Raw genomic sequence first — 121,896 nt, 5'->3', positions numbered from 1 at the left:
TATAGAGCCATAAAAACCAATATACATTTCAAAGTTCAACCGTGAGAGCTATTAAATTATAATATATTATTTAGTATATTCTATAGAAAATTAGTGTATAACAGCATTTTCTGTGAAAATATTTTGTGTAACAGTATTTTTCAATAGAAATACTTGTCTAGATATAACATTTCTTTGTATAACAGCATTTTCCATAGTAAATATTATGTATAACATTATTTTCTATAGAAAATATTGTGTATAACTGTTTTTTCTATGGGAAATTGTATGTAATTTAAATTTTAACTATACTCTTTGAATAATATTTGTATACCTAACAAAAATGTATTTTCCATCCCTGTTGCAGCTCTAACAAAATTAACTGCCACTCTTTTAAATAATTTCCTCTTCCTTTAATATTTAAAACAGTGTTGCTAGAAAAAGTATTTAATTACTTCAATTACTTTTTAACAACGCTGTATTTGTTTATTGATAGTGATGGTTCATGAACTCTTTTTTTTGAGAATCAGTTGTTATTAAACGACTCATTTTAAAACATCGCTGATTCGATACATATACAATATAAAGACTTAAATCGTGATTACCAGCACACCTGATATGCTAATACTCATTCTAAAGTTGAAAACCCTATGTTTAGCATTCCCCTGCGCTATATAGAAAATGAGTTATCGACAGTATTTTTCAAATGTATGCCGCAGAAATAAAATGTTGATTTTACAGGTACCAATTTTACCCATTATCCAAATAGGTATAAAATTGACAAAGCCCATCACTAGTGTGTGTATGTTGTCTTTTTCGTCTTTTCATCGTTTTGTTTCTTCTTTGGTGCGCATTCCGTCACTCACTCACGTAGAGAAGAGACGTGACTGTGAGGAAAAAAGTTAAATTGTTTCGTTTGCTGAAGAAAAAACAAGATTTCTTGAAAGAAATAATTAATTTGCCAGTAAAAACTATAAATTTTTAAACAGTATTTAATTTTAGTTATGCTTTGAAAACAACAATTTGGTTGCAAAAAAACATAGTAGTGGAAAATTAGTCAGTAAATCTAATGAATGTGTGTGTGCAAAATTATTAACAAAAAAAAAGAAAGTGTGTTGGTTGAAGAAAAAATCAGTGTAGTGTAAAAATTCGAAAAACGAATAAAATTGTGAGGAAATCGTGATGTCACTACTACTGCTGCTTCAATAAAGTTAAATTTTTGTTCTTGTTTTCTTTTTTAAACTGCACAAGGAAGACAAACCAAATTGGCTCTGTCTAACTACATTTACATTGTATTTGTTAAAGAAAAAAGGTTTTGCTGCTTTTGATGGTTTAATGCAATTTTATTTAATTCATTTTCCAATTAAATGCATACGTTCGAATTAGAAAATTTTACAAATAGAAAGGGGTAAAAAAAAAAAACAAGAAAAATTTCAATTTATTTTTTCCCATCATTCCGATTTGCAGAACAAAAGGAACAAGCGGAAGAGAGCGCTTAATTAAACAAAAACGAGAGAGTGTGGAAAAAAGAAACAAACACCAAAGAGAATTCGTCTCTTTTGTACTCAAAATTGATGTAAAGAGAAAAACAAACGAAAAATACACAACAATACAACAATTAACAAGAATTTAAAGAAAATACGTCCAAAAAAGCAAAAAATATTTAATGAAACATTATTAAAAAAGTGAAATTTTAACAAATTTTATCGTATAAAAACCCTCCAATTATAACAACGAGTAAAAAACAACTACAAAAATACAGCCAAGATATAAAAATAGCAAAAAAAAAATAAACTTCACTATTCCGCCCACAATACAGAAAAAGTTTAAATAAAAAGTGGCCAACACTTCTAAAGAGTTTAAATTTAAAAAAATTAAAATTTTATTAAAAACAAATCTCACAGTCCATCCTTCCCTTTGATTTCTGAACCCGTCCATCAACAACAAAATTTTTGAACAAAAAGAGGAATAGAAATAAATTCCGATATAAAAGAAACCAACCACCCTCTCAACATTCTGTATTATTTAATTTTGTTCTTGTGTTCTTGTCCATCTACGCCAAAACAAACACGAGAAAACAAACTCCAGAATTGTTCCAAAACACACACGCTCAGATACACAAGTCCTGTCAACAGAAAAGCAGAAAAAGAAGAAAAAACAACAAACCGTAGCTGTAACAAGCAGCAGTCTTTGCCAACATGTCTTTGGAATCAGGTGCTGGTGGCGGCGTCAGCGGTTCGGCCGCTACACCAAAATCCTTTGATGAACTAAACATGGAAGTTGAACGTTTGACACGTGAACTCGATCAGGCCACCAGTGAACGTGCTCAATCCGCCCAATACGGTCTCTCATTGTTGGAGGAAAAATCCAGTCTCGAACTGAGACTCGAAGAATTGGAAACATTGTACGACAATGCAAAACATGAATTGGATATAACACATGAAGTGAGTATTACACACATTTTAATTTCGAATTTGTAGTTCCACATCTATTTTAAGATCACACAAGTGTTTCATAGTAAAGTGGTCAATTTTGAATACCTATATGTATTTTTAAAATGTATTTATGTGCTTCAAGTGGATTACTAAATTTTTGTTATTTCCCACTCACCACTGATCAACGAATTCACTTGCTTCCCTCATTGAATTGATGTAAAAGCCTGTAGGTGGCAACAGCGAGCCGTTGAATGTTTTATAAAAAAAATACATTTGCATTTTTTTTTTGTTAAATTAAATTTTATTAATAGAATTATGTGTATTTTCCGGTGCAATTTCATATTAAAAATTGTATCAATTTAAGTATTTCAATTAACTTGTTAAAAAGTGGTTATGTATGCGGTTTGCTCAAAGATTAACATATTTAGATTATTGTATATACATAGGTAGGTATTGGCCGGTTGTAATTCAAGCAAATATGACACATGATTAGAAATAGAAATTTAGCAATAGTTTATGAAGAATGATTATTATGTCAATATTTCAGAGTTTGGCCAACAATTCGAGCTTAATTTGCCGAAATTTCGATGCCGAAAATTTAATTAGTGAAGCAATTTATGTAGATAAACTTGTACCTATATAGAATTGTAATACAAATCTTAAGACTATTAATTAATTGAAATCTACCAAGAAAAGTTAGGTATTCCCTCAAAAAATTGGTCTGTTCAAGATGATGTGGAGATGCAGGATTCCTGAGAAATTATTGAAACAGTTTCTAAAAATATAGATCGTTAAAATTTTCAGATTAAAACTAAGGTTCTTTACAAAATTTCTTCACTTTTTATCGAGTTTTTAATATTTTACATTCTACTGTTCGAAATAATATTAACTCCTCCAAGGTGTTTCGTTTTAAAGACTACTTTAAGCTAAGCTTAAGCCAAAATATCATAAAAATAATAATTCGCTACCTACAAAATCGGTATTTAAATGAAATTTATCTTCCATTTATTCCATAATTTTTTTTTACGAAAACTGCTGTTGTATATCGTCACCTAAAATGCAAAAGGGCATAGGTGTATCATCACTTTTTAAAATTTTACAGGAAAGAGAAAAAACTTAATAAATGTAAAGTGTTGTTTCGTTATTTTTAAATATAGAAAGCTAAAAATTTTGTGAAGCCCTATACCAATATCCATTAAAAACTCAATTTTGAATTGACGATATATAAAAATGCATTGGCTAATCGACTTCCTAAAACTAAGCGAAATCGGTTCACTTTTAAATTCAAATTCAATCAATACAAACAATAATGTTAGATGGAGATGCTTTTCAAAACCTGCTAAAGTTAATGTTTGAAAATTATTTTTGTAATGTTATTAAAAGCCATATTTTTAAAGAAATTTGAGACGATACACTCCGTTGTCTCAGCCGACTTACAGCCGTTCGGCGTAGATCTCTACTACAGAGCTAAGCAGTGATTTGAAATGAATGGACGGACGGTTTTCCAGGATATTCGACGATAATTACATTAGTTTTTCAGCATATTAGGAGTAGTGAACATAAACACATGATTTTTCAAATAAAATCGAAGATATCCACCAATCTACCACGACTAATGTCAAACAGACCATCGTACAACTGCCTGCCCAGTTATTTATTGCTATTAGTTAAAATGAGTGAAATTTTCTATTTTATTTTTCTAGGCTTTTTACAAACTTTTATTAAATAGCAATGTTTGTATGTATTTTTTTAGCACAAAATTTATTACTGAATTTTGAACCAGTTTTCGTAGCACAAATTGGCTAAAATTTGACATTCAAGCATATAGCCGATGACAATGCAATGATGTTCGAAAACTCGAAGTTATATTCGAACAGTTTTTAAATGTGTCAAAATGATCTCTAGATCTTGTATTAACCTGATGACAATGCAATATTATGTTCGAAAATTCGAATATTTTGGAAAACTCTTAAAATAATCTCTAAATCCTCATTCTAAAAAAAATAATTTTCACTTTATTTGAGATTAATTTAATAAAAAAACCAATACTCATAGTAGAATGAAATAAAATACATATGTAATTATTACTCATAAAAAAACTATATGATTTGCATACAAAAAATATTCACCTGTGAAATGCATCAATAATTAATGAGCTCATCAAAGCAACAGTTACAAATCATCAGCAACACTTTATTTATTTAAACAAATTACCCTTAACTAATATAAAATTGCTACATAATTAACAAATAAGTACGTAAATACATAATTTGTATACATTTAACAAAAAAAAAACAAATTCATTTAATAAGTTTCATTTCAATTATATTATAGCAGCTACTCTTCATGCAAATAATGTTTTATCAAATGTAACCTTGATATAGGCAAACAAAAAAAAGACAAAAAAACTCAAAATATTGTTGCTGAAATTAAATGAACTGTTTTTTTTTTAAACTTTAATTGAATTTACCCACTTTTAGCTTTGTTCATAATAAAACGTTTCTTTTTCTCTGCATATTTTTTAACTTGGTTCGATTTTGTTTAATTTTAACTTTTGCCAATTTGCAAAAATTAAAAAAATACAAGAACAACAAAATTTACACGTAATCATTTGCCAATTGTGGTTGATGGTGGTAGCAAATGAATGATTAAACTACGAAAGTAGTATCAACAGCAACAAATAACTAAACCTAAACTCACTAAAATATTTTATTAACTTCGTTTCTTAGCTTTTTAGTTTGCTATGTTTTTTTTTATTTTTATTATTTGTTGAGAAACTACAGCTGTTGCTTTTTCAATTAAGTTATTTTGTTGGTGTTGGCATTGTTGTTGTTTCTGTTTCTATAAAATATCTATTCTTTATGAACCATGACAAATGGTATAGAAAAGTAATGAAGAATAGAGCAGAGCTAATTCTTCTTCGTTTTTTTTTCAACTATCATTAATATTTGCTGTTTTTTCTTCTCCATCAAATCATAACAAATGAAAACGCTAATAATGACTTTTTTAGTTTGTCTTGTTTTATGTTCGTACTTTTGAAGGAAAAAATACAGAATAGAGCGTAGAGTTTTTATCGCTTAGAAAATGATACATAAATACTACAGGTGTCTACGCTCTTTTTTTTAAAAAAAAGATCACGTGGCGATCTTTTTATTTGCAAATTCTTATAGTTTCCAACAAAATATACTTATTTTTGTAAAAATAATTTGACTTATTAATTAATATATGTATATTTATATATTGTTTTTTCATTAAATGCCATACAAAATATTTGTTATAACTTTTTCCGTTTACTCATTCATTCATCTATTGGTATTTCAAGGTTGAATCATTTACATCTAACTGGTTGAACTACTTCAGTTAAGTTTTGCATTTAATTATTTAAAAGTTTGCTCGTAGTTCATAGTCTGGCAAATTGCCTTAATACAGTCGAACAGTATTAAAATGAAATAAGTCAACATCATTCATAAATATATTAATATTTAAATAGGGTTATAGGTATGTAGTATAGATAACAACCTCTTATATAATAATAACTGGCTTCAATTGTTATCTATCCATAATGGTATGCCAAATTCTATTGATGCGATGCTTGAAACATTTTATAAACCACTCGTCGTCTACATGATCTTGTTGGCTTCGAACTTGTCCAAGATAGACTAGTCTGATTGACCACAAACTTCAACAGCAGATGCTCAGGTTCTCAGTACCCACACATTAATGAACTTTATTCAACGTAATTTTACCAGTAAACAGGGCTGCCAAATGAATTTGGGAAAAAATCGTCAAAATCCCGATAAAAAAGAAAAAAATCGTCCTTTCGAATTATAAAAATCATCAAACAAAAATTAAAAAGGTCAAGATTTCTAACAGGAATTTTAAATTTCTATTTAAAAAGTGAACGAAAACATCACATTTATCAAAAACATTTCTTAAAATTGAAGTTTATGAATAAGGGATCACTAAAATAAAAAAGTAAAGCTCAATTTAATTATAATCAGATACCGAAAATAACGGGTTCACTTTCATTTCAATGGTAAATTCTCATTCCCAGCCATTTACAAATAATTTTTTGTGATATATCACTGAGAGAGTGATTTATTCGAGAACATTTTAGGTTTCGGGTTGAGAGAAACCCAAAATAAACAAACACAAATAATCTGAATGACTGATTTATAATTTATTTTTTTTTTTGTAAAGGTTAGCTTGTGACTTTTATTTGCGAACAGGAAAAATAAATCTCAAAAATGCATTTGATGCAAATCAACGCTTAAATATATAAAATTTATCAAAAGATTAATAACAATTTAAAAAAATATTTAAATAAAAATCATTTTATAACTGTTATTTTCAGCGATTTATTTTTATCACAAAAATATAAATCACAATTTGGGTTTTTTTGGTATATGGACAAGTTATTTTCGATCTCTGATTATAATATAAAGTTTCATTCAGAAGTTTTTTTTAATTTTAAATAAAACGCATGAAATATAATTTAATAAACACATAAAATAGAACAATCTCTGACATTACTTTTTAATGATAATTTAATTAAAATATAGCACCACGCTGTAGGTGGTCCATTCGGAAGGTAATAATGCCTGAGATTAAAGCATAAATTCAAGATTGGCGACTTCAATTGAATGGGGTAATGTCATTATATTCTGAATAAATTTTGTCAAAATAGAAAAAGTTGCTTTAAAGTTGCGAGAAAGCAATCGTCAAATTGCTATTTTTGAAACCAATAATCGTCAAAATGATAAATCTTCAAATCTGGCAGCTATATCAGTAATACAGTTTTTTTTGATTTTTTTATCTTAATTTATTTCAAATAGGTTTTAGAATATGTTTCTCCTATATACAAAACCCTCTATCTTTGATTTTCACGAAAATGACTTTTTGATGGTAAAATATTCAGTAAAAAGCCTTCATATACATATGGTGTAACAGACATGTTTTTTTTGGGGTTTTATTTGCATTTTTGTTATTTCTCTATCTTACACAAATAATTTTTATGAATGCAAAACCCTCTTTTCAAAAAAAATTATTTTCAAATATTTTTTTGAAATAATTTCTTGAATCAAACTTCAAAAAAATTTACAAAACAAAATAAAAACATTTTTTCTATAATTTTTTGTTTAATATTGTTGTTGTTGTAGCAGCAGTGATTGCTGAGTTGACAACCCTTGGCCGAGTGAACTCGGGTCATTCCGGTGAGTAGAACCGGCTGTCGTGGGAATGGTTAAATATGGTTTAATATTGTATTATTAGACGCTATCTTAAATAAACCAAGTTGTCTTAAATAAATCACGTTAAAAACTAACAGATGGCACAAATGAAATCTAAATAATTAATTTTTATACACATTGAATATTTTTGAAAAGCAAAACCCTCCATCTATCATAAAGTCCACAATAATGCAAAATTTTAAAAACCAATTATATGTGAAATTCAGTAGTTGCTTTAAAAAATACTGTAGAATACCGAATTTTAATAACTGAAGTAATAGGCGAAAAAAAAATTTTTTTTGCTCTCTTGAAAAGTTATGTTTTTCGAGTTAGAGGATTTTGAATATAGGCCCTCGATATATTATAATTCATAGCTTATTATTAAGTAAAAAAGGAGCATTAGCCCTAAACTCTTTAACTTCTAAGACAAATGTATATAAATTTAATATTATTATTATAAATACTAATAGCCCTGCTTCATTTAAAGTTTTTCATATAAAAAGTTATTTATGCAGTATGGATTCAAGAGAAGTAAATAAAGATATCGTTCAAGGATTGATGGGGATATATGGCATAAAATAAAAAATATTTTGTTATATTTTCATGAAACATCTTAAATATTTTCAAATTCCCTTCAATTATTAAACCGAAAAAGGAATTCATATACTTTATTTCGATATTACAAATATTGTATACAGTCTAAGTTGTAAAGTCACCTTTAATTTGTTTTAAAAACATTGGATTAAGACATAAGTTGTAAGAACGTGCTTAAATATAAGAGTATGAAATGTAATTGAATATCCATAATCATTATTTATGGCTATAGCTACAAGCTCAATTTCCAACTAAACCAAAATCCCTTTTTCTGCAATTGTTGTGAAAAATCAATGTTTCAACTGAAATTAGAGAGCAAAAATTCGAATACATACTTGTTGTTTTAATTGCCATTAAAGATTTCCTTTTTATTTCGTTTTTAATTACACAATTTTCTACCCTTCATGGCTGGCTCAATAGAGTTTCCTGGAAATTTTACTCATACAATTTGAAATGAAAAGAAAAACTTTATTTTAGCAGTTTTGCACCTTCCTTTTTCCTTTTTCCATTTTCCTATCGTTTACAAAATAAAAGTAAAATTAACATTTTAACTTTTTCGCAATCGTAAAATAAATCATGTTCATAGTTCTTGTTGTTTTTCATTTCTGTTTTTTTTTTTAATTTGATGTTTATACTGTATGCATTTGTTGTTGTTGTTCGTGTTGAAGTTGTTTATTATCCTTGTTTCGTCTTGTTTTCCCAAACACATGTAATTTACCCCACAAATCCATTTAAAATAAAACATTAAAATCCTCACACTTTTACAACTCATTTACACATAGGTATATGTACTTATTTTGTAGCATTTATATTTATTGTAAAGTACCTGTATACAGGTAGACTGTTACTGACAAATTCGCTAATTAGTCATTAAAGAAAGCAGAAGGAGAATTTTACAAAAAATAGCAAAATAAAAAAACCTTAAACCTCTAAATTGGTTTTTAACAGGAAAACGATGTGTTGAAAAATGGCAAATACAACTGTTATTTGCTTTTGTATGTATCCTTTTTCAGTTGTTCTTTGTTTACACTTCAGGATTTATTTGCTATTGCTAATTAGGTTTAAATAAGGTATTTTTAGAATTACATACATGGGGAATTTGTTAATGCCTTTATACGTAAAATTCCAGGAATATGTACATATATTTCTTACTAAATATTTGCAAGGTTGAATTTAAAATTATTTATTTAGTTTTCTTCATCTTCATTTTATGTCTTATGTTTTCAAAAAGAATAATGTTATTACGGTCACCCCAAACAAATACGTTGAGTTCATTCCAAATAAAAAAAAGTTATTTTTCCTAATTTCATTTAAAGGAATACTTAGACCTTTTGGTATCATATGAAAAATGTTATGCGGAAATTGTCAAACAAATCTAATCTTATTGGTTTTTTTATAAGTTAATCCTTATTCAATGGGCAATTATAAGCTTTTATCAATTTCATATAATTTAAGGGAAACGATTTCACATTAATCAGCCTATCATTGATGTCTTCTTTCGATCATCTCTCACACCAGATACTCTATCTAATTGGGCCCGATCGAAGCACGATTTTTCATACATTTGTATTGATTTTCATTTAATTGATTTTAATTTAATTGGTTTAGCTTAAAAATAGATTTTTCAATACTATGGACTAATGACGCAACTTCGAAGCTATGCGACAAAAACTGAAACAAAATCGACACAGCTTCGAAATCATATATAAGTTTTAAAAATACTCAACTTCGAAACGACGCAGAACGAAGCGAAGCAAACCGTGGTATTGGTGTACTTTATATTTTCCAATTATTCGACAGTCCTGTTTTTTATGTCGGTTAACCGGAATTTATAATTATTTTTTTTTTTTTAATTTTTGTTCAAAGATTTAAAAATTGTTTTTTAACTTTTTATACTTGATTGGCGATTGTTCTACTTTTGTATCGAAAATCTGACGCTGATTAAAATATCTTGTAAAAACAAATAAATAACCGAATAGAGGTTGTTAAAAAAATAAAAAGTTTTCGGTTCCAAGTAGGGTTTGGGGTCCGCGAATTCCCGCCCGGGAAATCCCGGGATTTCCCGTAAAATTATTGTCCAGAATTCCCGGGAAATTTAAATTTTTTTCCCGGGAAAAACGGGAAATTTAAAATTAATTAAAAATACTTTAATATATTTAAATATGACATCTCTGCTTGATGAATGGCTTGTTCCAAATATTAGTGAAGGTTTTAAACACCATTAAAGATACAGTAGAAGCATTAAGCCGAAATGAAAACATTTATCTGATAGGTGATGCTATAATGAACACACTTTATGAACAGCAGTTATATAAAAATTCTACGATTTCTCAAAAAACGGTTCATTCAATTAAATTAAACCTAAAAACTATATAAAAACACAATGTTAAAAATTTATGGACAGCAAATGTATGAACGTCTATTTGACCACAATATTCCCTCATCTGTTCAAAGCGTTGAGCAATATTTTAAAAACCAATTAGAATATTCAATCAATATTAAAAAGGAAAGCCCTAAACATTTAAAATCAAATGCTGAAAGTTTTAAGCGGGAATTAGATTTATTTGAAACAAGTAGCAATCGGAGAATACATTTTCATTGTCTTTATAATGCTTTAATAACGATAAAGCGAACACATGTTTAAAGCGAAAGAGTTTTCTCGTCGAATGACTTATTGAATGCATTAGTAATTTTGACAAATCAATTTTTTTTAAAAAAAGGTTTTATGACGGACATATAACATTATTTTTATGATATAATAGCGGTATTCACAATGTAGAGTACTTTCTATAGCAAAGTAGCAGTTTAGCAGAAAAAAAATACATTAGAACTACTTTTTTACTGCTTTACTCTTTTTAAACTATATGAGGTAATTTTGAATTTCATATTTTTGTTTTGAAATGAATTTAATTTTATTTTAAAATATGTATATTTTACATGAAAAAAAAATATAACAGAAAAATCAATAGAAAGAATCTAAAAAGTGCATTAAAAATCCCATTAACATATTAATCGACATCGAATTATAAAGATACGTTCACAATTTATAAAATTTTGTGACACTTAATTGCTCTTTTACTCTACTATATCATGAATACCGCTAATATTTAATTTTATAGTAACAAGTGTTCTCCAAATATTTTAACAAACTTTTTTTGGTTTTATGTGGGTACAATTGAATTGTAATGTATTGTTTTTCTTTTTTTTTTTTAATAAAATGACACAATTTTATAAAATAATTTTCTTTTTTACTTATTTTTCTAGTTAAAAACATTCCCGGGAAATGAAATTTTTCATTCCCGTTTCCCGGGAAATTAAATTATCCGGGAAACCCCAAACCCTAGTTCCAAGACCAATTCCAACCGATTTCTACATAAAGTATTTTCTTTTATCAATTATTTTTTTTAAAAATATTTAGATATCATTTGAGGTCTTCATAGTTGAATTAAGGCTACTGAATTTGGGTAGCGTTATTAAAGCTTAAATTATCTCTATAAAAGTTTCGCGTCTAATTCAGTTTTATTCTTGTAGGAGTTCATTATTATGATCTGAATAGGAGAACACAATAAAATGTTACTATTTGAACGTATTTAGAGCTTATTACAACATTTTAAGGCAAAAATAATAGTTTAAACTAGAGTTTCCAAAAAACCGAAAAATTTCCAAACCGCGGTTTCGGTTTTAAATAATTGAAAACCGATCGGTTTCGGTTTTATTTCGCTTTTGAGATAATTTGTTAAATATTATGTGTTATAGAAACAAAATCAGTTGATAAGGAAATGCTATACAAATTTAAAATTCAAGCTTGACGGGTGTTCAAGAGAATAAATTAGTTAGCGTATATACTAGAGTATTAAAATTATTCGATTTTTATCTTGTTCGAATAAAACGAATAATTCGAATAAGATTTATTAATATTGTTTCTTGTTCTCAATTTTGAAAGTTTTCCCTGCCCAAAACTCTTTCGGTGTGGGAAATATAAATTGTATTGCCATGAAATGAATTTTTCTCTAAATCTTATTTTGCCTTAATGAAGCAATATATGAATTTCTTAATATATTTTCTTAAATATACTATCATTTATTTGAATTTCTAATTAGTTTCAGACCTTAAAGTGACAAAATAATGTAAACATGTAGGTATTTAATTATCAGTTCATTAAAAATCTGAAGCACAATTTCTTTCTTAAGATTATTTTCCATTTTTTTTTAATATTTTAGTTATTTTAATTAATATTTATAAGAATACTTAAAAAGTTTGCTATGGCTCTCATATGCATAGACATACATTCACACACACACACACTCATTCAATAAATCTAAGCTGGAAAACAGTTGTGATTTTTATATGAATTTAAAATTGCTCACTCATACATACTCACTGATGTTGTGTCCTTGTGGATTCATCAAATATACATACATACGTATCACATACATGTACTTAAATATTTCCCAGTCAGTATTTGGAAGATTAATTTGTCACAAATCACTAAATTGAGTATTTTTCGAGTGTTCTTAATTACCAAAATATGATTAATCAGTTGTGCTTTTAAAAACGGATTCGAAAACAATAACAAAATGTATCAATGATGAATCAAATCTGATCTAAATGACAGAAATGAAATAGTTATTAAAAAGGGTCGTTGGTTGGGTACCATTTTCTCCCGACAAAACAGTCTGTTTTAATCACTCAGAAATACTTCAATATGATAAAAAATTTCGTAAAATGCTGACTGGGTTTGGATATATAAAATGTGTTGTTGTTTTATTTTCAGTAATGTTGCCATTGTTGCCGTACATTGCAGTGGCTAAATAAATATGTAGTGCTTAAAAATTACTTTGAAAGTATATACAGTGAGCGTTATAACTATATAGATCGGATTTAATCAAATTTGAGTATTTTTTAAAAATCCAACTGTTTCTTCTAATACAGCAATGAGATATGAAACCTTTAGAAGGGCAAATATGTAATTTTTTTTAATAAAATCTCTTTTTTCATTGCCTTGAAAAAAGTTTCTGCTAATTGTTAGTTAACAATTTTGTCCTTTACTTTAAAAGTACATACTCTCGCTTACAGATTATTTGTTCCAAAAATAAACATTGAATATTTGTTGTTATTATTATGTGCATTATTATTTCAACGCCACACATGCATGTGCTTACTTACATACGAGTAATTTACACTAATTTACAAAAATGATATTGTTTGGTTATGTACAAATAACTGAATATTTGTAATGTGTGGTAAACGTGTGTAGTAGGGTTGATTTTTTTAACTTTATCGAATTTCGAGAAGTGTAACTCGGATTAGTGTGACATCCAACATATTCATCAAAGGGTTAACATTTTCCGATTTCTGTAAAATCTTCAGTATATATTTCCAATGGATCCAGTAATAGTATTATGAATTTGTTTTATTAAAATAGAGTGAGTAACAGTATAAAATACTGGCAAATTTACCATATTGACCACGATATATACGACACAAGTCGTGTTGTTCCAAACTCAGTTGTGCCAGAACCAGGGATGGGAAATTTGAGACGATCGTAGCGTAGTACTCCCTTGACTCAATTAATATTTCCAAAAGGATTATATAAAAAGAAAAATTTACACATTCCTATAGAGAATTATTTGCTGTTTTCTTTTTAATTTCGACATATTGAAATGGAGACATTTATCTAAACCAATGATCCGAAATTTCTGACTTTATTCGATTATAATGATGGTATTTCTGACACCGCGGTGCACCGTGTCACCGTGTCACCGTTTCGACTTTGCAATACTCAAAATAATATTAAATTTTTTAGCATTTTAGATTGCTGTGAATACTGAACACCGCTAATAATTCCTATAGACAATTTTGGATCACAGAATTAGGCTAATATAAAAATATTTACAAATTTAATTTTTGGTATTTTCAGGTTTAAAAAATTTTTATTTGAATATTATTTTCATATCGAACATGCGTGCAGTATATTGCGACTGTTAAATAATCCACGAATACCGTTCAAAGCTAACTTCTATGAGCTTCTGCTAGAGTTTTTCTTTTCCCGCACTTTTACAATTCACGGGATTAAGTTTGAAATTTTCCGGGATCCCCGCTTAGAACAAATTATTGAATTTTAAAAGCTAAAAATTGTCTTTGGCTTTTAAAATGTAATTGGATACAAATAAAAAATTCAATAAAAATTTAATATAAAGAGATAAACTGTCTCGATTATTAATTTTGGTTATATACACTGTCACCATTTGTAATTTGTATTGGAATGTCTTCAATTTCCATTATATTTTGTTCTACCTTTGTTAGATTCCAATTAATTCGGTTAATTCGCAAAAAAAAATATTTTAATTTTGAATTGGCGATGTTTTGCTTATTAAATCAAAAATTATGTAAAGATGTTAATTAAAACTTGAAGAAAACCCAATAATATTATACAAAATTCAATTCCAATTTTTTGTTTTACTCTTTGTGAAAAAGCAAAATACTAAGATAATTCCACTTTCGATCGGAATAGAATTCTGTGACAACCCTGAACATTCACGAGTTTTGGGAATAATTTGAATAATGAACTAGTTATAGGTCTATTTGGTTTAAATCTGTTTTGTTGTATGAATCTTCTGCATTTGTTTTGGAGCTTTAAGCATATTTTAGAGAAATTCAAGTTTAAAAAAACATCTCATAAAACTAAGAAAAATAATTCCCGGGAATTTTCGCACAATTTGCGGAATTCCCGGGAAAAACTCTAGCTTCTGCTCATATCTCTTTATGTTCAGCTCGAAGCGATTTGCAGGTAGCCTCTAGGCTGTTTTTAGTCAGCTTTGTTTCTCAACTCAGTATCACTGCACGAAGGTGATTACTGCAAATGGATAGCCCTTTAGAAACATTCTTTCTAAGAAGCTGTCAAAGTTGATCGCCAAAATATTCAGGTGATTCAAAGTTAAAATTTGCATTCGATCGACTGAGTTATACAATTATCTCTTTCTAGATGGTTAAAAGTCTCATTTGCCGGTCTGCAGTCATTGTTTTTGTTGTAATAATTCCATTCTTGTCGAGAATTCTTTCCTGTGCAAGAACCTTTAGATACATCTGTAGTTGACAAGCTTTGGAGTTTTTAGTTAACTTTTGTTTAACTTTGCAGCTTTTTGAGTATTTCTCTAAAAATTTCCAGTTACTGAGGAAATCGGGGTATTTTATAACGAAAACCTGATAAAATAGTTCCTTTGTCCCGAATTGAACTCTATGGGTGTGGATGACATGTGGTATTTGAAGGACATTCGGCATGAACGATTTAAAAGTATGTTTATCTCTCACGGAAGTAATGTGAATTTTTCATTAAGATAGTGCGATTTACCCCGCTAGATATTTTCTTGAGGGGGTTTTCTGAAGCCGCAGTTCTATGCCAATAAATCGCAATCGCAATAAACCGCAATCGATCGATGTCCTCAAAGTTAATAAAACATACTATATCATCATTAAAAAATGGCTCTCTGATCCGTTCCACCGTTCAAACTAAGTTATATTCCTTAGAAAGGGGCATACATGGGTCTTTCGAATCGGATCTGTTACAATGAAAAGAGATGATCATGCTAACCACAATTATCTCTGGAATATGCTGATATAATTATAATTTGTATGCTTAGGTTATTTCGTTCTAAACATATATTATGTCTCGAGAAATTTTTGTGGGCTCAATGAACTACTATTAATGTTACTGTTTATTCTGTATGCTTAGGATTTTCGTAGTTATAGCTTCAAAATAGTAAATTTAAAATGAAACACTCCTTATAAATGCTCATAATGTTGTTGTATGTAAGTGTCAGCATAGTTGTAGTAGGTGGTTGGTTGGTTGGTTGGTTTAATAATATTTATTTAGTTACGACAACACATACTCCAGCAATTCGATTTATATAGACATACACATCTGCTCAAAATAATAGATACACCAAAATTTATTTTTTAAAAACGAAAAAAAATAATGGTATATTGTAAAATTATAAAAAAAATTCAGTCGATTTTTATTTATAGTTAAAAGGAGAGTAAAAAACAAAAACAAAATATTTCATAATTAATAATAAATATTATAAAGTAAATTAAATTTCTTAAATTTCGAAAAATTTGGTGCTCATAATAATAGATACATTTTTAAAAATTCTTATTAAACAAAAGCTAATAAATTTTATCTTAAAAAAATTAGTTTATTATTAAAGTAAAGCTAGTATCCAGTATATCCACCTTTGTTTTGTAAAACTTTCTCCACTCTTCTGGGCATACTGGATATCAAGTTCTGACACTTCTCCAATGGAATCTCGTACCATATTTTTTGCGTTTTCTCCCATAAATCGTCTTTATTTTTGAAAACTTCCTTCGAAAGCCTTATCTTTAATTCACTCCACAAGTTTTCTATTGGGTTTAAATCAGGGGATTGGCTGGGCCAGCTTAAAACAGGTACGTTATTCTCCAAGAACCAGTTTTTAACTAATCTTGAACTATGTTTTGGGTCGTTGTCCTGCTGGAATGTCCATATTAATGGCATATTTTCCGATGCATATGGAAGCATTACGTTTTCCAATATGTCTCTATACCCACTAGCATTCATGGTATCTTCTATTCGGAATATCGGACCAACACCATTCCATGAAAAGCAACCCCAAACCATTATGTTTCCCCCGCCATGTTTTACCGTCTTTTTTGTAAATTTAACGTGGAATTCTTTTCCTTTTGGTCGGCGTACATTTCTTTGGCAGTCGTTTCCAAACAAATTTATTTTTGTTTCGTCGCTCCATAAAATATTTCTCCATTTTTTTTCGCCTTCACACCCGGACCATTGTAAGTGCTCTTTAGCAAATTCTAATCTTGTCTTGATATTTTTTTGGCGCATTAGTGGCACTTTTCTGGCAATTCTTCCCGGCAATTTAGCTTGTAAAAGACGACGACGAACTGTTTGTGGACTGATTTCGTTACATAGCTCCGCAGAAATAGCTTTCGATGATATGAAAGGGTCTTTTTTAACCATAAGGACGATCCGCCTATCTGTTTCTGGGCTGGTTTTCTTTGGTCTACCGCGAGTTTCTCTTTTTTGTTTTTTAGATAAAGCATTTTGGACAAAATGTAAAGATCTTCCTATGCTCTTTGCTATTTCCCGTAATGATTTTCCTTGATTTCTCATCGTTTGAACAATTTTTTTCTCATCTTCGGTACAATGATGATTTCGTCCCATTTTCTTCAAAAGAGTCCTATTTTTTATACAATTGTTGCTAAAATTTAAATTATACTTACTGTTTCACGTAAATAGGAACAAAAAATTGCACAAAAAAAAAATTGTATATAAACAAATTACAAATTACTGATGTGTATCTATTTTTATGAGCAAATAATTTTTTGTAATTCAAATAAATTCGTTTTTAAAAATCAACATGAAAGCAAATAGTTGCCAGATTTTTGACTGACATGACATTGCCAGATAGAAATTTTAATAATATGATGTATTCTTAACGCTTGCGAGGAAATTTTCAATGTTACCGCCATTTAAATTTTTTCCAATTAGGTGTATCTATTATTTTGAGCAGATGTGTAAGTACATATGTATGTATCTATGTATGTAGTTTTGGTGTTGCACAGATTTTATGCAACAATTAATAATGGTCTATTTGGTCAATGAACACACAGAAAAAAAAATAAATAACTGGGCAGATAAAATGAAAATCAAAATGGCGAACAATGTATTATTACAGTGTTGCATTTGATATTATCGTTGTATCTACATGTATTTTATATCTACACAGGATATTGCATTGTTTCATTAAACACAATACAAACAAAAACTCAACGAACATAAAATGTTGAAAATGTCGAAAAGGCTAAAATAACCCCCAAAAAAGTCAATTTATTGCCTTAGAATAGTAAATATTTGTAAAATGTAAAAATGAGTATGCGACGGGTGTTTGAAAAATGTTTAAGGATTTAACTTAAAGAAGAAAGAAAAATAATACAATTGAATACTTAACAAATTTTCTGAGAGATGAAAATTAAATGAAAATTATAAAACATTTATTTTGAAAATTGGCCAAGTTTTTGATAATTTTATTATCGAGTGTTTATGGACAAAAATCAAAGAAATATATTCAAGAACTAATTAATAACTATAAATCATTATTATTGTTCATATATTGGATCCATGATTAAATAAAAGAAAGGAATGGAAGGACTCTTGCTAAATTTATCAAATTCTTTTCTTAGTTCCTTTAGATTCCTAAACGAATCCACTTTGAAAACAAGCCTCGTTGTTATGTAAACATTTGTTATGTATGTACGTATATGAATTGCCTTAAAACACAAAATCAGAGTTTTAATTCAACACATGTGTCCTATAAAAATAAACTTTTTGCCACATCAGAGCAAAAAAAAAAAAAAACGAACAACAAGAGATAAAACAAATTATTTAAAAATAATTGCCTCTGGATTTATGTCTGATTACATTTTGTATGTCAATATTAGCAGTTTGCGAATAACTTTTTTAATTAAATAAAAATCATTGAAACGTTTAAAAATTCTGCTTATTTAGCGGCAAATTTAATATTTTCAAAGCAGAAAAATAAAAGAAACGCAAAATAACAACAACTCTCTACTAACCATTAAGTTAAACTTGACTCCCCTCATTTGTATGCTATCGCTGTTGCTATTACACATTTTGTTCTCTCACTCTCTCGTTGCTTTATCGCTTTAACATCCCTAATAACCATAAATGACAATTTTTCACGTTAATTTGCACTTTTTAACTATTAAACCCAAACTTATTTGAACAAAAAAAGAAAAACTTAATACTTAGAAGTAGACAGTGCAAGGAAAAAAACAACGTTTAAATGAATTTTAAATAATGGCAACTTTTTACCGTCTTTTGCTTTCCCTTTCCCGGTTGCATCTTATGCAGCAGGTCTTTGCTTGCGATTTGTTTGTCCTCTGCTTCTAAATTATAATCAAGCACTTTTCTCGGATAAAAACATATTGCAGCAGAACTCTCAACAATTTGTGAAGGTTTAGTCGCAACAGCAACAGTGTGTCAACATCATCACAAGCAGCAACTACCAGCACCAGCACCAGTAATAATAATAATTGTGGAAGTGTCGCCACCACCATAGTGCCAGAGCTAGCTAGCGGTAGTAGAAGTGGAAATAGACTGATGACTAAACTTTGGCAACAATTTCTTTAATTTCTTTTTCTATTTTGGTTTAGTTGTCATTTAAGTTGATACACTTGCTGAAAGAAAACCTCATTTTCAATGACCTCCACAATTCCCCCCAATTGCCATCACACCTTTCATGTGATTATCTCTTGCTGCTGCTTTAGTATTTATTCCTTCATCTCACACTCTTTCTCTCACCACCTACCTCTCACTGTTTGCTGTGTAGAAATGTTGGCGTTTGTGTTGCTTAACTCAGGTGTGATGGGGTTTGTTTTTTGTGGCTGCAGAATTTCAACAATGCAGAATGATGATGATGAAAATTCAAGTGGCTGGAAATTTATTTGATAGAGATTTTGTTGTTGTACACAAACACAACAACATCAAACTGAATATTAGAAGAGCCAGCGGCCATAAAATCGTATCATCTAAATTTGCAAAAAAAAAATGGATAAATAGGTTTTTTTTTATTCTAAAAAATGGAAAATTGGCTAAATTAAAAACGTATGGCTGGCATAGTTAGTTTTTGGAACGGAAATGTCAACTATGTTTTCGTAAAACAAGCTAGCAAAAAAGGATTTATGGTAAAAACACAGATACTGTAAAATCATCATTAAAAATTTATAAATTACACTGTTTTTTATTTTTTCAAACTAAATAATGATTTGTTTTTGTATTATCTGAAATTTTTAAAATTCCTTGACAACAATATAAACTATTGATTCCGACCAAATAATCGCCCAAAATATAAAGAAAAAAAACTTGGATTACGAAATTTTAATTTTATTTTTTTTCCAAAGTTATTTTCTTTTTTTGGAAAAATAAAATTTTAAAAAAAAAATCCTACAATGGATTTTGATCCATTGTAGGTCCAACTTACTATGATGGTCTTATATACGTCGTTGCAAAGGTCTTTGAAATATCTATCATTAGATATCCGTATTGTCTATATTAATGACTTAGTAATCTAGATATAGGTCAAAAATCGAGGTTGTCCTGTTTTTTTTCCTCATATCTCAGCCATTTGTGCACCGATTTTGCTGATTTTAAATAGGAAAATTCTCGAAAGCATGTCTGACAGAATTATTGAAGACTTGGATACCGAAGATATCTGAGGTCTTCAGAAAATTGATTTCAACAGACAGACGGACATGGCTTAATCGACTTCGCTATCTATAAGGATCCAGAATATATATACTTTATAGGGTCGGAAAATTATATTGTGGAAATTACAAACGTAATGACAAACTTATATAGTATACCCTTCTCATGAAGGTGAGGCGTATATATTAATAGCAATAGAAAACATCCGGAAAAACTGTTCCCTGTTTAAGATGAAGATGAATAGAGTCCAAAATGCAAAGGCAGTGCTGCAGGTCACCTAAACTGATTTGAGAAAGTTGCAATAGGCTTCGTCATTGGGCCGAAAAAAAGTATGTGCCAAATTTGTTTGAAATATCTTCAAAATTGCGACATGTACTTTTTGCACAAGTATTGCATGCACAGCCAGACGGACGGACGGATATTGTTTAATCTGAAAGTGATTCTGAGTACCAAATGTATTTGACTTTTATTAAGATTTTAAAATAACACATTTCTTTAAAATTATAAAGATTGGTTAACTTTGTTAAACTCTTAAAAAATTAAGAAAAAGAGGAAGATCAAGAACCCACAAAAAAGTAAAATACTTCTTCGATAAAATATACGGGATCTTAAACAGACAAAGGGAAAAAATGCTTTAAAAGCTTTGAGAAATATTTAACCTGTATATTTTCGATTGTTTCGGTAACGGTTATTTTGATTATTTCGGTAACGTTATTATACGGGTAAATGTAGTCGGTAGGATCGAAAGCTGTTGCTGTTCTGGACATTTAGTTAGCCAAGCAAATTTTCAGTTAGCCAAGATAGCAACCCTATTTAGGATATGAGGGACATATGAAGACTATTGGATGCAAATAGAAGATTGGTTTATCATCTGTTCCATATTTTGTTCATTAACTGAATATTCCTTGTAATAATTAATTCTGAATAATATACTTAGGTTATTTCTTACATTGTCTTAATTGGATTCTATTGAGTAATTAATTTTGTTCTAAAAAATTAGCCTCACGTTTTCAAACCGATAAAAAAAAATCACTAAGCATTAACAAAGACATGTTTTAATATATTCTATCAGAATTATGATGCCAAATGTTTGATATCGCAAAAGTTCTGAATTAGATTTCCTACTGTAGTAGGAAATTGTTATTAATGCTATAAATATGTATGTTTTTTCTTAAGTATTAGATAAGTATATTTATTTATATTATAATAAAACCAAATACAAATCACTCAAAAATCAATAATAGCAAAATTCAAACAGCAGCATTCATTGGTAACGACATCTAAAGTGCCATAGACAGACAATCACCACCACATTAAACACCCTATACAAATAATATAAAGAAATGCAATTTTTTTTCCACCAAATGTTTCAAATGTATGTGTCTTTACAATCAAACAAATTGATATTTATTTTTAACACACAGTGCAAATAGAAGAAAAAAAATATACCCTGCAATTTTTAAGATAGCAATTGTCAACTTTTCATTGGCTATGTCTCTGCCTTTGATACTAGTTACTGTTTTAAGTTAGGTAAAAACAAAATAGATACTTCCCCAGTAAATACTTTTATTATCCTAAAAATTCACTACAGGATAATGTGCTCGTGGAAATAAGCAGTTACATACATATATGTATATAATAAATAAGTCATTACTTGACTACTTCTAAGTAATGTCAACGGTAAGCTACCCCCCATTTACTAGTAATATCACTAGTAAATGGTGTGAGTTGACTTTATAATTCCTAATTACACGGACTTTTTCCGTTCCCAGGAAAAAATAAATAATCTGTTCATTCCCGGGCATTTTTATACCTTTCACCTTCGTGAGAAGGGTATATATAATTTTGTCATTCCGTTTGTAATTTCTACATTTTTCATTTCCGACCCTATAAAGTATATATATTCTGGATCCTTATAGATAGCGGAGTCGATTAAGCCATGTCTGTCTGTCCGTCTGTTGAAATCAATTTTCTGAAGACCCCAGATATCTTCGGGATCCAAATCTTCAATATTTCTGTCAGACATGCTATTTAAAATTAGCAAAATCGGTGCACAAATGGTATGAGGAAAAAACCAGGACAACCTATTTTTGACCTATATCCGGATTACTAAGTCATTAATATAGACAATATAAGACCATAGTATGTTGGACCTACAATGGGTCAAAATCGGAAAAAATATTTTTAAAAAAAATTTTAAATTTAAAAAAAAAAATTTAAATTTAAAAAAAAAAATTTTAAATTTAAAACTATTCCAAAAAATGAAAAAAACAACTTTGGTGAAGGGTATATAAGATTCGGCCCAGCCGAATATAGCTCTCTTACTTGTTTAATACTAAACTAAGTCAAAATCCAGTAAATTTTTGCAAATAAGTTGGTCTGTACAAAAACCTTTAAGACTAAGTTCAATCTGAAAAATGCTTTTTTTTTTGCTAAATATGAATATCCTGAAATTTTCCGAGAATTTCTAAAAAAATGTTCCCAGGAATTCCTGGGAAACATTTCATGATTAGGAATTCTAATTGACTCCCACCCAATGGCATGCACCTTTCAATTAGTTGGGTAAGTAACCAGTGGTAACTAGTAGCCCATATTATTATCAATGCGGTACTGTATCCAAGGAAAGCCGGGTACTTATACTCGCATGCATGTAAATGTACCGTATATGCGGTATGCAGTTGTTGTGCAACTTAACATTTACCACAATATTCAGGGAAAAAGAAAATCGTTTTTTTTTGTTCTTATTCTCAACAGAATTTCCAACGAATTTTGTATGGAGCCAACATAATCTTCGCCCCTTCTCTCAAGATGATCATGTACTTATTTTTTTTTATTATTATTTTACATTTTACAAATTTCGTTGAATAAACACAGTTTTATACTGATGGTTTTGTAAATACATCTAGTTTTGGCTTGAATTCAAATTGTTGTTACCAAGAATTTCGTTTAGTTTGTATTATAGAATATAGAAAAGAAAATATGTGTGCATCTTGTTATAAAACTTCAAACATTCTGTATAACATGCCTTCAATATAATAATCTCATACTTTAGACTTATACAATGTACATAAATATTTATTTATAGTACATATATAGTCAGTAGTAGTCATACAATATTTATACAAAAAATCAAAAAACCATAAAAACTCATTTTCTATACTTGAAAAATCGTAAAGAAAATTGCATCTCTTCAAATGTAAATAAATACCCAGAACAGAGCATCATACAAATAAAAGTTGGACAGAAAAAATAAAAAAAAAAAAAACAGAAATACTACGGAAAAATGGAAAAAATTTACCTTTTGAAAATTAAATTCAGATAACGAGCTTGACAAACTTTTTTGCTCAAAGAAAATAATTTCCCTTTTGCCATTTATAAAGAAAACAAGTTAATCAAAGTTATTTTTTTATATCTTTGCCGAAAAGAAAATTCTTTTGTGCCCTGACATGAAATAAAAATAATCTCAGATGTAACTATTGATTTTAATTGAATACAAAAAATGCTGTAATAAAACAATATTTAAACTTTTTATATAAAAGTAAAAAAGTTTTTTTCTGTGGAAGTAAAAAGGAAATACTTACAAACGTATGATGATGCACTTGTATTGGCCATGGGGCATACAAAAGTGGTGGTTGATGGTCATAACGTAGATAAATATTAAAGCAAATGTGGCTTTAAAGTAAGATGAATTTGTTTTAAATATGAGTTTCGAAGTAAATATTAGATATTATTTATAGTAATCTTAACAAAATTTATTAAATTATCATGACAAAACCAGCCAACTTATAAAATTTCCTAGTAATATTTAGCTGTAATGAGAGTTTTCCAAATTAAATAAAACTACTAGATTTCTTATACATATGTGTCAACTTAAGGTTAAGTGCTTTAAATGTCACGAAACATCTCACTCATTACCCTAACACTTTTACGCGGAGAAACACTTCTAACAGTCTTTGTTAAACAAAATTTTGCTGTTGGTATCTTACAACTAAAAATTAGCATATTTTTCTATTAAAAACATTTAAAATATAATTTTTAGAATTTAGAAATTCTATTACCCACAAAACTTACTACATTTATCTCTAACAATTAACTTGAATATGTTTTTTTTGTTGTTGTCTCTTTTGTACACAAAAACCAAACAAGTGTAACGTAAAAAGACAAAAACTGAAAATATTTAAAAAGTTTAAAACAGAACTTTTCTTTTCAAACATCAGGTGGAAAAGAACAAATAAAAAGTTTTAATTAACTTAAGTAAATATTAACCCACAAAATGTAACCAAAAGACAAAATATTTTAAACAAACACTTATTTGAACAACAGTGATGGGAATGTTTAAAAGTTTATTACATATTCAAATGAAAATTTGAATAATTTTGTATTGAAAGTTTTTGGGGTTTTAGAGATAACTAAAACGAAAGAAAAGTTATACAGTCCAATTATGAATAAAAATTCCCCGGGAGTTTTTTTCACATTTTTCCTATTCAAATTCAATGGGAAAAAACTCCCGGGGAATTTTTTGTTCATAATTGGGCTGATAGTAAATTCATTTCAACTTTTCATATATAGTAAGAAAACATTTCAATTCGACCTGATTCGATATGTACACTACAATTATATTCGAATAAACTTGCAAAACTTCTAACACAAACCCCACTCACAAACAATGCTTCGTTGATCCGATCTACTCACCATTAGCTCACATTTGCCACTACTCACTTCGTTGAAAAATTAATCTGAAGTGCAATTCACTGTGAAGGACTTTTTGAATTCACTGTGAAGGACTTTTTGAATTAAAATAGAAAAACACAGTCGGGTGCAAATATCAAGAGTCGCGATCGCCGAACCTAAAGATCCAACTCAATCAGTGCAAAAGAAAAATACGTGTAAGTCTTAAACTATAACAAAGAATCTAAAAAACATAGAGCCTACTAAGAGAACAGAAAATGGCCCATTTTGAAAAAAGTCAAAGTTTTTGATTTCGGCAAAATTTTATTTTTTAATTTTTTTTCCAAAAATTAAAGAAATAGCTATCTAAGCTATTTGGGACATATTTTGCTAAAAAAAATAGGTAATAAGTTACATGGATAAGAAATAAACCACTCTAACTCAGAGAGTTCTCCGCCGATCTTGTTGAAAGATTGTGAAAGATCCAATAGAACTATCCTTGGTGCAAATTTCATCCCGATTGGAAGACATCGATTTCAAAAATTGGATCACTTGACATGAAATCCCCCATATATGTAATACATTTTATTAATTTCATTCCATATGGGCAATTCCACGAGAATGACTACCACGACTGAAAATCCAAAAACCCTTGAAACTTTTTTTCAAGATGATTTGAATAGAGCTTATTACAACATTTTATTGGCAAAAATAATAGTTTAAACTGACTATATTTTATTTTTTAATTTAATTGGCATGTTTTAGGCTAAAATTGCGGTTAAAACTAAGCTCCCAATTAGCATATAGTATGAACTGAATTTGACTCTGATTGTTTATTTGCTATTATAAAATTGTTTATTGAAACCAAACCAAAAAGTTTCGCATATTTCTACATGTACCTCAAAACTTTTTGTTATTTTAAAATATAGTACCATTTGAATGGAACATAAAGACGAAATTATTTTTTAGATACTCTTATTTTTGCAAAATCTAAAAAGTCGAAAGTCAAAAATAGTCGAAAAAAGTCGATTAACTAAAAAGTCGAAAGTTCGAAAAGTCGACTTTTCATAAACTACCAAAAGTCGAAAGTTCGAAAAGTCGATTTTTTGTTTCAGCTATAGAACCCTAGTACAAATAAGTGTACATTGAGATATTAATACATATTTCAAATAGAAAAATAAACAAATATGTAATGAGATAATAATCTGGTCAAAAGAGACGCCATAGACAGACATTTAATTTCATTTTATAACATTAAAGATTAATAAATATATAAAAGTTTAACACATACAACTTGCCATCTCTGCTAAAGCACTTACAATTTAGAATAATAAAAACAACAATAGAAAAACCAACGTACCTCATGAATGTTTAGAAATGTCAACTAAACAACTTGAGTACTGCATTCTTCTTCATTCTCATAGTCTTTGCTGATGTTGTTGTTGTTGTAAGTACGTAGTACAAACAAACCATCATGGCATTTCACCTCAAACTCACCCATACAAAGTAAAACGACAAAATACAGACAGACAGAATTAAAACTGCAAACGTTTTATGAAGAGTCAACAAAAAGGCAAAAAAAAAATAGAACAAGAATAAACCAAGTGTTTGGCAAATAAATGTAAAGAAATTCACTAAGCAAAGATAACTAAAACTAAAATGTTTAGCTGAAATAAAACGATTTTTTTTTGTAATTTTCAACTCACCGCCTTCATTTATACATCCACCATTGTTAGGATTTTAAGTAAAGCTCTTAAATTTTGGTATTACTTTGATAAATAACAAAAATAGAGATTTGAGTAGATACATGCTTCAAGTTCAAATTTATGTTAAAGAAAAAAAAAACAACAAAAATATATTTTAATATAGAATTATTATGTCCGTTAACGTCCGTCACTTCTCAAAAGTTTTATAAAAGATCACAATGAAAAAAATACACACCTAAGGAGAGAGATCGAAAAAATCTTAACATACATAAATGTTAATAAAAAAGAAACTACTAAATTATTATTCTTACAACTTACAAAAAATATTTTTATAGTTCTAATCAATAGTGATGAATTTATGAACCTTTCCTAAAACCCTCCAATTAAGGTTTTTATAGAGCTTTATTTCACTTTGATCGAACAGGTAGTCCATTACCGTTTAAAATCGATCGCACTTTTGGACACTTTTTTTGTGCTCTTCAATTCTCTTTTAACAAGAGCCCAATATCTCTCCATTTGCCTTAGCCCCTTGCAGTTTGGAGGATTTGCCTCTCTCGTTACAAATAACACATTAATATTCTTGTACCACTCAAGACCTTGCTTACCATAGTGACTGGAAGCCAAAAATCAGGTCAAAAATAAATGGACACATTAAGAAGTCTTATGAATGGCAGCATCCTCTTTTGTAAACATTCTTTGATGATAATTTCTATATTTATAGATCCCTTTGTAAGAAATGCTTGGCTTCTTTTGTTACTGCTGCATATTGCTTGATACGGAAGCTTCGACAAATTTTCAATATGTACGTTTCGTCATCCATTATGCAGCAGTTCTTGTATAAAATTTGACTTCAATTTCCATGTTCTGTCTTTGGCCTCTAAATTGTTCGCAGAGTTCCTGTCAGGAACTTTTTGAGTCTTATATATTTTCAAACCTGCATTGGCCTTAAATTTTCGTACCAAATAGTCCGAGTACTGAGCTAACCGGACTGCTTTCCTACCGGATGTGTTTGGAGCTCTTTTGAAAATGGTTTCTATTTATTGGCTTTAGAAACATCATGTGGACCATTCCTTCTACCTTTACTAGGTTTTCTATCAACGGACAAGTTCTCCCGATACGGTTTAATAACATTGGAATCAGCTTGACGGCAGACCTTTGATTGTTTGGCCAACTTTTTGGAGGACTAAGTTGGATTTGGTTGAAAATATTTAATAATTTTCGTACGCACTTTTTCTCTTCACTCATTTTAATCAGATTAACAACAAATGAACATAATTGACATTAAAGATAATAACTGACATTAGTCTCAAAGGTAACTTGATCAAAATGCTTTGCGGACGTCATTCTCCTGCAACCTATATTTCACATCATCAGGGAGGGAGGAAGCAGATCTGATCTTAAGGGTTACTGTATTCTTATTAAGAATCTGATCCGGGACTTCCAATTGAATCCCAGTTATCTCAACAGTTTGCTTTCTGTTGTATTTCATAACTTCATGGATGGGTTTAGTGTTGTATAGATTGACCGTAATCTATGATGGATAATTTTTTACACAATTTGATCGTCTTTTCGTTTGCTGTGGTGTCATTGTGGCAGTTATACATATGGGCAATTCCATATCATCGTACGTGACATTTGTACGGCTATAGAGTGGAATAGAGTTTGCAAATATAAGAGTATCTGAAAAATAATTTGGTCTTTATGTTCCACTCAGAGGGTACTATATTTTAAAATAATAAAAAGTTCTTTCGAAATATTGTTGTTCAAAATATTGAGCGAAATAAGGGTATATCGTACGTGACATAAAACGGAACTCATTTTGAGGTACATGTAGAAATATGTGAAAATATTCGAATCGTGGGAGGCGTTATGTATACGAAAAACTAAAAAAGTGAATAGAAAATATACATTCGGTTTCAATAAACAATTTGACAATAGCAAAAAAAAAAACAATCAGAGTCAAATTCATTTCATATTACAAGCTAATTGGGAGCCTAGTTTTCGCAGCAATTTTAGCCTAAAACATTTAAAAATTAAATATAATCAGTTTAAACTATTATTTTGGTCTTTAAAATGTTGTAATATGATCTAAATACTTTCACATAGTACGATTTTATTATTTTCTTCTATTCAAATCATCTTGAAAAAAGTTTCAAGGGTTTTTGTTTTTTCAGTCGTGGTAGCGATTCTCGTGGAATTGCCCATATGATCTCCAATTATTTTGTTTGTTTATGGTGTTTATATCATGTTTAAATATTATGTTTACACTCGAGAACAGTTTCAGATTTTATAATGTAAAAATTTTATTTGAAGTACATATTTTACAATTAACTACTGGTTTATTTCTATCACTGTATCAGACCAAAAGCATGCTACACATTATATACAAATTATAATCCTGAATTATAGTCATATGGTCTAGTTAATGGCACAACAAGTGACACAACAACTAAATACTTATAACTTCTTCTTCTGGAATAGAAAATGATGCAACCAATCAGTCCCCCGCTCAAAAATTATATTATAGACAAAAAGCAACATGCCACATTATACACGAAATATAACAAGATAGACCGACAGACAGACAGACAGTAAAATATATATTCCTCATATTAAGGCAAAAATTACCGAGCAAAATGAGTGACAGGCAGCCACACACACCGGCAGCCAGACTGGCAGGCAAATAGAGGAGAAACAGTTAAGAAAGCAACACAATAATGAGTAAACGAACAAACGACGGACGGAATGAATGAATGAATGATTGAGGGGATGACAATGAAAAAGGGTGACAATATAAGTACGAATATGAACGACAATATCCAAGGACTATCAAGGCAATTTCCAATGGTTAAGGTAAAGTTATTAAGCAGGAAAAAAAGGGTAGGCTAACAAACTGACTGGCTGGTTGACGAATGGTTTTTGGGGAAAATAAAGGAGCGGTGGAAAAGACGAAATGAAGCAAGAGTATAATATAGAGATACTAGTTTAAAAATTGGGTGTGTTATTTAACAATATGCCATGAATAATAAAAATAAATGAATGAATGAGTGTATAACAAGAATGAAAACAACAAGAACAAAATATGAACTGAAAACATACAACAATAAAAGCAATACCTAGAAGCAACAAACAAGAAGAAGAAAAAAAGCCAAAACATTTCAGAACATCACAACAATTCAGTAATAGAAACAGAACAGAACAGATTGTTTGTTTGTTGGCTGGATGGATGGCTGGGCTGGGTTGGCTTTGTACGAGTGATTATTGCCTGCCTACAGGCGTTGCTGACACTGCCATCCATCGTGTCAAGTGTTGCACTAGTTAGTTGCTGTTGTTGCTGCTGCTGCACATCACAAGCAATATTTTTATATTGAGGCAGACAATCAGGCAGGAGCGATATTGTTGTCGTTTGTTCTTGTTGCTGCTGCTGTTTTTACATTCTTGTTCTCATTGTCAGAGTCAACTTGTGCACAATTTTGTATGAAAATAAACTTACACTCACTCAAACAAAAAGTACATATAATAATGCATGGAACAAATTGTTGCCGGAACTCTTTACACTTTTCTTTTTTTTTAGTTAAACATTTACATTTTTATACTTGTTTTTGTATTACTCGTTTCTATTAATGTGTTCCCCCTGTACAAGTGTATACTTGTCTGTCTGTCTGACAGTCTGTCAGTCTGCCTTGGTGCATCATGAGCAATTGGTTGTTGCATTTTACGAGTATGTATCAGCTTTGATGGGTTATGAACTTTAAACAGATTGCCAGGGATAATGATTTGACTTTTACCATTTCATTTTTATTTCAAACCTGGTAACATTGGGTGTAGATTTTCTTGGATAAAAATACACATGACACATGACAAAATTTATAATTTATTGCAATTCACACACAATTGTACTTTTTCGAAGCAATATTTATCCTATGGGGAATTTTCACTAATCCAAAATTATATTAAGTTCTGGAAAATGTTTGAAAAATTTAGGTTTTTTGCTTTTGAATTGACGATATGTTTTTCAGTTATATGTTTTTCATGCTGGACTTTTAAATAATCATACTTTGCAGTTATGGAAATAATGATTGCGGTAGTAGTTTTTGAGAAAAACGTTCTATGTAGAAAGTGGCAGGAAAGACATCATTCCTGTAATGTGTTGTGCAATGCCTTGTCCAAACAAACCACAAAGGGATTTGAATCTTTTTTTGATACTTGAAAAATTTGATTTATTTAAACACCCAGTAAATATTATAAAAATTTAAGAAAATTAAAAAAAAAAAATATAGTTTTAAAATCCAAAATTTAAATAAAACAATTACAATTTTTCATATTTTTTACATTAGTCGTTTAATATGGAATCTTAGCTTTTATTTTATTTTTAAAATTTAGCAATATGTCCTTTACTTTTAAATTTGTAGGTATTTTTCTAACACAACCTCAAAATTAATATTAATCATACGCCAAAGAGTCTCAAAAACTAAATTATGAATTTTTTGTATTTCAAACATTCTAGTACCAAAATAAATACTTGAATACAATATTAAATAATTGCTACAAAACAAGAAAATTTTGTTGAAATTATTGAAAAAAAAAATATATTTTATACGAGGGCGGATCAATATTTCCGTGACTTTTTGAACTTCCCACGTAGTTATATGAAATGCAACACTGTTCCCATCAAGTACCACCTGTTAATAGACTACTGTTAAATTTTGAGCAAGTGTCGTCATTTACTTTGCGTTTAACAGCTGTTCAAAACATGCAACCTCGTGTATTTTTCTAAAAATTAAAAAATGTGAATTTCGAGTGCGCATTAAACATTATTTTCTGCGAAAAAAAACCGTCAATCAAACCAAGGAAAAGCTCGATAAATACATACTAAAAAAGTGGTTTACTGACTTTCGTTGTGGTCGCACAAGTGACGCTGAACGTTCCAATTGAGGTTAGTACACCCGAAAATGTCGAAAAAATCCACGATGTGGTGTTAACCGACCGAAGAGTAAATGTGCGTGAGATTGTTGATGCCATAGGCATTTCATATGGCAGTGTTGTTTCGATTTTAAATGATCAGCTTGGCATTTGTTGTTTCGATTTTAAATGATCAGCTTGGTTTAAGAAAGTTGTCAGCAGGATGGGTGCGTTTGAATGAGTTTTTATTGACGAAAAACTGCCTATTTTAAGGACCTCGAAAAATCATATTTTTTGGAAGCGATACAAAAACTGGATAAACGTTGGACTAAGTGTATTGAGTTAAAAAGAGATTATGTTGAAGAATAAATTTTTGTTTTGCAAAAAAAAACTGTGTTTCATTCAAAAAGTCACGGACTTATTGATCCGGCCTCGTATAAGATTTAAAAATTGAATCAAAAAGTTAATAAGTTTTTCCTTAGTCATTTAGTACGGAATCCTAATTGTAAATGTGCTTTATTTTAAAATTTATTGGGATATGTCTAACTTAACCTCAAAATTAATATTAATCATACGCCAACGAATCTCAAAACCAAATTACTTTTTTTTTAATTTTAGTAGAAAATTTCAAAAACATTTTTACACCGAAATAAATATTTAATAGAATACTAAACCATTGCTAGCAAAACAAACAAGTTGATGTTTTAAGCTTAGTCCTCTGTTCAAAATTTCGTGCGAAATGCTGTCAAACTACATATAAAATATTTAGAATGAAAAATATGCGAAATAATTTCGCAAAAGCAGTACTTTGTTCTTATTGTGGAAAACATGTGAAATATATCTGACAACCGAAATTAATACCAACAGCTGATCATTTCTTGCATATAAAATTTTTCGCATGAAAAAACCATCACTTTTCGCAAATATGAACAGAGTACTAGACTTTAAGGGGGAAATTTAATTATAAACTTATAAAAAATTAAGAAATTTTAAAATAGAAAATGATAATTTTGTATTTTAATTTTAAGAATAAGTTCGTTACTTTAGTAATTACCAGGGAAACCAAAATATGCAAATGCATGTTTTTTCTGGTGAGTCTAATGAACACATGGATAAGATATTTACACGTTTCAGAACTATTTAAGAATTTTGGCATCGATTTGTTAGTGCATATTTTTGCATATTTTACCCTTAAATGCATTTTTTTGCTTATATTTGTTTTAAGAGCATATTTATGTCATATTTTTTGAGTTTTTAGAGCATATTTTACAGTTTTAATATTTTGACTTTATCAAAAACAAATTTTTTCTTACTTATTTTTCGCTGTTGTTTTACAGGTTTTTACTTCCATTGTTTAAAATTCAAAATTGAAAAATAGATGGCTTTTTTAATATAAAATAAGCACTATTTTAATAATAGCGCCATCTAAATATCAAACTTAACCGTTTTAATTGTTAAAGAAATATTGTCTTTTAAATTTGCTCCTATAACATCAGTTGATGTCGAAAGAACATTTTCTATGTATAAAAATGTTTTCAGGACCGATAGACAACGATTTTTATTTGAAATTTAAGTCAATATTTTGTAATTTATTGCAATAATAACCGTAATTGAAGAAGTGACTTTATATTTATATAAAATATCACCAAAAAATATCTTTCGAAGCCTTTTCATAGCTTGTTGTTATTATGTTGTATTTATTTTGTGTTATACTTGTTTTAGTTCATATTATTGGGATATTTATAACTTAACATCAAAGATAATATTAATCATACGCCCAAGAGTCTCAAAAACTAAATTACTAAATATTTGCTACCATAACACATAAGTTTTGGTAATATTTTATAAACATTTTAAAATACAAATAATACTAAATCACAGATTTAATAATATTCTTACGACAAAGTACTATGTACTGCCTCTGCACTTTTCAGTTGTCCAAGAATTGTTGATATATAGAATTCGGTAGAATTTTCTCCATTATTTTATTTTTAGTTGTAAATTTTAAATGAAATAATCAATATAAACATTTTAGTTAAATATTTATTGACATTATATAATAATTATGTATTTATTCTTTACTTTTTCCCAGGAATTATAAAGGACTTTCTTTCTGCCTTCAATTAACAGCCAATTACACTTAATTAGAAAATTAAAGTCGAATTTTTTATTTTATTTTAATTATTTCAAATTTATCATATTTCAACAATATATTTTTTTTTTTAAAAAATATCTAAACTAAACGCTTTATTTGCCCCATTTATGTATAAATATGTGTGTGAATGAATATATCGTCACATTAACGCCTCTTTATTTGTTTTCGAAACAATTTCAGCTGAAAAATACCTCAGTAACAAAAACAACAACAGCAAAATTTATAAAAATATACAAATTTATTTTAATTAAAACTAAAATAATCTCCCTCTTGACACTCATTTCCTAATGACTGAGCGAATGACTGACTGCAGTTGTCAGTTGTTCGTTACGCGTTTGCATTTTGAAATTACAAAAACAAATAAACAAACAGCAGCAGCATTTAATTCTGGAAAACACAAACAACTAAATATGTATGTATTTTAAATTTGTGCCTGTATGTGCAGCGTTTACCATCCTCATATATCTATGTATTATATTAGGGTTGTCATTCGAACAAAAATTATTCGAATATTTGAGGGACAAACAAATATTTTATTCGAATGAATAAAATTTTAAAGTTGTGTTTTCAATTGTGTTTGATAAAATTTGATATATAAATAGAAATATTGATGAAATACAATACTAATAATTTGTAATTTAAAAGAAAGTTATTAATCATTTGAAATTTTCTTTAAATTGTTCTCTACTATTATTATGCATAGATTATTAAACTCGAATAATTCATACCCCTAATATGTATGCATGTAAGTTTGTGTTTGAATGTTTTGCTGCAGTGCAACAACGACAACAAAATTTCCGTTTAGCTTTCGGCAAATGTGGCATTGTCTATCTGTTGTATGCATGCATGAATAGATAAAAGGTAACGCTTGCTGACTGACTGACTGCCTCCATGGTTTCATTTGATCGCCATAGTTTTCATGGCATCATCCTTATCATGTGTGCTGAGCATTTAATTCATCGCCATCATCATCATCGTTTTAAGTGGAATACACATGCAATAATCACCTTTAAAGATTTTTCGCTTAAAAAATTTTAATAGATTTTTGAACTGTAAGTTTAGTTAAATGTGAATAATTTTAAGTTTCCATATACCGTAGAATTTTATTACTTGAGAAATAGTACTGAAATTAGTCAAATTTTGTGTACTTAAACATACTATCTGTAATTTTTGATCTGAAGTGTAATTAATTGTTTTGTTTAACAAAGACTTCTGAGTCCATTTTGAAAAGGATTTAAATTTCATCAAGGTTTTAGGATTCTACAGTTGGACAAGAAAAAACAATCACTGCTATCACACAAAGCAGTGTATTGTAGATTGAATCATAGAAATATTGGACAAATTTGACAGGAAGTTCTTCAAAATTTCAAAAAAAGAACAAGAAATCGTGGTTGTGATCCCGAAATTAAGTGACTAATACAACAAAAGTTCAATCACACCTCAAAACATTGTTTTAAATGGGCCTTGAGTTTGCGTCCATGCCTGGGAATAGGGTACCTAATTTACTGGACTTTCTTCATTCTCAGGAATTTGTATACCCTTCACCATGAGTGGCCAGCGTATATACAGTGGTGGCCAGGAATTTAAGACAAAAATTGTTTGCTAAATTCTACGTGATTGTCAATTATTTTCTCAAATATTTCCACAAATATGTATGCATGAGAACTGTTTGAACATACAATTTTTCTACAACTTGACCAAAAATTTTTTTTTAAATAAACATATTTTCTCACATTTTTATCATTATAATTTTATTATTATAAAATATTCGGACCAAATTTCGTATTTTTAGTTCCATTAGTTTCGGTCATATCATGTTATTAACAGCGGATGTTCGCTGAGGTGGGTCAACGTATATCCACATATCTTTGTCCATATATGTTTTACCGATTTTTCCAAACATTTTTGAGTAACTAGAAACAATAATAAATTTCATACCCTTAGAGGTCCTTTTATTTTGGGTCTATAGCGCTTAAAATTCAGTTGATGAAAAAAATTCAAGTATTTGTCTTAAATTGGTGGCCACCACTGTATAAGTTTATCATTCCGTTTGTAATTTCTACATTTTTCATTTGCGACCCCACAAAGTATATCCATGTCCGTCTGTATGTTCAAATCAACTTTCCATAACTTATAAACATGATTTATACATCAATATACCGGGAATTCTCCCGGCTCGGTTTCTATTTAAAATCGGCTTACAAATGGCTGAGATATAAGGAAAAAACCGGAACAACCTAGATTGTTGGCATATATTTTGATCTATATGTATCTGGATTACTAAGTCATTAATATAAACAATATGGATATCTAATGATAGATCTTTCAAAGTTCATTGCAACGATGTATATAAGGCTATAGTAATTTGGACCTATAATGGGTCAAAATCGGGAAAAATATTTTTTAACCTGAATTTTTTTTGTCATAAATTCTTTTTTTAAAAAAAAATAACAAAAAATTGGAAAAATTCAAAAACTATTTAAAAACAAGTAAGAGTGCTATATTCGGCTGTGCCGAATCATATATACCCTTCACGAAATTATACTTCAAAATTTTAAATATTTTTAAAATTTATTTTTTGGAAAAAAATTTTTTCGATTGTTATTTAATTTTTTTTTTTAAATTTAAAATTTTTTTTTTTTGAAAAAAAAAATCGGGTTAAAATTTTTTTTCCGATTTTGACCCATTGTAGGTCCAACTTACTATGGTCTTATATACGTCGTTGCAAATGTCTTTGAAATATCTATCATTAGATATCCATATTGTCTATATTAATGTCTTAGTAATCCAGATATAGGTCAAAAATCGAGGTTGTCTTGGTTTTTTCCTCATATCTCAGCCATTTGTGGACCGATTTTGCTGATTTTAAATAGCAAAATTCTCGAAAGTATGTCTGACAGAATTGTTGAAGATTTGGATCCCGGAGATATCTGGGTCCTTCAGAAAATTGATTTCAACAGACAGACACACAGGCGGACAGACAGAGAGACGGACATGGCTTAATCGACTCCGCTATCTATAAGGATCCAGAATATATATACTTTATAGGGTCGGAAATGAAAAATGTAGAAATTACAAACGGAATGACAAACTAATTATACCCTTCTCACGAAGGTGAAGGGTATACAAATTTAAATTTTGTTTACCTAAAAATATTTAAAAAAATTTATTTTAAAGTATAATTTGGTGAAGGGTATATACGATTCGGCACAGCCGAATAAAGCTCTTTTACTTGACACAAAATTTTGCCAACTTATTTTGTACCATTTATTAAAGGTTTCTCATACCCTCATAGAACAAAAACCATTACTATTTATGCAATTTTCTTTTTTGTAGCTTATAAATATTCTAAAACTATACTTTTTGCTACCATTTTAACACTTTTAATTAAAAAAATACAAAAACTATTGCAGTAACACAAACGAACATCAAAAACAATAACAAGAAAAGAATTGAGGGTGAAACATATAGCATATTTACGGGGTTTTAGGGCAACATTATTCGAAAAGAACACATTATACGCTTACCAAACTACATTTTTTTGAGAAAAGAACACAAAGAAGGGTACAAGGCAGAATAAATGCATCATTTAAGCTAGAAAAGAAAACGCCATTACTCTCTGCTGCTATTTTAATCCAACTTTGAGTTTATTCTCATAAAGTTTTCTATTAATTTCGACTTTATTTCAATTTAGTTTAATTTAGTTTTTCAAATTGTATGTAAAATAATACCAAGGTGTGTTTATGACTACATATAAAGAAAATATGTAATAATATATATGACAAAAAGGACTATAATAAAGAAATTTTGTAGTACATGTGCGCCAAATAAAAGACCCAACCAGCAAGGTCAACCCCAAGACAGGTGTTTTCAAATTATTTAAATTACACCCTAAAAAAACACAATTTCAATTTCAAGTAAACAGTATTTTATTAAATCTATACATTTTCATATTATTAATTTAATATGGTGGCAAGTGAAGGAGCATTTTAAAGTTTGCCACAGTCCACTGCAACATGTGGAGAGTGTCGTTATTATTGCCTTTTTTAAGTGGCAAAATATTGCACTAACAAACAAACAAACTTTGCTCCTAGACATTTATTTTTATTTTTTGCTGTTGCTTTTGTATGTGTTCATCTTTTGTATGTTTGTATGTGGGTATAGGAGAGAATCAGAGAGTGTAGGAAGAAGAGTAGTAATATGAATGTAAAGAGTAAATTGTTTTTGGAAACCCAGTCATGCAGTATGAAAAATACATTTAACACACAATCATAAATGTGGCAAGTATTTTGTATTTTCTGGACAGATCTGTTAAAGTATCAGTTCTTGAATTATGTATATTACATTTGGTCAAATTGCAATTGCAGGTAAATTTGAAAAGTAGCCTAGATGAAATGTAATTTGTAAGGGATACACAATCAACATTATGCTTTTATGGCTATTTCGGTTTAAGAACTTAGGGCCATTTTTTGAGATCGTATTTAAATATGAATTATTTTTAAGTTCTATTTAAATACGAAAATGAGTTTCTCAGTGCTTTTTTAAATGATACTTGAATGGCAAACGTTGACCATTTAAATTCTATTCAAGTTTCATAAACTACCATTTGTTTTTGACAGCAGACTTTTGTTGTTTGGTTTTTTTTACTCTATTGCGTCTTGCAAAAACTACAATTCCGATGCGGTGCAATTGGAGCTTCTTTTGTGCATTTTCCTAATAATAATTTTATTGTTTAATAAACTTTTATTTCTTATTGGGCAAAATGTATCAATTTTTGTTTTGGTTGAACAGCTGTTTTAATTAAAACTATCGATAAATGTTTGATATTTAGTAGTGCTAAAATACTTTTATCTTATTTAAATAAGAAAAATTATATAGCACTGAAAAATTCAAACTGTATTTAAATACCACTTAAATTTAAGTAAAAATTAACTAAATACGTAGTCAAAAACTGGGCATTAGGCATAATAAGACGATATTTAATGAAGATAATGCCAAACAAAAATGCTGAAATTGAAAAAAATTTCAAAGAAATTCTGATTTTATGGCATTATCAGTTTTGGTTGACTTTAGCGAATTAGTGTTTTTGTATCCTTCACCTTCATGAGAAGGGTATATATAAGTTGTTATTCCGTTTGTAATTTCCACAATTAATTTGTCACAATAAAGTATATATATTCTGGATCCTTATAAATAGCAGAGTCGATTAAGCCATGTCCGTCTGTCTGTTGAAATTAATTTCCAGATATCTTCGGGATCCAAATCTTCAATATTTCTGTCAGACATGCTTTCGAGAAGTTTCCTATTTAAAATCGGTCCACAAATGACTGAGATATGAGGAAAAAACTAGGACAACCTCGATTTTTTACCTATTTTTGACCTATATCTGGATTACTAAGTCATTGATATAGACAATATGGATATCTAATGATAGATATCAAAGACCTTTGCAACGACGTATATACGACTATAGTAAGTTGGACAATGGGTAAAAATCGAAAAAAATATTTTTTAACCCGAATTTTTTTTTCACCAAAATAAAATTTGAAAAAAAAAATGAAAATTAAAAAAATTTAAAATTTGTCACAAAAATATATTAATTACAGTCAGCCAAGTAATTAAATTTTAGTGCAAATTATTGTCTAATTAATTGGCTGACTCCAATTAATATTTTTTGAGTAATTTAACACATACATATGTATGTGATCTTAGTACTGCAAAAAAAATTCAATTGGTTGCAAAATATACCCCAGGTAATCTAGAGGGTATACATACATACAAATGATACATTGACTACTTGTAAAACTGATGGGTTCACATTCTATTCAATGTCAATTTTCACCACTAATATTTATACTTTCAAACACTGTTTTAACGTTAGTATTTTCAACAATTTAGCGGTATATACTCGTTTTGTACGACTACGGGGTATGTAACAAAAGTATTCATCATAAAAATATACAATAAATTAAATAATAACAAAAAGAAAACTTGTTCATTCATTCATCATACCACAGCAAAAAAAAAAAACAAAACCAGCAACAATGAGAAAAACCTAATAAATATTTATGTAGTGTTTTTAACAACTACTAAAAAGAATAAAAATAACTTGTAGTCTAGATACATACATACATATGTAGATACACAACTACACACACACACATATTACATAAAAGAATATTTAATAATATTGAAAGTTTTTTGTATCATGTTTTATTTATTTTCCTCATCAACAGGAACTTGAAAAAAACATAATTTATCCTCCATTGGAATAAGAAACTTTGTATTCTTAAATCCTTTGAAAATACACATACATTTTTTAGTTTGTTTCGTTATTTGCACAGATATACAGTAAAAAGAACTTGGTTATGACAAACTCTGGATTATAATGATGTTATTTAATAGTTCCAACGTAGTGTTGTCCATTTCCATTTAATAACCCTAACCATAAAAGCCTCAAAGTCGATTTAAGGTCCATAAAGTTGGCTATTATTTTAAAATTCGTACCATAAAACAAATTTCAAATATAATTGAAAATGTTGTTTTATTATTTTAAAATAAGCTTTTTGTTTGGAACTTTTATGTATATTTTATTTTTCTTAAAGCTAATTTCACCTTGAGGGGTTTGTTGTTCGTGATGGGGTTTGTAGAACTCATGTGACATTTCATGGTCGTGTACTCTCTCTTTAAGCTCGATATGCTATTCCATACATAATCCTATTCTGTACACTTTATGATTCAATAAACAAACAACAACCTGAAGAAAAAATGTGTGTTTCTATTTAATTAAAATCCTGTGTAATTGTTGAGAAACCCTTTACATAAAGAGTATGTATTTCGAAATGTCTTTAAAGGCCTAAGAATTGAAAGGAAATCTAGAACAGGTAACAAACAAAGTACTTATTGACGAACTTAAAGCCAATAAGGCCATGCAACTTTCAATGGTGTCTAGTGAAAAACATAACTTGAGTCATTGCATGTGTTGTACAGTTCCCGTCTAGTAATTTAATATAGTGGATAAGCTTTGAAACAGTATCAATAAAATCACTATCAAAATTTGACTAAACATTGTTTGTTATTACTTACTATCACATTACACTGTATCAACGCTTTCATGGCCAAATTTGGCATCATGCCATTACAGTAGAAACACAAAGGAATGGAACAATTTAATTTATCACAACCAATTAAATGATATTCGACTATGTGATCTTAAGCGCGCTTAAGAAAACCACAAAGGCGCTCAAAACTTGGAAAAAAAAATTCAATACAAATATACAGCTAGAACTAGAAAAGTCATCGAAAATTTTTAAAAATGTTGGCTATAATTTTACAATATTCATAAATAAAATATAGGTATATAATCAGGATCCTTATATATATCGGAGTCGATTTAGCGATTTCTGTATATATGCGGGCATGTGGTATCAATATATGGGCATTTCCTGGGGTCACGAACGCTTTTAATGTCCAAACAAAACTTTTCCTAACATTTTTTGTCGATTCGCTAGTATTTCGGTACCTCTATGTTTAGTGCAAAATATGGATTTCATCGAGTTTACCCAGCAAAAACTTTGCTTACCTAGTAAGCCAGCAAGTATAATTGGAGCAAAGCGATAACTACTTATTATTTGACTGAAACACTACTTACCGTTGTTCGAGATTTTTAAAAAATTCAGGGGTCAAGCTTACAAATGTACTTACAATCAGTTGAGAAATAAGTAGTAAATTCACAACAAAAATATGTAGTTAAAAAAAAAAAAAAAAAATATTGCCTTGTGTGGGAATCGAACAGTCACATTATTTGCTTGTGTTTGATAGTCAAGCTGCTAACTCACTGCTCCATGTACGAGTTATTTTATTGTAAGTTAACAATAGTTTTAACATCAACATATAAATGAATATGATATGAACAAAAAAATTAATGGCTTTGACAGGTGGCGAACCACTAACCTCCCGTTTTCCAGTCAAACACACTAGATAGCTGTGCTAAATGCAAAAGTTCATTACCAGCCTGCATAAAAATAAGTACTTATTCTAGTAAATAAAATAATGTGCTGGGTAACCACCACTCCTTACAAAAGAATGCATGAAATAACTAGTGGTCATTACAAAAATTCACAAAATTTTTCCTGGGTAAGTTCTCATAATGATAGCTATAAACATGTGGTCACGAACGTACGCGAAATAAAAGTAAACTTGGGCTGACAGTAGTGAAATGTAAAAATCTGCGAAATGGAACGCAATATTTAAAAGCGATTAATTTAATTTTAAAGTGTATTAATGTAGGTCTCTATCCGGTATTTACACAATAAAATATCTCTATTGGTTTTTGTTTAATTGGCTTAAGTACCGGTCGCGAACGTACGATTTTTCCATGTTTTTTGTTATTATTATCACCATGCATTTTCCCATAAATATCTTCAAATTTCCTTAACAAACAAGTAAGAAACATATAATACCCTACACTTAGTAAATTAGCAAAAACATTTTTTAAAATTTCAATAATTTATATTCGTGAGTGAAATTAGGTCGTAGTCTATATGAATGTTATTTATGTTGAATTTTACGTGTATACCAACATTTTTATGAAATTTAAGACCGTTAAAGTGATTTCCGGAAGCGGGTCTTATATGATAGCTATGACTAATTATGGTCCGATCATAATAAAATTTGGTGACATGAATTCGGTATATATAAAACTATTTATATTTTATTAAATCCAGGTTTTCATTGGGTTTTCTTATGTATATAGAAACTATGGTCAATTATGGACCCACCATCCCTTTATATAGAGAAGTGATTTTGATTGATCACGAAAGGGGTCTTATATGGAAGCTATGGCAAATTATGGACCGATCATCAAGAAATGAATATACATATATTTTACAGAGATTTAATTGTATTGTACTTAACATTATAAAACAACAATATACAATATAAGTTATAAATAATTATAATAGTTCTCATTAATGATTTATGCTCATTAAAGAATTTTTCGAGAGTGGTTCTTATATGGAAGCTATGTTAAATTATGGAGCGTTATTAAATTTGGTACTGTGAGTTTATATAAAACTTATATTTATGAGATCACAACTATATTCAGATAGGGCAGTTGTGGGAGGCCTAGGAGAAAAAATTTACCGATTCTAACCAAATTAATAGGATTCGTCTTTGGGACAATAAACAAGTTCGTGGCAAAGTTTGATTAAAACGGAGGTACTCATACATCTCTTAATAGACTCAGAAAGGGAACCTATGCAGATTGATGGACTTTAAGATAGGTGTTGGGATAATGTACCCTCCCCACAATAGTGGTGTTGGGTATAACTTGTTCTTAAATTTAAATATAATATTATGCCAAAAAAAAAAATAAACTTATATTTGCTAAAATTGTGGTTTCTTTTATAGTAATAGTCATGGTTAAAAATTATGGCATACAAAATGCTGGTTGGTGTATTTACTAAAACACTCATAAGTATGTGTATCCTTGGCCTAAAGAAATTAACATTGTAATGTTTCTTATTATTATTGTTACCACAATTAGTGACGACATCGTTTTAAATTGTAATTAAAATAATGCCAACAAACTTGTTGTAAGTTATTTTACTTTTAAACATTTATTTCTTATTTTTTTTTGTATTTCATCTTCATTCAGTATTTTTTTACCCTGTCAAACATAATGGTATTAAAATGAATGATGATGACGCTGATGGAAGGAAAGTTGGAGGCAAGAGGTGGGTGCCTTTATAAATATTAAGCCAGAAACAAATAAAAATATAAGAAAAATCTTGTTAAAAAGAATTCCGCCGAGATGTTGTGCTGCTGTTGTATAAGGAGTGCGGAGAAGGGTGAATGAATGTGGTTAAAGGAAAACGGAAAATGTATTATTTTCATTATAGTTATTCATAGTTATAACATGTCGTTTGCTTTCTTTTTTTTAAATGCATATTTTCCTTTCTTTTTGTTTTTCTACATTTATGAGAATAATGCGAATAATTAGTGGGGGAGTAATGGGACATATTTCTTTTATTGTTTCTTATTGCGCGACTGTGTTGTGAACAGTGATTTGTGGATCGTTTTAATTCATATTTGCGAAATGAGTTTGTACTTTTAGTTAAAATTAAATTTTTGCTCAGGGACAATGTAATGGAATCCAGAGATGTCAAATGTTTGACATTAAAAATGTTTAGCCCATTTTTCATACAGATATTTTAATATAACAAATTTTGTATTAAAGTTTTGTTTTATTAACCTTTCATAAAATAAAAATCTTTGTATGAGCAAATACTATGCTCATGTGCTTGGATGAGTACATTTATATCACAAATGTTCCCAAAAAACTGTTGATTATAAAAACAAACAATATTGGAGTCTGAAAATTTCAATAGCTTCCAGAAAATATATATTTAGAAGTCGAGGGAAATAACGACATATGTTTTAACTTAACTCAATATTTTATAGATTCGACTAATGATTATATATACCTCCTAACCATACAAGTTTAGTTCAAAAGTCCACAAACATTTGGAAAGTGGGCTTCTTTTTTCGTCGGGGGTGTAAATAAATCAAATGATAAGGGTATAACAACTTTGTTATTACCATAAGGGTATAACAACTTTGTTATTACCATCAAACTATTAAATATTTATTAAATCGCTTTGACAGTCAGCGTACTAGAAAAGCTCGTCTAAAGCTCGTACCTAAATGAACTGCGATCTTCGTAACTACTTTCATTCATCAGTAGAAATAACAGTGGATGAAGAGTATATTTATCCATTGCATTCCATTCAAGCCTGCTGTATGGGACCAACCAAGGTCTATGCAACTAATCAGCTGATCGATTTTGATCCTTTGTGTTTACATACAGTGTTTGTCAAAAACGTTGGCTGACGCTGTCAAAGTCTGCCTTTTATTTTTGTTGCTTTGGGGTTTGTTGTAGTATTTGCAACAACAAACTTTAGTGGATTTGACAGCTTAAGCCTCTAAACAAGTGATCAGCTGCGCTATCAACACCACCTTATTGTGAATGCGCTTTGAAATGTACGATTGTAATCTTCTGTTTTTGACAAGCTCAGTATCAAGGCGAATTTATACAAGGTAGAGTCAGTCAAACAGTTGATTACTTTTTTTTTAGCTTTTTGGTTCTAACAGATGTCAAAGTTTGTTTTTATATTTAAATATCTACATATTCTAATCTTATTAACAAAATATTTATTTTTACATAAATAAGTAAAGCACTCACTATTCAATTATCTACACTAAATTAAGTTTTAATACACATTTGTTTAATTATTCAGAGACCTTATTAATAGACCTTGGGAACAATGTTTGGTTCGCATGCGATTCAATATCATTTCATCCTCTTGACATTGACAATAAATGGAGATTGGGCAATCAAAGTTGAATACAAAAATGTCTACCAAGAATTAGCATGCAAGAATTTTTTCTCATTATTGGGTAGGTCCACTTATCTTTAAAATAGAGTGTCCCAAAAACCGGCAATATTAAAAAACTGGTTTCCGATTTAACCGAAAAAGTGTGTTTTTGAAAAAATCGGTTTCAATTATTGTCTTTAAAAGAACCCGGTTAAACGGTTTCCGTTTTTATCTTAAAAAAACCCGATTAACTGGTTTATATTAAATTTTTATTTATCGAAAATCTTCGAAAATTTAGCATTTTTGAATTCTTAAGGCTCTATCTTTATGCAATTATTTTATATCTTTTACGAAATCAATATCTTTAAAAATGGTATCAAAGTTTTTCATAAATATGTTTGAATGAGCTTTAGAATATATATTTCATTAAAACCGGTTAACCGTCTTACAAAAACTGGTTTTTCAAAAAACCGAAAAGTTAAAAAAACCGAAACCGGTGGATTTTACAAAGATGAAAAAACCCGTTGACCGGTTTTCGGTTTCGGTTTTTTGGATACTCTACTTTAAAACTAAACATTCCTGCCAATCACAGATCGCAGGCGCATTGTTTATCTTTGGTTTTCTGGAATCAAAGTTTATATTGGTTTAATGCGTGCCCAAAAAGAGTATTTCCGTATGGCGTTCTGTAATTCTGTAGATATTAGGTTATGCTAAAACACAATGGGCTACAGAAATGTTAGTCGTGATTTTTCTATGTCTGCTAACAGCCAATTTACCCTGTTCGTTGTCAATATTGTAAAATAGGAAAGCGTAAAACTAAAGGCGGTTCCAAAGGGTGCGGTTCGATGTTGAAATGTACTGTATGTGAGGTATTTTTTTCTGACGGGAAAAATAAAACTACCCAAATCACTTATTTTATGACGTAAAAAATAAAACTCCTCAAATGAGTTTTTTTATATAGAGCACGTCAATACGTATTGACGTGCTCTTTCAGAATCTATGGTGATATTAACTCTTAAACTCTTAAAAACGGCTATATAAATCCGTCATAAAAAACAGTATAGGTTGACTCTAACATATAGAGTTTTTAAGTTTAAATTTTTTGGATAACCGTAATTTACGGTCCCTGGAAAATTAATATTGTTCAGAGGATTTTTTTCAACTTGTTGGAATAAATGTAATAAAAGTCAATAACTTTCTTATGTTGAAACAGTTTTCGACACAACTGACCGCTCATGAAAACTAAAAAAAAATATTTTTTAAGGCTGTAGCTGTTTTAAAGCAACAGTTTGATTAATATAAGAAACTACAAGTTGAACGACAGTTTAGAAATAATGTTTAAGTATATATTTTAAAATATATATAAATATATGAGTAAAAACATATAAGTATGTGATAGAATTTATTCTAATGAATAAACAATATGTACAAATAAAACTCTTTAGTGTTAAAATATTGTTTGATAAAAATCCGAAGATTTGTATTCTCGGTAACAATTTAAAAGTTGACTTTTCTAAATAATAAATACTACAGCAATAATGACTCAAATTCAACTCCAATTTCTACTGCCAATGATTTTTATATCCAATGTCATCTCGAGTGTTGTTTTTTCTTTCTTTTTTTTACTCTCCCGCATATTTTCTATTTGATTTATTTTTATTCGCAAAGCTTCCTAATCTCCCTGGTTACAAGCTTGGAATTTATTTCGTTTTCGTGTAACACAATCTGCAAATTCATTTTAATAAAATTAACATGAACAATTAATATTCCGTTCAACTTTGTAGAACATTTTGACAATAAAAAAAAATTAAAATAAAACTTCTCTCTATTTCTCCTCTACTTCCGTTTTTGCCATTAAATCGTTAACCATAAAATCCAATAAATTATAATACGAATGAGATGGCAACGAGCAAAAAATAATGGAAGAAAAAAGCCAACATAAAACACATTTAACTAGAATAGAAATGAACTTGCAAAATCCGTACAATCTGCAGAAAATAAAAAAAATAAAAACGTATAAAAACTGCTCTATACTAGAAACAGAAATACGAAAAATAAAATGAAAAAATAGTGTTGTTTTTGTTAACATACCAACCAACAATAACAACAGTAACTACAAAAAAAGTTAGTATGCAATGAAGCAACATACCGCCAACCCAAACATCCAACCATCTCATCTCATAACGCTCTTCATATATTTCAAAACTATGGCAACTCATCCTCATCTCGATTTTCTTCACCATAAAACGCATAAACTCCTGAGATGCGGGTGGATGAGTGAGTTGGGTTAAAGGGTAAACGGAAAGCAAAGAATCCAAAATTCCCCAAGCGACTATAAACGACGCACACAATACGGGCATTTGTATGATGTTAATGTTGTTTTTGTTGCTGTCGTCGTTGTAAATTGTTGTACTAGTTTGTTTGTCTGTTTGTTGCTTGGCTGACTGGCTGCTGACTTAATTTTTTATGCATGCAAATTGCATGAACCTGTGCTGTATCTGAAATGAATCTCTTCTCGGTACATGGAGCATTGTATGGAATAGAGTAGAACAAACAAACACTTTAATGCGGGAATCAACGCGTGCCCTTGTTTTCACTGAAAATTAAAATAATGGGAGGTAATTTGGGGGAGTCCAATAGTGGTGCAAATAGTTCAACCATACTTACATAGTTGTTATTAATATATTTACCACATAAATAAAAGCCGAAGGTTTATATGATGATAACATATTTAGAATTAAAGTGAATTTTATAATTTAGAAGTTTGATTTTTCAAAAATAAATTTATGGCTTTATAATTAGTATATCGATTTGTCTAATAATCCATTTTTATTGCAGAATAATCCATTTGATATCGGTTAAGTGGATGCCGCCTCGCTTTACGGAAGTAGTAATGCTCTTGAAATGTTGGCTACCGCTAAACTACCGTTAATGATATAATCGTAAATACCCTTAGCGATATTCTATAAATATTGTCCCCTTATTATACCCTTCACCTTCGAGAGAAGGGTATATATAAGTTCGTCATTCTGTTTGTAATTTCCACAATATAATTTTCCAACCCTATAAAGTATATATATATTCTGGATCCTTACTACCGGAGTCGATTAAGCCATGTCCGTCTGTTGAAATCAATTTTCTGAAGACCCAAGACATCTTCGGGATCCAAATCTTCAATAATTCTGTCCGGCATGCTTTCGAGAAGTTTCCTATTTAAAATCAGCAAAATCGGTCCACAAATGCCTGAGATATGAGGAAAAAACCAGGACAACTCGATTTTTGACCTATGTATATCTGGATTACTAAGACATTAATATAGACAATATGGATATCTAATGATAGATATTTCAAAGACCTTTGCAACGACGTATATACATAAGACTATAGTAAGTTGGACCTACAATGGTTCAAAATCGGGAAAAATATTTTTTAACCCGAATTTTATTTTTCACCAAAAAAAAATTTAAAAAGCAAAAAAAATTATTTTTACAATTTTAAATTTAAAAAAAAAAAATTTTAAATAACAATTCGAAAAAACTTTTTTCCAAAAAATGAAAAAAAAAACAACTTTGGGAAAAAATTTTTGTTTGTCTAAAAATATATAAAATTTTTATTTCGAAGTGTAATTTGGTGACCGTTTCCGAAATAATTCATCCATAATACCGTTTCGAATCGGTAGACAACATTGAACAATATAAATTTTTTCAATAAAATTAGCAGAGTCCGGCCGAATATTCGGTTTCGGATTAAGCCGAAAATCTGCCTAATACCAGTATTCGGTATTCGATCAAAATTTGTCCGAATGCTGGAAACGAAACTTTTATAAAGGAAAAACAAAGATTATGGAATTTGAAAAGAGAAATTTTGAACACTGTAAATAAACAGCAAATGAAAAAATTTCGCAGTTTTCAAATATTTTTTCACTTTATATAGTAGATATTTAGGGGATTCAAACGGTCTACTATTAGGTATATAGGTCATATTGTAACAAAAAAAGTGTTATTTTATGACAAAAAGTTCAAAAAGTCTTATTAGATTAGAACTTTTTTTTTTGAAGCACAACAAGAATTTGTTTAAACAATCATAATATATTAGGAAATTATGACAATATGACTTAATATCAGATCGTTTGAATCCCCTAATTGGTTCGTTCCTTGGTATTTTTGAATTACCTGTTCTGTTGAAAGATCTTTCAACAGCGACCAATTTTTAAAATTCAAGTGATAAGAAAATGCAATAACTAAGAGTGGGGTATTCCGCATTATTGAGGAATGTATTCTGTATCTGTTTACTTCACTTTTTTATTTACCTATTGCAGGTTTCCATGGACTAAGAAACTTCATTTCTCAAATATATTTTGATCAAAATGAATGACTTTGAAATCCTGTATATATGAAAATATATGAACCACTTAGAATAATTGAAGAAAGGTCGAATAACAATTACACTGATAGCTAGTTTTTGGGATAAAGATAATATACATTCATTGTTTGAATCTAGCTTAGAACTGTCAAAACACAAAACAAGTGAAAAACACAATCATTGATTAAAGTCCTCCTAAATTTGTTTCAGGTTTAACTTAACAGTGTGTTAAGCTAAGTTTAACTAACAAGTTTAGAGACGACAATACAGAGTATTACCACATTTTAAACTTAAAATGTTATTGAAATCATTCGTTATATCAAGAAATCGTTTCGTAGAATACATTTTTTGATTACACCATAATATTTACCATTTTTATTTAGGCATTCCTTCTTAGCATTCGATTAAGTTACCACCGAATTATATATTTCCATTGTATTACAAATTCGGTCGTATGCTACTGGGTTAAGTTGATGCTGCTGCATAATTTTAAGAATTTTTTATTCTGTTTATGAATTTTTCCTTATTCGTTATTCATGCCAACATATTTATTTTTTTATATGTTTTTTACATTTAATATTTAGTTTGTTGTGGGCACTTTGTAGTATATTGTATATTTATTGTTGTTGTGCTGATGTCGTTGTGTTGTTGGAAATAGCTTATATTCATTCTTAACTGTTGTCTTGGGTTTGGGTGAAATTTCATAATTATTTTTATTTTCTGTTTTTATTGTACATATACATATATATTTAGTTGTGTTTTCCTTGTAAAAGAGTGAATTACGAAACAAAAGTGCAATTCAAAAGGAAATTAAAAACGGAAATGCCTTTAATGTTCATGTACAACTGTTTGTATTAGGGTTCCTAATCGGGAAAAATTTCCCGGGAATTCCTGGGAATTCTGTATAAATTTTCTTCTGAATGTTACAGTATTATTTCTGCACAGATAAAGCAGATTCCTAGTACTAGCAACATAAAATCATCTGACAGCGAATAATTACGATTAAAATAACTGAATTTCTGTCACAGCAACATTTAGACTCTGTGTGACCAAAACAGAAACATTTTTATAAATTTCAATTTTAAGTTCTTAAATAAATTATTAAGATGAATAACATTAAAACTTGCAAAGATATTCATATTTAGAGAAAATAACGTTCTAAATTTATTTATATACATTCTGATTGTTAAAAGTTCTCTATCGAAACGAATTACGATTTCTTCCAAATTTAGCTTAGTCGGATCTGTAGGTTTTAATTATTGAATTTAACCGATTTATTTGAAAACAATTTCTTATTACTATTTCCCGTGAATACAAAAAGTTCGGGAAATTAGGAACCCTGGTGTGTATACAACGACAACTACATATACACACACAAACATACACACAGTCATTATGATTTGTTTTCGGAATGACTTCTTCCTTTTTATTGAAATTGTACACCACTTTTCCACTTTGCTTTTTACATTCACTTCCTTTTGTATGAATAATTAATTAATTTCTTTTGTTTTCCTTTTTTTTATTCTTCTTTTCGCAGGCTCTTACCAAATATCAAACCTCACAAAAAGTTACAACAAAAACTGGCATAGAACAGGAGGAGACTCTGCTAAATGAATCGGCAGCTAGAGAAACTTCACTCAATCTGCAAATACTGGATTTGGAAAATGAAGTTAAACAGTTGCGCCATGAATTGGAACGTGTGCGCAATGAACGCGATCGTATGCTGCAGGAAAACTCCGATATCGGCCGCGATAAGTCCGATAATGAGGCTGAGAAACTACGTCTTAAAGCTGAGCTTAAAGAACTCAAGTTTCGTGAAACTCGTATGCTTACGGAATACTCAGAGTTGGAAGAAGAAAACATATCGTTACAAAAGCAAGTCTCAAGTTTAAGAAGTTCACAGGTCTGTTATAAATGAAATTCAGTTGAAATTTTGAGGAAAGTCCTCTAATGGTGTGTTTTTTTATTTTTTAGGTTGAATTTGAAGGTGCCAAACATGAGATAAGACGTCTAACCGAAGAATTGGAATTGTTAAATCAACAAGTCGATGAATTAACAAATCTAAAAAAGATTGCTGAAAAGCAAATGGAAGAAGCTCTGGAAGCTTTGCAGGTATGTAAACAATATTATTTAACTCATTGCTCGAATTTTGTTAAATTTTTTATTCACAATGTTTTTCTAACAGGGAGAACGCGAAACAAAATATGCTCTCAAAAAAGAACTGGACAGTCACTTAAATCGCGAGTCTATGTATCACATCACCAACATGGCATACAACATACGCGGCACAATATGCGATGACAACACGAGCACCAACAGCGATGGCGAAGAAGACAACCTGGCCCTGAAACGTTTCGAGGCCAACTTGTCAACTGAACTCAAATCTCCCGATGGCACCAAATGTGATCTCTTCTCAGAAATTCATTTGAACGAACTGAAAAAGCTGGAAAAACAATTGGAGTCTATGGAAAATGAAAAGACCCATTTAACGGCCAATTTGCGTGAAGCTCAAACGAATTTGGATAAATCACAAAATGAATTGCAAAACTTTATGGCCCGCCTAGCAGTGTTAGCAGCCCATGTGGAAGCTTTGATGCAATTGAAGAAACAATACGATCACAAAGAATTCTCACAAGAGGCTATAAAACAAAAACAGAACGAGGATAATCTTAAGCAGCAGCTGCGTGATACTTTAACTCAATTTGGCAATTGGTTCTCTTTGTCGTCGAAGGAGATTGATGGTCTCAAGACTGATTTGAATGAGTTGCAAAAGGGTTTGAACTATACCGATGCTATGACTTCGTTGCGCAACGAAATTACCAGTTTGAAAAACAAATTAATGAACACCGAACAGAAGTCTTTGGATCTGCAAAGTGATGTTCAAACTCTCACAAATATTTCACAAAATGCTGGACAAAGTTTGGGCTCGGCTCGTTCCACATTGGTAGCTTTAAGCGACGACTTGGCACAGCTTTATCATTTGGTGTGTACGGTTAATGGTGAGATGCCAACCCGAGTGTTGTTGGATCATAAGACCGATGATATGAGGTAATAAGTCATTAATTGGTAGCTGAATTGCACTATTACACATTCGAAGAGCTTTTTTTACTGCAAAATTAAAGTTAGACTAAAAATTTAAAACAAAAACTATTGAAAAATTAAAAAGTTTTTTTTACAAATGTAAGCTGTATTCACAATGTGGAGCTCTTGGCCTAGTAAAAATGCGGAACAGCTATTTATTGATAAACTTTTCTATTTCGAATGTATTTTGTTTTTAGTTTGTGCTAATGTTCTCTTTGACTACATTACCAGGCCAAGTACTCTACACCTGAATACCGCTATAGTTATTTAGTTTTATTTGTTGATGCTATTCTTACAAAGCACTTGTAAAATTAAACAACGTCAAACAAATTTGTTCTAAAAAATGTGTTTACACTTTTTTGAGTAAATATTTGATATGTGTGACTCTACATTAAGACCTCTTGATCTCTTGGCATTTCTGTTTGTGTGAAATATAGACAATTTAATAATTTTAATTTTTATTCTTAAATTATTTTACAGCTTTGAAAATGATTCTCTCACTGCTATACAATCACAATTCAAATCGGATGTCTTTATATCAAGACCTCAAATTGTAGAAGATTTGCAAGGTCTTGCGGATTCGGTGGAAATTAAAAAATACGTTGACACCGTATCGGATCAAATTAAATATCTTAAAACTGCCGTTGAACACACCATTGAGCTTAATAAGAATAAAGTTCGCGGAGATGTTACAGAATGTAAGATAAAACAACAAAAACTTCCAACAATCAAAATCTAATTTGAAATTTCTCATTTCAGCCGACAAATATAATCGTGAAGAAGTTGAAGAACTTCAAGAACAAATTATTAAACTCAAGAGTCTGTTGTCCACAAAACGTGAGCAAATTGCCACCTTGCGCACAGTGCTCAAATCCAATAAACAAACAGCCGAAGTTGCACTTACCAATCTCAAGTCGAAATATGAAAATGAGAAGATGGTCGTAAGTGAAACCATGTCTAAATTGAGAAATGAATTAAAGATTCTCAAAGAAGATGCTGCTACATTCTCAAGTATGTCATGCATTATAAGATAAAAAAATAAACATTTTAATTCTAACAATTTGTAAATTTTCATAGGTTTACGTGCAATGTTCGCTGCTCGTTGCGAAGAATACGTTACACAAGTTGACGATCTTAATCGTCAATTGGAGGCTGCCGAAGAAGAGAAGAAGACTCTTAATCAGTTGCTACGCTTGGCCGTACAACAGAAGTTAAATTTAACCCAAAAACTGGAAGAAATTGAAATGGATCGGTGGGTTCATTTGGGTCGTTAGAAAAAACAGCCAAACCTAAAGTCTATTACTCTCTACTCCTTTTACCATACAAAAAAAAAAAATCAAAACAAATCCTTTAAATTCCTTTTGGATATCAGTTCCTTGTTTTTTTAGCCTCAACTATAATATCTAGTCTATATTGTTTTTTTACGTTTCGTTTCATTTCATCATAAATATCTGTTCGTTTAAATTTGAGTTACGGTTTGAGTTTGAGTGGTTTCTTTTCCATATCACGTCCACCATATAAATTATCTTCCCTTCAACATTTGGTGTGTGTGATCATTTTATATTTTATAGTTTTAACTTTTTGTTTTACTTTTAACGTGTGTGTGTATATTGCTGTGATTATTTATATCATCGGTAAGCGTATACCATTTATAAGAGCTTTTTTTTTGTTATATTTATTTACATACATCCTTACATACATACATATTTATTATGCATTCAATATTATTTGTTACATTCATATACGCCTGTAAAAATGCCAAAACCAACAACAATTCATTACATACATATTGTATCTATATCCTTTTATTTACTCACCGCAAAACAAACAAACAAGCAAAAAAGCGATTCCATTAAGACTGATGTTTCTTAAACATTTATCAATTTGTAAAGATTTCCATTGTCATTTCACATACATACAATCAATCAATCAATGTATCAATCAAATCATGAACTTTAATCAATACTGACAGACTTGTTTACAAATTGTAAGAGTTTACCAAAGCTTTACCAAAATTAAATCTATTACATTTACAAAATGTTTCAATTTTGTTTGCGTATAATATTTCAAATCAATTTTGTGATAAAGTTGGCTTCGTATATCATTCATTCCATAAAGGATAAAAGTTCTTAAAGACTTTGTAAACATTTGCAAACATATACCCAATGTAGCCTTTTTGAAATTTTTATTTTTTATTTGAAAAAACCTGCGATTCAATTAACAAAATTTGAAAAGTGACAAAATTCGACAAATTATGTAAATTTATGTAATCATATCCTGTAAAGCTGTGATCCGATTCGTTTGATTGTTAAACCATGTAAAAGATTATGTCCTCTTTAAATTATATAAATACAATGCAAATGCAATATTCTGATGTAGTTTTAATTTTTACTATTTTTTTAATATATTTAAAATATTTTTTTAAAATCGTTAGTCTTTTTCACAGAATTAATTTTAATGCGTTCTTTACTAAACATTTCACAATTTAATATATTAAAATAATAGTCAAAATTAATATGGTAGAAATTTCCCAAAAATGTATCAGAAAATTGAATTGGCATTATGAATGACCTTTAAAATAAAAATTTTACTTTTTTACCATTCACATGGTTTCATAGTCAAACGAATCGGACCAAAGCTTCACGTTGTCTCCTGATGAAGGTGATCCACATTTAGTTATGAAATGATGTCCATACTGAGAGAGCAATTCTCAATCTGTTCAATGCCGACCACAATTAAAAGGAGTTTGAGCAAAATTGTCATCATATTGTGTTCATCTGGAGAAAACAATTTCGGTTGATACAACTCTCACCGAGTTGTGAATATTTGGCCAAATGATAATCATTTGCTAGCAGATGGTAACTACATTTCATCTTTTAACGATATTCATGGATACAGTGTTAATTCCACGGTTGCCGATCGATAATATCTTATTTCGACGCTAACTAGTCGCCTATTCCAGACACCTAAACGTAGCTGTCGCTGAAAATATAATTTTTGGCATAACTCAGATTAGGATGAAGCAACAGGATTATGCTTTATGATCTTGCATAAACCATACCGAATTTCTTAAAATGTGCCAAGGGTTCTCATGATTTAGTTTAGTTTAGAGAAAAAATAGTGTGAAAAAGAAGAATTCAAATCTGAATAGAGAGAAAATTGGTTACGGATTTGAAATCACTGTATAACATCCTTTAAATAGCCAACCTATTCCCCTGAAATATAGCACAGTGTCTTGACCTTAACCTACATAAAGAACCCAAAGAATTTAAAATAATATTAAGGGAACTTTCAAATTCTCAACATAATTCTATGGTAAAAAAACATCTAATATAAGACACATTGAACCGCATTCTGAAATGAACATTTTTCGAATTTGTTGTTTTGTCAAATAAAGATAAAACAAATCATATACATTTCTGATACAACAAAATACATTGACTAACATGTATTTCGTTGTTTTAATGACTGGTTTTTGACAATTGCTTCTTGTCTACCTACTGAAGTCATCATACATATGAAAGAATATTAAGTGTTTCAGATTAGACTGGTTCTAAAACAAGTCAAATTTTATTTAGATCGTAGAAAGAAATATAAACAAATTTTAAATGGTTATAATTACGATAGTGACAAAATATCCACCTGCTAATTGCAATAACTTACTTTGGAAACACAAGCACCTTTGCCTGAATACATCTTTATATTAGACATGAGTTAGCAGTTTTTTACAATTACTAAAATTACTTTGTACAGAACAACCTACGGGATTTGTCATGCTGTCATTTTATTAAGTAAAAAAACAAGTTAGATGGTCTCAAGCGAAAAAATAAGATTTAAATAACAGTTGAGGAAAGTTCAAAATAGATGTAAATAAATCAAAACAATTCCAACATAGCTTTCATTATAAAGCAATTAATATATACCTGCTTTATTATAAATATAAACGTAATTACATCCTATTACTAATAAGCATGTTATCCTATATCCTTTCCTTATAAATAGACTAATTTTATTCAGGTATGTGATGGAAATCGTTTTCGGAAACGAAATGATTTAAAAAGAATGTGATGTATTTATTATGTATTGCTTTAAGTTTCATGTTAATACTTTTGCATTAATTTGTATTACATTTGAGATAATTGTTGAAATTGTTCGAAATTCATCACACTATTTCAAATCGTACGATCTTTATCACATACCTGATTTTGTTTTAAATTTCATTTTAGTGGACATTTTGTAATAATATATTTTTTTGTGTTTTCATTTACTATTATTTTTAGTGAGATGCGTACCGCACGTCGCTCAATGCCACCACCACGAGGCACAGGCGGAAAATCATCGTTCTCATCACGACCATCGACAAGAAATCAACCGAACAATAATCAAAATCCCTTCTAACATAAAATAAGCGTGCAGCGTAAACTTTTAGCTTTAGTTTACACCCTACTTAAGTTATAAATTGTTTAAAACAGAAAACAAAAAAACAAAACACATATACACACACACACACTTACAGATTTCAAAGAAAACCAGCAACCTACGTAGAAAAATGATTGAAATCTTTAGTTATTTTATACTTTCTTATTAGAATTAATATTCCTTAACTTAATTTTGGGTATTTTATTTTACTTTTTTCTTCATTTAAAATTTTCTTCTGTTTGAACACGGTAATGGGTATTAAAAACAAATGTTATTATTTTTAATTAAATATTTAAAAAAAAAAAACACAAAAAACTCGAAACAAAATCATTGTTAATTGAGTAAAAAAAATTAAATATTCATGTATTACTAACATGTTAAACTATACAGTACTATTTTTTCGGTTTTTTCGTCTACTATACTTACTAGTTTTTATTATTATTTTTTTCTTATTTTCTTTTTAAACTTAATACATAAATAATTTCCTCTTCCTTTCATTTTCTCGAAAGAAATGAAAATCTAAAGTAAATCTTTAAAGAAAACTATTTTATAACTTTAATTATATAAACAAATATTTATGTGTATTTATATTTATATGTATTAATTATTATACAAGTTTGATATTGTTAAAATAACAAGATAAACATCAACAACAACAACCACAAAACAAAAAAAACAATTATTTTGAAAAATAATACGGTTTGTTACTTACACACTACACACGTCCATTTAATACAATTGAAAACTAAAAACAAAAATCAATCTATCATCATTCACATCCAAAAACAAACAAAAAAAAGAAATAATGCAAACTTTCTTAAAGAACTATTTGTATTCATTATTTCCTTTATACAAAAACGTAAGAAATTAAAAGAAAAAAGTCATTATTATTTGAACTGTTCTAGTTGTGCCAGCAATACACCTGTACAAATTAGAACAGATTTGACTATAATTATTAAATTTAATATTGTTAAATTATTTTCTGTTAAATTTTATTCAAAAGAAATTGATTAAATTGTATTTAGTTAAATGTTTAAATAAATTGTAATAAATTCATTTAATTTGTTTGTTTCCTTTTCTTTCTTTTTTTTTTGTAACGTACAATAATTATGAGTTTTCTTTTGGTAAAATATATAAAATTTGTGTTAATTTTCAGTTTCCTTTGAAATTAAATCATAACACTTGAAAAAACGCTGTACGCAAAAGTTAAACAAAATGAAATTAAAACAAAAAATAAAATATTTTTTAAATGATCTAACAAAAATAAAAACAAATTAAAGAAAAATTACATTTTTTGGTGTTTTTTGATATATAAATTTTAGAGAAAAAAAATAAAACAAAAACATATTTTTATTAAATAGAAAAAATAAAAAATAAACAAAAATAACATGGTATAAGATTTACATTAAAATTACATATTGGTCACTTTTTACAAAACTAAAGTAAAGTGTAGTTACAACAGAAACATTAAATTTTTAATAAAATAAAAAGCTAATCTGTGTTAAAAAACAAAATTCAATGGTTAATAATTTAAATTTCTTTATTTATCGACGATTACTAAACATCACCAATTAAGATTGAGTAAATTGATATGAAAATGCTTTGGGTTAAAGGTCAATCAATAACATTTGAAGTGATAAAAACAGAAAACAGTTCCCGTTATTTTAAAATACATTGAACATAAAATTTTGCAGTAGTTAGGGACAGATTTCACCTAAATTAACTTATGATCATTATTTTGAATAAAGCAATTCAGTTAGATCATCTGCACAATCACAACAACCATACGTATTATCTATGTTGTTGTTGTGATTGTGCAAAAGTTCGTGATTTGAATTATTTGCAAAGGGTTAAAAATTCAAAATACCCTATTATTGTACCTTTATGTTTAAAAACCTGTAGAATATCAAACGTGAGTGCATAGTTTTCTTCAAACGGGAACAAATTTTAAGAAGTAAAAGAACCAATTTAACAAATCGACAAATCGTATATAATCCTAATATCATTAAAGATTGCGTACAACTATATAAAGTTGCGTCAAAACCAAAAATCGAACAGAAATGCAAAGCATTAGATTTGTATTTTACAATAAACATACAGCCCAATTATGAATAATAATTCCCCGGGAGTTTTCTCCCTTTTATCATTTTTCCTATTCAAATTCAATGGGAAAAAAACTCCCTGGGAACAAAATTCCGCGAAATTTTTTATTCATAATTGTGCTGATAATCACCTCTATCGGCAATAACATGTGAAATTTATGGTCCCATGAAATATCCATTTCCCTCGAAGGGAAAATTGCTATCGTGATATTCCCCTGAACTTTTCATTCACAATAGTTGATTTTGTTCGCAACAGCTGTTTATTGTTTACAAAATTCCATCTAAAAATTTCACAACATGGGGAATTTTTTCACGTGAACAAAATTTATGAATGAAAAATGGGAAAAGGGAACAATAGAGTGAAAATGAATGAAAATTCATCAATAGAATGATGATTTCTATTGAATGATAGAATGAATGAAAATAGGATGAATGGAAATGAATAGAATGAAAATGAATCAATGAATGAAAATAAAAAGAAAATCTACCTTTTAACACAGATTAGTTTTATATAGTTATACACGTTAAATAAATAGTTGAACTTATAAATTATACCAATTTTATTTACATATAAATTTAAAATTCAAAACAAAAATAAAATCTTAGCAAAAATTATAAATTAACCACAAAAATAAAACATTTTAGAGCAACAACAGAAGTATCAGTAGCAAAAGAATTTAAGTTGAAATTCACTAAATGGAAAAAGCATCAACTTATTTCCAACAATGGCAATATTTAAAATATTATATAACAAATGAATACAAAAATTATATTTTTCAATGAAAATAAAATGTTATAACGTTTTATGAAAACTATTAAATTTACTTATTGGAAATTTATTATAGTACTTTTATTTTTATTAAACATGGCTTTAATTAAAACAAATTATGGTTATAACAGGTATAACAAATATACGTATATGGGTTTTACACAAAACTTTGAATTGTTTAAGAAAACATCACTAATTCAAAGTCTTATTTTTGAATTTTCAACATTTCAGGTTTACAAGTTTATATAATTTTTATTTTCTTTTTAAATATTAGTATTTTTCTTCTTTAATTTCCACAAAATTTATAATTTAATGCAGCTTTTTAATCCTGGTCATTTATTCCTGCAGTGACGTTAACAAATGTGCTTTAATTCCTTAACTTTATATTTTTAACTTTATTTTATTAATTTATACTTTAGCTTTTAAGTTAATTATTTATAAAGTAGCAAATAATAAATTTATAACAAATATGTAGTTTAAATGAAATTAATAAAAAAAAAGAAATATTTATAAAAATAATTAATTTTTGTTTAATTTTTCTTAATTTTATTTGAGCTCAATTCACAAAAAACCTTATTTGGAAAAAAGAAAAATTTTTATCTTCATTCTAAAGGTCTTATTCATAATCCATTTTTGATTTTATCAAAGTTTTCTAAAACAAATTTTATATATAAATTTTGAGATTAATTCACGAAAATCTTAATTCAGATTTAAAAAAAATCTATACATCAAAAACAAATTCTTTAGCTTCTGTTGAATTAATTCACAACAGAATCCGTTCAACCTTTGAATGATTAAATTTTTGTTAATTCAAATCTAATTGAATTAAAATATTTATTCTTCATTCAATAAAATGAATTGAAGAAAAAAAATTTTATTAACGGATTTGAATTAAAGAAAACTTGAATGAATTCAATAATATTTATTCTATAAGGAATAAATTCTCAGAGTTTAAACTATTAAAGAATTAAGACAACAAATTCGTTCTGAATGCTTTAATGAAATGGTTAAGAGAACATATTTAATTTGATTTTGAATCTTTGCTCTCACGTTAGATAATTCTACAGGTTTACCACAGAATAAATATGGTTATTATTGCAAATACATCTTAAAATAATTGTCTTTCCAAAAATTATAAATTAGATAGCATTTTAAATGTTGCCATTGTCTTTATTAATTTAAAATAAACAATAAGAATATAATTAAAACATATGAAAATAGAGTAAAAAAACTTAGCTCGACTCACACTATTTTTCTAAACAGCCTAAAAGTATGCAAACATTATATTAAAACAGTAGAAACAAAATTGACCAGCAAATTAAAACTAAAATAACCAAAAGTAGTAGATGTTGATGAATTCATTAATTAATTAACAATTTAAAATATGACCACTTTAACTACAATTTAAATAAATACAATCTACAGCTTATAATTAATTGTTTTTTGTTTTAATTTATAGCCACTACAAATTTAAGTTCAACTAAAATATTTATTTATTAAAAAAAGAAAATGAAACAAAAATATCATTCACCTCAACTACCGAGCCATCAAAAAACTGAATTTATTTCTTTTACATAAAAAAAGAACAAATTCCATTCCACTCCAAAATCATCGAATTGTCTTAAATGTTTTTTTTCCTTTTGTAATCACCAACATTTTATTAAAAGTGATTTTAAAACAAAATAAACTAAATAACTAGTATGTAAATATAAAAATAACTAAATTTAAACTTTAATATTTTATAATGAATTGTTTAACCGTCCCTTTTTTCAAAAACAAATATATAAAACTATTATTTTATTTATAAAAGAACAAAATATAAAAAAACCAACCAACAAATTGTGATAAAACACAAAAAATGATGAATGCAATTAAAAAGAAAAATTCATAATTTTTGTTCAACAAAATCCTTTTAAACGTATTATTACACTATGGTTTTCCCCCCTTAATGTAAAGTATTTTCAATATCTTTAATTTGTTTGAACAAATATGAAATAATAATTTATAACATATTGATAAACTGATACCTTATTAGAATTCTAAATGAAAAAAAAACTAAAATTAATAATTATAATAATAAAAAATGAATTAAACCAACTAACAACTAAACATAATTTTACACAACACAAAAGATAAACAAAATAAATATTTATAATTATAATTAAATAACATTAAATATAAAAAATAACCAATTAAATAAAACTAATTTTATAATAATAATAACAAAAACAAATCCAGAAACCAAACATTTTTTGGAGAAAAAACCAGAAATTTTTTTGCCAATAAAAAAAAAATTAAATAAATTAAACATAAATTTGTAAATTATTAGTGTATTAATTAATTAACCTAACATGTTATGAGTAAAAGACAAAAAATAAATAAAATAAACACAAATTAAACATTTTATTAAAAAAAAGATACAAATAATATTATATGAGAAAATAATTGAGATTATTGTCTAATGGATTAAAAAAAAATGAGCAAAAAACATGAATAAATAAAACTAAAAGTATGAATTTAATTATTAAACATTGTTTTTATGCAAAAGGCATTAAGGAGTGATTATTTGTAGTGTTTTCCAAAAAAATGGTTTTAACTAAAGATAAATTTCGTTTTTTTTTGGTTTTTGGGCTTGTCATCAAAATATTTGTTGCAAACCCACATTAGTATATATATGGGTCCTCATAATATTTTGAGACAGTCTAGCTATGTCCGTCCGTGCCCATACAAATGTCCCCCTGGAATATTGTTAGGGCACTCATAAATATGTTGATTATGCGGCGATTCGGCACAAATTAGTTCTAAGCGCTCTGAAATTATAGTGTGAAATATGGCGATAATTAGGCTACATTTGTCCCTAATCCGTAAAAGACGTTAGCCAAGTAACGTATTAATGTCCAATCATTTTATTGTCAATTGTCTCTAAATTGTTCGAACAGTTACTACTTGAAAACCTGATACTACATCTTAACTCTAATAGTGTTATTTTGGTTTTAGAAGGAAAGACAGTATCATCGAACAGTATCATTAAGTTATGACCCTACCAGAAAAGATTCCTATACTGGATTTTTTTTAATTTCTGACCCTGAATTTTTTAAGTTCTGACCCTACCAGGGTCAGGTAATTAAACATGCTACCGGAATCTTTAAAACTTATTTTGAAAATGTAAATTCTTCGATTTTTAATGATTTTTCGAAAAGTCACATGTTGACATTTTTACTGAATTTTTTAATTTCTGATCCTGAAATTTTAAAGTTCTGACCCTACCAGAAAAGATTCCGATACGGTAAGTACATCAAATTAAAGACAATTAAACGTGGTATCGGAATCTTTAAAACTTATTTTGAAAATGTGAATTCTTCGATTTTTAATGATTTTTCGAAAAGTCAGTTGACATTTTTACAAAATTTTTACCTTATACGGAAGTATTTATAGGTATTTAATATAGTCTGCCACGATGGACTAATATACAAAATTATTTGTTTATTACCTGCGAAAGTACATAAGTTACATATTTTGAAGTTGTATAACAGACAGATCTTTCCAAATAAAGGTGCCTATTATGAACTAAATTTGATTTTAGACTGTAGTCGAAAAAGCTGATCGAATGAATTGTCATTTGGTATTAAGGCGCACATTCGTTGCTTACAACCTTAGACCTGCATAAAATTAACCCTCTAATGCCCAAGCACTCATCGCAAAAATCCCAATAAATGCAAATATAACTTATTTTACATTTCAAAAACTCATGTAACAGTTGATAAAAAACGCACTTAACTTATTTTAAAAAGCTTTCAAAGTTTTTGAAATGAAATAACAGTTATATTTGCATTTATTGGAATTTTGTGATGAGTGCCATGAGGCATGCTTAGGCATTAGAGGGTTAACGAAAATATTTCAGATAGTGGTATTTGGTCCACCAAAAACAAATAAAATTACAAATATTAACATTTTTAACAATATTTTTAATTTTATTTGCAGTGTCGAAAGCAAAATTGTGTTCGTTGAAAATTCGATGCACAACGAAATTTTCGACAGCGATGCCAACATATAATACGAATTTTACATTCGATAGTCGATATTCGATAGACAACGAATATCGTTTGTCGAATGCAACTCATAAAAGGGCCAAAGTCAAAAGTCTGAAAATTTCCGTTTGCCCAAGGAAGTATGTACCCTTTAGATATGCCCAAGAGCGTACTTACTTACATGTTCTTACCTTAGCGGATGATACCACATTTTTAAGCATTAATAAATCACCATCGGCATCCGAATATCTTTAATCTCATAGAGAATAGAATTAAATGCTACGAAATCTGTCCACGTTCGTTCACCTTAAGAAGTTGTCCTCAATACAGATAAATAATATCAGAATTCCCGAATAACAGAATCCATCTCCCAAAATTTTTTACGGGAGGACATTTGTATGGGGGCTATATTAAATAATGGACCGATTACAGCCAGTTTCAATAGGCTTCGTTCTAAGGCCGAATGTGCCAAATTTGATCGAAATTTCTTACACATTGCGACATGTATTTTGCGCACAAACCAATGACTTTACGTAGCCCTACAGGAAATAAGCTAGAGGCGTCAAATTTACGATTTATCGAAATCAAGTTATCGCCAAATTTTGATTTAGCGATGATGACACCAGCATGTAAACCGCAACAGACTGTACATTTTTCTGGATGTAATGGAGTCTGTAGTGGATTGTTCTCACTCCATATGAGCCAATTTTGTTTATTAACAAAACCGTTAAGCCAAAAAATTAAACTCATCGCTGAACACAATTTTGCGATAAAATAGTCGACTACAAGTTGCGCGTAACCATGACTGATTTTCGAAGTAAATTTTAATAATTTGGTAGCGTTGTTCATGCGTCAATCTATTCATGATGATTTGCCAGAGTATACTGATCATAAATGTGAGCGCAGTATGACAGTTCGTTTGACAGTTAACCCTTTTGTAAATTCAATCGGGCTTAAAAACCATCTTCCAAAATAAATTATTTATGTACTAAAATTAAATAAAACCAGAAAGTAAATCGTTTACTAAATCTTTTTTATTCAACAAGTGCTTATTTTATTAAATTTGTTTAGAATGTTCAATTACAACATAATTTAAAATCTCTTCAATACAGTGATTGTTATCGTTTGAGATTTAATTTAATACACACTTAAATTAATATTAACATTTAGACAATAAAGCAGATACCGATAGAGTATTTAAGTGGTTTAAGCATTCGACCATATACTCTAACAGTCGTAAATAATTTGCAAAAGGCAATTTCAAAATAATAATACTTTAGGGAGATTTACGGATAAATCTTTACCGTGATACATAAATGCATAAAAATACTACTCGTACTTTTCCAAACAAAAATTAATAAATTTCATTTAGGCAACTGTAAACATTCTACTTATTTTATTCCAAAAAATTGTCATCCTTCTACTATATAATCATACTAAGTACTCGTATGTTTACATACACGTGCATTAATTTAAGCATTACTTTAACTCGTATAATACTTATTTCAAATCAAAGACAATTTTTCAACACGATCTAGTAATGGAGAATCCGAATGATATTCAATATTCTTAACGGTAAAATCGCCAACAATATTTGTCAAACATTTCAATGTTGAGATGGAGAAAGAACGGAAGGGATAATTGTAGTAAGTAAAATATTGGCCATTAACGGCAATAATAAATGCTCTGTCACCAACGCCAAAAGCGATTTTAAATAATTTGCCACGTTGAAAGGGGAATTCACCATCCGTTTCTTCATCATCCGAACAGAAACTGCAAGAACAAAAAGGCGAATAGATAGATGTTCATGAAAATTACATTATATCAGATTACTCGTATAAAACTCACCTATTATCCTCCCTTTGATAGCTTCGTACAACTGCAGTCTTTTCAAAATTTACTAGGAATTTCAAAACAATACGACCGCTATCATTGCACTGGAAACATATGGAAAACTCAGTATTCGGTGGTCCTTTGACAATGCATTCCATAGCAACAACAGTTCCTTTATCAGAAAAATAATTGTAAAATTATTTGCACGTAATAGTGTTACTCCTATATTACGAGTACGTTTTACCTGCTTCATATTTCCTTGGGACGTCACTTTGAAATGCAATTCTTTCGGGACATATAAGTCCCTTTGGAAAGACTAGGGGATACAACATACGATGATGGAATTGTGTTATTTTTTCAAAATCACCATAAATCATTGCGTATTGAATTTGCTTTGGAAATTTAATAAATTCAAATGTTCCATAAATGTTATCATTTACATAGATTTCAAAGCATTTTTGTAATATTGCAATACGAAATGTAAAGGTTTGACCTGGAATAAAAATAATTATGTATGTATTTTAAGACAAATTACAAAATGTACACATGCATAGAGAATTATACATAGAGACGAGACACTACGATTTGTCAAACAAAAATACAACAAAAAATATGTTTCATACAACAACAAAATACATTGACTAGAATGTATTTTGTTGTTGCGAGAGATAGGTTTTTGACAACAGACTTAGGTTTTTGACAATTACGTCTCGTCTCTATGTTACCCTATGTACACATGTTTAATAAATTTATGGAAAATAATACATATGGGAGAATCCATATCAAAACGTACAGAAAACAGCTATTTTCGGATTTGACATCTTCGATTTTAATGAAATTTAGCACTCATATAACGGTTCCATTTCAAAAATATCGCGATTGTAAAATTTAAAAATTTGTTAAAATTGTCTAAAATTATATACATACATATAATTGCCCATAACATTGAAACTACTCAAAGTCCAACATAATTTTTGATTCTATTTTAAAGGCAAATTTATTGTCCTAAAATGGTGTGAATAAAATTGTTTACTTCCAAAAGATTAAAAGTCAATTTTCGGAGTATGTATATATTTCAATGTAAAAATTATCAAAAATCGCGGTGTTAAAATTTAATAAAGAACGCGGTATGCGGCTTTAAAATGGAGTCATAATTTAAGCTGGTCTTCGAGTAGTTTTAAAGTTATGGACAATTATGTGTATATAATTTTTTTAACAAATTGAATGAGTTTCCGTTGAAAAATTCACTGATATGAGGAACATATTGGATGTATTATGTATGTGGTAAATTTCATTAAAATCGGAGATGGTAAATCCGACTGCTGTCCGCTTTCACATGGATCTTCCCATATATTAAGTTTTTTTTTAATTATTAGTTTAAATTACAATAATACATTATAAACTTCATAAAAATTTCCCGAAACGGGCTTTTCCGCCTTTCGAAATTCAATCTACATAGTTCTAATTTTATTTGAATTTTTTGAAAGCAAATTTCTCTCCGATCTGATGTTAGACAATCAATCACAATATGGATATCAAAGTAAAGGAAAGCGTTCATATTGTTACGAAATTGCACTATCAATTTGAATTTAACGGTTTTAACGTCGGGTTTCCACATCCACCATATTTTGTGTATACTGTCACAAGTGAATACTTCTACTCAGCACAGTGCTACCAACATTAACTGCCTGTTCCACGATTCGTTATAATCGAAAATGAGCAATACATAAATCATCTGATTTTGAATTATAAAAAACTCCAGTTTCAAACATTAAAAAAACATCTGATTTTGAATTATAAGAACTCCAGTTTCAAACTTTTAAATATAATTTTTAAAGTAGTTATAAAAATTTATTAAGGATATGCCATGAATTTCACCAAAGAACACAGAAAAAATATTTTTTTTCTAAAAACTCGCAATTTTTTTCATTGGTTTAACTTTTTTATTGATTTAAGATGCATGTGTTATCTACACAGGGCAACAAAATCGAAAAAATTTTATTTAAATAATAGCAATAAAATGAGATATCGATCATAAAAATTGATTGATTCATTTCGAATTTATTAACAAGTAGCGGATACCCAGCGTGTGCTACTACGCTAAAACATGGAATTTTCATTATAACTCAGTTTTTACTAAAGTACTGTTAGCAAGTTGATTTTGTAATATTCGAAATTTTATCGCAAATATAGATGATATTTAATAAAAAAATTTGAACCTCCGTAGCCCCTACATATCTAAAAAACTAAAAAATTAATAAATATATAAATAACTCCTGACATAAAAGTGATAACCTACATGTGTATGAACGTTTTCTGTAGGACTATTTATATTTTAAATATCAGCTCATTTGGATTATAAATAGATTTTTGGTGAGACCCAAGCTTAATCTTCATCTTTGATGACCCCCAATAAAATTTTCCGGCAACAATATTCGTCGAATATTTGAATCCTTAAATGTCCTTTTTGAAAGGACTTTTTTGGGTTTTCTCGAAAAAAGGGTCAAATTTGATCCTAAGGAGAGGAGCTAGAGGGTTAAGATCTTCCACAAAAATGATCCTCATAAAATTCCACAATATAACTCTGACAATAAGAATTCTCTTAGACATTAACTTACAAAATTTTTTTCAATTAGTATACTGCTCCCTTCGATCAAAAAATGAAAACTTTGACCCACTGTAAAAAAAATGCAGACCAGGTGGACTATAAGTTTATTCTACAAAAATTATCTACTCAACATGCCCTTTCAGAATTATAGAGTCGCTATTCTGTTGCAATCCAAAAAGTCTCAATTAGTTGGACAGTGTTATTATGTTCATGTTCAAGTATTTTTCTGAGGGAGACCTTGTATGTTGACTAAGACAAATGTCTTCCGATTTTCGCAAAACTTTATAGTATAATTCAGAGTACTTTGAACTAATTTGTGCAAAATTTAATCAGGATTGCCGAATAATCAACTATTTATGGCTGCTCAAACAGTATTCCGGCGGGATGTTTGTATAGGGGTTAGGTGTAATCATTGACCGATATTGCCCATTTTCAATACCAAACAAAACTTATCAACAGAGAGTATTTGTGGAAAATTTCAGCCAGATCATCTGAAAATCGTATATGAATATGATAAAAATCGGAAGACGCTAGGTCAATTGGTTTGTGATATCTATGGAATTCATGATAAGTATTATGCAATGCCTCTCATAATTTTCTCGTCACTAGGATTTGAACTTTAAGGATTTCGGAAAAAATTAATTTTTTTTACAATAAATTATTTATTATTATTATTATTATTATTATTATTTCACACGTTCGCTAAGTTTTAGTAAAAAAATCCGAAATACATACATATATAGCATTAATACAAAAGTTATTTGTAAAAAAGTTAATAAAAAAGGACATATTAAAAAAAACGTAGAACTTAGTTCAGAAAATATAAATTTATTACTGATTTTATATCAGGAGCTTTCCGATTATTTAATTAAGCTTATTCTTGTTCTCACTTCCACCATGTACCCAAATTTTTAGATATGTAAAAACCAGAAGTTCCGAAAAACTATTATTTCGAGGTGTAAAGTGACAACGGAAAAGATAAATAGCATAATTATAATATTCAATAGTACATATTTTATCTGAATCATTAAATTTTTTAACCAACCTGGCATTAGAGGATTTTTTGGTCCTTCACTTTTCCAGTTTTTCGAAATTTCTTCCTGTTGCCAACCTTCGCCCGGCTGAAACATGGAACGTATAATTTGATTTTCACGAAAATTTGCCTCCAGTTTTAAGTAAACTGTTTCACTTTCATTTTTCACGCTGATATTATCTGTCAAATCCAATGAGATTCTAAGAGATACATAAACACAGAATGAAAACACTTTTTGTACAACTTATTTTTTTGGTCATCTTCTTACTTAATTGGATTTGGTTTAACTTTTCCACTAAATATCAAGACATGACCGAAGGGTACATCTGTTAAAACTTTTCCTTTCCAAACGTTCATTTCGTTCTGACTCCTCGAATGCAACTGATTCATTTCAAATGTTCAAATTATGTCTTAACAGGACTTCATTTTATTTTAATTGTATCATGTTTGTTTGTACCTAGCAGTTCTTGTTCTTGCTGCTGCCTGTCTGTTTCTCCACTCGTGGATGTTACAACCTGTAGTGGTAAATGGTTGAATATTGTAACAAGTTAATGTTTCCATTGATGATTATGTAAAAAAATACTTTCAAATGAATAATACAACAAACTATTTATGAATGTTTTAGTTTGTTTGTAAGTTTTACAGTGGCACCAAAGTGTGAACAATTTTATAATAACTTAAGACATTTTATGTAACTTTAAAGGGATTTATCCCCAAATTGGGGATTTTTTGGCAAATGTGGATACAATTTATTTGAATCATACAAATTGCTGTCAAGTCTAAATTTTACAATATTCAATCAGAGGGTTCTGCATGTTGTTCAAGTCCAATAAATTGTGCTACTTCAACTGGGACGTAGTGAAGTAGTCTTGGTTGAACAGTTGAATATGTGGAGGGTATCATGAGCACCCTGACCACATGCTGCGCATAAGTTGAGGACGGCATGGTATATGCGCTACCAAAAGTCATTAAGCCTGTTGCTCCATCCTGATCTAAGTTGTGCCAGAACGACTCTTTTTTTCTCGGGAGAATCTTCTCGGCGCCTGCTATCGGTGCTGGGCGACCTCCAAGTACGACATTCATATGGTATCCTGCTACCGCAGAATTGATGACGTTTCTGTGAATGTCGTTCGTTCAAAGCTGTAATACCTCTGTATGAAATATTTCCGTAGGTCTTGTTTGACATGATTGTGACGGTCCTTATGGCTGCGTTTTGACAGCTTAGAATATTTCTCCACTAAGTATCACCCAACGAAGGTGACCACACTGGAGCAGCATAGTTGATTACTGACCGAACAATCGTCTTGTAGGTAACTAGCAAGGTTTCTTTGTACATACCCCAAGGCTAGTGCCTTGAGGACCTTGTTCCTATTTCGCAGTTTGAAAGGCTATAAAAAGTGACAACACATTCACTTTTGAAATAAGAATATTGTTTTGCAGAAGAATCTGTGAAAAAAATTAATATTTATTTTAACAAAGATGTCGTGGGTTTGATTTTAAATGTTCACAATTTTTGTTTTTTATGACAAGGGCAAAGTTGTAGCCTCGCAGAGAAAATCAAAATTCCGAACCGTTTGCAAGATTTGAGTCTGAGAAAATTATCACTTTTTTCCAAAAATGACACCAAAAATGGCGTATTTTATATGGTTATATTTCCATGACTTAAAAAATTGCACACAGTGTAATTAAGCAGAACAAACGATACAAAGTTTTTTTTAATTACTAGTTAAAAGCTTGAATCAATGCAAAATCACTGGTGAAAGAACTAGTTCTCGAACGATTTCTAAAAAGGTCAACGCCAAACTAGAACAAGTACTGGCTATAAGAATGCTTTACATAATTAGTTGTAAAACTAATATATTTTTACTAATAAATATCAACAATTCCTAAAGTTTCAGGTGTTCTAAAAATCAATTTTTTTATATTAATTAAATAAACTACCTCTTATTTTACAAAAAAATAAACAAGTTTTTCGAAACTGTGCCATCTAGTTTCGGTCCATTCAATTTTCAATGGTGCCATGTTACATTTCGACTGATACAGTATTCGAACCAAATCTACAGCTCGCTCGTTACCAGACAATGATATCGACAGATAAACTTTTACTTACATTAACATGAAGAGAAAGTTGGTTTAGGAACGATATTCTTGATATACAGCAAAAAGGCCTATGTGATTTTAAACCACTTTTCAGGAGACTCGAAAACGCTTTATTTTTTATGAAAGCCATATAAATTTGCAGATGATGCTTCGGAATCAATTAGCAAGCAAAACGACAAAATAGTAAATGGCGTCGAACGGTGACTCAGATCTCAATTTCATCGGCCAAAAGTGCAACTTTTTGTTAACTCCGATTTACAAAAATTTTAATGCAACTAGGGTAGCCAAAAAATTAGATAAAAATATTGTCAATTGTGTGCGTGGCATGCTGTTAAAGTCAAATATTTTACGTCATTTTATAAAAAATGTGATTTAATTTTAATAATATTATTACTCGCAAACTATTATCGATAATTGGATTTTTATACCCTACACCACCATAGTGGGGAGGGTATTATGCGTTTGTGCAGATGTTTGTAACGCCCAAAAATATTAATCTAACAGCCACCTTAAAGTATACCGACTTAGAATCACTTTCTGAGTCGATTAAACGATGTCCGTCCGTCCGTATGGTTGGCTGGCTGGCTGTCCATGTAAACCTTGTGCGCAGAGTACAGGTTGCAATTTTGAAGATATTTCGATCAAATTTGGTACATATTACTTTTTCGGCCCAAGGACCAAGCCTATTGAAACAGGCTGAAATCGGTCCATTATTTCATCTAGCCCCCATACAAATGTCCTCCCGAAATTGGACTTTATCGGTCATAAAGGTTTAATTTATATATGTATCTCCACAAATTCCGCTCAAAATAAGTTTTATATACACAAAATTCATGTCACCAAATTTTTTTACGATCGGTCCATAATTAGTCATAGCTCCCATATTGTGACTGAAGTGACTGAAATCGGTCCATAATTTCACCTAGCATCCATACAAATGTTCTCCGAAAATTATACTTTATCGGTCGTAAATTGTTAATTTATATAGGTATCTACACAAATTTAGCTACAAATAAGTTTTATATAAACTGAATTAATTTCACCTAATTTTATGATGATCGGTCCATAATTAGTCATAGCTCCCATATAAGGCCCGCTTCCGAAAATCACTTTAACGAGCATAAATCTCATAAAAATTTTGGTATAAACACAAAATTCAACAAAAATAACTTCCATATAGACATAAATCACACGATCTTATTTCATAGGTCCATAATTAGTCATAGCTCTCATATAATGCCCTCTTCCGAAAATCATTCGCGAAAATAAATTATAGTGTAGGTTATTATATGGTCGAGCTTGACCTAACATACTTCCTTACTTGTTTTTATCTGCTTACAAATTTTTGATGCAAAAAATAAAAAAATCCGCATTTTCATACTAAATGATATAAAAAATTAAAAGTTCAACTTTAGCTTCAAATTTCTCAACAACTGCCGAACCGATTTTAATGAAATTAATACTGGAGAAAAATTAAAGAAAATATCTGTTCATCAAAAAAATGTCTAAAATATCTCTATCGGTTTAAAAGTTACAGAGTTTTGGCCGATGAAAAACGACAATGAGCCACTGTGCATCGCCATTATGTTCAAATCTATTAGTACTTATGTAGATCATTATGCTATTTAGAGCCTCTGAATAGTTAATACGCAATGGACCTATAATCATATTAGCGAATTCCGTATAGTTAATTTACAATGATAAACTGCAATAGAAGATACCAAATTTATTTTGATTAGAGCATGAATTTTATAGTAGATCTTGATTTTTAGGACAAATTAAGTAGTTTTCATTGTAAATGGAGAGCTAATTAAAAAAAATTCATTCAGCTTCACTGTTCAAATAATAATTTTATGAGAATTCAATCCTTTTGGTTCCGTAACTTCATTGGCTTTGAAATCCATAACTGTCATAGTTGTTTGTTGTTTCATGGGCATGAAAACTTGTTGTTATTTTTTTTATTTTTTGTTGTACCTCTTTATTTTGAGACTGTTGCGTGTTTTCTTCCATACTACCCAGAAAAAAGGCCAATTACACCAAGAGCAAGAAGTTGAAAATAGTCTTTATCATGGAAATATACACAATGTATGTACTACATACAAACATATGTTCAATGTACAAATTGATTCCAGTATTAATTCCATGACATCGTTTCGCAAGTTTACTTGTTTTTACCATCCATTCCACCCACTAAACAATCTTCAAGAAACCAACTAAGGCAAAGAAAAAAGACACTCGACTTCTACAAACACGTGCAAATCAGTAGCAGAAAATGAAGAGTTGTGATTGCATGTTTTGTTTTATTTTGTTGTTTAGCTGTCGCAGATTTCCTCCCAAAAAAAAGTTTTTTTTAAGTTCTTAACTTCTAACTCCTAGTATTTGTTTTTGGATTTATATTTCGTGCTACTTTTCACTAGTTGAGGGACATGTTTTAGTCGACGAATTGTTCACGTCCATGCACATGTTTTGCGGATTTCTTAAAACAATCCAAGACGAAATGTCTGACACCACATGACAAACCGTAGAGTTTATTTGTTTTACTTGCGACGTCAATGTCTTAATGCATTCAAAACTAAATTTTAGTATAACATTCATATGAGTTCCTAAAATATATTCATATGATTATATGTAAAGGGTCTTTCATTAGGCGCTTCATACATTTAAATTTAAATAAAACAAAGTGTGTGTGTGAGATATCATCGAAATTTTTATTCGTTTGAAAGGCCTATCGATACCATTAAATTTTAATCATCGTGCAAATATCCATCGCGGCTTCTCTGGGTGATGTGCATCCGAAATGTTAAATTTTTCATGATGATCGCATGGATTATGTTGGCTTTGAGGTCCACTGTGGTTTGTGGCTTATTCGCATAGACCTGCGACTTCAAAAAACACCACAGTCAAATCGCACTATCTGGGTTGTCAGTTCAGATCACCTCCACGTGAGATCAAGTCCTTCGTGCAGAATGTTCAATGTGGTATGAGTTGTGTGGTACGTAGAGCGTTCAGTTGAAACCACATGTCATTGATTCAAGCCAAAAGAATTTGGTAACCATCGACCTATTGCACTTGCCATTGACGGTGATTGCCTTACCAACGTTCTCAAAGAAATACAGACCGATGATGCCGCCAGCCCAAAATCCACACCAAAATGTGACTTTTTCGGTAAGCATTGGACGCTCTTCAATTGGTAACATGTAGATTGGTTAACGTACCCATTCATCCATAATTGGGCGGAGCGAGCGTAACCTATCCCGAACATGCATCCATAGTGATTTGACAAAACAAACTGAGTAAATGACAACCAATTCGACAGATGTAGCTTCAACAATATGATCGCTATCAACTGTCAAAGTTCAGAAGTCCCTATTGGAAGACCCTTTACTTATGAGTGTAACTTCATAAAGGATTTTGATAAGTTTGCATAGGCAATAATAAATTCAGACTTGTTTGCAACTGACACCGCATTAGAGATATTCAACGAAGATCTATAGATGACACAGCCTTCCCAAGAATATTTCTGTCATATACTAACATGCATGCTTTCATGATAGCGAATAATTCAGCTTAAAATACATTAGATTCTTTAAGAAGAAGGTTTGTGATATTTCATCAGATAGTGCATCAGATTTAACACCTCAGCTCATTTTGGAGCCTTGTGTATATCCACGTCCAAGAGGTCACAACTTACTCCTGGAGGGGCCTAAAATTCCCTCATGACCATATGTTCTTGATTTCTAACATTACGATGCATTAAGCCTAGGTGCACAGCAAGCAGAAGTGGCCATTATGTAAATATCAATAAGAATAATGCAGTTCAGTGTCTTTGAAGGACTAGTTCATTGTTCTTGACTCCTTTATATAGGATTTGTGATAGGATGCTGACGAGTTAAAAGATTCATGATGACTTATGCTGGTCACTTTTTATCTGGGAACCTTCGATACGCCTTCTGTGCTTTGTGTAAATTTAACTGACACAAATGCTTATCTCATATGCGGGTGACTGCACAACATGGATGGCAAAATACATAATTTCTTTACTGCGCGTAAGATGCAGCTATTACCAACGAACTATGTAATTTGCTAGAGGTAAAGCCCAATCTTTGTGTCGTAGATGATGGATTCCAAATTTCGACTATGAATCACCCGAAAACAAAGTTCTTAGGACACGGTTAAATAAACCTTGGTCAGAAGGTTATTCTGGTCATGGAAGATAATGTCATATTGACTATGCAGTTCGCCCTGAGATGTCATTGCAGGAACCATACTAACTACGACACCATTAGAGATGCTAAACGGGGAATCCCGTTCTCAAAAATTCCGGGGTTTTCGGGATTTTCCAAATCCCGTTTTTCATAAATAAATAGGGGAAATTGTCATTTTTGTGTGCCTTTTTCATGCATTTTGACATTCCACATGCTCGAATATTGCAAAGTGATGTTCAGCAAAGTTGTTAAGCTCAACTTCTTCTACAATATAGTTAATGGTATTTTTGGTTTTCCTTGAGTGGGGCTCTAGAAAATCAATTCTTCACCTTTTCTTGTAAGTTATCTAATAAAACTCAATTTAAATCCTCTTCAAATGAAACTGATTTTATCTCATATGTGGAGCTCGAACAAAATGAAAATATTTCGATTGCTAAAAGGCTAAAAGATAAAATATAAGGTACTGTTTTTTACCAGTATGTATGTACATTAGAATTCGTTTGTCACCAGGTCACTTCATTTGTTTTTCGGGTATCATAATTTTTCTGGAGGTTTTTGCGTAAATAAAAATAATAGCGTCCATTTTTTTGGAAAATTTTCACTTCTTGTGGTGGCAACGCACGTAAAAACGCAGATTTTGAGCCATTTCAAATTTTATAATATGTGTGGGTTAGTGGAACTATTTTTAAGGATTCGAAAAACAACAACAATTGTATTAATTTTTGATGCAGAATCGACTGGTGAAATCATATTTGCAATATATGTTTTTGCTCTACAGAAAAATTTGCTCAAAATGCGCGTCGTTGAACCAACACATGGAGTGAAAATTTTCCAAAAAAAAAGAACGCCAATATTTTTATTTATGCAAAAACCTTCAGACAAATTTTTTAAATTAACTCTAATGTACATACTTTATTGTTATTTCTTCTTATACAATGTACTTATGCAAGTATTTTATGCTTTTTAGTGCCTAATAAAAATTAATTGCTAAATAAAAAATTTACTTTCAATTGTAAAGACATAATTATGTACGTTTCTTTCTTATAATTTTCGGGATTCTTTACCAAATCCCGAACCCCGGGATTTTCAAAAACCAGTCCCGATTAGCGTCTCTAGACACCATATAGTTGGAGGCTCCCCCGAGGAATATCGGAAATGAACTTACAATGGATCGTAACTACTACACAGAAGCTTTGGAAGACTTTCAGAGAGACGTCACGGAAAACAAGAGTAGTTCTGGCGCAAACCGTTAATCGGTTAACCGATTAATTTTTGACGGTTAACTGTTCGAATAATTTAAAATTGCCAATTTTCAAATAACAAATAAACCGATTAATTTGTGTCGATTAACCGATTAACCGAAATTCCTTTTTTTTGCATTTTAACATATTTTTTGTATTTATTTTTCCATTTCAATTCAAATTCAAATACAAATTTCAAATTAAAATTATATGTATATTTTTTCGAACATCCAAGAAAAATGTTTAGTGAGATAAAACTGAGACATTGGATATTCTTTATCATGCTTTCGATTTCTCCAACATCTACAATCAGCGAGAGAGTTTTTTCCAAGTCAAGTTTAATTAAATCTAAAGAAAAAAATCGTCTAAAAGGAAAAAAATTAAATTATATTCCTTTTTTAAAAGATTATTTCAGAAGATCCCACTAAAATCCTAAGTTTTGTTTGTTTTTTACGTTTTTGTACACAAAATTCGTGGTTGTATTTTCAATTTAAAATTAAAATAGACATTATTCGGTTAATCGAATAATTTTAAATTAACCGAATAAATCTAAACATCGATTAATTATTTGCTCGGTTAACCGATTAAACCAGAAACCCGATTAATTGAATACCCTAGTGTGTAGTAAATATAGGACTTTACCAATCATTTTTGTATTCACTTTTATTTACAAAGTTATTTTCTAAAAGTCCTTGAAAGTCATCAAAATCTACGTCAATGGTAGATTATTTATTTACTTTTGTTATATTTTGAATAATAGGAGATGATTCATGACGAATTGTATACAATGTTTATACATACATACATATGTATTTTAGTTGTATATTTAATTGAAATTATGATTAATTTTTGGCATAATTTATTTATAAACAGAATAAATTAATGGCAATTTAATAAATCAACAAATCCTTAATATTATTAACGGTATTCATTACAAATATTTCAACAATCATCATTAAAATTATGAAAATTTTTTTTCTTTTATTATGGGAATTTTAAATTTTATTTACAAATAAATTTAATTTTTAGTTTTTACTTCAATTGAATTGAATATGTACCCCCATATTCATACAAAAATTTTAAATTTAAACAATGTTTTAAAGCTAAATTTGAATTTAAAACGTTGTTTAAATTTAAAAATGGTTTATGAATATGGCCTCTAATGTTTCATGGGACTAGTAAAGGCACACTGAACAAATAGTAGCATGATTAGAAAGTGTTCAAATTATTCGTAATAATTTCAAATTTAAATAAGTAATAATAGATCTGTTCAATAACTAAAAGTTGTTACTAGTTAGTAACAATTGTTACTGGAAAAGCGTTCATTAACTCAAAAAACTTGCAAGTAGAGAAAAAATCAAGAGTGTATAAATTTTAGAGAGTGTTCTCTCGTTGCAAACTATTACAAGTTCTATTTGGAACTCGTAATAGTTAGCAGCAAGGCGAATTTATACAAGGTGGTGGTAGTTCTACAAAAACAACAAATGGTCTTAACAAATGTCAAAAAACAGAAATTAAAAATTAAACAAATATGTATTAAAACTAAATATAGTGTATATAATTGAATAGTGAGGGCTTTACTTATTTATGCAAAATATAAATATTTTGTTAATTAGCTTAGAATATGTAGATATTGAAGTATAAAAACAAGCTTTGACAGGTGTTAGAACCAAACAAGCGAAAAAAAGAGTAATCAGCTGATTGACTGACTCCACCTTGTATAAATTCGCCTTGGTTAGCAGCTTATATTTCAAATGTTTTGTATTATTGTTTATTTATTTACAATTTTATTTTTGTGGTGAAAAAATTTCAAAAAAAGAATTATCAATAAAATTTAAGAAAATGTGTGTATTTATACATTTTAAAAGGAATAAAATAAGAAAATTGTGTGTATAAAACAATTGTTACTGGAAAAGCGTTCATTTACTTTTCACTATTTTTGAGAATTTAAGAGAACAATTTTGTAAATTTATGATTTTATTCTCTCGTTGCAAGTATTTACTGGGAAAGTAAATGAACAGACCTAATGACTCACAAAAATTTTATTGTTTCTGAAATTCGACAAATAACTAAAGACAAAGGGACTTTCGATCACTGTAAATGAGTGTTACCGCATGAAGTTACAATTACAAAAATTCAAATTACAATTCTAAAAACGAATCTTTCAAAATTTTTAACTTAGGACTTGAACCAATGATAATAAAAGGTACGGAATAAAATATTTGTTATTTAGCTGGCGAAATATTAGAAGAATCGCAATTAATAATAAAAATATTAACTTAGATTAAAGTGGAGTTGAATGTGATGGAGAATGTGATTTTGAAACGGTCGTCGAAAGTGATATTGAGGATGACATTTATAATGATTACATTGAAATAGATGAAGGCCATGATCTTAAAATATATGTATATAAGTGATGTTATTAACCGCGTACGTAAGTGTTGCAAAATATTTAATAAATCGAATGATAAACATAAATATTGCAAACTAACGTTTTGTTGCAAGAAAAGCATGGAGTTCGTCTTATACATGATTTTGAACATCTTTGTCTAACATGGTAATAATCTTTTTGCGTATTTATAAATGCGGCAATCATGCACTGCCTGACTTCAGATTAGCCACGTTCACTGACAATGATATCAAACTTTGGGCAGATTCCCTTTATTGTGTAATTCCCCAAGACCACTTTATTAAGAAAAAATTCGGCAAATTTGTTATAAATAATTTAGAAATAGTGAATAATTAATTTACTAAAGAATTAGTTACTCAATTTAAAACCCGAAATAATGAACGACATAAAAAAGTTCTTAATACGTTTATATTATATTTGAATTCAGGATCATGCCAATTAGTTCCAATTTTTTTAAAGCATAGCTCCAAAACGGAAACTAAAGGGTTTGCTAGTCAATTGTTTTGTAGATTGTTCTGGAGTTAATCTGATCAGAATATTTCTGTTGAAAATTTAATGATGGACTTTGTTTTCGAGTGTTTTTTAACATTATCAATACTTGAATTGTTAACTTTAACATTATTTTTTGTTTTTCTTTAACAATAAAATATTTAAAAGCCGACATGAAAACTTCATTCTTTACTTTTTAAAAAAAAATTTGAATTATTCGAATAATTGGATTAATTTTAAACGTGTGATCGAATTATTCGAACAAGTTAAAATCTCTTATTCGTTTTATTCGAACAAGAGAAAAATCGAATAATTCGAATACCCTAGTGATTGCCCTAAACTCTTAAATTATCCTTGTACGTATTTAATGAGTATGGCTGTAAATATTTGTTTGAAATTAATAAATATTTCCACTGCATTATAATTTCCGCTTGTCATTCAAATGTTTTACACCCCTTTCTTTGTTGCTGTTCAACTACAACTATTTTAACTTATTAATACAACTGTCTTTAATTATTTCGAAGTTGATGTCGTCACCCACTAATGTCTTTGAACGACAATTATCAGTTACGAACACAAATCGTAAAACGATAAAAAGGAATTCTTAAAATGTTTGCAAAAAGAAACTTACACCTCATGTCTGCCACGTTTTTAAAGATTTTACGTGTGTTCAAATACAGTTCGCATTTCTATTGATACAAGTATCAACGCGTTGAGATTGCAAAATAAATTGAAAAACTTATCTATTTCAAATACTAAAACAATTATGAAGTGGTACTGTATGCTAGTTTATCTACATATGTACATTAGGGAGGACCCGTTTATACAGAGAAAAAATGTGTTCTCATTACAACTTTAAGTGTAAATTCTTTGAGGAGTCCATTACAGAGAATTAACTTTCGAAAACGAAAAAAAAAATAGTTGGAAAATTTTCGATTTAATAAAAATTAAACCGACCATTATATGTCCCAGGCCCAGGCACGGATCCAGGTCAACCATTTGGGAAGGAAAGTATATTTTGTTTTACATTTTTGGGGGAGAAATTTCCCAAGCCCCGTAGTATCAATTGCCATCTGTTGTCAAAAAAAAAGTAAATTTTTTACAGCATTTTTAAACATTTTAAAATTTTGTTAAACGATTATAAAAATTAAAGAAACTCTCTTTACGATTTCATTAAGGATATACAATACGCAATAATTCCACTTTTTAAGTTTTTCGTTTTTTTTTGTCTGAATCGAATTCTAATAAATTTATACTTTTTCGTATCGTTCCTGTCCTGTGGTCATCAGAGATCAAAAATCCATCGGGAATCGTTTGATTTGCCTTACAAATTCTTTAAAATGCTTCGTGAGGGAATTTTAAGCTATTGAGATTTTTTTTTAAATATGTTTTAAGTGGTCTGACATTAAAAATGTTCTATCTTTTGTAGTTCTTACTAATTGGTAGGGTGACTTGGAGAGGAATTTCGGCTCTAAAAATGATTCTACCATTAAAAAATATACACACTATATTTGAATGAAGATAATTTACAGGCAACACTTTGTTACGAAACGAGTAGGGTTTCTTTGCCTTTTCAAGCAAATGAGGTTTAATTATACCCTACACCACCATAGTGGGGAGGGTATTATGCGTTTGTACAGATGTTTTTGAACGCCCAAAAATATTAGTATAACACCCACCTTAAAGTATACCGATCGACTTAGAATCACTTTCTGAGTCGATAAAACGATGTCCGTCCGTCTGGTTGTCTGGAGGTCCATGTAAACCTTGTGCGCAGAGTACAGGTCGCAATTTTGAAGATATTTCGATCAAATTTGGTACATATTATTTTTTCGGCCCAAGGACCAAGCCAAATTTTGTTACGATCGGTCCATAATTAGTCATAGCTCCCATATAGACCCGCTTCCGAAAATCACTTTAACGTACATAAATCGCTTAAAAATGTTGGTATACTCACAAAATTCAACATAGTAAACTTTCATAGAGACATAAATCACACGACTTAATTTCATGGTGATCGGTCCATAATTGGTCATAGCTTCCATATAAGGCCCACTTCCGAAAATCACTCACGAATAAATTTTAAAGAAATTTTAAAAGAAAAATGTTTTTGCTCTTTTACTTAGTCGGGCTTGACCGACCATACTTTCTTACTTGTTTATTTTCTTCCAGAAGCATTAGCGCAAAGTAAAATTGTTACTCTACATTCGATAACTTTCATCATGGAGCACTAGTTTCTCTATCGTTAACAAACGTTTATATGGTAGCATTTTCCAATAGAGACTAGTTTCATCCGCATTGAAATTAACATTAGGAGTTAGATTGTGTTCAACTATAATTTTTTGGCTCCACCCAGCTCGGGATGATGAAGTCGCTGCTTAAAGTAGTCTTACATCTAACCTTTTTTTGAATAGAGAATGCCAACCATAACTTGAATGGAATCCACCTCTGGTCCAAAAACCAACAGTGAATGTTAATTATTCAAACATTTTTTGATTAACTCTTTATATATGTTGGCAACGTCATACAGAGTATAAAAATGGAATCCATATTTATTTTTTTACCTTCGATACATACACCAAAATCTGTCAACTTGGTTTCGAAAAATGTTATTCAACATATAAACAAAATTTCAGAGAACAAATTGTGTTAGTATCTACCATAGACTAACATAGACCCGAATCAGCTGTTATTAGCAATATGGCGGAGGCAAACAAAAAAAATTTACGAAAAATTAACAAAAGAAAATGTATAATAAACCACGGTAGATTTAAAAGAGGGACAAACATATAAATTTATCTTTCTATATCTCGTCTCACACACTCATCGATTTTTTACTACATTTTATTTTTTTCTCTCGCTCTAAGATCTGCCTTAATGGCGGAATTGAAAAAATGTTAAAAAAATGTAAACAAAACCATTCTTTTTTCGACAGATTACATTTTAAAAGAAAGAAGAAAACATGACAGTACTCAGTAAATTGAATTTTAATCCCATTGAGTGTCTTACATAAAAAATATGTGTGTTGATTCAAATATATCTTATATAAAAAAGAAGTGTACATTTTGATTTCACCACTAACTGCGAAAACGGGTCGACCGATTTCAACCAAAATTTCAGGGTACGTTGGGGATGGTCTTGTAGATGGTTGCTCGAAATAGAAACTGTGGTTCCGGAGATATGGCATTTAGACTTTCCTATCTATATATGGGCGATTTCATGTCAAGTTAACCAACTTTTAAAATCGATGTCTTCCGATCGGGATGAAATTTGCACCAAGGTTAGACATATTGGATAGTAATTCAGACACAACAAGATCGGTCAAGAACTCTCTGAGTTAGAGGGGGTCAAAATTTGACATTTTGGCCAAACATGTGCTTTTTCTTATCCATGTTACTTATTACATATTGTTCCTAGCAAAATGTGTCCGAATAAGTTTAGATACAGTGCACATGTGCTAATATGAACTTATTAAAACCAGGCCAGTTCACTTTTGCAAGATTGATTTGCGAATGGCATCTAATTCCCATCTACAGCTAGGGAAGTCAACAAAAAAAAATTAAAATAAACATTTTTTAATATTTTTTTCGAAATCAAAAACTTTTTTGGCTATTTTTTCAAAATAAAGGTTGTTGGCTTGACTAATACACCATCTCACCACCAGAGGCGCTGCAACTTGCACTAATAACAAACATAACGCGCAATTGCAGAGTTGTCAATTAAAAGCGTTTCTCCTCCTTTCACCACCTTTTCTTCTACACTCTATCCCCTTTCCAAAGAAAGAAACACAATTATACATTAGAGTGACAGCCGATTTTTTTTTTAGATTTCAAAGAGTGCCGGGTGGAATATTGTGACACTAGGCCTAAATGTTAAGTGCTGAAAATTTGAGCCAAATCGGGCAACGATTTCTGGACGCGCATCGAGGTCAAAGTTCAGATATATGCAAAATTTTACTGTTTATATGGAATAAATAGGTGAAACTCGTTAACTTTCTGCATTGTTTTCTAGAAATATGTAGATTTATTTATATTAATGAATATTACACTAAAAAAATTTTTTTGGAAATTAACCCTGTATCTCCTTTGGTTCAAAATGACCCAAAAACTGTATTATAGCCAAAATTAGAGAAAAATGCAAATTTTTCAGTTTTTGAAAAAATTTTGCTACTAAATAAATACTTTTGCAATTTAATGCAAAGGAATCGAAATATGTACGTAATTATCGTTGTAATGAGATATAAATAACAAAATTTGATTAAAAAATTTTAAACTTATTACAAATTCGCCAGACTATTAAAGTGTTTCAGGCCACTTGAACAAACAATTTAGGAAAAAAATTAAGATATTTCGAGAAAAATTAAAATAAAAGCTCATTTTTACTTAAAATATGTTCATATTTACTTGTATATTAGTTTTTGTCTTCGTAGGATACCGTTAACCTATTCGCAGGTATGGCCAAAAAAAATAATTTTTTTTTAAGAGCTGTTTCAAAACTCCATTTTCAAATTTTTAAAAATTTTGTTAAACAAATTTCAGATTTTTTCGATCATCACATTGGGGTTTATTGAGATCAAAATAGGGAATAAAAATATGAAAAAATTATGTCAATATTTAGGCGAATGAGCCCAATTTCCTTACTGTTATAAATTTTAAGTAAAACTTATTAATAGTATTATAATCCTGGTAATTTTAAATACGGTCTGATAGTTCCACTAAAATCGGAAAACGTTAACCTTTAAATCGTGAAGGTCAAAGGTCAAATTTTTCAATATTTGGAATTTCTAATGAAAAGATAGCGAAATGTTATATATTTTTGGGCCGATTTTAATGCAACTTAAGGAAAATATAATATAAAGTCCAGAATTTCAAATAACAGCACAAAAATGAAAATTAACCCTTAGCTGCACTTCGGGTCCAAATTACCCTCAACTTTTTAAATCACGAAAAACACAACCATTTTGACCCCAAGTCCTCTTAAAGGTTAAAATCTCATGAAAATCGCCCCAAAAATATATAACATTTCGCTATCTTTTTATTAGAAATTCCAAATATTGAAAAATTTGACCTTTGACCTTCACGATTCAAAGGTTATCGTTTTCCGATTTTAGTAAAACTTTCAGAACATATTTAAAATTACAAGGACTATAATATTATGAATAGGTTTTACTTAAAATTTATAACAATAAGGAAATTGGACTCATTCGCCTAAATATGGACAAAAAATTAGTTTTTCTTGAAAAACTCAAAATTTAAATCGCAGGTACGGAAAAACTGTAAGAGGTATTGACATAATTTTTTCATATTTTTATTCCCTATTTTGATCTCAATAAAGCCCAACGTGATGATCGAAAAAATCTGAAATTTGTTTAACAAAATTTTTAAAAATTTGAAAATGGAGTTTTGAAACAGCCGTTAAAAAATTTTTTTTTTTTGGCCATGCCTGCGAATAGGTTAACGGTATCCTACGAAGACAAAGACTCATATACTAGTAAATATGGACATATTTTAAGTAGAAATGAGCTTTTATTTTAATTTTTCTCGAAATATCTAAATTTTTTTCCTAAATTTTTTGTTCAAGTGGCCTGAAACACGTTAATGGTCTGGCGAATTTGTAATAACTTTAACATTTTTTAACCAAATTTTGTCATTTATATCTCATTACAACGATAATTACGTACACATTTCGATTCTTTTGCATTCAATTGCAAAAGTATTTATTTAGTAGCAAAATTTTTTCAAAATCTGAAAAATTTACATTTTTCTCTTATTTTGGCGATAATACAGTTTTTGGGTCATTTTTGGGTCATTTTAGTGTAATATTCATTAATATAAATAAATCTACATATTTCTAGAAAACAATGCAGAAAGTTAACGAGTTTCACCTATTTATTCCATATTAACAGTAAAATTTTGCATATATCTGAACTTTGACCTCGATGCGCGTCCAGAAATCGTTGCCCGATTTGGCTCAAATTTTCAGCACTTAACATTTAGGCCTAGTGTCACAATATTCCACCAGGCACTCTTTAAAATTTTAACAAAAATTTTTTTCCATACAACTGATTGTCACTCTATTATACATATATAGGCATATTAATTCCCGGAGTGTTACTTCTCTTAAAAAAAAAATGGACCCTTTTTTTTAAAAGAAAGCTTAGATATTTTCCTTAAAGACCTATATGGTCGCTTAGTGGGATGAGTTACAAAATAAATATTTTGTAACTCAAGATAGACAATTTTTGAAATTTTTTGCAAAATCAAAAACTTTTTTGACTTTTATTCCAAAATGGGCCTCTTTTTAAATTTTTTTTGCTTAGGTCCAAAAGTATATTTTTCAATTGGAGAAATAAATACTTTTTTTCATTCCCAAAATAATCGCTCCCGAATGGCTTGATCAAGAGAAAGAATCGACATAAAGTTTCCGGCATTTTATTACAATAAGTACGGTGACTACAGGAATCACAAGAACGTACTGATTGGCGCAATGAACCAACATCCCCGGGAATGTGCTGTTCGAACGGTACAGTTATTCTGCCACCAATTATTGAGCCGCCTGAACAGCTTCTAAATTACTTTTCCGGCGCCAATCCTATTTCCAAGGATTTCCTTCAAAATAAATAAATGCTAATTTGTTATCTAAATAACTACAAAATTAACTGTCATAAAAAAATTGATTTATGATTTGTATTGATCATAAAAAACTATTTTACCACAGCAACAGTTTTATGTATAATATACATATGTATATTTCTTTAAAAACTGTACATTGTATATCCTGACTTTAATTAATTTTATTAATTAAAATAAAAATAATTAGATCAATACCACTCTTAATTTTTGCGTATCTACAAATTGGACTTTAAGAATTTCGGGGAAAAGTTTTGCCAATAATTTGGTCAATATGCCATTACTTTATATGCGTTGCATACTTTTAATAAAACAAATACAAACTATTAATACTTAATCCATATGTACTAGCAACGACAAGGACTGGATTTTTCAATTCCGGGATTTTGAATATTGCAAATATAGTAAATCCCGGAATTTTTCGGGATGAAAGGAAAAGGAAAATTACACTCTGATTTTTTACAATTTTGCACAACAAAAACATGAACAAAATTCCACATAAAAAATACAATTTTTTTTTGAATTTTTTGTAAAAGTTTGTTGTGTAAAAGTGTAAAAAAATCGGAGTGTAATTTTCCATTTTTTCAAATGAATACCCTCAAAGTGAAATAAAAATATCAAACAACAAAAACGAATTGATTGAAGTAAAACAAGTAAGAAAGTATGGTCTGTCAAGCCCGACCATATAATACCCTACAGTAAGTAAATGAGCCAAAACATTTTTCTTTTACAATATCAATAATTTATGTTCGTGAGTGATTTTCGGAAGTGGGCCTTATATGGGAGCTATAACCAATTATGGGCCGATCACCATGAAATTAGATCTAGGGTATCATAAATTGGAAACAAATTATAATTTATATTTCCCCCTTATTCATAATCAATTTTTAATTTTTTAAAAGGTTTATATTTCCATACAAAATTTGTTTTTTAAACCTTTAATAAATTTAAAAATTAATTATGAATAATGCCTTTGATATATCGTTACCATAATATAGAAAGGCCCTAACTCGTGTTTTTTTCAAGTCGAGATTTTTTGGCTAAATATGATATATTATTTGTCGAAATAAACGAAAATCTGGGCTTACAAAACAAAAAAGAGCCTTTCTATATTAAGGTAACGATATATTGTAATTATTACTTTTTCTCAATTTTTTTACGAAGTTCTTTACCATAAGCTTGATTTTTGACAGGCCTGATGAAAGTGCTGCATTTGTTTTAGTGTGTAAAGTATTTGGAATATTTAATTTTTGACAGACGATTAAAATATTCATATATTCATAAATTAATATAAATATTTAAAAGGTTAAAATAAATAAAATATACACTTAAATATTTTATTATTGTTGTGGATTTTTATAATTTTATTTTGAATTAATTTTTACATCCTCATTAGAGGCTGGAAATAACATGCATATTTCGTTTTTGGCTATTTCAAATTGTCAAAATCTCTAAAAAAAAGTCACCCTAATATACAATGCATATATGTATTAAGGAGTGAGATCGAAAAATTCTTAACATACATATATGTTTATAAAAAAGAAACCACTAAACTTACAGCTTTAATTTTTTTTTTATTTGATTGAAATTATTATTACAATTTACAAAAAAAATTATTTTTATAGTTTTAATCACTAGTGATGAAATTTTGAACCTTTTTCGGAAACCCTTCCATTAACGTTTTTATAGTGCTTTCTGTCACTTTGCTCGAACATGTAGTCCATCTCCGTTTAAAATCTACCACACTTTTGGACACCTTTTTTGTACTCTTCAATTCTCTTTTAACAAGAGCCCAATATCTTTCCACTGGCCTTAGCTCCGGGCAGTTTGGAGGATTTGCCTCTCTTGGTACAAATACCACATTATTGTTCTTGTACCACTCAAGGGCTTGTTTGCCATAGTGACAGGATGCCAAGTCAGGCCAAAAATAAGTGGACACATTATGAAGTCTTATGAATGGAAGCAGCCTTTTTTGTAAACATTCCTTGATGTAAATTTCGGTATTTATAGAGCCCGTTGTAACAAATGAGTGGCTTCTTTTGCCGCAACTGCATATTGCTTGCCATACCAAGAACTTTCTGGGAAATTTTGTCTGCTTTTGGGTCCTAAACTTTTCTTCAACATTCCCTCGAGCATCAGCAACATAAAATTTTTGACCTGGAAGTTGCGAAAAATCTGCCAGAACATACGTTTCGTCATCCATTATGCAGCAAGAATATTTTTTTATAAAACTTGACTTCAATTTCCGTGCTCTGTTTTTGGCCTCTAAATTTTTAGTAGCGTTCCTGTCAGGAACTTTTTGAGCCTTGTATGTTTTTAAACCTGCATTAGCTTTAACTTTTCGTACCAAATAGTCCGAGCACTGAGCTAACCGGGCTGCTTTCCTACCGGATGTGTTGGGAGCTCTTTTGAAAATGCGTTCTATTTTTTTGGCTTTAGAAACATCATGTGGACCATTCCTTCTACCTGAACCAGGTTTTCTATCAACTGACAAGTTCTCCCGGTACTGTTTAATAACATTGGAAACAGTTTGACGGCAGACCTTTGTATGCTTGGCCAACTTTTTGTAAGACCAAGTTGGGTTTTGTTGAAAATATTTAATAATTTCAGTACGCACTTTTTTCTGGTCACTCATTTTAATCAGATTAACAAAAAAATTAATATAATTGACATTAGACATAATAACTGACATGTTTTTCAAAGGTAACTTGATCAAAAAAAAATTCAAATAATACTTGGGTTAAAAAATGTAATGAAAAACGTGTGTTAAGAATTTTTCGATCTCACTCCTTATGTTGGTATTTCCTTTCACTCCATAAACTAAAAGTATAAATAATAATGTGGTATGAAATGTATTCACACTTAATCATATTAAACTCATAAATTGTATTCGTTCTGAAGCGATACATGCGAGAACACTACGCGCGACGACACGTCTACAAAAAATCAAAGTCAACGGTAGTGGAAAGTAATAAATACTAAATAATATACATACATATGTAGAAGGAATATAAAAAATGATAATATAATAACTATAAATAAGTATGTAGAGTAACTTTTCCTAAAAAAATAGTTTAACGCTTTAGAACTAAAAAACAGATGTTCCCAAACCTCATGTGTTTTTCAATACATATAATAATTATTTGGAAACAATAATGGTTTTCAATAAGATATATATATATAAGTTTGTCATTCCGTTTGTAATTTCCATAATATAATTTTCCTACCCTATAAAGTATATATATTGTGGATCCTTATAGATAGCGGAGTCGATTAAGTCATGTCTGTCTGTCCGTCTGTTTGTTTGTAGTCAGTAACCCAAAATCATTTTTGACAATATATCTTTCCGAATCGAAGAATTTGCAACAAAATGGCATCGATTTGTTTTATTTTTATATATGTACCTCAAAAACAAATTCCCCGTACACCCCCTAATATCATTTATTTCTGCAAGACAGTTAAGAACAATTTTTTTATTTTTTTGTACAACGTAGGTGTCGCCTTTTTACATTTTTCGTTATATCTTTTACAGTCGAATCGTAAAGTATGATATATCAATAATTTTGTTTCGAGAAAACCAATGTTTTGCTCTAAGGGTCATATATCTCAAGTATCCTGTTCTAGTATTTATCCACCAGATCTTTGTTCCTACCACCCTAATGTCATAAAATTAATGCTTGCAAGAAATCATTAAACTTTTGCTAACGAAATAATTCGATAATACCTGCAGAACAGTCTGCATTTACCGTTGGATACATATGATGGAACGAAATCGTGTCTTTTTGTCTAAGATAATTCGACAAAATTTGGTACAATCTTTTCAGTCCATTATTTATCCTAGCAACCATATAATTGCCCTATCTGGAAATAGTGAAATTTATATTTTTCTTTTATTAATAAATATATTTCAAATAAAAAACTTGTTTTTATTGCATTTTTTTTGTCATTTTTACTGCATATTTTCTCTGTATATAGTGCATATTTTAAATTTGTTAGTGCATGAAAATCCTTGCCTTGTTAATAATAGATATTTCAAAGACCTTTGCAACGACGTATATAAGACCATAGTAAGTTGGACCTACAATGGGTGCAAATCGGAAAAAATATTTTTTAACCCGATTGATTTAACCAAAAAATTTTAAAAAAAAGTTTTTTTTAAAATTTAAATAACAATTCGAAAATTTTTTTCCCAAAAAATGGAAAAACAACTTTGGAAAAATAATAAATTTTGTTTACCTAAAAATATTTAAAATTTTTATTTTGAAGTACAATTTGGTGAAGGGTATATAAGATTCGGCACAGCCGAATATAGCTCTCTTACTTGTTCAGTATCAAATTGTTTAAAAATTGCTAATATTAAATTGTAAAACTTTTTTAATTCAAAAGTTGATTATGAGTAAGGGGGATACTTTATAAACTAATTAATATTCCACATGAATAAATTCTTTCTTTTTTTGAGTAGAGGTACGTTCATGATTGGGAACCACTGGACATAAATGAAACATAGAAGACTTCATTGAATAATCAGTTTGTTTTGTGATAACAGAACAATACAATACCTATTTTTATGGGTACGTGTATAAATTTAGTACAACACTAAATAATTAATTGAAAAATACCAAGTGAAAATTTTAAAGTACTATATTGATAAATTTGTTGTTGAAAAAGAAAAACTTTTTAATCAACAAATTGTCTGTGGAGAATTGAGTTTAAAACAAGATTTGTTTCGGTTGCTAGTACTTAACTACTGATATCATTTAACACATATTCAAATTACATGACTTATTCAGTACTATGTGAGAAATTAATGTTGTAACTCCAAATTAAATTAGTAGTTCAGTGGGGTTCTGTATTGAAATAAAATCCAATTATGTGTGCTACTTCTACCATAAATCATCGTAGTGAAGAAAGCATTGTGGGAAAGTTCAATATATAGGGTGAGTCATGGGCCCTCAACACAAACTCGACCTCAATTGAGTAAATTTTTTGTAGCAGGTTCTCAATGTGTCCCTGTAACAAGCACGTATTTTAGTACTTCAATATTTCTTCTCCGATACTTGTCAGGAAAGTATTTCCTACTTCAAATATTTTTAGAGGTCTCCAACTGCAAGATATTATAGTAGTATCGACATGACATTGTATGGAATAGTTGTTTCAATACCACATTGTAATCAGTGGCCGGGAAAATCCTTGAGGAGATTGTCCCGACCACTGACCGTTTTGTAGGCAGCCAACCAGGCCTCAATATTCAAGCCCCAAATGATGCCGGCTAGCGCTTCGAAAACCTTTTTTATTCGCGATTTCAGTGAGGAAGTAAAAATGTTCGACTGGTTTACAGTAGGTATTTGCAATCAATCGACTGACTACGCCACCAAGATTGAGGTTCTGAAGTACATATTTTTTATATTTTCCCATTACATCTGTATGACAACCATTTGGTCACAAAATGCAACGTAAATTCTCTTAAAACTTTAATATGTGTATGTAAATATTTACAAAAATATTATTTCATCACCGGAAATTAAAAATTGGATATTTTGCTGAGCTGTAAATAGTAAGCAGATATGATGATGATAAATATATGTATTGTATGTTTAACACGTGATATGAGAGTACAAGTCGTTAGTGAATCATTCAATAAATTAATAAATAATTGTTTGTTATATTTAAACTGAATTGGCACTTTCCAAAATAATAAAGTACCAAATCTATATAAATTTCTTATCATGGCGCCGCATTATTAGTTTTAACCAGTTTCAAAATTCACAAATTAACCCTTTGACGACTGAACTTAGTTAAAAGTGTCGAATCTTATATAAATATCACTAGTTCCCAGTTTACTGGGGAATAACATTTGAGAATTCGTTTGTAATTTCTAAAATTTTCATTTGCTACCCCCTAAAGTATATATATTCTGGATCCTTATAGATAGCGGTGTGTGGTAATAATATACATATCAGAGTCATGAGAATTTGTGTATTGTAAATCGGCCATACATGGCTTAGATGCTGCTAGATATATCTGTCAGAAATATGACCGAGATATAAGCGAAAGCCGGTTTTTTTAAAAATTGTTTTTCGCTCTTAATAAAATGTTTCACACCGCTTTCAAATAATATAAACAAATAAAAATTATTTATAGGCGACACATTTCGACGGTTTGCCAAAAAATGTATCTTCTCTGCAGCAATTTTCTGTAATTTAAATTCGAAGAATTTAGGGAAAATCAAATTTTTATTTAAAAAAAAAAACTAGTAAGAGAGCTATATTCGGCTGTGCCGAATCTTATATACCCTTCACCAAATTATACTTCAAAATACAAATTTTAAATATTTTTAGGTAAACAAAATTTATTTTTTTTCAAAGTTGTTTTTTAAATTCTTTGGAAAAAAAATTTTTCGAATTGTTATTTAAATTTTTTTTTTAAATTTAAAAAAAAAAATTTATTTTGGGTTAAAAAATATTTTTTCCGATTTTGATTCATTGTATGTCCAACTTAATATGGTCTTATATACGTCGTTTGTAAAGGTCTTTGAAATATCTATCATTATATATCCATATTGTCTATATTAATGACTTAGTAATCCAGATTTAGGTCAAAAATCGAGGTTGTCCTGGTTTTTTCCTCATATCTCAGCCATTTGTGGACCGATTTTGCTGATTTGAAATAGTAAACTTCTCGAAAGCATGTCTGACAGAATTATTGAAGATTTGGATCCCGAATTATCTGCGGTCTTCAGAAAATTGATTTCAACAGACAGAAAGATGGACATGGCTTAATCGCCTCCGCTATCTATAAGCATCCAGAATACATATATTCTTTATAGGGTCGGAAAATATAGTGGAAATTACAAACGGAATGAGAATGAGACATTCTCACGAAGGTGAAGGATATAATTATGCTTACGTTTTTATGATTTTTAATAATATTATAAAGTGAAATATGAAATTATACAGATATGAATCAGCTGGTTTCAAATATGGCAATAGAAAAATAAAAAAAGAAAATGTCAAAATGGTTGTGATTTGAAAAGAGGGACAAATATATTCATATTCGCTGCCTATTGAGAATTGTATTTTTTTCCCGCTCTGCAAACCACAACCATTGAAAACTTTTTTGACAACTGTCATTTGTTGCATTTCTGTAATAATCTGTGATTTTGATACTTTCAAGTTTGTATTCAGCTGTCATAATTCATTGAGAAGCAACTGTATTATAAATAATATTATTGCCATAGTGGGTATCAAAATACAGAAGTCATTTCACACATTGATTTTTTTTTTTTTTTGTTAAAATTTTATAAAATTATTATATTTTTATACGATTGTTTATAAACGACCATTTTACGATAAGCAATTCTTGCACTTTGAAAATAATGTAAAATCAGTTTATGGCAAGATTATGTCAGTTGATATGGGAAGTTAAATTGTGTATGTAGAAGATTTCTTCTATTGGTCAAAACACAAACAATAACTATACGAGGATTTATGAAGCAATTTTGATTTATTAACAATCTTATCATTGTACTAAAAATAATATATACAAACATATAATCTATGATATAATATCATATTCTACGAAATGATATGTTTCATGGGGATTTTATTTTTCCTAATAAAGTATGTATACGTTTGTTATATTTTTTGTAAAATTAAAAAATAAATTGTTTTCACATTCTTCAGAACCAGTGTTATAGTCGCAATTAACTATATTAAGGTTAGTACCCCAGCATAAAACGTTCAAATGACTTCCAATTACATTTAAATGACTACTTCGTTTTTAATATTTGATAGTAATAAATTTTTTAAGTCCATATTTGTAAGAGTTTGTATTAAGTACTTGCCTCCAAGTCACCTATGTTAAAATATTGAGTTAAAATGTCAATATATAAGTAGCGAATTTATTTCATTAGTAAAAAATGCAGGCAATCCCCCGCTGTAATTTTTCTATAGATTCTAGAAACGCATTCCGAATGACTATGAGAATAATATGAGACGTTAAATGGTGCCACTACGCCTCTGAAGTTTGGAAATGCACAATGGAAAAAATATTTTTTTCAGTTTTTCCAAAAAGTGAACGAACGAAGTTTGAAATCGGTACGGAAATACTTACAGTTTTTCTGGATCACTTAGATTTTAGGAAATAACGGTACTCTGAAAGTTACAATTTCAAAACATCATAAATATGTTCTTCAGAAACTAATTTTAAAATAGTTTATTTTGTTTGACATTAGTTTTCTCGTATAAAATCGTTAGGAAAATGGCTGAGTTACGGTATATTGAAGTCAGGATGCTCCCCAACTAAATTAAAATACTGATTTTGATTTATTTTGTATTATGTATTTTGCGTTTTTTGAATCTTAAACGACTGTAACAAAGCATTTTCCAACCGATTTTCAAAAAGTCTCTTCTGTTTGAAATTTAAAGCATATATGTATATCCATTAGAGTGTCCCTTATAAGCCAAACATTTTTTTGGAACAGGTACCCCTTATTTTTTATATATATAAAACTATAGTTAAATATGAAATTTTATCTTTCTATCAGGATTGCAAAAAAAATTAATTTTTTTTCACATTTTTATTCCCTATTATGTTGTCAAATAAATCCCCATGTGATGATCAAAAAATTATGAAATTTGTTTAACAAAAATTTTAAAAATTTTAAAATGGTGTTTTGAAACTGCCGTTAAAAAAATTATTTTTTTTTTGGTCATACCTGCGAATAGGTTAACGGTTTCCTACTAAGACAAAAACTCATATACATACATATGGATATATTTTAAGTAAAAATGAGATTTTATTTTAATATTTCTCAAAATATGTTCTAGTGGCCTGAGACACATTAATGGCCTGGCGAAAATTTTGGTAGTATTTTAGGTCATTGCGAAAGTATTCAGCGGGTACCGTTTCAACATTTCAAACATTTAATTGAAAGATCAATTAATTCTTAATAATTTAGAGACAACACTTTTTGAATTTGCATTTATCATTCCTGAGTTATATAAAGCAAACGAAAACTTTTGTGTACACAAAATGATTTTTATACCCTACAACACCATAGTGTAATCAAACAACAAGTCGCAATTTCAAAGATACAATTTGATATAAGCTTTTCTATTGCCAATTGGACGAAGCATATTGAAATTGGTTGGAATCGGTCCATTATTTCTACTAGTCCCCATACGATTGACCTATCTAAAAATAGATAAAATCTCATAAATATCTTAGTTATAAAGATATCTAAACTAAATTGAGCACAAATAAGTTTTATATAAGCTAAACTCGCGTCTACCAAATTTTGTGGCGATCAGTCCATAATTAGTCATAGCTCCCATAAAAAGCCCACTTCCAAAAATCATTTTAACGAGCACAAATCTCTAAAAAATGTTGGTACATTTTAAAAGAAAACTGTTAAAATAAAATTGTTGTTCCTAAATTATAAAGAATTAATTGATCTTTCAAACTGCATTGTTAGTTTTTTTCATTTTCATAAAAATGTTAAAAGTTATAAAATAAAGTCTTATTTACAAAATTTATGGAAAAATTACGAAAAAGTAAGCCAATTCATTGCAAAAACTAAAAATGTTTGCACAGAGAAATAAAGCATGGACATTTTTCTTTTAAACTGTGTCCTCAAAAGTAATGAAAATCGTGGGTCTTGAAAAGTTATGAAGAAAACTCAAAAAAAGGCCGAAAAACCCGATTTTTGGCAAAAAATCTAAAAAAAATCTCAAAAATACTTTACCCTGTAAGCTTTCAAATTATGCTTGAGCCTCAACAAAATTTTTTTTTGGGACACGCTAATTTATATGGTAAATTTGTTCGGCTGAGAAATCGAAAAAAAATCCAAATCTACACAAAACTGTAAGAAAATGAACAAAAGAAAGTATAGACGACTTTACTTAAGAGTGGACTTTAGATCCATCATAGACAAGTTAAAGTATACTTTTGAAGTTAAAGTCGACTTTAAATATGAAACTAGCTGAAGCTGTTTTTAACATTTAACATCAGATTTTTTTCGCTTTGTACAAAATTAAAAAATGTTTAAGTTACAAGATATTGGCAGAGATTTTGCAATTATTTGAAGTTAGTAGAATTTCCCAGTACCATTAACGTGTCTCAGACTACCTGAATAATATGTTTGGAGAAAAATTTGCATATTCCGAGAAATATTCTAAAAAAAGCATATTTTTACAAATGTTACAAATGTTTTTGTCTTTACTGGGCTGGACTTGAATGCTATCGCATGGCAAAAAAATAGACCTTTTATTTACAAAAAAAAACCGTAAGCTCGTATTCAATTTGCCAAAGAATATTTCGAGACAGAAAAGGAATACTATTCTCTTTTCCGACAAATTCAAATACAGTGAGGCAGTGAACATTGGTAACACGGCCGAAGGGAATGAGAATTAACCCCAAGTACACAAATAAAACTCAAGTTTGGCGGTGGAAATATATATTTCGGGCTAGGTTTAGGTCCAATTCATATCATAAAATATACTATAACTGGAATCCGATACAGATCCATTTTAAATGGTATTATGTATCTGTTTAATTGGGAAAATATGCCCCTAGTTTGGATTAATTTTGACGATTAGTTCATAATGACGTTTTACTCATATAATGTTTTGTGCAACACGAAATCAAAATCCTGTCAATCAGCCAATGTGGGAGGATCATCTTTCTTTACACAGAGAAAACAGATTCGTGATAGCAACCGAATTTGTTGCCAATCGAATGATTCTATCTTAGTGACCAAATTTTACAGTTGTGACTACAATATTTTGTAAGGGGTAACTAAAGTTTGGTTGCCTCAACTGAAATTCTTCTTTGTCAACTGACTTTCTGTTGTTAGAACTGAAAAATTCTATGTGTGCAATCGAATCATTCGATTGGCAACAAATTCGGTTGCTATCACGAATCTGTTTTCTATGTGTATGAACACAATAGGATGCAAGCAGAATGCTCACAACCCACAAATTATATACAGTGTCATCGCAGCATTTTACAGAGCGTATTAATTGTTTCTAAGACCATAATGTAAATAATCCCGTAAGTATTTTAATATCACCTCAGGAACGTTTTAAATATATGTACATTAGGGCTATAACCAAATTTTGGACCTAACACCACGCATGGCAAATGTTGTGTTATTTAGGATAACATTTTTTTCGGGTCATTTTGGAATAAAAACCTCACCCACAAAAAACGATTTTTAAAGTCACTTTTTTATTTTTTTTATTACGGATTACAGCAAATTTTAAATATAGATTCGAGCCAGGTTGATATACATATTTATAAAAAAAACAATTTGCGTTTTGTGTGTGAACTTTTTAGACAACCGCGAAAAAGTAATGACATTTTTTAAATAACTTTCAATGGTCTACTCGACTATGCTAGGGACATTTTGATATTTGTACATAAATATTTTATTATTTCAAATTTTTGGTTTCTATATTATGTTATAAATATAATTTAGTATTAATATTAAACCATAAATTTGTCGAAATCGGGGAAAATGCATGTATGCAAGAAATTGCTTGTACCGCCTGCTTGCCTTAGGTGCATCCGATCAGAACTAGACTAGGTGAAATTACAGTCAAAATCCCAAAATTATTATTTTTAAATGCCCTAATGCTCTCACATTTATTACAAACGTACATATTCCACGTGTCACTTAAATATAATTTTTGCAATACTGCCACGTATGTATTTGTTTTTAAGCGTATTGAAAGGTCAAATATTTATTTAATTTTTGTTGGGAAATTTGAAAATTTTGATAAGTTTTGAAAAATTACTAATATTACCTTTTTTGAGAAATTATCAGCTATAAATCATGCAATTGATTGACGTGAAACGAAAAACGTATACAAGTTGAAATTTAAGCTCGTAAATAACTTAAGCCAAACGAACAAACTTATTGAATAATTGATTTGTTTTATGTTTGTATTCACTTGGCTCAAGTAATCTGCTGCTTAATCCTTAAAAACGAACATTAGTGTAAATTAAACACACATACACACACACAAGAACACCTTTAAAATCGAAACACTAATGTTTTAAACAATTATTAGCAGCATAGTACATGCATATTGCCTGACAGTCATTTAATGATCACTTCAAAACTGAAACAATAAAATTTTCCGATCAGTACTTCTATCAGTCAGTCATCAACCAACCGACTGAACTTGATTCGTGGCAGTTTCACTTTTAACACTATTTTTTTACATATTTTTAAACAGAGTTGGAAGAATTGATTGTACTGGTACTGATAGCGGTGCCACGATCCATCCATTGACGACGAAAATGGTGCGATCGGCTGCGACACAATTATCAGTTGTCAATATTCACCTGTCGCGTATCAAATCGTAACTGAATGGTAGAATATTTTGATGAAGTTTAAAACGCTTCAAACCGAATATCAGTTAACATAATAACAATAACACATACGCAAACATTGATACACACACACACACACATGTATACATAAGTATATGTTTTTCGTATTTTATAGGTATTTTTAATTATATATAGTTCAATTATTGTCGTTGCTCTACTATTTGCACTTAAAACAACAGCAACAGTACGAAGAAAGGTAGACAAAAAACAACAATAAATAAATAGCAAACATTAACAATAAGAATATCAACAACAACAATAGAAAATAAATAGAAAAAGAAAAACATGACGAGTAACAAATGCACACAAACACAATTATTATACAATAAGTGATCACCAGTATCACTTGCACACTGACGCGCTCATTCTTCTTATTGATCGGCAAATGAAAAATTAATAGATCCGTGAATGTGTTTGTTCTCCATTATCTATATGTACGTGTATTATACTGAAGCACCCACTAACAGTTGAGGGTAGCATTATTTCGTTAGTTTCTCTTCGATTTTTACTCCAAAAACGAATCATGTCATTTGAAAAGAAAACGTCATCTTTAAAACTCATAAAGGGCAATGCACAGTTCCACATACAGTACATACATGTAGAATCTACATTGTAGAGACTATGTACGTTCAACTGATATTATCAAGTGTCAATACGCATACAAATACGTTTTTGTTGAGTTGAAAATTTTAGAATATACCACCAACTGTTTAAATATTAACTTGAAAAAAATCGATCATCAAATAAGAGTAAATAATTTTGTCACTTATGAGGTTCTTTTTCGAATGATATCACATTGAAATTTGGAACAAATCAATATTTGGCTTAAAGAAATTATACTTTTATTAACCATGCTGGATTTTTAATCTAATAACTAATTCAAATGCAATTGCATATAAAGCAAAGCTTCAGGCAATGCGAAAATTACTAAATGTGTTGCATATGTGCATGGGCATACTTTAAACTTTAAAGACTGTCAACTTTAAAGCATATCTTCTAGGGTTATCGGCCCGGTTTTTAATAACCGGTTATAACCGGTGTGTTTTTATGAGTATGCACTTGTATTCAAAATTTTAAAAATATTCAAAATAAAAAAAAAATTAAAACAAATACTTCAACTATTTTAGAAGACTTTATATATTTAGAAAATGTCACAAGTGATCTGGAAAGCCTGAAAACTTACTCAATGCTTTGTTTTCTATATGTCCCTACAAATACACCAAGTAAAAGGTAATTTTCAATGTCTAGTTTTATAAAAACAAAAAAAAAAAGTCGATATACTCCAAAGCATTTAAACTGTGTTTTACTTATTCCTAAGACATTATTTTACCTTCATAATGTCTTCAAATTTACTGACGTTAACGATCTTCTGGTCAAATTTGACCCAAATAGAAAATAGATTTTTTTTAAAAAAAAAACCTAACGAAGTTGTTGACATTTGAAATTAAATTAAAGTCATAAAATATCAAAAATATCAACCACTAATTTTTAGAAAAAATGCAATTTTAATTACAAAATGGGTAACATTTTACCCGAAGACCTTATGAAGGATAAGTAAAACAGTAGTTCAGCAAGTATGATGAAAAGAGACATATATATATTAGAGCTACCAAAGCTCTGAAAAAATTTAACTTAATTGTACGTAACAAAAGACCTTAAGTCCAAACAAGTTTATAGATATTTTTTGCCAATTTGTTTTTCTAAAAACCTAACATAGTTATTGATATTTGAAATGAAATAAAATATTTAAAATATCAAGCACTCACTTTTAGAAAAAAATAAATAATAATTTCAAAATGGGTCAAATTTGAACCAAAGACCTTGTGAAGGATAAAAGAAGTAATCAAAATTCTTTTAATCACTATTATTTTAATAAATAAAACTTTTTTTCTTCTTATTTCTAGTCGTTTTAATATTTTTCCAAAAAACCCGGTTAACCTGTTATTATAAAAAAAACGAAACCGGTTTATATTAAATTACAAATTTTCGAACAAACCGAAAACCGGTTTCTAAAAATGTCGAAGAATTGATCACCCTAATATCTTCCTTAAGGTACGTTAACATTGATAAAATATTTGACGAAAAAAAACGTAATTACAATATTCAAGAATATTTATATGAATTCTGTAAGAGCAACCAACGTCAAAAAATATAATAATGAGCTAATATTGAGATATTTTCAAAACTGGTTTATTTAAATAAACATTTGTTCAATGGAATGAGAAATATCGCTTTTTAAGTGGTCACGCTTTCTTCGTCAAATATTTCCTTGACATTCAGGAACTGGTTAAAATTTTAGTTCATACCCAGCAAAAACTTTACTTACTTAGTAAGCCAGCAAGTAATATTGCAGCCAAGGCATTGCTTGTGTTTGATAGTCAAGCTGCTAACTCACTGCTCCATGTACGAGCTATTTTATTGTAAGTTAACAATAGTTTTAACATCAACATATAAATAAATATGATATGAACAAACAAATTAATGACTAACCTCCCGTTTTCCAGTCAAACACACTAGATAGCTGTGCAGTGTTGCCAATTCATGGTGAACAAAATGGGCTAAATACTTAGAAAAAAAAGGGTTAAAAAGGGGCTAAAAAAGGGCTAACATTTTTAATTAAAAAAATACATACATTTGACACAAAAAAACAACTTAAAATGTTACATTTGGCTATGCCGAATAGACAAACAAAAATGTATGAAAATAACACACGTTCAAATGCAAGAAAATAAGAATATTTATTCCTGTATGTTGATCCTTAACTTTAAAATAACGTAATATGTGGCCACACGTACAGTATTGGCCATAGCTAAAGCACCCCCTCAATGGATTTTTTCAAATCATAATTTTTTTGATAAAAATGGCTTTTTTGGGATGTATTTTGTATATATTTTATTAACTAATATTGTTAATGTTCATTTAGTAAAAGATAATTTTATTAAAAATTAATTTAAAATAACAAATCATATAAAAACTCAAAACGCAACGGACAAAACAAAAGCACCCCCTTATAAGATATTTAAAAATTTGACTCGGTACTGCATATTTGCAATGTGAGTTATCGGGAATCACAATGAATGGACTTAAAAATTCCAATAGATAAAAATATAGGAAGACGTAGTGTGCAAAATTTAAGTTTTATACAGTTTATTGTGAAAAAAACAATGACAAGGAACAAGTACTCCAGTAAATTTAAAATTAAAGTTATTGAAGACTGGAAGACGGGCTTATCACTACATGAATTTAGTAAAAAATATTCAATTAACAGATCAGTTATTTCCAGGCTCGTTTCAAAATTTTTTAAGACTGGTCGATAATCTCCGGTGCATTCTGGAGGTCGTTCGCGAAAAAAACACGATATTATGAGTTCTTGATCAAAAGAGCAAGTACGAACAAGTTTAAGATTATGCGTTAGCGAAAGAACAATCCGTAGAATAGTAGTAGAAGCCCGATTATTCAGCTGACGACCAGCAAAAAACATTTCTATCAGCTAAGAACAAGAAAGCTAGACTGAAATTTGCCAAAGCCCACATCGACTGGAGTGTCCAAAAATTAAAGACAGTACTGTTCTCTGCCGAATTCAAATACAACATAATAAGTTCCGCTGGAATAAGGCGTGTACACAGACCAAAAGGAGGTCTGGGGTTGCTTTTATGGTCAAGGATTTGGGCCAAATCATAAAATTTATGGGATTATGGATCGGTTCATGTACCGTGATGTATTGAAAGCTGTAATGTTGCCTTATGCCAGTGAAGAGATGCCAATTATAGGGAGCTTCCAACAGGATAACGATCCTAAGCACCCCTCCAAAGTTTGTAAGACTTGGCTACACAGCAATAAGATTCAAGTTCTTCATTGGCCTGGCCAATCTCCCGATCTCAATCCTATTGAGAATATGTGGTACATTGTTAATATGAAAATGAATCGTGAAAATTGTTGAAATAAGGATCGGGAGTTTTCACGATTTATTTCATGCCGTTAAAATAGCCTGGGAAGGAAGATCGAAAAACGCCATAAAAACATATTATCTTCTATGCCAAGAGATATTCTTGTGCCATCCAAAACAAAGGATTTGCAACAAAAAATTAACTAAAATTTTTTTATAGTATATCCTTGAAGGGGTGCTTTAGTTTTGTCCGTTTCATTTACTACCTTAAAATATTTTTTGATTTTAAGTTACCTCTTATAGAAAGGTTAACTTTGAAAGTATTTGTTTATCAATACTAAACATATTAACAAATGAAAATAATACATAATAGATATTTAAAATTTAAAACTTTGATTTTATACAAAAAAATACCATATGAAAAAAATTCATTCAAAATTCATTCAATAACTAAAGCTATGGCCAATACTGTATATCATATGCCCATGTTTTTAAAACCTCGTATTTATCACCTGGTCTGCAAAATGCTCCTATGCAAATTGTTTATATGAAGACAAATTATGTATAAAGTAATCCTTTGTGATAACTTCGAAATCGATGGAGAATATTTTGATAAGTGAATATATGGCAAATATGCCTCTCATGTAATGCAAGAAAAAAATATTCTAAAAATTATACACGTTGCCGGACAGAATTGATTTTCATTGGCAAAAACATAAATTTTGCCATTAGTAACATATCAAAACTAAGATAGCCAAAATATGTAAACATAAATATTTAATTTAAATTTGGAAAAAAGTTAATTTTCTATATTTGATCAGATAAAAATTATCATAGCTAAATTATTATCGATAATGAACTGAATTTTCCTTTCTAAATTGGTTGGATTGTAGTCTTTGAAAACGGTACACTACATGACATGTGTTATAAAATATTTGTTAAAGTACTATATTTACGTCAATACATCGTCCAGATAAAGTTAAAAGTATTCTCTCTATATATGATTTTATAAATGCCCGGACCCGCGCGTAAAACATTAACATATTTATTAACAATTTTTATGCAAATAACGTCCATTTTCTATATTAGTTATGGCATTTTTTTAATATATGGATGGTCCAACAATTTGTATGTGCTTAAATTGTTTACTGGTTCAACATTTTTAGTTAATTTTTGTCATAATATCCCTGCCAATTTTTTTGAACTGATTTTACTAATTTTCAACAGCAAAAATTTCAGATCATTAAAGTAAATATATAATTTTCAGTAGAGTAAATATATATTAGGGTGGATCAATTTGTTCAGTCCCAAAAAACGTGGTAAAGCGTATAGCAAATTCGTAATCTACGGAAAATTCTATGAACTTTTTCAGAAGAAACCATGGTTCTGAAATCAAAATCGAGCTTCCGGTTTTTTACGAGAAGATTTGGAGCTCAAGACCTCTTTTGCTAGGAGACCTCGGGTATGTTCAATTTTAAAAATAATAATATTTCTTCGTTTGTGTTCCGATTTCAAAAAAATTACATATATATAGAATCTTCTCGTCGAGTACTACATATAACATCTCGTAGCTATATATTCTTTATAGATCTTCTTAGAAATTTTTTTAGATAACTTAAAAAGAATAAAAGCACCTTTTTCCCAAAAAATAACGAAAAATCGCCTTTTTTTAATTTTTTAAATTTAAGCATAACTTTGGACTCAGTCATTATTTTTAATCAATTTTTTCTTTATGTTATATGTACATTTCTTGTTAGTCCTATAAATATCCAATAGCCAATATCTCTTACGCTATAAGAGATAATTGATAGCTACGAGGTGTTGTATGTAGTACTCCACGAGAATTTTTTGAATTCGGAACACAAACGAAGAAATATTATTATTTTTAAAATTGAACATACCCGAGGTCTCCTAGCAAAACAGGTCTTGAGCTCCAAATCTTCTCGTAAAAAACCGGAAGCTCGATTTTGATTTTAGAACCATGGTTTCTTCTGGAAGAGTTCTTAGAATTTTCCGTAGATTAGGAATTTGCTATACGCTTAGTAGTCAAAAAAATTTACCCATCCTAATATATATGGCTAAATGAAAATAAAAAAGGCTAAAAAAATGGCTAAGGCTAAATTAATTTTTTTGTGGCTAAACAAGATTTAGCCCAAAAAGGGCTAAATTGGCAACACTGTAGCTGTGCTAAATGCAAAAGTTCATTACCAACCTGTATAAAAATAAGTACTTATTCTAGCAAATAAAATAATGTGCTGGGTAACCACAACTCATTACAAAATAATGCATGAAATAACTAGTTGTCATTACAAAAATTCACAAAATTTTTGCTGGGTAGTTTCTTCAATAAGCTAAACCGTTTTTGAGTTAAGCGAAACATTTTTAAATTCTCTTTCAAAACTTTGCTTTTCAGTTATTGACATTTCTGTGCAGAACGAATAAAATCGAATGTGGATGACCCGTTTTCATTACTCTTTCCCCTTTCATCAACAAACTCAAACGTTTTGTAGCAAATGTTTCACAGTATGGAACTCCTCCATTTTCGAAAACTACTAAAAACTACAAATTTTAAAGCTATGTATACTTTATTGAATATTTTATGTTTTCTACATATAAAAATGTACTGTTTAAACTTCTAAAATTATTCCTTTCAATGTCGCTTATCCTGTTTACCCGGTTTTTTCGAAGTCAGTTAACCGAAAACCCGATAAAAAAGGCAAATTTTCGGTTAACCGACAAACCGGTTTTAAAAAGAGGGTGTTTCATAAACATTAATTACACTGTCCAACAGTATTTTTAGAACAAAATAGAGTCCCTATAATTCTGAAAGGGCATGTTGAGTATATAATTTTTGTAGAATAAACTTATAGTAAGGTTGGTCTGAATTTTTTTTTACAGTGGGTCAAAGTTTTAATTTTTTGATCGAAGGTAGCATTATACCAAAGACTATAAATATATTTATAGTCTTTGATTATACTAACTGAAAAAAATGTTGTAAGTTAATATCTGAGAGAATTCTTATTGCCAGAGTTATATTGTGGAATTTTATGGGGATAATTTTTGTGGAAGATCTTAACCCCTCTTTTGGGGTCAATTTGCCCCTTTTTTCAAGAAAATCAAAAAAAGTCCTTTCAAAAAGGTCATTTAAGGATTATAATATTATTCGAAAATGTTTTCAGTGGGGTCACCAAAGATACAAAAGTTGTAAATAAAGCCCTTTACGCTTAATTAGCAAAATTACACGCCATCTCTAGTCTCACATATTTTAAAAATATCTCCAAAAATCCAAGTATGATCCGCATGAGCTGAAATTTAAAATATATGTGTGTGGTTAGCTTGCACAATTGTGCTATGAAATGGGCTTCTCTGATATAGGGCTATACAAGCATGAAGTTTTTTCGAGGATCGGTGCTTTGCCTTTTTAGAATTTTTTACTCAAACCAATTTTTTTTTTTAAATTGGCAAAGTTTGGAAAGGTCTGGAGGCGACTAGGTCCACTAAAGTGAGCCAAGTTTTACTTTACACACTTTTGCATTAGGTTCTCTTTTCGGATCATATACAAATTTTATATAGTACAGAAGATAATTTGTTTCTACAAAAGAAAAAATGTAGGTACTTTTTTGGGAAAAAACGTAAAAAATACGGCCATTTTCAAATTTCAAATTTTGATGCATGTAACTTTTTATAGGTAGGAGATAACTGTTAGAAAGTTATTTTATTCGAAATTTTATCGCAAATACAGATGATAAATAAATAAACTTAAATATCTCTTGAACTAAAAGAGATAACTTACATATGTATGTACGTTTTTTTTAGATCTCCTTAAGGACTATTTATATTTTAAATTTCAGCTCATTCGGATCATATTTGGATTTTTGGAGATATTTTTAAAAAATGTGAGACCCGATATGTCGTACAATTTTGCTATTTAAGTGTAAAGCGCTTTATTTACAACTTTTGTATATTTGGTGACCCCCACTAAAATTATACGACAAAAAATTTCGTAGAATATTTTAATCCTTAAATGTCCTTTTTGCAAGGACTTTTTTGATTTTCTCGAAAAAAGGGTCAAATTGACACCTAAAGAGAAGAGATAGGGGGTTAAGATCTTCCACAAAAATTATCCCCATAAAATTCCACAATATAACTCTGACAATAAGAATACTCTCATACATTAACTTACAACATTTTTTTCTGTTAGTATAATGCTACCTTCGATCAAAAAATTAAAACTCTGACCCACTGTACAAGAAAATTCAGACCAGCTGGACTATAAGTTTATTCTACAAAAATTATCTACTCAACATGCCCTTTCAGAATTATACGGTCGCTATTCAAAAGTCTCAATTTGTTGGACAGTGTTATTGTAACACAAATCTAATTATAAATATATTTTAAGTGTTTGTTTAATATTATTTTACATTTATTCATTTAAACAATTACAATATTGTTTTACTGGACAAAAATTGTTCAGTAACAATTGGTCTCTATCAACGAACTGTCACTTTTAACATTCTCTTGCTCAAGTTTTTAAAAGTAAACAAACGCATTCCCGTAACTTCCAGTTATAATTTGTACAAATTATTAAAAATTATCAGGTATGCGAACACAACTATTATGAATTAATTCCATTAGGAATATGAAATAAATGGATGCAATTTTTTAATTCCGAATTAATAGTGAGTTATACACAAATTGATTTAATTAATTCGAAGCTCTGGTAACGACAAACATGGTCCTGTTCATCTGTCCTTCAGTTTCTATGATGACGTCCTAAGAAAGATCTTGGCATTTAAAATCGCTTATACTTCGGTATGAAATGCACTAGAATCATTATCATTTACGAATTTAAGAAAATATTGAACGAATTTTAAAATTGGAATTTTATAGAATGCACAATATACGTATGTATAAGCAATGGTCTTGCGATGACTTGCTTTCATAAAAGATTCGTATTGAAGGCCTTGAATGTTTCCCTGGGTATCTTAGAGAACTAGTTTAAATTTTACAACAACTTACCTCGCATTGACATTAGCCATATAATTTAATTCCTTTCATTTTCTTTAGATTATGAAAAAAATAAACGACACAACAGTTAAATCGTAAATCGTATTTTCTTCAGAATCTATTGTATATTATATTATACAGTGAATGTCATTTAAAGTCGTACACCATCGTAGTAAAATTTTATTCATTAGATTTAGAAAGTTGATGTTTTGGAAATATTTTAAAAAGCTATCAGAAAATATGGTATAATTTTAATTGCCCTTATCTACAAATAAAAAAATTGGGTAACACTGTCAGTGCCCAGAATATCAACGCTTAAAATCGTACAGGCACAAAAAAATAGCAAAGGATACCCTACAAAGAATTAGGATTATTTAATATTAACATTTTTTTTTAATTTTTTAAGTTTTAATTATAATTTAATAAAATTTTAAAAAAGTCTACGAATTTAAGTGAAATATGAATTTTGTGATGTTCTTTAATTTTCATAAATATTTTTTTAAGGAATTGAGGATTTGTTAACTTTTTTGTTGAAATACATATTTTTTTTTTTAATTAATAAAATGACTTTTAATTTTTTATATAATCACCCATTATTGCCTGTATAATTTCATAATATTGTTACGTTTTAACCTTTTCAAAACGCTGGTTTATTTCCTTTAAATAAACCGTATACTTTTGATTGCAAATAAAAGCCGTTCAGTAGTTTGAAAATTGTAACAACTCTTTATTTATTCAAAATGTACAACAATCACAGAATTAAGTAGCCACTCAATGTTTTTTATACACGTTTATAAATTCTCAGAATTACAAACACAATTTATAATGTACACGAATTTACTTGAAAAACACAACACACTTTAAGACACTTAGTTGATGTTTATCCGAAAAGCGTCTCTGATAAACTCACTAACGACTGCAACCTCTGCCACTATTTATAACACTGCCATCTGCACTCTAAATTGCTCTTTAACTGTCAAAGTTCGAATATTCTAGATCATACGCCATCTGTGGTGTACTTTCTACAATGTTCTTTAACTGAATATTCGAATTCAAACAGCGTTGCCAACTTACGATCAATGGTCAACTGAAAGCTTTTATTTACTAATACCCACAGATATGTTACAGTTTGCTATTACAGCAATGTTATTTGAAAGCATTATACTACTTTTAAATCAGCCCTTAAAATCGTTATATTTGAATTCAAGTACAATTTCGTAACAATATTTAAAAAAAAATATGTTGTACGATTTTGAGTGGTACTCACTGTATATTCTATTTTATTACTTTTTCATACTCAACAGTCTCTGTCTCGATACTAAATTTAACGTTTATCGTTCTGTATCCAGTATCAAGGAAAGAATATGTATTTCCACAATATATTGGCTTCAGCCTGGAAAATGCTAGATTTATCTTGAACTGTGAATATAAAAGTTGTCTGACAGTTTCAGTTTTTTAAAAAATACTCGATGGTGAATATCCCCATTGTTGACTTCTTATCGCTTGTTTTGTAACGTTTATTTTTTATTATTTACTGTTCTAGCAATTTCAGTACTAGAGATCGTAATTTCCACATTGTCTCAGTAGGTGTTGAAAAGAAAATTTAATTTAATGGAGACAACTCGTTGAAAATTTAAAATAAATACATATTCACGTAACTATCACAAAATAACAAAATATGTACGAGTACCGGTGTTGCCATTCGTGCAGATTTGACATAATTTTTGACTTGAGTTTGTTGATAAAATGCAGTGCTGTTAGGCTTTTTTTGAAAAAATCGTCAAAATTAAAAAAAAAAAAAATTTATCGTCAAACTCGTCACAACAATTTTACAAAATCGTCATCAAATCGTCACAACTTTAAATCATGTTGTATTCATTCAATTAAATTTTTTATTTATAAAAATATTAGTTATTTTACCCTGCAGCCACACGATCAAGTTTTTCGTAATAGTCTTTTACATATACTCTTTGTCAAATTCTACGAAAATTGAAAGCTGTGACGTAGGCTATACGCAACTTGAAAACAATCAGCTGGTTTGGTAACTTCACCTTATTGGATACAGCTTGGAATCGGATATGCATTTATAAAACTGAAATTCCGCAATAAAACTACATTTAAGTAAGGCTGAAAGTTGTGGACATATTTTAATCATTTAATGTTTGTTTTGTTTGTAAATTTGTAAATTTGTTTTCTATGCAATTTTTATGCCGTTTTAAAAAAATAACTAAATTTAAAAATTTTGCTACAAAATAATATTTTTTTGCCAAAAAAAATTTATATTTTTAAAAAAGTTTCAGTCTTACATACAGACAATTTTATTGCGGAATTTCGTTTTTTTTTTTTTTTTGGTTTCTTCAATAAGCTAAGTAAAATATATTTTACATATTCCAAACTACTGACTTATAATATATTTTACATATTCCAAACTACTGACTTATTTAAAAAAAAATTATAAAACGGATGAAATACCTCAGTTATTAAATATTAAGGAGTAATTTTTATACTATTCTCTAAATACTCAATATTATTTCATATATATATTTATTTTAATTTCTATAATAAAATTTATGTGGAAAAGTCGTCGTTAGTAATTTTACAAAAAAAATTGTCAAACGTCAAATCACTAAATTTACTCTAAAAAATCGTCAAAATTACATAAAATCGTCACACCTAACACCATTGATAATATGTGTGAATCTTTAAACTTGCTTTGGTACTTAAAACGGAGATAGATATGCTTTGAGAAAAGTCTTCCAATTAATTTTAAAAAATTTACATATATTTTCCACAAATAAACGAAATGTTCAACTTTTATCTACGAAGAATCTCGTTGTGCAGAGTTCAACGATTTATTTCTGCACTAGGCTTTAAGCTGCGTAATTGAAAACATTTTGAGAAACTGTATCTTAAAAAGATGTACCATTTTTTTAGTTGGGAACATCGACTATCAAAATTAAAAGTTCTTGAAAACAAAACAAATTGAAAACTTAACAAAGTATTTGTATAGGGAAACAATTAAATTTAAAAATAAATAACATTTAGTATGTGGTAACACTTACCAGCTCATGCATAATTTTACTAACAACAATAAGCAATTTGTTTAAATATTTTTTATCACGAATTTCTTTGTTTTTGTACGAGTATATTTGATAGTTTGTTCGCACGTCTAAAAAATCTATTATAATGACATTAATATAACGTTGACACCGATCGAGTTTAAATAGAATGGAACTCGTTTGTACGAGAAGATAAATTGCGCCTACACATCAAGGTAATGAAAAATGGAAAAACAAACAAACCAATAACAATATCAAACCACTTGTGTTTTTTTATACTACATTTGTACTACAAGCCCCAATTTATCAAAATGCGTTTGTTTTCTGTTTTCCTTTTTAACTAAATGTCAAACTGACATACATATAATTGGTGTAAATTCAAAGATTTGTACCCTTAAAAAAACAAATAAAGGTGTAATTAATCTTGTATTTCTTACGAACTTAAATTAAATCAATAGACAGTATAAAGCAAAGTATACCAAGTAGTCCAACTCTCAAAAAATTACTCTCTCACATATACGTGTAGCGTGTGAATTAAACACATCCGGCTAAATAAAGGCCGAACCACGTTATTATACTTTTACACAATATTTTGCTAATTTTTTGCAGCACACATTTATTTTCAAAAAGCGTTTATTTTGAACAAATGAAAGAATTTAATTTTTGACACTTAATTTTATTTGAGGTAGAATTTTAATTATAGAACAGAGTTTAAATTTTTGGTATTGAATATCAAACAAATTGAAACTTAACACAATTTTATAGAAATCTGTAAGTCTGGTGAAAATTGAAAAGGCACCAACACATGTACATTTTTGTTACTAATACATGTTTAGAGTTAGGTACTTTTTCACTAACACATGTTTAGAGTTAGGTACTGCTGTCAAAGAGTTGGACTACTTGTTATACTTTGTATGCACATATCAAGTAATATAGTTATGACAACCAAATTTTTTTTTTAAATATTTTTTTTTATAAAATTACCATCTGTCCCGGAAATTGTTCTGCCATTCAAATTATTTCTAGTGAATATTATGTTTCTAGCTGTATGAAATATACTTCACGACTTGTTCTCATAGTTACCAAATATATATAATTTCATAAAAATCGGTAGAGCCGTTTTGTTCTGTAACTTTTGAACCAAATGAGATAATTAATAAATTTAAAAGGCATATGATAGATCATATAATAAAATGAGTGTTTGCAAAGGGTTCTACGCCTCTTAGGTGCATACTTATTGATTAGCAACGTTGGAATTTGAGGAAAAATCAATTTTATGGGAGGTAAAATAAAATATTTTTTGTGTTTCTTTTTAAACACTCTCACAGTGCGGCCAAAGGTACCTTTGTCCGGCCAAAAGTCGAAAATGGTACAAAATTATCCACAAATTTGTATATGGGGGTTTTGGGGTCGCTGATTACGAATCCGTTATCAGAATTTGCAAATTCAAAATGGCCGACCTAATATGGCGTCAATTCATACGAAAAAAAAATTAAATGAATTTTCTAATTGATTAAAAGTTTTTGTTTTGTATTATTAGGGTATATAATGGAAAATTTATTAAAAATTAACAAATTTACAATGGTGAACTGCAATATAGCGATGTTAGAGTGCATTCAACAAATACATGTATACGTATTTGTGTAGATCTACCTTAGTTCACGTTTTCGAGAGATTACTGTATATTTCTATATATAAATGAGGTGATTATTTTATGTTATTTCATGTAAATTAAAGCGTACCACCTTACAAGCAAAAAAATGCCCCGTAAACCTTCTAGTAAGTATTTTTACAAGGTAATTTTTTTGCCGAACGTAGGGCAAATTGCAAATACTTGCAGCTAAATTTTATTTGTTAAATAATACTTTGACTTATTACCTCCAATAGCTTAGAGAGCAGGAAAAAGCAGGAAAAAAATTTCACTCAATCACATCAATTTTGTTTAACAAATTAAAAATAAAAATAGTCCTTTCTAAAAATTTACTATTTAGAAATTTACATTCAGATTTTGCTTTTACGTATTATACTTACCTTCAGCTGTATAATCCATTTTGTTTCGTTTGATTTGCTTGATTACAAAAACTTTGACACCTGTTTAACGGAAACTCCTTCTAGTCGATCTTTCCTACGGAAGTGTGCCATTCGTGTGAAGACCTCATTCAAACTGAAATTATGAATGGCATTTGAGGCAAGGGACCTTACTATGATAATTTTTTATCTCCTAGAGCATTTCTTTAACCAACCCAATGACAAAAAACCCCCAACTAAAAACTTGTTTTTTTCGACTTTTGGCCGCACTGTGACTCAACGTCTGTATGCAATGCAGTCATATCTTTATCAAGACAAAGCAAGCAAACCGTAGTGAAAATTTAAAAAAAACGTAGCATACTGCATGTTTTTACTTTTTCATACATTTTGCGATATGAAACATTATCAAAGTGTACACGGTTCCGTTAAGAATCGCTCGACTTTTTAAGGTTCCATTGCATACAGACGTTTTGGAATTCACCCTCTCTTTGTGGCCACCTCTGATTTAAAATTATTGCAGAAAAGATTTAAATTTTTTTTTAAATTTATTTTGTAATATTTCACAAAAAATTTAAATTAAAAGATTTTTTTGGAAAATATTGCTCATAATATGTCATAAATTGCCCAAAAATGCATGCAACACATTTTTCGAACTATGTATGTATTTGTTAAAAATTTTACCTCTAGAAAAGAATGGGACAAGGACAGGCAGCTGGACATTTTTGCATTAGGTAAAGAAATAACCAAAGAATTTATTTTGAAAATATGGCAAATATAGAAATTGATAGATTATTTTATTTTATTTTCTATCAAAGTAGTTGATAAATATTGATTTACGTGGAAAATTACAAAGCAGACCAAGGCGAATTTACTGTACTTGGGGGCAAACTTGTCAAAAATTGTTTACAAAATGAATTTATTTTATGTCAGAACTTGTCTGTTAAAAGTACAAAAAAACGTCTAGCTCCGGAGTGCATTCGATCAATTACAACCATTTGCCACGTGAATACATTTGGAGCATTAGCGCTACCATTTCCACCGCAAACTGTGCCACCATTAAAGGAGCTTGCAGGAGGCACCCGTATTTTATCAGTTTTTTCATTTGCTTTACTACCCAATGTCCTCGCAAATAAATTTAGCGTTGATGTAAAATTAACGTTGTTTTTATTGACTATAAAAAAGTAATAATACTTTTTTATTTTATTTTTTATTAAATTGATTACACAGTGCAACAGTGAAAAAAACACAAGATCATGACAGTATAGGTTCGACTCTACTACCAAAGGCTAGTAAAACCCTATACTCAGTTTGTCAATAATATAGTTAATAGTCTGCCAAATAAATTTTGTTAAATTTTTTTTCCAAAAAATAGCTTTTTCGTGCACTTTTGTTGAAAAAATATAGGAAGAAATTTTTTTTTTTACTTTTTTTAGAATAACTTCCAGGGTCTATTAATTAATAAGATTGTATAAAGTGATGCGCCCGGATCATACCGACAATGATTTGCCCATTCTTCGTTATTTCAGCACAATTTTTAACAAAAAAGGTTTGTTTCAGAGTCAAAAAATAGCAAAAAAACTAAAATTTTAAGCTACAAAGTGATTTTTGACAGCTATTTAGAGTGCCTAGATATGTTCAGATTGCATTGATATGTTCACAAGAGTTGTTCAGATTTGCCGTAGCTACAACTTTGCAAAATATTGTTATTGAAAAATTAGGAGTCCCTGGAAGTTATTCTAAAAAAAGTAAAAAAAAAGATTTTCTTCCTATATTTTTTCAACAAAAGTGCACGAAAAAACTATTTTTTGGGAAAAAAATTTAACAAAATTTATTTGGCGGATTCTTAGCTATATTATTGCCATATAAAGTTAAGCCGTATCACAAAGTCCGAATTAGCTGTTAACCAAAAACTGATGACACCTTTTTTAGAGGCCCCACTGATTTTCAGAAACTTTGGGGGCCCATAAAAACAAATCGGTCACCAAAATGAACAAACTGAGTATAGGGTTTTACTACCCTTTGGTAGTAGAGTCGAACCTATACTGTCATAATCTTGTGTTTTTCCAAAAGTCTTCTTTTGTTGCATAGTGTAATTAGTTTAATTCCTCTAAATTATGGAAATGTGAACTTGCTACCAATTATATCAACTTTACAAGTTAGAGAATTTGAGAAAGGAGTTGATTTAAAGGGGTGGACAATAGGATGGGAATTGGATAACCATTTTTTGTGTAGACAAGATTAAAATGTACCTTAAATTTCAAGTGTTGAGTCAAAAAGTTTATGATCTAATGAATTTGCAATGACAAATCCAATTAGTGTCCGTTTTAATGTGGATTCTCCCCATTCATATGAATGTAGCAGATCTGGCCTTGTATATAAAATATGAAAAAACATTGTGATGCACTGTTCCACAAAATACTCCTAAATACATATTAGTTATAGTTTTTTACTAGAGTGTAACATCTTTGGGCGCATTGTTGATTTTTTTTTTACTCAAAACATATAAAAAGCATTAAATTTATTTGATATCAATTTATCATTGATCCACATTTTAACATGACATGTGTTATTGAAAAAAAACTGAAAAAAGAACAAACTTTTTCTAAAAACACTAAACAATCACAAATGATCTACAGAAAAAGTTATCATTTGAAAATGTTTTTGGTGTTCATTTCAATGTAAAATAAATAGTTTCGAAAATTGTTATCAACCAAGTGCATACGAATACAACTATTTTTATCGTACCTTTGTTTGATATATCTTTCAGAGCACTTTTAAGCGTACATACATTTTCTAAGTTCAGAAGAAAACCTGACACAGAAAACGAGTAAACTGAATAATGTTCTAATAGCCAACATCTCCCATAGGTAACACAGACAAAATTACAAAAGTTCTTATGTGATTAAACAACATTTTTAATTTTTGATTCAACTACGCAACAATTTGTTTGAATATTGAATTGAAAGACAAAACAAAAAATTTGTGTCGAAATAGAAAAACATCAATAAATAATATAAAATATTAGAATATTGGCGGACCAATGAACAACTTATGCACAAATTATACGGATATAAATAAGCTGGTTTCATTAATATAGCAATACAAAATAAACAAAAGAAAATTTCAAAATGGTAGGTAGTAGTTTGGAAAGAGGTAAATGGAAAATCATAAGAAAAAAAATATTTATTGTTGTCTATATATGTATATTTAAGTAGAAATTTGTGACCGATTATGGCCAATAATAGGCTATGTTATGATGAAATAAATGACGCGCTAATGTATATGTGTGTACATTAGAGTGTCCCTTAGAATTAAATTTTTTGAAATGTTGAAACGGTACCCGCTGAAAACTTTCGTAATGACCTAAAATACCACCAAAAAAATGTTTAGCTTGTTTTAAGAAGGGCAACCTGTGCCGACTTTCGATTTAGCTTTGAGGTGCATTTACAAGGGGAACAAATTTAATTTTTGCCATTAAATAATTACTTTTGCAAATTAATTTAAAAGAATCGAAATTTGTACGTAATTGTCGTTCTAATAAGATATAAAAGACAAAATTGGTTAAAAAATGTTAAAGTTATTAAAAAATCGCCAGGCCATTAACATATTTTGAGAAATATTAAAAAAGTTTATTCTTACTTAAAATATATCCATATTTACTTGTATATGAGTTTGTATCTTCATAGGATACAGTTAACCTATTCGCAGGTATAACCAAAAAATATTTTTTAACGGCAGTTTCAAAACTGCAATTTAAAATTTTTAAAAATTTTGTTAACAAAATTTCAGAATTTTTTGACCATCACATGGTGATTTTTTTTTGCGATTTTCGAACTAAAAACTAAATTTTTGGCCATATTTTGGCGAATGAGCCAAATTTCCTTACTGTTATTAATGTTATAAATTTATTATAGTCGAGGTAATTTTAAATATAGTCTGAAAGTTTTCCTAAAATCGGAAAACGTTAACCCTTAAATCGTGAAGGTCAAAGGTGAAATTTGTCAATATTTGGAATTTCTAATGGAAAGATAGCGAAATATTATAGATTTTTAGGCCGATTTTGATGAAACTTAAGAAAAATATAACATGAAATCTAGTATTTACAATAGCAGTACAAAAATGGAAATTAACCATTAAGAGTACTTGGGGTCAAAATGACTGTGTTTTTCGTGATTTTAAAAGTTCAGGGTCATTTGGAAAAAACTAAAAAAAAAAATGCAATTTTCCCCTTGCAAATGCACCTCAAAACTAAATCGAAAGTCGGCAAGGGTTTCCCATCTTAGAACAAGCTAAAATTAGTTTGGTGGTATTTTAGGTCATTACGAAAGTTTTCAGCGGGTACCGTTTCAAAATTTCAAACAATTTAATTCTAAGGGACACTCTAGTGTACATAAATATATAGGGGAAATTGTAATTTTTGTCATGCATTTTGACATTCTACATGCCCAAATATCACAAAGTGATGTTCAGAAAAGTTGTTAAGCTCAACTACTGCTACAATATAGTTTATAAAGGAAAACTGTATTTTTGGTTTTCCTTGAGTGGGGCTCTATTTTTGTAAGTTGTCTAACAAAACTCAATTTAAATCCTCTTCAAATGAAATAGATTTTATCTCAGATGAGGAGCTCGAAAAAAAAGAAAATATTTCGATTGCTAAAAGATAAGGTACTGTTTTTACCAGTATGTACATTAGGCTGGGTCGATTTGTATGGACGATCGAAAACTCAAAAACACGTATAGCAGAAAAGCAATCTACGGAAAATTCTAAGAAAGTTTTCTCAAGAAACCATAGGTCTTAAATCAAATCCTATCTTGCACATTTCGTATTTTATCCAATAAAAAAAAAATACTGAAATATCATTGGATAAAAGACGAAATTCGCAAGATAGGATTGATTTTAGACCTATGGTTTCTTGAGGAAACTTTCTTAGAATTTTCTGCTATACGATTTTTCGTGAAAAAAATCGACCCACCCTAATATATTTATTGTTATTTCTTCTTATATAATGTACTCATGCAAGTATTTTATGCTTTTTAGTGTCTAATATAAATTAATTGCTAAATAAAATTTGTTTTCAATTGTAAAGACATAATTATGCACTTTTCTTTCTTATAATTTTCGGGAAATCTAAAATCCCGAAAATTATAAGAAAGAAAAGTGCATAATTATGTCTTTACAATTGAAAAAAAATTTTATTTAGCAATTAATTTATATTAGACACTAAAAAGCATAAAATACTTGCATGAGTCGGGATTTCGGGATTTTTTACCAAATCCCGAACACCGGGATTTTCAAAAATCAGTCCCGATTAGCATCTCTAATTTTGAACCTGTAAAAAAATGTATTCTTTCGCTAGCTCAACATACCACAAACATTGGAAAGTGGTTGTAGGACTTCAATGCTCATATTACATCCAAAATGTTTGACCATTTTAAATCGACTCATATAACCTATTGGTGATCTGAGTACTAAAGTTTTATTTTCCAAATCATAGGTACACTAAACTTCAAATGACTACGTTTACCGCTTTCACGCTATCTAAAATGTTAACTACACACTTTACACATTTCATTCATTTCAACACATTTAGCTAAGTCTTCGATTTGAGATAAGCCCCAACTTATCCGGCCACCAAATCTTCAAAAACTCCAGACGGACTAGCGTATAGAGAACTGGTGAAGTATATGTGTGTAAGAAGACAAACTCGTTTGTTACAGATGAAACCTTAATAAAAAACTAATTGAAACAAATAATATAAAAAAAATATCTACATACATTTTGAATTTTTGAACCTACTAATTTTCATACCATGTATTGTTGTTAAATATAACTAACTAACTAACTAATTATTAAAATTGTGAGCTCAAAAGTTGTAATACAAGTATCGAATATTATTTTAAAGTCAGAAAAATTTTCATTTCCAAAAAAACAATTTCAAAACATACTACAAAAATATGTTACAAGTATTATTTAAAAATTGAGCAAGTGGAAACACAATAAGTATATTTTAAACATTAATAAACCTCTGACTGACACAAGGGTCTGGTCAGACCTTTTTGAATTTAATTGTATATTAATCATATTTAATTATGAAACTTCAGGTATCTAAAATGTTATTACGTTTCGGCGTATGAAAAACAGGCCGAAAAAAAAACAATACAAGGATAATTATAAGGATAACTTGATGTATACATCACATTCGGGATACATGTGATCTTGCTAGACCCACAACATACATCTATTTAGCATGGAGTATGACGTAATTTTACTATATTTCATTTCCCTCGATAGTTTTTCATTCAAATCGGTTCAAATACTGTAAATTTACGCATCAAATTTTTAGTTATTATTTCTTTGATCGAAATTATTAAGGATTCGGAATTTATTTATATAGGACATGGAATAGATATTATACCAATTTTATGCCAAAAATTTGTCTGTCCCTGCTTCCAAAATCGTATTTTTGATACTATTTTCAGCGTTTAAAAGTGAGGTAATTTTTAGAAATATTTCATTTATCACCAGCATTTAAATCGGTTGGAAAATATTGGAAATAAATTTTTGAGTAGCTGGGGATAACTATAAAAAATCAAAACCCCAATTTACAATTTGTATACATAGATATAAAAGAAAATTATACAACTTTTTAATTCGTTGTGAATTGAACAATTTAAAGTATTAGTTTTTTATTTAATTATTCCGTTATACATATGCATGTTTATGTACGTTTATTGGTAACACAAGAATAGTACTAGGATAAATGCATATAATTCTTTGCCCTACAAATATACGTTACTAAATATGACAAACTATTAATTAAATTTAAGGCACTGTGTCATAAATATTTTCAGTTGCAGTGTGATGATGGCGTCTGCCGTTTCCCTCACTTTGTGACAATTCCAAATCCATTTTATAGTTTTTCAATGCATTTTCCAAAATTTGCTCAACAGGTGAAAATGTGGAGCGCGAACGTAAACGTGCTTTAGTCATTTCCAAGGACTGTTAAGAAATTTCATAAAAATTATTCAATAAATTTCTTTTATAAAATTTGTTTAAACAAACCTTTAATAAATTTGCATTCCTTGTCATGGCCTCTTCGAAAGTTAGCATTTTGTCTGTTTGATTTTTTTGTGATTTTTCCATTGCTACTGCATTGCATTTTTCAAATTTTATTTCATCACGTTTGCTGTCATTGGAAAAATGATTAATTGAATTTTGAATATAAATTACATACTTACGTACATCTTTTCTAATTTATTGTCAACTTCAGCTTCCAGAGCTAAATATTTTTCATTTATTTCTTTTATTAAGTCCATGGTTTATTTATTTATTTATCAACTTCATACAAATGTTATTATTCTTTGATACAAATTGTTTACTCCATTTTTTTCTAGAAATAAACAAAAGTAGTTGCTCAGCAACCAAACTAACAACCCTAACAAAATATTCTGGGAAAGAAAAAGTTTGTGGCCCTAATTTTGTATAACGTAACGATAAACGTTTCTAGAAATCTTCATGTATTCAGCATATACATATGTAAATTTTTTTTATTCCACAAACATATTGTAGATTTTTTCACCCTAAATTTGTTCGCTAAATTTTCTGATTTTTCTTTTAAATTTAAAAGTTAAAAACATATGTTTTATGTATGCATTTTAAGAAATTTTCGTGTTAAATTTATATTTAAACAAGTAAGAGAGCTATATTCGGCTGTGCCGAATCTTATATACCCTTCACCAAATTATACTTCAAAATACAAATTTTAAATAGTATTAGGTAAACAAAATTAATTTTTTTTCCAAAGTTGTTTGTTTTATTTTTTGTAAAAAAAAATGTTCGAATTGTTATATAATTTTTTTTTTTAAATTTTAAAATTTTTTCAATTTTTTTTTGGTAAAAAAAAAATTCGGGTTAAAAATTTTTTCCGATTTTGACCCATTGTAGGTCCAACTTACTATGGTCTTATATACGTCGTTGCAAAGGTTTTTGAAATATCTATCATTAGATATCCATATTATCTATATTAATGACTTACTAATCCTGATATAGGTCAAAGATCGAGGTTGTCCTGATTTTTTCTTCATATATCAGCCATTGGTGGACCTATTTTGCTGATTTTAAATAGAAAACTTCTCGAAAGTATGTCTGACAGAATTATTGAAGATTTGGATCCCGAAGATATCTGGGATCTTCAGAAAATTGATTTCAACAGACAGACGGACAGACCGACAGACAGACATGGCTTAATCGACTCCGATATCTATAAGGATCCAGAATATATATACTTTATAGGGTCGGAAAATTATATTGTGGAAATTACAAACGGAATGACAAACTTATATACATATACCCTTCTCACGAAGGTGAAGGGTATAAAAAATAAATATGGAATTCCAGCAGAATGTGCACTAACTAAAATGTGTATGCCAGAAATTTTGATTGACAGCTGAAGACAATTTAAAAGCAAACAGCTGGGGAAATCCCCAAATTATTATGCAGTTGAATTAGAATATAGAATAAAATCAGTTAAAACAAGTAAGAGTGCTATATTCGGCTGTGCCGAATCTTATATACCCTTCACCAAATTATACTTCAAAATTTTAAATATTTTTAGGTAAACAAAATTTAATTTTTTTTCCAGTTGTTTTTTGATTTTTTTGGAAAAAAAAATTTTTCCATTGTTATTTTAAATTTTTTTTTTTAAATTTAAAATTTTTTTTTTTAAATTTTAAAAATTTTTTTTTTTTTAAATTATAAAATTTTTTTTTGGTTTTTTAAATTTTTTTTTTTTTTTAAAATTCGGGTTCAAAATTTTTTTTCCCGATTTTGACCCATTGTAGGTCCAACTTACTATGGTCTTATATACGTCGTTGCAAATGTCT

At 29.2% G+C, this 121,896-nt stretch overlaps 3 protein-coding genes across 6 annotated transcripts; 1 reads left to right on the top strand and 2 right to left on the bottom strand.

The window, feature by feature from the left end:
- The first annotated feature begins 835 nt into the window (after positions 1-835).
- BicD (protein bicaudal D) lies at positions 836-60,577 on the top strand. 4 transcript variants are annotated; one of them, XM_065502450.1, is made up of 9 exons: positions 836-943; positions 1,447-2,423; positions 51,225-51,590; positions 51,662-51,799; positions 51,873-52,735; positions 53,249-53,466; positions 53,528-53,779; positions 53,846-54,020; positions 57,049-60,577. In XM_065502450.1, exons 2-9 carry the CDS (start codon positions 2,178-2,180, stop codon positions 57,164-57,166), a joined length of 2,376 nt encoding a protein of 791 aa, XP_065358522.1. In that variant the 5' UTR covers positions 836-943; positions 1,447-2,177; the 3' UTR covers positions 57,167-60,577. The 4 variants fall into 4 exon arrangements, 3 of the variants coding, with proteins under 3 accessions (XP_065358522.1, XP_065358521.1, XP_065358520.1); XM_065502449.1 differs by having other exon boundaries at positions 838-1,147; XM_065502448.1 differs by having other exon boundaries at positions 838-1,189.
- A 4,987-nt stretch (positions 60,578-65,564) lies between these two features.
- LOC135951549 (32 kDa beta-galactoside-binding lectin lec-3) lies at positions 65,565-70,007 on the bottom strand. Its single transcript, XM_065501218.1, has 5 exons — positions 69,829-70,007; positions 69,573-69,760; positions 66,164-66,412; positions 65,935-66,091; positions 65,565-65,859 (listed from the first exon to the last, which is right to left on the bottom strand). The coding sequence occupies exons 1-5, from the start codon at positions 69,948-69,950 to the stop codon at positions 65,592-65,594; spliced, it is 984 nt and encodes a 327-aa protein (XP_065357290.1). The 5' UTR covers positions 69,951-70,007; the 3' UTR covers positions 65,565-65,591.
- A 49,829-nt stretch (positions 70,008-119,836) lies between these two features.
- On the bottom strand, positions 119,837-120,330 carry LOC135950515 (uncharacterized). The gene is made up of 3 exons (XM_065500051.1): positions 120,257-120,330; positions 120,077-120,200; positions 119,837-120,013 (listed from the first exon to the last, which is right to left on the bottom strand). Exons 1-3 carry the CDS (start codon positions 120,328-120,330, stop codon positions 119,837-119,839), a joined length of 375 nt encoding a protein of 124 aa, XP_065356123.1.
- Between the last annotated feature and the right edge of the window lie 1,566 nt (positions 120,331-121,896).

This window comes from Calliphora vicina, chromosome 2 (genome assembly GCF_958450345.1).
Source record: "Calliphora vicina chromosome 2, idCalVici1.1, whole genome shotgun sequence".
In the NCBI taxonomy this organism is placed as follows: domain Eukaryota; kingdom Metazoa; phylum Arthropoda; class Insecta; order Diptera; family Calliphoridae; genus Calliphora; species Calliphora vicina.
The sequence above is the reverse complement of the archived record's forward strand: the minus strand, read 5'-3'. Positions and strand labels throughout refer to the sequence as shown.

What these genes read in the sequence shown, in the direction of transcription:
- BicD (XM_065502450.1), top strand. Translation starts at nt 2,178, where the DNA reads ATGTCTTTGGAATCAGGTGCTGGTGGCGGCGTCAGCGGTTCGGCCGCT. An exon ending in AAGCTCTGGAAGCTTTGCAG is followed by an intron (nt 51,800 to 51,872) that starts GTATGTAAACAA and finishes TTTTTCTAACAG; the next exon opens with GGAGAACGCGAAACAAAATA. An exon ending in TCGCGGAGATGTTACAGAAT is followed by an intron (nt 53,467 to 53,527) that starts GTAAGATAAAAC and finishes TTCTCATTTCAG; the next exon opens with CCGACAAATATAATCGTGAA.
- LOC135951549 (XM_065501218.1), bottom strand. Translation starts at nt 69,950, where the DNA reads ATGAATCAGTTGCATTCGAGGAGTCAGAACGAAATGAACGTTTGGAAA. An exon ending in GTTAAACCAAATCCAATTAA is followed by an intron (nt 69,761 to 69,828) that starts GTAAGAAGATGA and finishes TGTATCTCTTAG; the next exon opens with AATCTCATTGGATTTGACAG. An exon ending in AAAAAATCCTCTAATGCCAG is followed by an intron (nt 66,413 to 69,572) that starts GTTGGTTAAAAA and finishes TTTTTATTCCAG; the next exon opens with GTCAAACCTTTACATTTCGT.
- LOC135950515 (XM_065500051.1), bottom strand. Translation starts at nt 120,330, where the DNA reads ATGGACTTAATAAAAGAAATAAATGAAAAATATTTAGCTCTGGAAGCT. An exon ending in GACAATAAATTAGAAAAGAT is followed by an intron (nt 120,201 to 120,256) that starts GTACGTAAGTAT and finishes TTCCAATGACAG; the next exon opens with CAAACGTGATGAAATAAAAT. An exon ending in GGAATGCAAATTTATTAAAG is followed by an intron (nt 120,014 to 120,076) that starts GTTTGTTTAAAC and finishes ATTTCTTAACAG; the next exon opens with TCCTTGGAAATGACTAAAGC.